General features: G+C 48.2%; 1 protein-coding gene and 1 long non-coding RNA gene across 2 annotated transcripts; both read left to right on the top strand.

The window, feature by feature from the left end:
* The first annotated feature begins 210 nt into the window (after window positions 1-210).
* Window positions 211-97114, top strand: LOC142311261 (uncharacterized). The gene is made up of 9 exons (XM_075349503.1): window positions 211-290; window positions 7432-7519; window positions 16501-16592; window positions 16697-16831; window positions 16923-17001; window positions 17086-17207; window positions 17325-17430; window positions 20328-21069; window positions 94144-97114. Exons 3-9 carry the CDS (start codon window positions 16515-16517, stop codon window positions 94976-94978), a joined length of 2097 nt encoding a protein of 698 aa, XP_075205618.1. The 5' UTR covers window positions 211-290; window positions 7432-7519; window positions 16501-16514; the 3' UTR covers window positions 94979-97114.
* LOC142311262 (uncharacterized) lies at window positions 71991-77935 on the top strand. The gene is made up of 3 exons (XR_012754253.1): window positions 71991-72074; window positions 77564-77727; window positions 77851-77935. It is a non-coding gene; the product is annotated as an uncharacterized LOC142311262 (long non-coding RNA).
* Window positions 97115-121896: the final 24782 nt, after the last annotated feature.

Genomic DNA, 121896 nt, shown 5'->3' with positions numbered 1-121896 from the left:
CCCCCTAATTACATAACCAAAGGTCCTGACCCGCAGTCACCACCACTACTAGGCTCCGCCCCCTAATGACATCACCAGAGGGTCCTGTCCCGCAGTAACCGACACTGCTAGGCTCCTCCCCCTAATGACATCACCAGAGGTCCTGCAGTCACCACCACTGCTAGGCTCCGTCTCGGCCCCGCACTCACTTCCACTGCTAGGCCCCGCCCTGTGACTGATCACATGATGTGACATCACCACAGGTCCTTCAGCTCCTAGGATTGAGCCGCTCCATAGCAGATCCTGGTCGGGTGTGTATTTGCTGACTATTGTACGGACGTTCAGTGTGGCAGAGGTGTGCGGCACCCGCGGTGTGTGTTATGATGTTCTGCAGCAGCTGTAATACAGTACAATGCATAATACATACTGCAGCTGCTGCAAATCACCTCTTAAAGGGACAAGTTCCCATGATGATGATTTGCTGTTTATTTCTCATTGCTTTATTTGTGTGCAAAAACCGCAGCATCTTCTAGTTCCAGCAAAGTGGATGGGATTTATAGAAACCTCATACCTACTGTGCTTTTTTTTTTTAACTCTGTGTAAACCAACCTGCTGTGCAAATTTGAAATGTGCAACATGTCAATTAGACTTGCAGTAACTATGGGCTTCATTTGTAGATTTCCCTTATGAACTTTGCATGAGATGCAAAAAATCTGCAGATCCAAAAAGGCATATAGTGGAAACGCAGTAACGACTTCGAATCTGCACATGACTTTATCGATAAAGATTTACCAATGCTAAGTAGCAGGAAGTATTCGAAGTGAGTGTTACTGAAGACCTACAATAAAAAAAACAGACAAAAAACAGATAACTCCTCCCCCCGATCAAAACATAAAAAAAGCACCCAAAAACACAATGCAAGTGCAAGTATAGTATTTATTTATATAGCGCTATTAATTCCACAGCACTTTACATACATTGGTAACACTGTCCCCATTGGGGCTCACAATCTACATTCCCTATAAGTATGTTTTTGTAGTGTGGGAGGAAACCAGCAAACACATGGAGAACATACAAACTCCTTACAGATGTGGTTCTTGGTGGGACTAGAACCCAGGATCCCAGCACTGCAAGACTAAAGTGCTAACCACTGAGCCACTGTGCCGCCCAAGTAACCTAATTTACCCCGAAAACCTGCAGCATCATAGACGTGCCATAGTGATGATGGGGACGTACTGAGCAGTCAGTGTGTGCTTGATGTAGGAGATTCTGGTTTGTGTGATTGCTTCTGCAGGAGGACATGACAGGGGCCATACACCACTATCTCCTTTTGATCAGAGCTAGTGATGAGTGAGCTCAACCATGCTCAGGTACTTGTAACAAACAGATGGCGCGACACAAGTACCCGAGTATAATGGAGGTCAATGGGGACTCAGGCATTTTTCTGAAAATTTGAAGTAAGGAAATACAGCGCTCCTGGTGTTGGAAGGTGCTCGAATAGGATCCTGCTCTGTGATCAATGTAGAAAAAGAATCCGGCACTCAAATGATAAAGTAAGGCTATGTGCCCACGGGATCTGTACCCACGGATTTTGCCGCGGAAAACCCGTGGCTTTATCTGGATTTTCTAGATAAATCCGCAGGTTCTAGCAAGTACAGACACTCCCCATGTTATCCTATGGGACACGGGGAGTGCTGTGTCCATACTACGATATGTGCGGATGTTTCGCAGCCGCACATAACTGCATGTCAATTATTCCTGCGGAAATAACTGTGGAAATCCCGTCTCTCCACTATGGAGATACAGGTCGGGACTTCCCCAGGTATTTCCGCACTTGTCCCGCAGGTTTATCGCAACAAAAATGCAATGGATAGCTGTGAATTCCGGGGAGCAGCTGCGGGAAACCTGCGGACAAACCTGCGGCAAAATTCCCGGGTACAATATCCCGTGGGCACATAGCCTTTAGGGTGATTTTTTTTAATGGTGGTCCAAAAGAAAAGTGCACAACACATGACGTTTCGGTCTGGGTGATCTTTCTCAAATCTACACTGAAGTGATATCACAGAAAACAATAAGAAAAATTCATAAATTGTGAAAATACATAAAGACAAAAAATAAATTAGGTGAGACATACTGATACAATATATACAACATGGCAGACACCTCAACATCAGATATAAATAGTTTCTGTACATGCGAATACTCAGGAAAGTTATGATCAAATATAATAAATGTGACATAAGGCATCTAGAATCTCATCATGGTGTCTGTGTATTAAGGGAAACCAAAGGGACATAATGTCTCATGTAAGAAAACTGCATTACAGATGTACCCTGACCACCATAATGTAACAGAAGACTGGTATATTTACAAGGAAAATTGTTTACATAGTACTAGTCAGTGAGGTCCCAGTGTTAACATAAGTAAATAATACATGCTGGAGTGAACAGTAAAGCCTGCTTTACACGGTACGACCGATTGTGCGATTTCACAATCGATCGTACCCGCCCCCGTCCTTTTTGCGTCACGGGCAAATCGCTGCCCATGGCGCACAAAGTCGGTAACCCCCGTCACACGCACTTACCTCTCGTGCGACCTCGCTGTGGGCAGCGAACGTCCACTTCCTGGAGTGGGAGGGACGTTGGGCGTCACAGCGACGTCACACGGCCGCCGGCCAATAGAAGCGGAGGGGCGGAGATGAGCGGGACGTAAACATCCCGCCCACCTCCTTCCTTCCACATAGAGCCGGCGGCGGCCGCGGGAGGCAGGTGAGCTGCTCATCGTTCCCCTGGTGTCACACGGAGCGGCGTGTGCTACCACGGAAACGATGGTCAACTAAATTAAACGATATTATGGAACCTAGCGAGCAGTACCCGACTCACGATTTGTGAGCGATACTGCGTCGCTAGGAGGTGTCACACAGGCCGGCATCGCCAGCGATGCCGGATGTGCGTCACAAAAACCGTGACCCCGACGATCTATCGCACGATAGATTGTCTGGTGTAAAGCAGCCTTAAGGCCATGTGCGCACGTTGCGTTCTCTGCAGTGCGGAAAAGAACGCACCCTTTGGCAGACTGGACACTGCGTTTGTTAAAAAAAAAATGCATCCACAGCGCATGCATTTTGGATGCTTTTTCCATGCATTTTGCATGCGTCTTGGATGCATTTTTGACAGTGCGTTCCCCCGGCAATTCAGCTCTGCTACTTGCCGGCTGACAGCAGACACAGACAGAGCCGGGCGATGAGAATGAACTCGGGTTAACTTCACCCAACTTCATTGTCATACCGCGGCTCTGTCTGTGTGTGGCGTCCTGATTAGTGGTCACCGGTGACCGCTAATCCCCTGAGTGACTGAAGTGAGCAGCGCAATTAGCGCTGCCGTCACTCAGGTACCCGCGGCCAAATGGAGTCCTCCACCCGAGACCGCAACTCACCTGTGACTTCATCGCTGATCGCGCGGCTCACTTCAGTTGCTGCGTGGAGCTGACAGAGAGCGGTCTGGTCTGTGATGGCTCTTGTCAGCTTCATGTAGCAGGGCTGAGAGCGTCGCGGGACCTCGTGTGGATTACGTCGGACCTAGGGGGGTATTTGAGGATTTTAATAAAGCGGGTGAAAGAGTGAAAGATTTTTTATAAAGCGGGTGAAAGAGTTCTTTTTCAGGGTGAAAGCGGGTGTTTTTTTTGTCTTTTATTCCAAATACAGTGGAACCTTGCTTAACGAGAACAATCCGTTCTGGGACTGTGCTTGTTAACCAAGTTACTCGTTCAGCAGAGCAAGATTTCCCATAGGAAATCATTGCAATGCTGACAATTCGTTCCACAACTAGTTAAATGTCCCATCCTGGTCCCCTATTCTATCATTCCACACATGCACAAACACACAAGCACGCACGCACGCCAACACACATATTATATGCTCACCTTACCTTCTGTTCCATCGCCGGTCTCCTGGGACTTGCTGTTCTCTGGTGCGGGCCGTGTATCAGGTAACTATAACGACGAGGGAGGCACTTCCTGCCAGAGCGCTGACGTCAAAGGCAGAGCCGCTTGCCTCTGATTGGCCAGCGCGCTGCCTTTGAGTAGCGGTGACAGGAACCAGGAAGTTCCTGCTTCGTCGCTATGGATGCTGATGCCTGGATGCGTGGAGTGGAGTGGAGCGGAGCGGAGCACTACAGGACCCAGGAAACCGGCGATGAAACGGAAGGTACACATATTATGTGTTCACCTTACCTTCCGTTCCACCGCCGGCCTCATGGTACTTGTAGTTCGTCGCGAGCACGTCGCGATGTACCTGGGAACTACAAGATCCATGAGGCCGGCGGTGGAACGGAAGGTAAGGTGAGCATAATACTGTATGTGTGTGCGTGCGTGTGTGTGTGTTTGTGCGTGCATGTGTGTGTTTGTGTGGACTGGAAGTGCGGGTCAGAGCGCGGTGGATGGACGAAAACGGAAGAGTCTGAGGTGAGTATTTTGCTTGTACAGCAAAGCTTTCTCGTAAAGCGGGTTACAAATTTACAGAAAGCTTTGCTTGTTAAGCAAAATTCTCGTTTAGTGGGTTACTCGTTAAGCGAGGTTCCACTGTAAAGGATTTTTTGGATGTGTGTGTTTATTTTCTTTAACTTACAGGTTAATCATGGAAGGTATCTCGGGGAGACGCCTGACATGATTAACCTAGGACTTAGTGGCACCCGTCACACACAGAGATAAATCTTTGGCAGATCTGTGGTTGCAGTGAAATCATGGACATATTGTTCCATTTGTACACAGCCACAAACCTGGCACTGATTGTCCACAATTTCACTGCAACCACAGATCTGCCGCAGATTTATCTCTGTGTGTAAAGTGGCCTTAAGGCCTTGTGCGCACACTGCGTTTTTTGCCGCGGCTCTTGGATGCAGTTTTGGTCCCAAAACTGCATGCATTTCCTTCACCAGCAAAGTCTATGAGATTTCAGTTTTTCTGTCCGCACCGTGCAGCTCTTTTTTGGCTGCGTCTTTGTGGTGACCACTGCAGCAATTTTTTCTGCGTTTTTGCCAGCGGCTTTATGCCCTTTCAGTCAATAGATTTCACTTAAAAAAATGCACTGGGCAAAACTGCAGTAAAACGCGTCAAAAAATGCATGCCGAGGGAGCCTTTTCTTTGGGCCCAAAAACGTGCATCTTTGTGGCCACCACGAAGATACAGTGTGTGCACATAGCTTTAGACTATCTGCCCACGTGGTGGTTTTTGTTTTTGCGTTTTTTCTTGCTTTTAATAAAAGCAAGGAAAAAGCATCCTAGCAAAGTCTATGAGAATCCTGACTTGCTGTGCACACGCTGCTCCTTTTTTCCTTGCATATTTTGTTGCTGAAAAAAGAAGCAGTATGTCAATTGTTTCTGCGTTTCTATAATTCACTGCAATGCTTTATCACTACAGGGGATTATAGCGCAGGACTTTGCCTCACAGACCAGGCATACAGCATGGTGTGTGAGGCTCTTCACAGCTCAGTAACCCGGAGTCGTCATGGTGACGACCCAGGGTTACCATGGAAGGAGAGGTAAGCCTTCTGAATGCTGCGATTGCATTGATCACAGCATTCAGGGGGTTAAATTGCCGGGGGCGGCGTGAGCACCCTTCCAGGCACTGAGAACCGGGTCCCAACTGTAACATCAGCCGGAGGCCCAGCGGCGATCGTGGGGGTACAGAGCAGGAACCCTGACTGTCAACATGACTTTAAAAAGCACAAAAAGAAGCATGGAAAAACGCAATAAAAATTGCGCATTCCTTCTGCTTTTTTCCTGACAAAACATGTTTTATTTGTGCAGAAAAGAAGCACAGAAAAAAAGCAACGTGGGCACATAGCCCAAAACTGAGGGACAAAAGTACCTGTCAGATGTACTGTAAGGGCCGTTTCACACATCCGACATTCGCCGGATTGCCGGATCCGTCACTCTCCAGTACAGTGTTAATACTGAACAATGGCATCACGGCAAGCTCCGGTCACATGACAGCACGTTGTGGAGGTTGCCGCGATGCACTTGTACTGTATTACACTGTACCGGAGTGCGCCGAATCCAACAATCCGGGGACATGTCGGATGTGTGAAACGGCCCTCAGAGACACAGTGCCGGGAGATGATTGCTGTGTTTAACATCACTAAAGGATAGAGTATGACGGAAAGGAAAACGGAAGTGTAAATACCCTGACCGAGTATAATGGTAAAAGGAAAGTAAGGGGTACTTTGCACGCTACGGCATCGCAAGCCGATGCTGCGATGCCGAGCACGATAGTACCCCCCCCCCGTCGCAGCTGCGATATCTTGTGATAGCTGCCGTAGCGAACATTATTGCTACAGCAGCTTCACATGCACTTACCTGCCCTGCGACATCGCTCTGGCCGGCGAACCGCCTCCTTCCTAAGGGGGCGGGTCGTGCGGCGTCACAGCGACGTCACACGGCAGGCGGCCAATAGAAGCAGAGGGGCGGAGATGAGCGGGACATAACATCCCGCCCACCTCCTTCCTTCCTTATTGCAGCCGGAACGCAGGTAGGAGATGTTCCTCACTCCTGCGGCTTCACACACAGCGATGTGTGCTGCCGCAGGAACGAGGAACAACATCATAACATCGGTCCTTCCGAAAGTATGGAAATGACCGACGCTACACCGATCATACGATTTCGACGCTTTTGCGCTTGTTAATCGTAGTAAAAATGATTCACATACTCCGATGTCGACAGCGACGCCGGATGTGCGTCACTTTCGATTTGACCCCACCGACATCGCACCTGCGATGTCGTAGTGTGCAAAGTACCCCTTAGAGACATTAGCTTACCAGATTGGATCAGATGGACCTCTACAGTGTGAAAACTTGAGTGGGCGCCTGAGGAGAGCGACCTGCTTTGCTGTGGGGAGTGGCGCTAACATGTGAGGTTTCTAAATGCAGGGTGCATAGTCACTTGGGCTGCGCGCGAGTCACGGGGTGCCTTGATGTCACTTCCTGTGTTGACGTAGTGAGTCAGGTGGTAAATGTAAAAAATTCCTTCTTTATTGAAAATCCATTAAAATTTAAAAAGATCCAGGGTTACATAACACTTCTGACATGTTTCTGGCCGTGCGCCCTCAGCCATAGAATGGCTTCCAGGATCCAAGCAAGGATAACATAGCAGGAGGACTTTGATGTTTAAAATAGTTTTTATGTGTGATAGCGCCGATATGGGAGGATCAATGCCCAGGATCAGTACACTGTGATCGCTGGGCTGGAGATTTCCCAGCTCTACTTTTGATTGACCGGGATGTTGCGCTGTCCCCATTGCAGCGAGATGCACACTTGACATCCTGCCTAATCATAAGAGCCAGCAATACCGAGAGGTAAGGAGATTTGCAGGCCTCCTGTCCAGTGGTCTAATATCCTGCAAATTAACTGTCTCCCCTCTAGTGATAGAAGAAAATATTTATTGCCTATATTTCTTGCAGGTTCATGATTTCATTCTTCAGTGTTTGTGAGTTTTATTTGCTCAACGCAGCAAAGGACAAGTCTGTTAAGTCAATTGGACAAAAACAGGTAAAGAATTACATTTTTTATAACTGTCTCGGCTATCTATTTTACTATGTCTCTTCAGGAGAACAATGTGCTAAGGCATGGGACTTAGACCAATACCAAACGTATAATAAATGTTCTTTTAATTTGGTGAAAGACTGATGCACTAAACCAGGGGTGGGGAACCTTTCTTCTGCCGGGGCCATTTGGAATTTCCTACTAACCTTCAGGGGCGGCACCAAATGATCAACTTGAAAACTACCCTGCTATATTTGGTCAAACAATTAATTAACTCCCCCCTACTGTGGTGGCCGGAGCTGCTTCTCTTTGGTGCGGTTGAGATGTTCGGTGATATTGATCATATTGTTTCTCACAACTGTTTTTTCAGGTATGTCTTGCTGGGGCATATACAGCACAGGAAACACTGGGGGTACACATCCTAGAAGAGGCTGGGGCACATACATCCTAAAAGAGGCTGGGGCATGTACATCCCAGGAGGGGCTGGAGGCATGTACATCCCAGGAGGGGCTGGGGGGCATGTACATCCCAGGAGGGGCTGGGGGGCATGTACATCCCAGGAGGGGCTAGGGGGCATGTACATCCCAGGAGGGGCTAGGGGGCATGTACATCCCAGGAGGGACTGGGGGGCATGTACATCCCAGGAGGGGCTGGGGGGCATGTACATCCCAGGAGGGGCTGGGGGGCATGTACATCCCAGGAGGGGCTGGGGGGCATGTACATCCCAGGAGGGGCTGGGGGGCATGTACATTCCAGGAGGGGCTGGGGGGCATGTACGTCCCAAGAGGGGTTGGGCAGCATGTACATCACTGGCGGCAGCACAGACAGCACTAGGTGGCTGCACGGAGAGCACTAGGAGGCAGCACAGAGAGCACTAGGTGGCAGCAGGGAGAGCACTACGAATCGGCACGGGTTACACAGCACTGAGTGGGTACACTGCACTTAAAGGTACACACAGTACTAGGGGGTACAACACTGAATGGGAGGATCATCGATGGGTTACGTACGCACAGTCCTGTGGGGGAAGGAGTCACACAGCACAGGATTGGGAGGCATGTACAGCAGCGTGGCTAGTAACTCTGCTGCGCCTCTGCCTCTGTGTCAAGAGCACAGCGCGCTGCTTACCGCGCCCACAAGGTAAGCCCTGAGCACGCTAGCACAGGCCAGAGTTGAGCCTAGAACGTACGGGCTGCAGTCAGGTCACGGAAAGAGCCCGTACATTCTAGCATCTACCCACAGGCCAGAGTGAGTATGCTTCCTCGCATCATGCAGTGAGATTTAAAGGGCCAGCAGCCCCCCTAGAATGTGCCCATGGGCCGCAGAAAAAGTCATCGTGGGCCGCAGTTTCCCCACCCCTGTACTAAATGAAGGTGAATGTTAAAATTGTGTTAGTATTAGGCTATGTGCACACATTGCGTATTTGCATGCAGTTACGCTGCGTATTGCACTGCAGCATAACTGCATGCGTCCTGTGTCCCCAGCACAATCTATGAAGATTGTGCATAATCCATGCTTACGTTGCGTTTTAGAACGCAGCGATTTGCATGCTGTCAAATCGCTGCATTCTAAAAAGCAACATGTCACTTATTCCGTGCTCTTTGGATGCAGCCCCCGCTCTGTCTATGGTGGGGGCTGCATCCAGATCGGCTTTTTCACTGCATTCATTATGCAGTGTTTCTGCAGAGATTTGAAGCACACATGTGCTGTTCAAATCCTGCAGAAATTTCTGCAGGGACAGGACGCAATGTGAGCACATAGCCTTAATGTAACCAGCACTTAAAGAGGTTGTCCACTGGTATACAGTGATTTTGGTGTCAACGATGTCTGAATGTTTTTCTTCATCGTTCCTTATGGGAGACCCAGACCATGGGTGTATAGCTTCTGCCTCCGGAGGACACACAAAGTACTACACTAAAAAGTGTAGCTCTTCCCTCCGAGCATATACACCCCCTGGATAACCAAATCTAGCCAGTTCAATGCTTTGTGTTCAGGAGGCACACATCCACACATGCATTCTCATCTGATTTTTGATTTTAAAGAGTTGGAAGAAAAGCGGGTCCAAGCTGGACCCCCGGCATGTCCCTTCTCACCCCACTGTGTCGGCGGTGTTGTTAAGGTTGATTTCAAGGCTGGAGCCTTACATGCTGCGCTCCTTCACCATCCCTCGGGCTCTGGCTTGAAGTGGGAGCCAGCACGGTTCTCACTGCTTTGCAGGAGACCGGTCTCTATCTGCAGCCCTTTCAGGACCCTGTCGGACGGAGCACTCATCCTTCAGGGACCTGGCCCTGCGTCTCACAAGCTAAGTATTTGAGACGTTATTGCAGGGGGTCCTTTGCATCTTTATTGTTGGGGAGAGTGTGTCAGGTTACTTTGGTGATATTTCCGGCCGGTTCTCTGGTTTTCACCTGAGAACCGCGCCGAGGGTGCCTGCTCGCCGGCCGCATTGTAAAATTTAGGCCCCGGCTTCGGCTGTGGCCTACTTTCGTTTTCACTGCCCCTGCATGTCAGTCATGCAGAGGGACAGTGCGGCGCCGCCCACCGGCCGTTCATCACAGGGGAGGACACTCCTCTCTGAGGAGATGTTTCCCTTCCCTGTATATCTCCTTGGCCCTCCGGTTCCCGCTCTTGGACTAGGCCCCGCCCCCCCTCCTCACTCCGGCGCCATTTTATCAGCGTTCTCACACTGATCGGCGCTGGCTGCTGCATCTCTGCAACCTGTCTGGGGGTCCGAGCTGTGGGATCCGGAGGGCACACAAAACGGTCTGGTAAGCCACAACCTCTGGTTGTGGACTTTCTTATATACTCTCTGGGGGTCATTCTGAAGGAGTGTGTTCTTACTGCAGAGCCTCCACCTCAGCAGCATGTCTCACACTAGGAGCAAGGCTGCAAGGCTGTACTCAATATGCACTGCATGTAAACTCGTACTGCCTGAACCGAGCACATATCCACATTGTGATGCCTGCTCTAACATGGTGGTGCCTCAGCCTGGAGTCTCCCCAGTGGTCCCTCCGGCTGCTCCGGCCCCGGTGGCTGAACCCCCGGCTTGGGTAGAATCGTTTTCTAAGGCTATCTCCCAGTCCTTTGCCGACTCCATGGGACAGCTGTCCCGGACTCTGCTGAGCATGCATCAGCCCCCTTCTCAGGGCGCCTCTGCTGCTTCGGCTCGCTCTGCAGAGCTCACAGAGGATTCTTCATCTGCTCCCAGACCCCGTCCTCCTAAAAGGAGACGCATGGTCCCCTCTCCTTCCTCGTCCCGCGGCTCCGATTCACGAGCCGACTCGCAGGACGAGGAGAATGTCTTTACTGGGGGCTCGGACGCTACCTCCATGTGCCCCATTGATCTGACCGAGGGTGATGCGGATGTTAGTGATTTGATTGCATCCATTAATTCCATACTGGACCTCAATCCGCCAGTATCAGAGGAGCAACCCTCTCTGGCAGAAAAGCACCAGTTTACCTTGCCTAAGAGAACAAGGAGTGTGTTCTTTAACCACTCCAGTTTTCAAGCCACTGTGTCCAAGCCCAGAGCCTGTCCTGACAAACGCTTCCCAAAGCGTGGTTCTGATGACCGTTTTCCTTTTCCACCAGAGGTGGTCAAGGTGTGGGCTCACTCACCAAAGGTAGACCCTCCGGTGTCTAGACTCTCAGCCCGGACAGTTGTATCTGTGGCTGATGGCACCTCACTTAAGGATCCCACTGACCGCCAGGTTGACCTCCTGGCCAAGTCTGTCTATGAGGCGGCAGGGGCCTCGTTCTCCCCATCCTTTGCAGCAGTGTGGGCTCTCAAAGCCATCTCTGCTTCCCTAGAGGAGATGCATTCCCTCACTAGGGACTCTATGCCTGAATTGGTTGCCTTAACTTCCCAGGCTTCAGCCTTTTCAGCCTACGCCATGTCTGCCATGCTGGAGGCTTCTCACCGCACTGCGGTGGCCTCCGCTAATTCCCTCACTATCCGCAGGATCTTGTGGCTTCGACAGTGGAAGGCAGATGCTTCCTCAAAGAAGTACCTTGCTGGGCTCCCATTTGCTGGGTCCAGGCTGTTCGGTGAACAACTGGATGAAATAATTAAGGAGGCTACTGGCGGGAAGAGTACTTCCTTGCCACAGACTAAACCCAGGAAACCTGTCCAGGGCAGGAACCAGTCGAGGTTTCGTTCCTTTTGTTCCTCTAACTGGGCGGCCTCTAAGCCCTCGTCCTCGTCCATTAAATCAGCCAAGGACCAGAAGCCCACCTGGCGCAAGAAGCCGCGTCCACAAAGGTCCGCAGGAGCTGCTGCCACCAAGGCAGCCTCCTCTTGACTATCTGGCCGAGCCAGCAACGTCCTTGGTCGGTGGCAGGCTCTCCCACTTTGGCGACGTGTGGCTTCAACACGTCTCTGATCAGTGGGTGCGGGATATCATCTCCCACGGCTACAGGATAGAGTTCTCTTCCAGCCCGCCAAACAGATTCTTTCTGTCAACTCCCCCCTGCTCCAAGGCCGCCGCCTTCTCTCAGGCCGTGGCATCCTTACAGGCCAACGGAGTAATTGTATCGGTTCCCGCCAGGGAACGGTTCAGAGGTTTTTACTCAAATCTCTTCCTAGTCCCCAAAAAGGACGGTTCCTTCCGGCCCATCCTGGATCTCAAGCTTCTCAACAAGCATGTTCAGGTGCGGCATTTTCGCATGGAGTCTCTGCGATCAGTCATTGCCTCAATGACCCAAGGAGATTTCCTGGCATCCAGCGACATCAGAGATGCCTATCTGCATGTGCCAATTGCCGTTTCACACCAGCGTTGGCTACGTTTTGCAATCGGAGAGGAACATTTCCAATTCGTGGCTCTCCCCTTCGGGTTAGTCACGGCCCCTCGAGTATTTACCAAGGTCATGGCAGCAGTGGTTGCGGTTCTGCACCTCCAGGGGTTGGCAGTGATTCCTTACCTGGACGACCTTCTTGTCAAGGCTTCATCCAGTGCAGACTGTCAGCGGAGTGTCTCGCTCACTCTCGCCACGCTTGTTCAATTCGGGTGGCTTGTCAATCTGCCCAAGTCCACTCTGACCCCGACCCAAAAACGTACGTACCTAGGGATGCAATTCGAGACTCTGCCGGCACTTGTGAAGCTGCCCTTAGTCAAACAGCAGTCCCTCCATCTGGCGGTGCGCTCTCTGTTGAGGCCCCGCCGTCATTCCATCAGGAGGTGCTGGGTCAGATGGTGGCGTCAATGGAAGCGGTTCCCTTTGCCCAGTTCCATCTGCGTCCTCTGCAGCTGGACATTCTCCGCTGTTGGGACAAGCGGACTTCTTCCTTGCACAGGTTGGTGGCTCTGTCGCCACAGACCAGGAGCTCTCTTCAGTGGTGGCTTCGGCCCCTCTCTCTGTCTCAGGGACGCTCCTTCCTGATCCCGTCCTGGGTGATTCTCACCACGGATGCCAGTCTATCCGGCTGGGGAGCAGTATTTCTCCACCACCGAGCACAGGGCACTTGGACTCCATCCGAATCAGCCCTCTCGATCAATGTGCTGGAAATCAGAGCTGTGCTTCTAGCTCTCGTAGCCTTTCACCACCTGTTGGCAGGCAAGCACATTCGAGTCCAGTCAGACAACGCGACAGCAGTTGCCTACATCAATCACCAGGGCGGGACTCGCAGCCGCCTGGCAATGTTGGAGGTTCAACGCATCCTTCAGTGGACGGAGGACTCCAAGTCCACCATATCCGCAGTCCACATCCCAGGCGTGGAAAACTGGGAGGCAGATTATCTCAGCCGTCAAACCGTGGACAGCGGCGAGTGGGCTCTGCATTCGGCAGTGTTCCGGTCGATCTGCCGCAAGTGGGGCACTCCAGAAGTGGATCTAATGGCATCCCGGCACAACAACAAGGTCCCGGTTTACGTGGCTCGCTCCCACGATCCTCAGGCCTTTGCAGCGGACGCGCTGGTTCAGGATTGGTCCCAGTTTCGTCTGTCTTACGTGTTTCCCCCTCTAGCTCTCTTGCCCAGAGTCCTGCGCAAGATCAGAATGGAGGGCCGTCGGGTCATACTCATTGCTCCAGACTGGCCCAGGCGAGCTTGGTACCCGGACCTGCTCCGTCTGTCCGTAGAGGTGCCGTGGCATATCCCGGACCGCCCAGACCTTCTCTCACAAGGTCCGTTTTTCCGCCAGAATTCTGCAGCTCTCAGATTGACGGCGTGGCTTTTGAGTCCTGGATCCTGACGGCTTCCGGCATTCCTCCCGAAGTCATCTCCACTATGACTCAGGCTCGGAAGTCTTCCTCGGCCAAAATTTACCACAGGACTTGGAGAATTTTCCTGTCCTGGTGTCGTTCTTCCGGCCATGCCCCTTGGCCTTTTTCCCTGCCGACCCTTCTGTCCTTCCTGCAGTCTGGTCTGCAACTAGGACTATCCCTCAATTCCCTCAAGGGACAGGTCTCGGCTCTGTCAGTGTTGTTCCAGCGGCGTATCGCCCGGCTGGCTCAGGTGCGCACCTTCATGCAGGGCGCATCTCACATCATTCCGCCTTACCGGCGGCCTCTGGATCCCTGGGACCTTAATCTGGTCCTCACGGCCTTGCAGAAACCCCCTTTTGAGCCTCTTAGGGAGGTTTCTTTGTTTCGACTTTCACAGAAAGTCGTCTTTCTGGTGGCCATAACTTCTCTCAGGAGAGTCTCTGATTTGGCTGCGCTCTCTTCGGAGTCACCTTTTTTGGTTTTTCACCAAGACAAGGTGGTTCTCCGTCCGACTCCGGACTTTCTCCCTAAGGTGGTGTCTCCTTTCCACCTTAACCAGGACATTTCATTGCCTTCCTTTTGTCCGGCTCCTGTGCATCGCTTTGAGAAAGCGTTGCATACTTTAGATCTGGTGCGGGCGCTCCGGATCTATGTGTCACGCACCGCTGTTCTTAGGCGGTGCACCTCTCTTTTTGTGCTGACCACAGGTCAGCGCAAGGGTCTCTCGTCTTCTAAACCGACCCTAGCTCGTTGGATTAGGTCGGCCATATCCGATGCCTACCAGTGTACTCAGGTGCCTCCCCCGCCGGGGATCAAGGCGCACTCGACCAGAGCTGTCGGTGCCTCTTGGGCTTTCAGGCACCAGGCTACGGCTCAGCAGGTCTGTCAGGCTGCCACTTGGTCTAGTCTGCACACCTTTTCGAAGCACTACCAAGTGCATGCTCATGCTTCGGCAGATGCGAGCTTGGGCAGACGCATCCTTCAGGCGGCTGTCGCCCATTTGTGAAGTTAGGTTTTGCCTACTTCTCAGTTTTCTGTTTATTTCCCACCCATGGACTGCTTTGAGACGTCCCATGGTCTGGGTCTCCCATAAGGAACGATGAAGAAAAAGAGAATTTTGTTTACTTACCGTAAATTCTTTTTCTTATAGTTCCGACATGGGAGACCCAGCACCCTCCCTGTTGCCTGTTGGCAGTTTTCTTGTTCCGTGTGTTTTCACCGGCTGTTGTTGTAGACAGAGGTTCCGGTTGTTCCGGGTTTTGCTCTATCTCTACTTGTGGGTGGATGTCCTCCTTCAGCTTTTGCACTAAACTGGCTAGATTTGGTTATCCAGGGGGTGTATATGCTCGGAGGCAGGAGCTACACTTTTTAGTGTAGTACTTTGTGTGTCCTCCGGAGGCAGAAGCTATACACCCATGGTCTGGGTCTCCCATGTCGGAACTATAAGAAAAAGAATTTACGGTAAGTAAACAAAATTCTCTTTTTTTTATTAAGTTTATGGTGCTGATTAAGAATAAAGGCCCCGTCACACACAGAGATAAATCTGTAGCAGATCTGTGGTTGCAGTGAAATCATGGACATATTGTTCCATTTGTACACAGCCACAAACCTGGCATTGATTGTCCACAATTTCACTGCAACCACAGATCTGCCGCAGATTTATCTCTGTGTGTGACAGGGCCTTAAGACTTCGGCTTTACCAGTTGGCTCTAGTTTCTGAGATGCTTAATAGTTAATCAATTAACAAAGCACAATTGAAAATCATTCAGAATTACAAGAATATTAATATTTTTGTTACAACTAGTAAGTAAACAGTCTAAAATCATAGAAAAAAAAATATCTAACGGTGACAGTGCTTCAAAAAACAATGTTGATACGATATCCATTTGTGTGTCATCAGGACAATCATGTTGGAGACTCCAACAGTAGCCTGCCGTCACGTGTGCATCCCGTCTGCCGTCACGGGGTTGCCATGGCAGTACAGGGTCAGCAATTAATCCCTGTCGCTGTCATGACTCACTTCCTGTGAAAATGCCGGCAGAGCTGAAGCATCGCTCTGATCAGGAGAAACGATCAGACAGTGTAGTCCTAAAGTCACTTAAGGGACTAGTAAAATCAATAAAATATGTAAAAAAAGGAAAAAGTTGAAAAACATTTTTTTAAAAAAACTAAAAGATCAAATCAGGTCCCTTTTTCGCCATTGAGAATACAATAAAAACAATATAAAAAACATGCATATTTGGTATCACTGCATTCAGAAATGTCCAATTTATCAAAATATAACATTAATTAATCTGATCGGTAAAAGGCGTAGTGAGTTAAAAAATTCAAAATGCCAAAATTACTTTTTTTTGGTCACCCTAACATGGCATTAAAATGCAATAACAGGTGATCAAAACATCGCATCTACACAAAAATGGTATGATTAAAAACATCAGGTCAAGATGCAAAAAATAAGCAGTCACTGAGTCCCAGATCCCAAAAAATGAGAACTCTAAAGGTCACTTTACACGCTGCGATATCGGTACCGATATAGTTAGCGTGGTTACCCGCCACCATCGGTTGTGCGACATGGGCAAATCGCTGCCCGTGGCGCACAACATCGCCCGGACCCGTCACACTACTTACTTGCCCTGCGACGTCGCTGTGACTGGCGAACCAGATCGGTTTTACCTTTATAATGAACATGGTGAATAATAAAACAGTTGTGCAATTGTACTTTTGTTTGCAGTTTCACTTCACGTGGAATTTTTTTCACATTCCTGCATAACGATATCTTCCTTGCTTAGGTCTTCCACTGAGGATGGACAAGGACGTGAATGAGAAGACCAAGAGGATATTATACATCACCCTGGAGATCATAAATCTGCTGACTGGAGAGGTGAGCAATTCCAGGAATTGGAGTAGGAGGTTATGTCACACAACATTGTGTTATGGCCGGATTGGCGACGAAGTGTGGTTGTGATTGTATTTGGTGATACACAGGATTACACAGTCACGAAGAAGACATCTGATGAATGTCCCATTCCTGAGCCTCTGCCTGACTTGTTACATGAAAGGAATAATGATGAGAAGATCCTGGACCTCACCAATAAGATCCTTGAGTTGCTGAGTGGAGAGGTGAGCGCTGCTGGAATCAGACTGAGTCAGTGTGTCGAGGTTACTACAAGATTTCTCTCAGGTTATAAGGTGTCACTACTTTTCTATGCAGAAAAAAGTGTGTTCAGACATACACATGAATGTTCACAAGAACGTCATGAGGAAGACTCACCTGCCCCCCAGTTCATCAGGTAAGAGACTGTCATAAGTGGGAAAGTAAAGACACCTCAATACAAGCACCAGTCTTTAATTCTGAGTATGTTTGCCTCTTGCAGATGGATCATCTAGAAGTTCTACACCAGAGAGCTGCTCCAGCCCTTTTTACATTGAAGATTGTGAAAAAACAAGTAACAATAGCTCCCAGAGCGGTGACGTTCAAGTCTCTCGAAAACACAAAGTAGATCTTCACTCTTTTTATTTTTTTTTTGTTAGCACATGACCTAAATGGATCCTGTTTTCTCTAATTGTTGTTTACTAGACCATTATTCAGTTGTATTTTTGTGTTCTTTCTTAGGAAAATGAACTCTTTGTTATTAAAGTTGAAGCTGTAGAGGAAGATGAGATGTACTTGAATGGCGGACAGTTTTGCAAGGAGGAGAGAATGAATACAGATGGCCTAGGTAATAAAAGTGTCTGAACCCCTGCTCTGTGTACACTCAGGCACCTCTTGGCTGGGCTGCGCACCTCTCGAGGATGGAGAAGGGGAGATCGAGCAATAGGTGCGGGTTTATGGACCCGAACCACCAGTCGTGCTTACAAAAATGTTAGCTAGTATATTATCATTTTTATTTCTCCCTGCTCCAGATAACCTATGTTCTTCTAGCGATGAGGCATCCAGTGGCTCAGTGGTTAGCACTGCAGTCTGGCAGCACTGGTTTCCGGGGTTCAAATCCCTCCAAGGACACCATCTGCAAGGAGTTTGTATGTTGGATAACAGGTCTGCTGTCTTAGGCTACTTTCACACATCAGTTTTCTGCATTCAGGCACAATCCTTTTTTTTTTTTCCTGATCCAACGGAGCCGGCAAAAAATGTAAAAACCGTATCCACCGGATCCGTTTTTTAACGGATCCGTTATGCCGGATGCGTAAAAAAACGGATCCGTTGGATACGTTTTGCATCCATTTTTGCATCTGTTTTGTCCGTTTTTTTGCTGGATCCGTTTTTTCAAAACATTGGAGCTTGCTCAGTTTACAAAAACAGATCCGGCAGCCGCATCCGTTTTTTGCCGCATTACGCCGGATCCGGCATACATAGGCTTCCAGTGTAAAACACTCCGTACAAAAAAACGTTACAAGATACGTTGCCTCCGGCCGCCGCTTTAGGCAATTATGACGGATCCGGCAAAAGCCGGATACAACGCAAGGCCATCAGGCACAATCCGGCGCTAATACAAATTAATGGGGATAAAACGGATCCGGCGCCGGATCCGTTTTACCCGTTTTTTTCCGGATTGTGCCTGATGGAAAAAAACTGATGTGTGAAAGTAGCCTTAGTCATGACTCTTGTAAAACTGGAAATATTTCTGCTGTAGTTAAGAGCCTAAAACTTTGTTCACGTCTTGCAGTATCAATGGAATCCCTTTGAGTTGTCTATGGTTTTGTACCACTTTTTTCGTAGATCAAATGTGACTAACTCTGCAGGGCCTCCAACGCATAGTTTCATCAGAACCAAAGTACTCATTTAAATATGTGATTTTTTTATGCATGCAAAAAATGCTCCAATATGGTCCGGTACGTCATTCATGGAATCCGAATGAGGTCTGAGACAGCAAGTGAAGAGTTCTTGAGGTTTTACATGTTTAGAAAAAGGGAAAAATGGGCAAGTCTAAGGAACTGAGCAAATCTGAGGGTCAGTTGGACACCTGGGAGTGCAACTGACCCTACCTTGGACACTCAGTTGGACAAAAGTTGTAGGGTCACCTGGGTGTCCAACTGACCTTACGTAGGTGGTCTTGTGAGGTGTTCCGCCCCACTAAAAATGGTCAACAGAAGGATAAGCTGTGAATGGACCTCTTTTCCTTATTGTTGAACATGGGCAGTTTAGAGTATCTTGTTTGGTCAATTTTGGAGAAGAGCTATTGAGGCACAAATTGCCTAAAAGATTTTGCTGAATGTTATGGAAAGGTGTTAAAAGCAGCTTTCTACATTTGGGACTGTGTAGCCTCAGAATGGTCATATTGCCCATTCAGACCACTGTCCATTGTGGAATGCAACTGCAAAAAGGCACATAAAAAAATCAGAAACTCTGCCATAAAGCAATGGAGAAAACCATACCCTGATCTGATACATTTTTCATTTTTTACGCCATGTGGTTGGTCGAGTGTGTCTACATCCATCATTTGCAAAGAGATGGCATCAGAATGCGATATAAAAATAGTGCAAGCTGGCTGTGACAGTATAATCCTCTGCCCAATGTTTCCCTAGGAAATTTTGTCCTGGGTTCATGTGATAGGTGGGACATGTCAAAGCAACAATCTAAACATTTTTGCAGCCAAACTACACCCTTTCATGGCAATGGTATTTTTTAATATCATTTGCCTTTCTGGCAGGATAATGTACCCTTCCCCACTGAAGAAATGATTCAGGAGTGGTTTTAGGGACATTACAAGGTGAGGACTTGACCTTCAAAATTCCAAGATCTCAACCCAATCAAGCAAATGTGCAATGTGTTGTAAAAAATAATCTCATCTATTGAGGCCCCAAATCACAACTTATAGGGCCTAAAAGATCTCCTTAAAGGAGTTTTCCCACAAAGTTAATTTTAAACTTCATTTTAATCAATAGATCTTGGAATAATAATAATTTCCACAACTGGATGTGTTAAAAAAATGTTCCTGTGCTGAGATATTATATGTGTCCCTACTATGTACTGTGTTATGGCCGTGTCTGACTGTACAGAGATATGGTCTGACCATACCATATCACCTGGGCAGGGGAGGAAGTAGAAAAGAGTGTACAGATAGCACAGCTGGGATCATAGATGATTCTTTTTGTGAGGTAAAACATTTTTCTGCCTGTTTTTTAAAAAATGTTTTACCTCAAGAAATTATTTGTGATCCCGCGCTGTAATGTTTGTATTCTTTTTTGCTTTCTCCCCTGCCCAAGAAATGGGATATGATCAGGCCATGTCCCTGTACAGTCAGACACAGCCATTACACAGTATATAACAGGACACATTATCATGACACAAACATTTTTTTTTTTTTAAACACATCCAATTGTGAAACTTATTATTATTCCAAGATCTATTGATTAAAATGAACTATGTTTCCAGGAAAATCACTTTAAAGGAATATCTTGGTGTCAAATATCAAGACACATTAAGGGTCTTGTGTAGTCCATGCCTTGTTGGGGCAAAGCTGTTTTAGAGGCAATATTAAGGCAAGGGATTTAATATTATCAATAATTTGTGAATCTGTGGAATCATGTAAAGAAATTAGTGTTACGTACAAATAGATCTAATGAAAATCTTATAAAGTAATATCTATAAACTAAAAATAATCCCTTTTATTTTCAGAAGAAAGAATCCAGGAAAGCTCTGGCAGAAAAATTGTAACTCCAGATTCGGAAGCTGAAGATGCTTATATGATACAAGATTTTGCAGAAAAAAAAGTCTTTAACCCCAACTTACTTCCAGGACTTCCCAGTCGAAATCTGTCTTCCAATCCCTCTAATTATGAGGAACCTCCTGATAAACATATCAGAAAGAGTAAAAGTCATAAGGTGGTTGAAATTCTTCCATGTTGCCAATGTGGATGGTTCTCTTCATTTTCTTGTTCCAGTTGTCGTACACAGGGGACAACTATTATGCATGAGGAAATTAAAAAGAAAAAGCGCAAATTTTCATGTAACGAATGCAGTAAAACCTATACTCATAAATCGCATCTTGTACAACATCAGAGAGTTCACACTGGTGAAAAGCCATATCCTTGTGTTGATTGTGATAAATGTTTTTCAAGGAAATCACATCTCGTTGAACATCAGAGAACTCACACAGGGAAGAAGCCGTTTTCATGTTTAGAATGTGGGAAATGTTTTAGCAAGAAATCTAATTTAATTCAACACAAGAGAAGTCACACAGGGGAGAAGCCATTTTCATGTTCAGATTGTGGAAGATGTTTCACAGTTAAAGGAAACCTTGAAAGACATCAAAGAACTCACAGAGATGAGAGATTATTTTCATGCATGGAGTGTGGAAAGTTCTTTTCCCAAAAATCTCATCTTATTGAACATCAGAGAATTCACACAGGGGAGAGGCCGTTTCCATGTCAGGATTGTGGAAAATGTTTTATCGACAAATCAGATCTTGTTAAACATCAGAGAATTCACACTGAAGAGCAGGTTTTTCAGCTTCCCACTGATGGGTTCTTCTCCCATCTTTTGCAATAAGTATATGGTCCACACAAGAACTGTTAATAAGGAGGTAGGAAGAAACCCAAAAGTTTAATGTGATGTTTCTCATTAAACAAAAAGCTATGCTATTATTTGAAATATGCAATTGCCCTCACCTCTTTGTTTCTGATGGCACTACATATAAAATTGTATTGTCTATTCCATTCAATCTCTTCCCATGCAAGATGTTTAGCATAGTGCATTAAAAATGATTGTTAAATAGTGTTTCTACATCATGTCTTGTATGTATGTTTGCACACTGCCTTGCAAAAGTATTCACCCCATTTGCATATTTTGTGTTTTACTACCTCAGAACCTGGAATTTCACTTTTTTTTTTTAATTTGCATCAGTTCATATAAAGCACATACCAACAACTGTGAACAGTTGGTATTCAGTTTATCATGAAACAAACAAGGAATAGGACAAACTAACTAAAAATTTCAGGGTGCATATTAAGTCATGCCCCTAAGTTCAATACTTTATAAAGCCTTCTTTCTTTGTCGCTCCATTGGGAGACCCAGACAATTGGGTGTATAGCTTCTGCCTCCGGAGGCCACACAAAGTATTACACTTTAAAAAGTGTAACCCCTCCCCTCTGCCTATACACCCTCCCGTGCATCACGGGCCCATCAGTTTTATGCTTTGTGTTGAAGGAGGCACACATTCACGCAAGCTCCACATTTTAGTCAGCAGCAGCTGCTGATTGTATCGGATGGAAGAAAAGAGGGCCCCCACGGGGCCCCCGGCATGCTCCCTTCTCACCCCACTAAGTCGGCGGTGCTGTCAAGGTTGAGGTACCCATTGCAGGTACAAAGGCTGGAGCCACATGCCGTTTTCCTTCCCCATCCCTTAGAGGCTCTGGGAGAAGTGGGATCCTAACCGGTCACCTTTCACTAGGACCGGGCTCCCTCCGCAGCCCCTGGGGGAATCTGACGGACAGGAGACTGGGTATCATCAGGGACAGGCCCTGCATCTAAAAGGTACTCTGTGTCCCCTTGGGGACGGCGCAGGAGCGCCTGTGTTACAGACGCTGCAGCAGCTGCTGTTTTTCTGTGACGACCGGGACTACCGCGCAGACCGCGCCTGTTCGTCGGCCGCGTTATTAAATTTAGTCCCCGGCTTCTGCGGCCTAGTACCATAACTCCCGCCCCCGGGCCTGCCAGTCAGGGGTAAGGGCGGGACGGTCGACTGGACGTCGGCAGTGAGGGCTGGAGCATACTTAGGTGTTCTCCTCCCCCCTCACTGAGCACTGTAGGGCACCAGATTCCCGCACTTTATTAGTCACCGCCCACGGCTCCCTCCTCCCCTGAGAACTCTGGCAGCCATTGTTACACTCACTTCTGCAGGTGGAGGATTTCAGAACGAGCTCCACCAGGCTACGGTTCAGCAGGTGTGTCAGGCGGCTACCTGGTCGAGTCTGCACACTTTCACGAAACACTACCAGGTGCATGCTTATGCTTCGGCAGATGCCAGCCTAGGTAGGCGAGTCCTTCAGGCGGCGGTTGCCCACCTGTAAGAGGGGGCCGTTTTTCGGCTCTTTTTATCGAGGTATTCTTTTACCCACCCAGGGACTGCTTTTGGACGTCCCAATTGTCTGGGTCTCCCAATGGAGCGACAAAGAAGAAGGGAATTTTGTTTACTTACCGTAAATTCCTTTTCTTCTAGCTCCTATTGGGAGACCCAGCACCCGCCCCTGTTCCCTTCGGGCTGTTGTTCTTTTGTGTACACATGTTGTTCATGTTGAATTGTTCTTTTGGTTCATGGTTTCAGTTCTCCGAACATCCTTCGGATTGAATTTACCTTAGACCAATTTATAAGTTTCCTCCTTCCTGCTTTGGCACCAAAACTGATGGGCCCGTGATGCACGGGAGGGTGTATAGGCAGAGGGGAGGGGTTACACTTTTTAAAGTGTAATACTTTGTGTGGCCTCCGGAGGCAGAAGCTATACACCCAATTGTCTGGGTCTCCCAATAGGAGCTAGAAGAAAAGGAATTTACGGTAAGTAAACAAAATTCCCTTCTTTGCTGCAGTTACAGCTGCAAGTCGCTTTGGATAAGTCTCTATGCGCTTTCCATATCTTGCCATCCGATTTGTACTCATTCCTTAACGCAAAACTGCACTAGCTCCTTTAGGTTAGATGGTTTTCTTTGGTGAGCAGCAATCTTCAAGTCTGACCACAGATTCTCAATTGTATTAAGATCTGGGCTTTGACTATGCCACTCTAATACATTTACACAGTTCCCCTTAAACCACTCGAGTGTTGTTTTAGCAGTATGCTTTGGGTTATTGTCTTGTTGGAAGGTGAACCTTCATCACGGTCTCAAATCACTGAGCGAAACAGATTTTGTTAAGAATATCCATGTATTTCAAACCATCTATCTTCCCTTTTCCTGCTGCCAAAAAAACATTTCTTTTTCGCTCCTAATTGGGAGACCCAGACAGTGGGTGTATAGCTACTGCCTCTGGAGGCCGCACAAAGAACTACACTTAAAAGTGTAAGGCCCCTCCCCTTCTGGCTATACACCCTCCCGTAGGAGTACGGATTCCTCAGTTTTAGCTTTGTGCGCAGGAGGTCAGACACGCACGCATAGCTCCATTGTTTTTAGTCAGCAGCAGCTGCTGACTATGTCGGATGGAAGAAAAGAGGGCCCATACAGGGCTCCCAGCATGCTCCCTTCTCACCCCACTGTATGTCGGAGGTGTTTGTAAGGTTGAGGTACCCATTGCGGGTACGGCGGCAGGAGCCCACATGCTGATTCCTTCCCCATCCCTTTTTATAGGGCTCTGGGTGAAGTGGGATTTACTGGTCTCCAGGCACTGAGACCGTGCTCCATCTACAGCCCCTGGAGAAGATGCTGGATGGAGCGGAGTACATCAGGGACATGGCCCTGCTTCCTCAAGGTACTCTGTGTCCCCGTGCATTTGGCGCTCACACCGCAGCATGCTGGGTGTTGTAGTGCGCCGGGGGACATCAGCGCTACGGCGCTTGTGCCATGGCCTCATTCAGCTTCGCTGAAGCAGGCACACTTCTGGGAATCGGTCGCGCCGGCCGCTGGGACTGCGGCGCGGCTGGCACTTGTGGTGCGCCGGGGACTTCAGCGCGGCCCGCGCTTTTACGGCGGCCGCGCTGATAACTCGAGTCCCCGGCTTTTGCGGCCTGCTTCCGTTCGTTCCCGCCCCCAGACCTGCCAGTCAGGAGAGGGGCGGGACGCTGGCCACTTCTGGAAATCGGTCACGCCGGCCGCTGGGACTGCGGCGCGGCTGGCACTTGTGGTGCGCCGGGGACTTCAGCGCGGCCCGCGCTTTTACGGCGGCCGCGCTGATAACTCGAGTCCCCGGCTTTTGCGGCCTGCTTCCGTTCGTTCCCGCCCCCAGACCTGCCAGTCAGGAGAGGGGCGGGACGCTGGCCAGTGCATCAGCGCCGAGGGCTGGAGTCGTTTTTACATACTCCAGCCCTCACAATCGGCACAGAGGGGACACTGTTTCCCGCACTTTTGTTTGGGAACTCCCACGGACCACCCCTCTCCACAGACGCCGGCAGCCATTCCTGCTGACACGCTGAGCTGCAGAGGGGAGCCGGGGAGACCCAGACAAGGAATTCTGCGCCTCTTACCCGCTATTCAGCGGGCGGTAAGCAGCCCTCAGGGCTCACCCCCTCTTGTGCCAGTAGTATTCTTAGTATTTTGTTTCTACAAATACTTGGTATTACATAGCGCTGGTCGCCCTTTGGCTATAGACTCTCTCACATTGCAGAGAGCCAGCAGCATGTCGTCCGTAAAACGCAAGGGTGCCAAGGCACAGACATTATATGCTTCCTGCACCGCATGTGGGACTTTTCTACCAGCAGGCTCCACGGACCCCCATTGTGTGCAGTGCTCGGCCCCTGCGGCGCTTGCACAGTCGGGACCTCTGCTGGACGTGACCCAGGGTGTACCACCTGTGAATGCTGTCCAGGTGACAGGAACTGAGTTTGCAGCTTTTGCTGACAGAATGTCTCTCACTATGTCACAAATTCTTGACACATTGCGAGCTAGGCCTGTACTTCAGGCCACGGACACTGTGCAATCATTGCCCCCTGGTCCCCCTCAGCTCCAAGCTCCGGGACGGGCATATACACCTCAGGGTGAAGACTCTGACTCGGACGATGGCCCCGGGCAGCCTAAGCGGGCTCGCTATGACGGGCCTTCACATTCATCTCAATGGTCAGGATCCCAGCGAGATGAATCTATGGGTCATGAGGCGGACGTAACTGATCAGGATTCTGATCCTGGGACCGCTCTCAATCTAGATACACCAGATGGTGACGCCATAGTTAATGATCTTATATTTAACATCAATAAGATGTTAAATATTTCCCCACCAGCTCCTCTTGTAGAGGAGTCAGCTTCGCAGCACGAGAGAATCCATTTCAGATACCCTAAGCGTACATTAAGCACTTTTCTGGACCACGCTGACTTTAGAGACGCAATCCAGAAACCCCACACTTATCCTGAAAGGCGTTTTCCTAAACGGCTTAAAGATACACGCTACCCTTTTCCCCCTGAGGTGGTCAAGGGTTGGACCCAGTGTCCAAAAGTGGATCCTCCAATTTCCAGGCTTGCAGCTAGATCCTTGGTTGCAGTTGAAGATGGAGCGGCACTTAAAGATGCCACTGACAGGCAGATGGAGCTCTGGCTGAAATCCATCTATGAAGCGATTGGAGCGTCATTAGCGCCTTCTTTTGCGGCCGTATGGGCACTCCAAGCTATCTCAGCCAGGCTTGCGCGAGTTGACTCAGTCACACGTGCATTTGCCCCGCAGGTAGCACCATTGACCTCGCAAATGGCGGCATTCGCGTCGTACGCGATTAATGCTGTTCTTGACGCTACAAGCCGCACGGCAGTGGCGTCAGCCAATTCCGTTGTTTTGCGTAGGGCCCTGTGGTTGAGACATTGGAAAGCAGATTCTCATTCCAAGAAGTGCTTAACCAATTTGCCTTTTTCTCGTGACCGATTGTTTGGAGAGCGTTTGGATGAAATCATCAAACACTCCAAGGGTAAGGACTCATCCTTACCGCAACACAGACAAAACAAACCCCAACAGAGGAAGGGTCAGTCTGGTTATCGGTCCTTTCGAGGACCGGGCAGGTCCCAATTCGCCTCGTCAAAAAAGACTCAAAAAGACCAGAGACGCTCAGATTCTTGGAGGTCTCAGTCACGCCCAAAAAGGACAGCCGGAGGAACCGTTGCCAAGACGGCGTCCTCCTGACTTGCGGTCTCCGATTCCCACACCCGCGGTCGGTGGGAGGCTTTCCCACTTTGGCGACATTTGGCTGTCACGCGTCAAAGACCGTTGGGTGAGGGATATTCTGTCTCACGGGTACAGGATAGAGTTCAGTTCTCGTCCGCCAACTCGTTTCTTCAGAACTTCTCCACCACCAGACCGAGCCGATGCTCTGTTGCAGGCGGTGGCCGCTCTAAAGGCGGAAGGAGTGGTGACCTCCGTTCCTCTTCAGGAACAAGGTCACGGTTTTTACTCCAATCTGTTTGTGGTCCCAAAAAAAGGACGGATCGTATCGACCCGTCCTGGATCTAAAGTTGCTCAACAGACACGTAAAAGTCAGGAGGTTCCGGATGGAATCCCTACGCTCCGTCATAGCCTCAATGTCTCAAGGAGATTTTCTAGCATCAATAGATATCAAAGATGCGTATCTCCACGTGCCGATTGCACCAGAGCATCAGCGTTTCCTACGCTTCGTCATACACGACGAACACCTACAGTTCGTAGCGTTACCTTTCGGTCTGGCAACAGCCCCCCGGGTCTTCACCAAAGTCATGGCAGCAGTAGTAGCTGTTCTGCACTCGCAGGGTCACTCGGTCATCCCGTATCTAGACGACCTGCTTATAAAGGCACCCTCTCAAGAGGCATGCCAACACAGTCTGAAGGTGGCACTAGACACTCTCCAGAGTTTCGGGTGGATTATCAACTTTCCAAAGTCTCATCTAACCCCGACCCAATCTCTGACTTATCTTGGCATGGAGTTTCATACTCTCTCAGCGATAGTGAGGCTTCCACTGGACAAGCAGTGCTCGCTACGGACTGGAGTGCAATCTCTCCTTCAGAGCCAGTCGCACTCACTGAGGCGCCTCATGCATTTCCTAGGAAAGATGGTAGCGGCAATGGAGGCAGTCCCGTTCGCGCAGTTTCATCTGCGCCCTCTACAATGGGACATTCTACGCCAATGGGATGGGAAATCGACGTCCCTCGACAGGACTGTCTCCCTCTCTCAAACTGCCAAGGACTCTCTGCGTTGGTGGCTTCTCCCCACCTCATTGTCACAGGGAAAGTCGTTCCTTCCCCCGTCCTGGGCAGTGGTCACGACGGATGCGAGCCTATCAGGGTGGGGAGCGGTGTTTCTCCACCACAGGGCTCAGGGGACGTGGACTCAGGAAGAGTCCACCCTGCAGATCAATGTTCTGGAAATCAGAGCAATCTATCTTGCCCTGCGAGCCTTCCAACAATGGCTGGAAGGCAAGCAGATTCGGATTCAGTCGGACAATTCCACGGCGGTGGCGTACATCAACCACCAAGGGGGAACACGCAGTCGCCAAGCTTTTCAAGAAGTCCAGCGGATTTTGACGTGGGTGGAAAGCAGAGCGTCCACCATATCCGCAGTTCACATCCCAGGCGTGGAAAACTGGGAAGCAGACTTTCTCAGTCGCCAGGGCATGGACGCAGGAGAATGGTCCCTTCACCCGGACGTGTTTCAACAGATCTGTTGCCGCTGGGGGACGCCGGACGTCGATCTGATGGCGTCACGGCACAACAACAAGGTCCCAGTTTTCATGGCACGGTCTCACGATCACCGAGCGCTGGCGGCAGACGCCTTGGTTCAGGATTGGTCGCAATTCCGACTCCCCTATGTGTTCCCACCTCTAGCATTGTTACCCAGAGTTCTCCGGAAAATCAAGTCCGACTGCCATCGAGCCATACTCGTCGCTCCAGATTGGCCAAGAAGGTCGTGGTACCCGGATCTGTGGCATCTCACGGTAGGCCAACCGTGGACACTACCAAACCGTCCAGATTTGCTGTCTCAAGGGCCGTTTTTCCATCTGAATTCTGCGGCCCTGAACCTGACTGTGTGGCCATTGAGTCCTGGATCCTAGCGGCCTCAGGTTTATCTCATGAAGTTGTTGCCACAATGAGACAGGCTAGAAAACCATCCTCAGCTAAGATCTATCACAGGACGTGGAAGATATTCTTAGCGTGGTGCTTGGCTCAAGGGTTTTCTCCCTGGCCATTTGCATTGCCAATTTTTCTTTCCTTCCTGCAGTCTGGGTTGGAAAAAGGTTTGTCGCTTAGCTCGCTTAAGGGTCAAGTCTCCGCGCTATCCGTATTCTTTCAGAAGCGCTTGGCACGGCTTTCTAAAGTACGCACGTTTCTCCAAGGAGTTTGTCATATCGTTCCTCCTTACAGACGGCCATTGGAACCCTGGGATCTGAACAAGGTTCTCATTGCTCTCCAGAAGCCGCCTTTCGAGCCTTTGAAAGAGGTTCCCCTTTCTCGGCTTTCGCAAAAGGTAGTTTTTCTTGTGGCGGTCACGTCTCTTCGAAGAGTGTCCGAGCTAGCGGCGTTATCTTGCAAATCTCCCTTCCTGGTGTTTCACCAAGACAAGGTAGTACTGCGTCCAATTCCAGAGTTTTCTCCCAAGGTGGTTTCTTCCTTTCATCTCAATCAGGATATCACTTTGCCATCTTTGTGTCCGCATCCAGTTCACCAATTTGAAAAGGGTTTACATCTGTTGGACCTGGTGAGAGCACTCAGGATTTACATTTCTCGCACGGCGTCTCTACGCCGTTCTGATGCGCTCTTTGTCCTAGTCGCTGGTCAGCATAAGGGATCGCAAGCTTCCAAATCCACCCTGGCGCGGTGGATCAAGGAACCAATTCTTCACACATACCGTTCTGCTGGGCTTCCGATTCCATCTGGACTGAAGGCCCATTCTACCAGAGCCGTGGGTGCGTCCTGGGCATTGCGGCATCAGGCTACGGCTCAGCAAGTGTGCCAGGCGGCTACCTGGTCGAGTCTGCACACGTTTACCAAACACTATCAAGTGCATACCTACGCTTCGGCAGATGCCAGCCTAGGTAGACAGGTCCTTCAGGCGGCGGTGGCTCACCTGTAGGAAGAGGCTGTCTGACAGCCCGTTCATGTGGTATCTTTTTACCCACCCAGGGACTGCTTTTGGACGTCCCACTGTCTGGGTCTCCCAATTAGGAGCGAAAAAGAAGAAGGGAATTTTGTTTACTTACCGTAAATTCCTTTTCTTCTAGCTCCAATTGGGAGACCCAGCACCCGCCCTATTTGTTCTTAGGGTTTCGTTTTTCGGGTGCACATGTTGTTCATGTTGTTTCTTAAGTTCTCCGATCTTGTTATCGGATTGAATTTGTTTTTGAAACTGTTATTGGCTTTCCTCCTTCTTGCTTTGGTACTAAAACTGAGGAATCCGTACTCCTACGGGAGGGTGTATAGCCAGAAGGGGAGGGGCCTTACACTTTTAAGTGTAGTTCTTTGTGCGGCCTCCAGAGGCAGTAGCTATACACCCACTGTCTGGGTCTCCCAATTGGAGCTAGAAGAAAAGGAATTTACGGTAAGTAAACAAAATTCCCTTCTTTCACAGCATGATGCTGCTGCCACCATGTTTCACTGTAAGGATGGTGTTCTTGGGGTGATAAGCTGTGTTGGTTTGGTGCTAGACGTAGCATTTTACCTTGGTGGCCAAAAAGTTAAATTTTGGTCTCATGTGACCACAGCACCTTCCTCCATACATTTAGGGATTTAGGGAGTCTCTCACTTGTCTTTTGGCAAAATAAAAAATAAATAAAATCAGCCTTCTAATTTTTTGCTGGAAGTAAAGGCTTTTTTCTGGGCACTCTTCCATAAATGCCAGCTGTATGGCGTGTACGGCTTATTGTGGTTATATGGACAAATGTTCTAGTCTTCTTGGGAACTCTGCAGCTCCTTCAGGGTTACCTCTGGTTTCTGCTGCCTCTCTGATTAAGTCCCTTCTTGCCCGGGCTGAGAGTTTTGGTGGGCGGACCTCTCTTGGCAGGTTTGTTGTGGTACTATGTCCTTTCCATTTGATGATAATGGATTTGATGATACTCTGTGGGGTCATCAGAGATTGGGATATTTTTTTAGAGCCCAACCCTGACTTGTACTTCACAACAACTTTGTCTCTGACTTGTTGGAGATCTCCTTGGTCTTCATGGTGCTGTTTCGTAAGTGGTGCCTCTTGCTTAATGTGTTGCAGCCTCTGTGGCCTTTCAGAAAAGGTTTGTATATACTGACAGACCAAGGACACTTAGCCCACAAGTGGACTACCTTTCATAAGTGGTGCCTCTTGCTTAATGTGTTGCAGCCTCTGTGGCCTTTCAGAAAAGGTTTGTATATACTGACAGACCAAGGACACTTAGCCCACAGGTGGACTACCTTTCACTAAGTACGTGACTTACTAAGGTAATTAATTGCACTAGAAATTTATAGGGGCTTCAGAGCAAAAGGGTGAATACATGGGCACATGGCAATTTTTATTTATTTTATCCCATAAATTTAAATTTTTGCCTATATTTTTTATTTTTCTCAATTCACTTCCCCAACTTAGACTATTTAGTGTGATGCTTCACACACAAATTAGGTTACAAAATAGGTAAAAAGCCAATGGAGGTGAATACATTTGTAAGGCACTGTATATGTGTGTAGATAGATGTATATTGTGTGTATACATACATTATGTATGTGTGTGTATATATATATATTATGTGTAAAATCCTGCACACACATATATATAGATTATGATGTATGTTTTTTGTTTTTTACCGAGCAGATTTGCTTAGTCTTAGTAATTTTAAGATTTAATTCTCGAAACTCTTCTCCCAATTAGCTTTTGTTAAAATATATTGTACTTCATGTGCATATTGCACAGCACCCATTTAAATTACTGATTGCTGGAAATCCAACCGCTGTAAAGGCCCCAACCGGCGATCCCTAGATTGGGGCCTTTACAAGCCAAGGAATCAGGTTCTGAAGCCTTGTCCTGAATGGAGCAAATGTGCACATGCGCGGCCTCAGTGCGGCCCAGAGCTAGTGCCACAGTGGTCAGACTTCCAGCGATCAGTAAAATAATACTGTATTTTGTAGACTGGTGATAACTTGCTTTTTTGGAATAACGCTTTGCCACTCGTAATGCATGTATGAAATTAGTCTCTTATGGTAAGCAAGCTATTGATTGTAAAAATTCCTTTGACAATACATCTTTGCCTGTGATCTAGTAATATGAAATCAGATTATTAGCAATTCAGAAATGTTAATTTATTTTTGCCCATACTAGCTATTAGAAAAAAATAGTATGAAATTATGGTTGGTTGCTAAAAACCCAGTTTACTCCTATAATTTATTAGTCTGTCTAAATACAGCAAAAGGGAATGTTGTCACAGGCAAAGGAATTGTTCATGTAGTCAACAAAAGTATTAAACGTATGACGTTTTTAAAGCCAATAGAGAAAATGATCTTTTGGTAGCTCTCCTTTAGTATTTAGACTTCTCATTGGTTACCACTTTGACTAAAAGAAGAAGTTTTCCAGTAAGGCCGCTTTCACACTGCGTTCCTTTCCCCATTCAGTGGTCCAGTTGGGGCTTCCATCCGAACCCCCACAAAAGGGGATCTGGACTCATGCGCTGACAGGGCCATTGATTATAATGATGCAGACAGAGTCACCGTGTGCTCTGTTGTGCACCATTTTCGTGGGTATACACCTATTCTAGTAGACTGCGTCTGGCTATTCGCCTCCAGTAAACGTATACCCCCGAAAATTTGTGTACATCAAAGTACACGGTAACTCCGTCTGCACAATTATAGTCAGTGGCCCTGTCGGCGCATATGCCTGAATTCCATTTTGCGCAAGGGTTTCAAATGGAAGCCCAGACGAGACCACTGAACAGGGAGAGGAACGCAGTGTGAAAGCTCCTTAAGGATTCGTGCCCACGATCAGTGTTTGCTGCGTTGTCGACACAGTATTCTTCAGCTGCGTCCAAAACACAGCGTTGTACACTACAAGCACAGTAGATGGGATTTCTAGAAATCCCGTGCCCATTGTGCTTGTTTTTTCCGCAGCAAACACTGACCTGTGGTGCGTCTTTCCAGGCCGCAGCATGTCAATTGTTTGCTGTGGATTCGCATGCGTCCTCTGTAGGGAGAACACAAGCGAGAGACCGCAGCGCACTGAACCCTGATCGTGGTCTCTTGCGGAGGAAACGCACGGCCCTGCAGGTCAGGACCCGCTGCGTCCGGAACGCAGTGAGTCCTGATCGTGGGCACATACCCTTAGGCTAGGTTCACAATAATATAGTCCTCTCAGCTAAGCACAACATTAGGGTTTCTCTCAAAATCCCTGAAAAACTGAATACCAATGGGAAACTTGACAGAGCCAAAAATGCACGTACATGAATAGAAATGGCACTCACTATCCTTAAAAATCTATGTTTATTGAAAAGTATTAAAAACGATTCACCGGAGAAGCAGGGAAAGCATGGATGACGGCAGTTTCATTTTCAAATCACACTCCAACAGGTCCCACCTCTCCAAAATGTGATGTGAACATGAAACGACTATCATCCATGCTTTTCCTGCTGCTCCCATTAATTGTTTTATTACTTTTCAATAAACATTGATTATTAAGGATGATGTGTGCCACTTCTATTCATTTACTTGCATTTTTGTAAGCACGACGTATATCCTACCGTGCCAATGTGCGCTCTGTGTATGACACAGGTGCATATAAGTAGTGCCAAAGCTTTTTCTCCACATTGTTCTATGTTTTTACAAATTTGATGGAGCCATATACTTGAATGAGAGCCTGGCAAACCACATTTTTGGTACGTCTCTCCTGACAGCACACCAGGAAATTGTCCTTCTCATCCCTCAGGGACAATAGCACATGAGAGGTTAACTTGATCCTCCGATCTCCACTTTCCAGTACTTTTCTGATCCATGCTGAGGACTGTCACATGAAATGTGCTCTTACTTTACCTTTTCCTGGTGTACTTAGGGGAATCAGATTTTTTTTCCTCTTTCTTCATCCTGAAAATAATCTGAAGCCGTCACTTAGAAGTCGAGGTCCCTTATCCACAAAACCAATAGAGGTCGGAATCCATTTTTCCTCCTAAGGTAGCTGTTTCTGTCTAAGAGAGGCTCTTGATCCTTACTCCCTTGTTTTGCGCTAGACTGCCTTGCCTGTGGAAATGTGCTGGGTTGGTCGTCAGCATTAAGTTCCAGTATGGAGCACATATACACTTTCCTTTCTGTGGATGGGGATCCTCTTTTGCCGAGTATGGAACACGTATTGTTCTTCCAGTAAGGCAATATGCTGGCTGTATGTGAACCTTAGTAGGACTCCCAAATGTGGGTGTATGGATCACACAGGCAGCAAATGCGGTGGGGAGTTGTTGGTATTAACAAATGGACAGAGTTTAAGTTAGGCATACCTATTTATTTCAATTTCCCATCCGCTGTTCACTTATTTAAAGCGCACCAATCACCAGGATTTTCCTATATAACTTAAAGCCAGTGCTATACTGGTGCTATCAGACTGATTCTATTCATACCTGTAGTTGTCAGCTCAGATGTGTAGGTTTTGAAACATAAGCAAGTAAAGTTTGTAAAATGAGCAGATTCTTGAATGAGAGCAGCTGGCGACCAGCTGATAGCTGGGGTGGGTATTCATACAGTACCTTGCAAAAGTATTCGGCCCCTTTGAATTTTTCAACCTTTTGAAGTTTTCAGCTCTTTCCACAGATTCTCGATTGGATTCAGGTCTGGACTGTGACTTGGCCATTCTAACACCTGAATACGTTTATTTGTGAACCATTCCATTGTAGATTTTGCTTTATGTTTGGGATCATTGTCTTGTTGGAAGACAAATCTCCGTCCCAGTCTCAGGTCTTTTGCAGACTCCAACAGGTTTTCTTCAAGAATGGTCCTGTATTTGGCTCCATCCATCTTCCCATCAATTTTAACCATCTTCCTTGTCCCTGCTGAAGAAAAGCAGGCCCAAACCATGATGCTGCCACCACCATGTTTGATAGGGGGATGGTGTATTCAGGGTGATGGGCTGTGTTGTTTTTACACCAAACATTGTGCCCAAAAAGTTTGATTTTGGTTTCATCTGACTGGAACACCTTCTTCCACATGTTTGGTGTGTTTCCCAGGTGGGTTGTGGCAAACTTTAAACAGCACTTTTTATTGATATCTTTGAGAAATGTCTTTCTTCTTGCCACTCTTTCATAAAGGCCAGATTTGTGGAGTGTGCGACTGATTGTTGTCCTATGGACAGACTCTCCCACCTCAGCTGTAGATCTCTGCAGTTCATCCAGAGTGATCATGGGCCTCTTGGTTGCATCTTTGATCAGTCTTCTCCTTGTTTGAGATGACATTTTTGGATGGACGGCCGGGTCTTGGTAGATTTGCAGTGGTATGATACGCCTTCCATTTCAATATGATTGCTTGCACAGTGCTTCTTGGGATGTTTAAAGTTGTGGAAATCTTTTTGTAGCCAAATCCAGCTTTAAACCTCTCCACAACAGTATCACAGACCTGCCTGTTGTGTTCCTTGGTCTTCATGATGATCTCTATGCTTTAAACAGAACACTGAGACTATCACAGAGCAGGTACATTTATACGGAGACTTAATTACACACAGGTGGCTTATATTTATCATCATCACTTATTTAGGACAACATTGGATCATTCAGAGATCCTCAATGAACTTCTGGAGTGAGTTTGCTGCACTGAAAGTAAAGGGGTCGAATAATATTGCACGCCCCAATTTACAGTTTATTGTGTTTTATAAAAGTTTAAAATAAGTAATAAATTTCATTCAACTTCACAATTGTGTCCCACTTGTTGATTCTTCACCATAACATTAAAATTTTAATCTTTATGTTTGAAGCCTGAAATGTGGGAAAAGGTTGAAAAATTCAAGGGGGCCGAATACTTTCGCAAGGCACTGTAGTTATCCCCTTCCCCTTTTATTTATGCTAATTCTATTGTAGAATCGTTTTACTTTGTGACTAGAAGGACCTGTGCTGATGTCATACAAATGTGACCAGAAGGGGCGGGGCTTCAGCCAACAGAAAAATATTGCTTCCTGGTATCAGCTATGTTGGCTGAGGGCCCGCCTCTTCTGGTCACATGGGTATGACATCAGCACTGGTCCTCCTATTCACAAAGTAAAAAGCTTCTATAATAGAATTAGCATAAATAACAGGGAGAGGAGGACAGGCAGGGGGCGGGAATTACTATAAATACCCACCCCAGCTATCAGCTGATCGGCAGCTGCTGTCATTCAAGAAGTTGCTCATTTTACAAACTTTACTTGCTTGCGTTCAAAACCTATAGATCCTAGCAGACAACTAAAGGTATATATAGAATCAGCATGATAGTGTGAGTATAGCACTGGCTTTAGGTTATAAAGGAAAATCCTGGTGATTGATGTGCTTTAACTACTGTGGGGAGACATTGTGAATGGACAGAATCCAAGCTGTTCAGAGCTTCCCTTGAAGATTATCTCAGGTCAAGTGAGTGTTGTACAATGGCAGGGATTATTGTTTAACCTGTTCAGTTGCTTGTTGTCTCTATCTTTCTTTTAGGGGAATAAAGATTCTTCCCATGTGATTACTTCCAAAATTAAAAAGAAAGTTAAGAATTGTGCTCTGATTCTTCCAGGAAGCAGCTATGTCCTGACTGCACTACTAAGCTAATTAAAGATGAACAGTCTTCCTTTATGGCTAAAATTAAGGCTTTGATTAGAGGAATTACAAAAATTGTTCATATTTTGTTACGTCTCAGATTTCACCTTCTGGTCCCATCACAAAAGACCTAGAGAGTTAAGGGGGCATTACATGCAACGACATCGCTAACAAGATGTTGCTGGGGTCACGGAAATCGTGACTCATATCCCGCCTCGTTAGTGACGTCGTTGCGTGTGAAACGTAGGAATGACCGCTAACGATCAAAATTACTCACCTAATCGTGGATTGTTGACACGTCGTTCTAATCCCAAATATTGTTGCTGTTGCAGGAAGCAGGTTGTTCGTCGTTCCTGAGGCAGCACACATCCCTACGTGTGACACTCCAGGAACAAGGAACAACACCTTACCTGCGTCTTCTGGCAACGAGGTGGGCGTCACTTTCTTTCAGCTGCTCTCCACCCCTCCGCTTCTATTGGACGGTTGCCGTGTGACGTCGCTGTGACGCCGCACGAACCGCCCCCTTAGAAAGGAGGCTGTTCGCCGGCCACAGCGACGTCGCTAGGCAGGTAAGTATGTGTGACGGGTCCTAGCGATGTTGTGCGCCACGGGCAGCGATTTGCCTGTGACGCACAACCGACGGGGGCGGGTGCTTTCACCAGCGACATCGCTAGCGATGTCGCTGCGTGTAAAGCAGCCTTTAGATTCAAAGGACAAAAGAAATAGAAGTTGCAGAAGAAAAGTATTATTTTTTTTCCGGAAAATATAGACAAGATTTTACAGGCTGTAAGAATTACCATGAATATTAAAGAACATCGCTCAGTGCAGAATGTTTGCTGGTCTCAGAACTAAAAGAAATAGTCTTTCTAATAAAAAGGATATTAAAAAAATGCTCCTGGAGGCGATGTAAGATTCAAAGAAGAGATTAATAGTTGCAAGAGGTTTTAAGAATTGCCTGCCATTTTGACCTGGAGAAAGTCAAGATTTAGGAAGAAGTCTCCAAGATGGATGGCCCAGTCGCTACAATTGCCAAAAAGACTTACATTCCCTTCTAGGATTCTTCAAATATGTCTTGAACAGTAAAGCACATGGATTACTTACAAAAAAACTTGGGAATCATCCACAGCTATTATAAAGAAAAATATAGTGGCCATCTCAGTGGCAAGGTCTATGCATCACTGGATCTATCAATTAAAAAGATTTCTAAAAATGAAGACACCTAGTGAAAAAATATATTGGAATATCTGCCTTTCTTAAAATTGGCTACTGACTTCATAGTGGATGTCTCGATTCCGTTTGTTTTGCAGGTAGTCTGAGGCCCACTTTGAAGAATTCAATTCGTCCTTGGGAAATTTAACCCGATCCTTAATAGTCTATGCAAGATCCCATTCTAAACATTGGATTTTACAATCCTAAAATTTCTATATTTCAAAACAGCCTGTCTAGTGACTATAACGACAGCAAACAGAATTGGAAAATGTCATACTCTCTCCATTGGAGACCTATACCTTAGAATTCTAGAAGGTACAAAGTTGTTCTGAACTTAGATCCTTCTTGACAAAGGTGGTAACAAAATGTCATGGAACTTGACCCTAAAACCCATCAAGAAGCCCATTTTCTTTCTCTGGATATAAGAAGAACAGTTCTTCAGTACTTGGAGACTACAAAATCCTGGTGTCTGGATTTCAGCCATTTCATGGGAAAAAAAAAAAAACAGGAAAAGGCCTTCAAATTTTCTTCAGTAAGCTGAATAAAATCTACAATTCGTATATCTTACACCTGGAGGGGAAGGATCCATCTTTAAACATCTAGGCACATTCAACTATTAGTGGTCTCCATATCCTGGGCAAACAGCTGGAGCAGACCAGATCTGTAAACCTGAACAAGCTTAAATACGGTACCTTTTGTAAACATTACAAACTGGGCATCCTATCTGATTAGCAGTCATTATTTGAGCGTAAAGTCCCCAAAGCAGTGGTTTCCCCCCTAAACGTTTCTCATTTGGTATTGCTCCTGATCTACTATCAGGAGAGAGTTGTCCTGGAAAGGACCTGCTGGGAATTGTCTTTCCAGGAGTCCATTCTGACTATACCCTTACATTTCGTCCCATGTGTTTTTTTTCTGTTGTGTGAATCCAACACATGAATCCAACACTGGAGGGTAAAGAGGCAATTTAACCTCTTGTGTGTTTCTGTTCCTAGTAATTATGAGAAAGACAACTTCCTTGTGTGTCATGATGGACTCATGGAAATACAATTACTAGTAGGACTAATTCCCACTTTTTCAGCATATCTAAAAAAAAACCCCAAAAAAACAACTAATACTGCCTGGACAGATACCTGATAGTGCAGAGTGTCTCCATGTGCTTCATTCAAGCAAATGGCACCATTGCGACTCTGTCGGTCAGTTGGAATACAGATTTTTTTAGGAATTCCATCGGAGACCCCAATGTAGTGTTCAATGGAGAGCACTGTATTACTGCAAACCTCACCTAATGCAAATGCTTTGTGGGTTATTCAGATTTTACACTGTTAACTAGAGATGAGCGAAGCCATGAAAGTTCGATATAGCCTGTCTTCAGATAAAGTCCGGCTTGGGACCCAGACTTGAAATGAACGCCAATGGCAGTCAATGATTGGGCAGTTCGGGTCTTTGCCCACATGCAGCCCGCCATAAACAGATCAAACACTGCAAGCTGCTTGCACTGGGCAATGCTCGCATAAGAGGTTTGCATACGAAAAACACCCAAACCCCGAACAATAGTTGTTGTTTTTTTGTAAAGTCTGTGTTTGGTACGAACACCAAACCTCGGATTCACTCATCTCTACTTTTGACTTCAATGCTGCAACCTGATGTTTGTAGTTAATTAATTGACTCCAGACGACAAGTAGTTATATTTATTACTATTGTGTGCCACTAGGTTCATGTATCCTTAAATGAACACTAACAGATAAATAAGTTTTTTTTAACACATTGTATAAGATGCTAAACTGTATTTTTTATGTTTAAGGGTAAGAAAAACTTGCTAGAAAACTGAATGTTTATTCTTTTACCCCCTCCACCCCCTCATATTCTCAGTAAATTAGGACAGGGTTATATGAAAGTACTAGGGGTACAAGGAGCAAATGGCTTCTTGGTGATCCTGGACTTGTACAAGTCTCAGGGTCACCAGAAAGCAAGCCTGTTGCTCGCACCTAACATTTTGGATTATACTGATGTGTATAAAAGTGCTTTAATACAGATGATAAGAAAAGTCAAATCTGCTTTTGGGGTGGTCCAACAGACTCCTAATTCTCTATTAATTTGTCAATCGTACATTAGTGAACTTAAAAAGCAACCATTAGCCTGTTAAATTGAAAGTGTAAACCCGGCCTTAAATATAATGTATCATTTAATTTTTAAAATGATTGTTTACAGTTCAATATATTTTTGTAATAAACCTGTTGTTTTCTTTTGTATTGTATGTTTCTTAAAAACAAATAATAATAATTCTTACTAATTGTAGACCAATACCAAAGTAAATCGCAAGAAATAACCATGCATAACACCAAGATAAAAAAATAAAGGTATATATAGCAAGTGCATATAGTAAAAGTGTATGGGCTGTAAGGATGTAATGGACCTGCGGAAATTACAATAGAGACACAGAAATGTAGAAAAAATTCTATGGAGAACCGATGAGGTAAAAAAAGGATATTTATTGGTTAAAAATAATGACCGCCACAACTGGCAGTTTAGACAAGAAAAAGAAAGGAGGGCATCAAATGCGATATAAGGGGCATAATAGCAATACACAGGTGCTCAGCAGTATATAAAGAAGTCAGTCCAGGGAAGGTATGTAATGACAAAGACATGAAAAATAATAAATAATAATTAGTAACCAGAAGAAAATGCAAATCGGGAAAAACATGATACACATGACCAGATGAATTGGACTAATAGGCCACCCAGCTCCAAACTGTGAGGTGTAAGAATACATACAGTATGTAGCACTATAACGAAAATCAATGGACTGGGGTAACCAGATAAGATAGTATTAGTATGCTAGTCCACCAGGTATCAGAGAAATGCTGTCAGAGCAGTAGAGAGAGCACAACATGGAGCATGCACCGAACAATGGTATGCCAAAGAAATCAAGCACTTGTGGCTTTAGCATATCATGGTATGCAATGCACCAAGTGACAGAATGTAGTGAAATGAAAGATACATAGCCAGATCATAAGAAGGAAAGATAAATACCTGGACAGAGAGGACAGGCGGGCACATGTGACACCAAACCCCGACGCGCACGTTTCGGCGTCACCTTCGTCACGGATACTGGAAGCCTTCTGCGGTGTTGCTATCAGTGTGTCAAGAGTGGGAGAAGAGAGGTTGCCTTGACAATCCAACACAATGGACAGCACTTTGAACACATTTTATAAGTGGTCATAAAATTGTAAATAGCTAATGAATGAAAAAAGTTATGCCAAAACCAAGCACATCATTGTTTTTCTTGTGCAATTCTCAATAAGTTTGATGTGTTACATGACCCTCTTCTCATTGGAAAAAAATAAAGTTGTATCCATAATGGCCGATTTCAAAATGGTCACCACCCATCTTGAAAAGTTTCCCCCTTCCCATATACTAATGAGCCACAAACAGGAAGTTGATATCCCCAACCATTCCTATTTTATTTAGGTGTATCCATTTAAATGGGCCACCCAGTATATGACTTTTTGATTGCATTTTATTCCACTTTCTTGTCAGCTGTGTGATGAAAAGACATTTTTCTTTTACCGTGTTCACAGAAGGGGTTAACTAGTGTGACAGTTTTATAGATTGGGTTTTTACGGAAACGACAAGACAAAATATGTGTACTTTTGTTTTTTGTTGTTTTTTTTACACAAATATAAGCTTTTATTAAAATTTTATTTTATTTTTTTTACTCTTTATTTTCCGTTTTTTGTTTTTTTTTTATATTTTTACATTTATTTTTTTAGTCCCTAAATAGGACATTACGTTTCACAGCTCTGATCGCAGCTGCAATGTACTGCATTGATTATTGCAGTACTGTGTAGCTGTCAGAGCTGCACTCAGAAACTTCAGTGATCATAACCTGATGCCTGCCGTAGACAGGTGACACGGTGGTTGTTATGACAACCTCGAGACACCATGGCGACGATCGGGTCCTCGCAATTATATCATGGGTGTCCTGATCGGAGGGGAGAGTGAGCGCATACCGTCCTTGGCCGTGAAGGCTGGTGCTCAGCTGTTGGGAAAGCTGAGTCCCCGGCGGCAATGTCTGCGCGATTCCAGGATATACATATACGTTGTAGGTCAGGAACAACTGACTTTCTAGGATATATATGTATGGCCATAGTCATGAAGGGGTTAATATATAGATATTAAAATTACTGATTTTAGCCCTAGTCATCCAGCCTGCCTTTAAAAACATTTCTGATAGTCTTTCTAAAGAGCTCAATGAATTGGAGCATAGTACTGCAGTAGAAAGATGAAAACCGACTGGAAAAATGTTGATGGTAATCAAGATTTCTACGACTGAAAATTAATTTCATTCATCTTAATAGAGACCTGAAACCGCAGCCCCTGTCTCTGCCTCTACTTTAACCGGCGCCGACGCCCAGTGCTGCAGCGCCAACAGGGACTACCCCCGTCCTCCGCCATCCTTCACATAGGTAATCCCGCTCCGCCTGTGGGGAGCAACACCATCCCGGCTCCACTTAATATCTGCCCCGGTGAGAGACCCTGCAGCGGCGGCCCCCAACCCTGGCTGCGTACCACAGGTGGCGTCCCGATCACCTTAAAAGACTTTCCTAACCTCCAACTACTACTCCCATCCTCCCTACCACCCTCCAATCCTCCTATCTGTACGCCTCGGAGCAACGGAACCGGACTAAGCCACCCGGTAACGAAGCAGAGGATCTGCACTCCCGGCCCGGCAACGAGTAGGTTAAAACACCTGCCCCGTGGGGCGCTACTCATCCAACTTTGGGTTAGGGGTAAAATGTACACTCCGGGTGGAAATTATTGCATTATGCCTAGTGTAGCCTGAGTGGGCAGAGTCAGTGTGTCACAGAATTCAAAGACCACAATAGAGATAATCCCTGTGCAGTGTCGGCCTTAGCCTGAAGGGTGCCCTGTGCAAAACTGCCCTTTGGTGCCTCCACCCTACTGATTTTTTTACCCAGTTTCTCCAGAAACAAACGAGGACAGGAGTCCATTTTTTATTCTATCCTAAGAAAATTGATGTCTTCAAATGTATTGTATAAATTAACTCCTCCAGATTTCTGCTGGAAAATCTGCACCTCAACACTACATTAATTCCATGTCTGAGATCATCCTTATAGGGGGGTCTTCTGATCTCTTCCATTTATGCTGTATCCACGGATACTACGTTATGGATGGTACATGCAGATCTCACCAATGGGACTCACATGTTTCTGGAGAATGAGGCACTGCTGCTCTTCATGGAGATGGTATAAATTCCTGTACTCTTGGATGGGACTTCTGTCGTCTCTTGGCTGAGAGCGGAGCATGTCGTGGCCGCATTGGTAGGATCAGAATCTACTATACAAATCCTGTGGATATGATATAAATGTGCAGGATGAGAATACAAAATATTGCATAATGGAGCCAGTGGCCTGTAGTGCTTGTACTCAGGACAAAGAAGGCCTAAATACAGATGTTAAAGGTGATTGTACAATAGAGGTGGAGCCAGTCCAGTCCACTAGTTGACCAGGGGGGAGGGGCAGACTGTTGACAGTCTGTCTGAGTAGAGAGAGGAGAGGAGTGAAGTTGGACGTGAGGAGACGCACTGATAAGGAGTTCACAGTAACCTGGAGAGTAGTTGCAGGTGGAGTATGGTGGAGTACTCCTGGAACTACGCACCAATGGGGACCCTAGGTCAGGCATAAAGCTCCAGGCAGGTCTGATAACACCTGCACAGGGAGGGGACCATCAAGGACCTCGCTGACCCTAAAAATCCGAGACTCAGTAGCAAAGAGAGAGCCGGGGACAGGACCAGAGACTCCAACTCCACAGGGTTCACGCTGCCGTCATACGGACAGAAGTGGAAAGAAATATCACCAGACGGGGACCCACAGTTGCTCTACGCCACGGGGACCCACCAACCAGAGACAAGTGCAGGGGAAGAAGGTACCAGATTACTACACTGGCAGTGAAACAAAGGGGACCTGAAGGTGAAACCAGCCGGCCTTGGGTGACCAGTTACCACCAGAAAGTGAGTAAAGAACCAGTTGCACTGAGCCCCTTGTGTGGACTACCTTTTTCCGACACACGTCATTACACCTACCCTCTGGGGCCCGGCCCTGCTTGCGGAGGGTCTAACATCCAGGCTGCCATTAACACCAACCCCAGTAGTGGACATTGTGCAGCGGTGGCTCCATCCACAGTGTTCAGTAGGATACAAAACCCCAGAGTAAGAAAATTAAAAAAATTCATGTAAGGTTAAAGAAATAGGTGCTGGGATGGAAAACAAACCAACTCGCTACTGGACACTCAAGCTGTGTTTTCTAAAAGGTAAGCTGAAGGGCTGGAACTTCTTGAAGTAAGTCTGTGCCGCCCCTGCAGCGCTTGAACCCCTCGGATCCGGGGGTGGTGATTACTCGTGGCTCGAGGGTCTCCGGACCCGGGGGCTAGGGGCCACACTCAAATGGAAGAGGGGGGTATTTACAGGGGATAAGTATCTAGTTCGTGACGCCACCCGTGGTGTGCGGTAATTGGGAGTACCGCTACTGCCATTGGGAGTACCCAGGGTGTTGGAGTGGGGCAGCAAGATGACGTTACTCTCCACGGGTAGGGGAAGGCCCTGGGACTCTGGATGGTGCTATGGGATGCAGGGGGAGCGCAGGCTCGCTGGTTGCAGGGGTCAGTCGGGTAGTCCCTCAGCAATAAAGCAGACGCTGACAACAGGGTAAACCAAGTCTCTGACTGCCGCTGCCTCTTGAGGGGAGCTCGTCCGGGTTCTGTCCCTTGCAGCACTGCCTGGTGGTCCATGACCTGCCTCCTGGCACAATTTTAGAGTGTCTTTTGTGGCCCATCAGCTTGGAGCTTTCCAGGCCCTGCTCCCCGTTATGGTTAAGTGAAGGAGCCTGCTCTCAGGAGCTCACACTTGGGATTTCAGTGGGCTGCTTGTTTGGAAAGCCCTATCCCCCTCGTTGCGCTAGTGCCCCCGATCTCTGAGCTTCGTGGGAATAGTCCATAAAGGCCCTGTCCTCCGTAGGTTAATTGCCGGGTTGCCTGAAGCTTCTTCCCGATCTAGGGTCCGTGTACCCCACCGTGCCTTTGATCCCGGACCGGTGATCAGGCCCAGGCTGCTGACTGTCCTCCAAGACAGGTCCCAGGCACCTAGCCTCAATTCCCTGTGACCGGGGGTCCGACTCCTCTAGGTCCAGACCACCGTCTGCGACCTAGTCTGCTTCTCCCCTGGGAGCTACAACTCCCAGCTTCCTCAGAGCTCCTCACAGCTCGAGGGCTACCACTCAACTGACTTGACACCTCCAACCTCCCTGCCTGATCCCTAGGTGGGCGGCCCTATTCCTGCTTAAGCAGCCCACTGGTGTGCCAGACAGGGTGTGGTGCAAGGTGTATCTAGGATTTGTGAATGCTGGTGGAGGCAGTACTGCAGGATAGAGACCCAGAACCATTGGAAGTTGAATCCTCCACTGAAGAGAAAGAGCGTGCAATACCCTGTGACGACCTGAATAGTCTAGGGGCGTCACAAGTCCACCTAGAGATATAGCCAACAAGGAAATAGACTTCACGATGAATATACATAACCAAACTCAGGATGTGATAGGGCAAACCATAACTAGGAACTTAGAAACTCCTAAGAGGAGCAAACCAAGAAGGCAGAAGAAACACAATAAGTACAATCAGCATTTGGACAGAGAAGAAAAAAGAAATAGCCCAGCAGACAGTGGAACCAACCATGTAACAACAGGTCACCAGATCAAATCCCCAAACTGAGTCATGACAGTGCCCCCCCCCCTTTCTACAAGGGGCCACAGGACCCTCAGAAACTGCTACTGTCTAAGATACAGTGGGTATGGAAAACATTCAGATCCCGTTAAATTTCCACTCTTTGTTTCATTGTAGCCATTTGGTAAATTAAAAAAAAATATTTTTTTCTCATTAATGTACACTCTGCACCCCATCCATCTTGTCAGAAAAAAAAAACAGAAATGTAGACATTTTTGAAAATGTATTAAACAAGAAAAACTGAAATATCACATGGTCATAAGTATTCAGACCCTTTGTTCAGACACTCATATTTAAGTCAGATGCTGTCCATTTCCTTGTGATCCTCCTTGAGATGGTTCTACTCCTTCATTGGAGTCCAGTTGTGTTTAATTTAACTGATAGGACTTGATTTGGAAAGGCGCACACCTGTCTATATAAGACCTCACAGCTCACAGTGCATGTTAGACCAAATGAGAATCATAAGGTCAAAGGAACTGCCCAAGGATCTCAGCGACCAAATTGTGGCAAGGCACAGATCTGGCCAAGGTTACAAAAGAATTTCTGCAGTACTCAAGGTTCCTAAAAGCACAGTGGCCTCCATAATCTTTAAATGGAAGTAGTTTGGGGGCCACTAGAACTCTTCCTAGATCTGGTTGTCCAGCCAAACTGAGCAATCATGGAAGAGAGGTAAAGAAGAACCCCAAGATCACTGTGGCTGAGTTCCAGAGATGCTAAAGGGAAATGGGAGAAAGTTGCACAAAGTCAACTATCACTTCAGCCCTCCACCAGTTGGGCCTTTATGGCAGAGTGGCCCGACAGAAGCTTTTCCTCAGTGCGAGACATATGAAAGCCAGCATAGACTTTGCAAAAAAACACATGAAGGACCCCCAGACTATGAGAAATAAGATTTTCTGGTCTGATGAGACAAAGATATAACTTTTTGGTGATAATTCTAAGCGGTAGGTATGGAGAAAACCAGGCACTACTCATCACCTTCCCCAATACAATCCCAACAGTGAAACATGGTGGTGGCAGCATCATGCTATGGGGGTGTTTTTCAGCTGCAGGGACAGGGCGACTGGTTGCAATTGAAAGAAAGATGAATGCGGCCAAGTATAGACATATCCTGGAAGAAAACCTCTTCCAGAGTACGCTTGACCTCAGACTTGGCCAAAGGTTCACCTTCCAACAAGACAATGACCCTAAGCACACAGCTAAAATAACAAAGGAGTGGCTTCAGAACAACTCTGTGACCATTCTTGACTGGCCCAGCCAGAGCCCTGACCTAAACCCAATTGAGCATCACTGGAGAGACCTGAAAATGGCTGTCCACCAACGTTCACCATCCAACCTGACGGAACTGGAGAGGATCTGCAAGGAAGAATGGCAGATGATCCCCAAATCCAGGTGTGAAAAACTTGTATCATTCCCAAGAAGACTCATGGCTGTACTAGCTCAAAAGGATGCTTCTACTCAATACTGAGCAACGGGTCTGAATACTTACGAGTGTAGACCTCAAAGAAAATACCCTGTTAATAATTAACTTTTAATGAATAAGTTAAAAAGCCCAATACAGGACACACAAAAATTAGATTAAAATTTGAAGCACGGTACCATAAGTCACTTAAAGGGGTTGTCCGACATTAGCTTAACAAAAATGTTTGAGTTTATCTGTGCTGTATTGTCATATAAATCACACCTACATTGTTATTTTTTGTTTTCTAACTTTTGTTCCTCTTGAATTATACCTTTATTCTCTGCAGCTTCTTGTTTACATTCAGCTCTAGCAAAGTGACCACTTCCTGTGCAAAACCTCCCAGTCACAGCTGTCACCGCCGAGCCTCAGTGTCCAGCCCCACCCCAGTGTCCAGCCGCACCCTCTGCCCGCCCCCTGCACACATTCCCTGTCAGTATATTCTTCCACAGCACCTGACCTGGTATCACTACAGCATTGCAAATAACAGCCCCACATCGGACTCTGCACCGTACACACATGGCTCTGCACCGTACACGCACACACATGGCTCTGCACCGTAAACGCACACACATGGCTCTGCACCGTACACGCACACACATGGCTCTGCACACGCACACACATGGCTCTGCACCGTACACGCACACACATGGCTCTGCACACGCACACATATGGCTCTGTACCGCACACGCACACATATGGCTCTGCACCGTAAACGCACACACATGGCTCTGCACCGTACACGCACACACATGGCTCTGCACCGCACACACATGGCTCTGCACCGTACACACATGGCTCTGCACCGTACACGCACACACATGGCTCTGCACCGTACACGCACACACATGGCTCTGCACACGCACACACATGGCTCTGCACTGTAAACGCACACACATGGCTCTGCACACGCACACATATGGCTCTGTACCGCACACGCGCACACATGGCTCTGCACCGTACACGCACACACATGGCTCTGCACCGTACACGCACACACATGGCTCTGCACACGCACACATATGGCTCTGTACCTCACACGCACACATATGGCTCTGCACCGTAAACGCACACACATGGCTCTGCACCGTACACGCACACACATGGCTCTGCACCGCACACACATGGCTCTGCACCGTACACACATGGCTCTGTACCGCACACGCACACACATGGCTCTGCACCGTACACGCACACACATGGCTCTGCACCGTACACGCACACACATGGCTCTGCACCGTAAACGCACACACATGGCTCTGCACCGTACACGCACACACATGGCTCTGCACCGTAAACGCACACACATGGCTCTGCACCGTACACGCACACACATGGCTCTGCACCGTAAACGCACACACATGGCTCTGCACCGTACACGCACACACATGGCTCTGCACCGTACACGCACACACATGGCTCTGCACCGTAAACGCACACACATGGCTCTGCACACGCACACATATGGCTCTGCACCGTACACATATGGCTCTGCCAGCCCCCCCATCCCCATCCCCATAGGGAACACATGTGGAGTACATACTCACCTGTCCTCGGTCCCCGCCGCTCCTGCACGTTCGTGCGCTGTCTGTGCTCTGTTCAGCACAGTAGTGACGTCACCGCTGTGCTGCAGATTGCACAGACAGCCGGAGGGACAGTGATGAGAAGCAGCGCTGCGCTGCTTCTCATCAGCACTTTCAAATGTACCGGCATCGGTGATCTGTGATGCCGGTACATTTGAATGTGCGATCCTGGGCAGGGGGCCCGGTGCTGGAGCTGACACCACGGCAGCTGCCGCCAGGCCCCGCCCCCAGGTCACGGACCCCCACAGCAGTGCAGGGGGAGGTTACTGGAGGTGCTGGGGAATGTGTGGGAGGGTGCAGGGAAGGGGGCGGTGACTCCTCGCACTGTAGACACCCAGCAGGGAGGTGACATGCTGCTCCACATTTGCATGTCAACATGGCCCTGCCCATGTAGACGTGCAAAGACCGGAAGCAGCAAAATCGCGGCAGGAGCGGTCACATGACCGCTCTGAGCCGGGGGAGAGGGGCTGACAGCAGGGCAGGTAAGTGGTCTCTATCTACTTACCTGCCCCAATGTAGCCCAATAGGGAAATAAAAAAAAAAAGTAAAAGAAGCCGGATAACCCCTTTAATAGAGATATTTTTAGTAATAAATCACATATATAATCACAAGCTGCAGCTTTGCTGTCTGAATACTTATGACCATGTGATATTTCAGTTTTTCTTTTTTTAATAATTTGAAAACATTTCTACATTTTTTTTTCTGTCAAGATGGGGTGCAGAAATTAATTAATTAATGAGAAAAAAATGTTTGTTTTTTTAATTTACCAAATGGCTGCAATGAAACACAGAATGAAAAATTTAAAGGGGTCTGAATACTTCCTGTACCCACTGTAGCTAACGGAAGTCCATGAAGAGGTGATCCGCAGGAGGATCCTCAGAATCAACCAAGCAGTTATCTTTAGGATCATAACATTTCCATTTCACAAAATACTATAGACAGTACCTAACCCACCTGGAACCAACAACTTGCTCTACCTCATACTACTGATCCCCTTCAAAATCCACCTTAATTATGTCTTGAGGATCAGTTCTCCTCTTAATTTTTTATAAAAGGGAACAATGGAAAGACTTATTGATTTTCCAAACAATGGGAAGTTGCAATTTGACACTCACAGGAGTTAGAATTTTAATATTTTTTAGGTGCAAACATCCTAGACATGTCACTTGTCAGATATCAGTTGTCAGTTGTCACTGGTCAGATGTCAATTGTTACTTGTCAGATGTCAGTTATCACTTGTCAGTTGTCACTGGTCAGATGTCAATAGTCACTTGTCAGATATCAGTTGTCACTTATCTATTGTCAAATGTCAGAGTCAGTTATCAGATGTCGGTTCTCAGGAGTAAAGGCCCCGTCACACACAGAGATAAATCTTTTGAAACAGCAGAAAAAAAGTCTTTAAATTTGCCTTATATTACATCATATCCCATGGGCCAAGAACCACCAACACCGAAGTAAGTTGCACATAGAAAAACTTTAATTGGTTGTGTAGTGGGTGGGCCTACCCCCTACTAGTTTAACATAGTTACCCGGCATTGTGATTATTAAAAGTGGTGAATTTTATGTTTTTATGTGATGTGTTAGGGCACCCCCTAGTGGCCGGGTGGGACGGCTGTTGCCACCGGGGAGGAGGAGTCGGCCGGATATCTAGGCTAGGTCTGAATGTGTGTGGGGAGAGAGATCCGGGTCAGCGGAGTGCGAGCATCTGCAGCGGCAAGTGCGATAGTGTGAGCGGAACATCAAGGGACACCAGAGAGGAGGAGGTGGACGTAACCTCAGAGCCTATTCTGCCGGTGTGGGTCCGGTGTATGCTTGGCTGAATAGTGGGTGCCCGAAGGAAGTAGAGTACGGAGGGCATATCCCCACCCGAGGTGACGTTTGGTCAGAGTGTCCCCAGCTCCACTAATATTGCCGTGATCCGCTGACCGGAGTGGTTTTTACCGGAGTGTCTGTCGAGCTGAGAGATCCGGGACAGCAGTGTGTGCACTTGGGCAGAGTGTGAGCGAAACAGCACGGGACACCGGAGATAAGGAGGTGGACGCAACCTCAGAGCCTATTCTGCCGGTGTGGGTCCGGTGTATGCTTGGCTGAATAGTGGGCGCCCGAAGGAAGTAGAGTACGGAGGGCATATCCCCACCCGAGGTGGCGTTTGGTCAGGGTGTCCCCAGCTCCACTGAAAGTCTACAACTGCCTGTTTCTTTGCTGTCTGCTGTTCGGATTATTGGACTGTGCTAAATAAATGTTCTCTTTTATTGCATTCAACTCCTGCCTGAAGTCTTTTTGTGTAATGGAGAACGAAGACACTGACACACATTGTTTTAACTCTAAAGAAGTGATGAAGCCAGGGATGTGCCTGCACCATAGTGCTGCCACGACTACACAGCCAGGGGCCTCCCTGTCTGGTCACTTCATGTGGCGTAGTCGGCAGGATCCGAGTCCCTTGCCGGAGAACCAGGAGTCTGAAGACCAAGTAGTGCCTGAAGCACGGAATTCGGATTATGAAAGAAGATTCCCAGTCCCATGGTGGGAGGAAGAAGTGCCCAAGGCGTTGGACCGGGCACAAGATGGCGGCAAGATGGCCGTCGTCTGTGAAGAAACAGAAAGCGCGCGGAAAATTGGCGCCAAAAGAAGAGCCTGGGGCTGGCCGGCGCCGAAGAAAAAGGACAGAGTACTCCGCCCAAAGAGGGGAGGCGCCAGCTCCAGGGCATTGAAGACTAAGAAAAGGAAAAAGAAGTACCTCGGCGGAGGAGTCGAGATGATGCGTGAGGCTGGGGGTGGAGTCTGTTCAAGAGCGGGAAACGAAGACCCGCCTCCACTTCCTCCAGTCTCAGCGTCGACACCACCGCCATTACCAGTGATTCCGTTGAGAACCGAGATGGAGAACTTTGGGCAACCTGCGGAGTTGGCGACGACTATGGCCCTCATCAGCCTTGGCCGAGGCCGACCCCGGTTCGCCCCTGCTAACGAGGCCGCGATAGCGGATCTCCCCATTGGGCCGGGAGGCTCTACAAGACCGGACAAGGTCTCTTGGAAGACCTCATGGGACGCTCAAACCGGGAGCACCATTACGGAAGTGAAGGCGACCTATGCTACCCCGCCCATGCCAAGCCGTCCGGGGGTTGCTGTTTTCCCTTGGGACACCCCGCAGCTTAACGCCGCCGCCACACCGTTTGTCCCGGTGCCGGAGTCGGCCGAGGAGTTAGCCGGGCGTCTAGAGGAGGACCACCTGGGCTTCTTCTGGGACCCAGTCATCGCCCCGCCGGAGAGGGCGCGTCCCAGTGTTCCGCCCCCGAAGCCTGATCCCGTCCGGGAACGGCTCCTGGCTGAGACCATAGTCCGGGAAATGCTGTCCGGTCCCGGTGGAGAGGATCTGGCCCAGCAGTTCGTGACCGGGGTGGTTGTTAAATTCAACCAGCAGGAGGGGTATGGATTCATCCGTGAAGTAGAGACCGGGGATGACTACTTCTACAACCGAGTTCACCTGGATGTAGAAGGACTCCCCAAGCGACTCCATACCCTGTGGCCGGGCGAGAAAGTCAGCTTCTTGCCGGACAAAGGTAGCCGCGGTCTGTTTGCGGTGTGTGTTTCCCGCATGCCCACCACCCGGGAAGCGGAGCAGTGGCAGGAGGAGATTGCGTGGGAGGAGCAGCAAGAGCGACGACAGAGCCGTACCAGACCGGCCGCGCCTCCTCAACCCCGGCGCGTACCGACGGCTGCCCCGGAAGCAGAGGCAGAGCCAGCCCTCGATCCGGAGAGGCTTCCAACTGTGGTGGCGGTGACGCAAAATGTCAACAACAGGCCAGTTTTCATGCTGGACGCGTCGCCCGCCGCACCACCACCGTCTCGGGCAGAGACGCCATCACCACCAAGAGGTGCTGCAGCAGCTGTGCCGGAGGAGCCGTGCTACGCTCCGGTGTCTTTCAGGCGGATCCGCCGCCAGCCAGGACAATCTCTGGGGGCCTATATCCAGGCTCAAGCGGAAGAATGGAAGAGAGCCTGGCCCCCAGAGTAAGCTGTTCGCTCCAGCACCTGTGAAGACCGGAATTGTTGTAAACCGGCAGAAAGTTGCTTTTGTTGAAAAGTTTTACGGGCCTGTTGCCCTTCAGCAAAGACCGGGAGCGCTATTGAAGCCTCCGGGCGCACATCTAAGACCGGGAGCGCTATTGAAGCCTCCGGGCACCTTCAGCAAAGACCGGGAGCGCTATTGAAGCCTCCGGGCGCACATCTAAGACCGGGAGCGCTGTTGAGCCTCCGGGCGCTATCCAGAGACCGGGAGCGCTGTTGCGCCATAAAGCGTCCCTAAAGACCGGGAGCGCCGCTGAACTGGTGCCGCTGTTGAGGACTGACCCAGAAGGTTTTTATGTGTTAATATGTTTAAAGTTTAGAGCCTTGCCGGGAGGCTCGGATTTTAAGAGGGGAGGCATGTAGTGGGTGGGCCTACCCCCTACTAGTTTAACATAGTTACCCGGCATTGTGATTATTAAAAGTGGTGAATTTTATGTTTTTATGTGATGTGTTAGGGCACCCCCTAGTGGCCGGGTGGGACGGCTGTTGCCACCGGGGAGGAGGAGTCGGCCGGATATCTAGGCTAGGTCTGAATGTGTGTGGGGAGAGAGATCCGGGTCAGCGGAGTGCGAGCATCTGCAGCGGCAAGTGCGATAGTGTGAGCGGAACATCAAGGGACACCAGAGAGGAGGAGGTGGACGTAACCTCAGAGCCTATTCTGCCGGTGTGGGTCCGGTGTATGCTTGGCTGAATAGTGGGTGCCCGAAGGAAGTAGAGTACGGAGGGCATATCCCCACCCGAGGTGACGTTTGGTCAGAGTGTCCCCAGCTCCACTAATATTGCCGTGATCCGCTGACCGGAGTGGTTTTTACCGGAGTGTCTGTCGAGCTGAGAGATCCGGGACAGCAGTGTGTGCACTTGGGCAGAGTGTGAGCGAAACAGCACGGGACACCGGAGATAAGGAGGTGGACGCAACCTCAGAGCCTATTCTGCCGGTGTGGGTCCGGTGTATGCTTGGCTGAATAGTGGGCGCCCGAAGGAAGTAGAGTACGGAGGGCATATCCCCACCCGAGGTGGCGTTTGGTCAGGGTGTCCCCAGCTCCACTGAAAGTCTACAACTGCCTGTTTCTTTGCTGTCTGCTGTTCGGATTATTGGACTGTGCTAAATAAATGTTCTCTTTTATTGCATTCAACTCCTGCCTGAAGTCTTTTTGTGTAATGGAGAACGAAGACACTGACACACATTGTTTTAACTCTAAAGAAGTGATGAAGCCAGGGATGTGCCTGCACCATAGTGCTGCCACGACTACACAGCCAGGGGCCTCCCTGTCTGGTCACTTCAGTTGGGTCAAGCATATATATATTACATAGGATATAAAAAATTGTGACAAGTAGAAAGGTTAAATGACACATAAGAGCGAATAAAGAACCCCATGTGGGGCTGCATGGATCAACTTAGGTGCACACAAAAGGGTGTACTCCCAGCAGGGCCAGTGTAAGTGCCTTTTACACAAAAAAAAAAAAAAAAAAGGTTCCCCTAATCAAGAACTCTAAGCACATTCCAGATAAATGCACAGGAATATATTCCCAGCAGAGCCAGTGTAAGTGCCTATACAAAAGATAAATTCACAGTAAGTGACAGAATAACACTTAAGTAGATGACAATAGACACGTTACCCACACACATCGTCCGGTGAACAGGGGTATGTTCCCAGCAAGGCCAGTGTAAATGCCATTGCAATAAACAAGTTCACAGTAAGTGACAGTGTAACACTTTAGTACATGAGCATAGGCACACTGCCCAGGCATCTAGTCCGATGGACAGGGGTATATTCCCAGCAGGGCCAGTGTAAGTGCCTATACCATAAAAAGGTTCACAGCAAATGACAGGGTAACACTTTAGTAAATAACAATAGGCACATACCACAAACACATAGTCCAAAGGACAGGGAAATATTCCCAGCAAGATCAATATAAGTGCCTTTCCAGGTTCACAGTAATGACAGGATAACACTTAGTAAATGATCATAGGCACATTACCCAAGCACATAGCCCGGTGGATATTCCACCAATTATAGCACTCACATGCAGTCACACAAGGGGAAAAAAAGTCCCACTACGTATTTCGTGGTGACTTCCTCAGGGGACCCCTGAGGAATCCTGTCATCCTGTTATCCTGTCATTACTGTGAACCTGGTAAGGCACTTATATTGATCTTGCTGGGAATATTTCCCTGTCCTTTGGACTATGTGTTTGTGGTATGTGCTTATTGTTATTTACTAAAGTGTTACCCTGTCATTTGCTGTGAACCTTTTTATGGTATAGGCACTTACACTGGCCCTGCTGGGAATATACCCCTGTCCATCGGACTAGATGTCTGGGCAGTGTGCCTATGCTCATGTACTAAAGTGTTACACTGTCACTTACTGTGAACTTGTTTATTGCAATGGCATTTACACTGGCCTTGCTGGGAACATATCCCTGTTCACCGGACGATGTGTGTGGGTAACGTGTCTATTGTCATCTACTTAAGTGTTATTCTGTCACTTACTGTGAATTTATCTTTTGTATAGGCACTTACACTGGCTCTGCTGGGAATATATTCCTGTGCATTTATCTGGAATGTGCTTAGAGTTCTTGATTAGGTGAACCTTTTTTTTTTTTTTTTTTTTGTGTAAAAGGCACTTACACTGGCCCTGCTGGGAGTACACCCTTTTGTGTGCACCTAAGTTGATCCATGCAGCCCCACATGGGGTTCTTTATTCGCTCTTATGTGTCATTTAACCTTTCTACTTGTCACAATTTTTTATATCCTATGTAATATTTATATGCTTGACCCAACCAATTAAAGTTTTTCTATGTGCAACTTACTTCGGTGTTGGTGGTTCTTGGGCCATGGGATATGATGTAATATAAGGCAAATTTAAAGACTTTTTTTCTGCTGTTTCAATATGTTCCTGAAGTTGTTGCCTTTTACCTTATATAAGTCTGTTTTAACTGTCCTGGTTGTTGCTAGAGATAAATCTTTGGCAGATCTGTGGTTGCAGTGAAATCATGGACATATTGTTCCATTTGTACACAGCCACAAACCTGGCACTGATTGTCCACAATTTCACTGCAACCACAGATCTGCCGCAGATTTATCTCTGTGTGTGACAGGGCCTTAAGGGGTACTTTGCACACTACAACATCGCAAGCCGATGGTAGCGATGCCAGTTGCGATAGTACCCGCCCCCGTCGCAGCTGCGATATCTTGTGATAGCTGCCGTAGCGAACATTATCGCTACGGCAGCTTCACATGCACTTACCTGCCCTGCGACGTCGCTCTGGCCGGAGAACCGACTCCTTCCTAAGGGGGCGGGTCGTGCGGCGTCACAGCGACGTCACACGGCAGGCGGCCAATAGAAGTGGAGGGGCGGAGATGAGCAGGACGTAAACATCCCACCCACCTCCTTCCTTCCTCATTGCCGTCGGGGCGCAGGTAAAGAGATGTTCCTCGCTCCTGCGGCTTCACACACAGCAATGTGTGCTGCCGCAGGAACGAGGAACAACATCGTAATGTCGCTGGCGGGGAGGGGACGCTGCGCTCACCACGCTCGGGTCCGGCGCTGCTGCTACTGCTGCTCGGTGGCTCGAGCGGTGGGCCGGATCCGGGGACTCGAGCGGCGCTCCTCGCCCGTGAGTGAAAGGGGAAAAGTTCTTGGGGTTTGGGAAGTCGGTCTGTGACGCCACCCACGGTTTGTGGTGAGGTTGGGGACACCACCACTGCTCTGGACGGGGATCCCGGGAGCGATGACAGGGAGCAGCCGAGATGTTCCTCTCCCCTCCGTGGGTAGGGGTTTTGGTGGTCCCGGGGCCCGGTGATGGTGACTGAAAGGTAGATGGCGGGGTTTGGTGAGGTGCAGGGTCGCGGGGGCAGCGCGGTGCCAGACGGCACGGTGGTACTCACTCAACCAATAACGTAGACGGAGTCTCTGGTAAAACAAACGGCTAGATGGACGGGTCCCGCAGCCGGCTGCGGTGGTCACTCCCGGTAGGTTGGCGGTGACTGTCTCTCCCTGCACCTGTGATGTGTTTTCGGCTCCGATGGCTTCGCACCGGTAACCCGCTCCCCAGCGGTGTATTTGCCAGAGGAGCCCCTTTTTTGCCCGCAGGCTCTGGCCCTGGGAACTCTAGCTGTGGCGGTAGCTGTATTTCCCTTCACGGTTGAGTGGTTGCCTTCAGTCGGGTCTTTGCTGCTGGGAAACCCCGGAGGTTCCCGTCGCTGACGGATTTGACCGGTTTAACGGCGACTCCAAGCCTGGTCGGGGTCCGTAGGCCCTGCCGAATGGTGCTGGCTTCTCTTCGCTCCCCGGTTCGGTACCAGTGGGCCACCGCCCATCCCTGGTCCTTACGGTTGTGCGTCAATCGGCCTCTCCTGCAGACGGTCACCACCGTCTGCCAACCTTGCTCTTGGGTGCCCGGGCCACGTACCCGGACACGGTCAGTCTGCTCTTGCTCCTCAACTACCACTTCACTCAACTCTCTCCACTCCACTCCAAAACTCAACTCCTTTCTCTGACCTCCAGGACTGTGAACTCCTCAGTGGGTGGGGCCAACCGCCTGGCTCCCCCCCCCCTGGTGTGGACATCAGCCCCTGGAGGGAGGCAACAAGGATTTGCGTGTGTGACTGATGTGCCTAACCGGGGTGTGGGGTGTGTTGTTGCAGTACCTGTGACGTCCTGGCTTGTCCAGGGCGCCACAGTAACATCGGTCCTTCCGAAATTATGGAAATGACCGACGCTACACCGATCATACGATTTCGACGCTTTTGCGCTCGTTAATCGTATGCAAAACGATTTACACACTACAATGTCGACAGCGATGCCGGATGTGCGTTACTTTCGATTTGACCCCACCGACATCGCAGCTGCGATGTCGTAGTGTGCAAAGTGCCCCTAAGAGTCAGTGATTAGTTGTCAGATAGGGTATTTCTGATGTTTGACAATGATATATGATCATGTCCGAAAATGTACACTGTACTGGTATCAGTAATGCAATGTCAAGATGCGACCTGCGTTCACTCCCGCTGGACAGACCTCATGTCACTGCTCACTGCTGGTTACTGCTTGAGCGGTCACAGTAAATATAACTCAATGCATAGGGCAGATCTACAATAAAATGGTGCTTGGCATCCCAGTTCACAGTATAGCAGACGGGGTCGGACAATGACCGGCCTCCTCTGGCCTGCAGCTGACAATTTTATTCATTTGCATTCCAACAATAAGCTTTTGGTGAGTTTTTGACTTTGCATCGAAAATGCAGCATCTTACAGTTCCAGCAAAGTGGATGGGATTTATGGAAATCTTCTGTCCGCTGGGCTTCTTTTTTTTTTTGCTGCGTATACTCACCAGGATTGCATTTTCTCCTGCAGGTACGCTCAGTTTTGTGTGCAGATTTTCCCCATAGACTTGCATTAGATGCGGAAAACCCGCACATGTGCTTTTAGCAGCGGAAACACATAAAAAAATGCATGTAATCTGCACCTAAGGCCTCTTTCACACATGCATGCAAAACACACGTTTTGCAAGGTCCGTGGTGTAGGTGTGTATGTGTGTGCTGTCAGTTTGCTATCCGTGTGACATCCGCATAGCACACGGACAGCATGAATTTCTGTACTTACCTGTCCCAGGTGCTGCTGCTGCTTCCGGCCCGAGGGGCAGTAAATCTGCAATAAGCATAATAAGTGGGGGTCGGAAGAACGTGACAGCAGCGCCGAAGACATCAGCGCTGTGTCAGTCTTTGCTGATGACACCAAACTATGTAGGATATTAAAAAGTGACCTTGATAGTACAATATTACATAAAGATCAGGATAAGATGTCAGAATGGGCAGATACTTGGCAAATGAGATTTAATGTTGATGCACCATGGACGGAGTAATCCTATAGCTACGTATACATTAAATGGAAGTAAACTCGGGACTGAAGAACAGGAGAAGGACTTGGGTATTCTCATTACAAATAAGCTGAGCAGCAGCACTCAATGTCAAGCAGCAGCTGCTAAAGCAAACAAGATTTTAGGGTGTATAAAAAGAGAGATTAGATCCTGTGATCCTAACGTATTGTTACCCCTCTATAAATCACTTGTAAGGCCGCATCTGGAATATGGGATCCAGTTTTGGGCTCCGAATTTTAAGAAGGACATTCAGAAGTTAGGCGGGCTTTGCACGTTGTGACATCGCAAGCCGATGCTGCGATGTCGCACGCGATAGTCCCCGCCCCCATCGCAGGTATGATATCTTGTGATAGCTGGCGTAGCGAAATTATCGTTACGCCAGCTTCACATGCACTCACCTGCCCTGCGACTGTCGCTCTGGCCGGCGACCCGCCTCCTTCCTAAGTGGGCGGGTCGTGTGGCGTCATAGCGACACCATATGACACATGACACATGACAGCCTGTGTCGCGGGCGGAGGAGTGGACGCTGCGCTCTCCCACTGCTTGGGTCCGGCCGCTGCTGTCGCTGCTGCTGCTCGGTGGTGGCTCGAGCGGTGGGCCGGATCCCGGGGACTCGAGCGGCGTTCCTCGCCCGTGAGTGAAAAGGGGATGGTTTGGTTTTAGGGGTATTGTCCGTGACGCCACCCACGGTTGTGGTGAAGTTATGACACCACCGCTGCTCTGGACGGGGATCCCGGGAGCGGTGACAGGGAGCAGCTTTGATGTTAGTTCTCCCCTCCGTGGGTAGGGGGTTGGTTGTCCTGGGGCCCGGTGATGGGGTAGGGATGGATGGCAGGCGGGTTACGGGGCCTGGTGAGGTGCAGGGTTGCGGGGGCTGCGCTGTGCCGCACGGCACGGTGGTACTCAGCCAATGATGAGAACACAGATCTCGGTAAAACACACGGCTGGATGGACGGGTCCCACAGACGGCTGCGGTGTTGTTTCTCCCGGCAGGTTGATGGTGACTGCCTTTCCCTGCACCTGTGTACTGTAAACGGTTCCAATGGGTTCCCACCGGTAACCCGCTCCCTAGCTTGGATGGTTGCCGAAGGAGCCCCTTTTGCCCGCAGGCTCTGGCCCTGGGAACTTTAGCCTTGGCGGTGACTGTGTTTCCCTCTCTCGGTTGGACTGTTGCCTTCTGACGGGACTTGGCTGCTGGGAAACCCAGGAGGTTCCCTTCGCTAACGGATTTGGCAAATTCACGGCGACTCCTAGCCTTGCCGGGGTCCGTAAGCCCCTGCCGGATGGTGCTGGCTTCTCTTTGCGTACCGGTCCGGTACCGCCGGGCCACCGCCCGTCCACGGTCCTTACGGTTAGCTCCAATAGGCCACTCCTGCAGACGGTCACCACCGTCTGCCAACCTTGCTGATCCATCCAGGCCACACACCCGGACCAACTTCAGTCTGCTCTACTACCACTTTCCTTCCTTCCACTTTCACTTCCAAACTAAACTGCACTTTTTCCCGCCTCCAGGACTGTGAACTCCTCGGTGGGCGGGGCCAACCGCCTGGCCCACCCCCTGGTGTGGACATCAGCCCCTGGAGGAAGGCAACAAGGGTTTGTGTCTGACTTTGGTGTGCCTGACCGGGAGTGTGGGGTGTGTAGGTGTTGTTCTCTGTGGCCCCTGGCTTGTCCAGGGCGCCACATTCCCCCTTAGTAAAATGCAGACCATCCGCGGGCTGCCCGTCCATCACCGGTTTTATTTTCCCAAACTGAAAAGATAAATGGTAAAACAGGTTACATTTATAATAACATCTTCCCACATCGGGAGGTACTCTTACTTTAACGTTGCAAGCGGTAACGGCTTCCGCTCTCTCCCACCCAAGCAACCTGGCCCTGATGCTGCCCCTAAGCAAACAGGCAGCACCCCTTGACCCCAGTCCAGCACAAGTCACCCGAGCGGGTTCTGTCCTTTTCAGGGGACCCACGTCCACGGGGAACCCTCTGAAACCCCCAGAGGATCGCCACCGGTTCCGGTGGTGGCTGGGCCCCAGCCTGCTCCACTGCGGGCCCTTCCTCCAATCTGCCTCTCCGGAGGCGGCAACGGTGAAAGCCATAACACAACATTTTTATTTACAAGCCACAAGTTCGTGGTTGCCTTGCTAGGATTTGGGGATAATGAAAAAACCACGGTGTTGGCTGCGCTGCTATTAAAGTTCATAAAGATGATGGTATTGTTCCAAAAAAAACTTTTTTTATTGCAAGATTATAAGCCACAACGCGTTTCGGGGTTAAATGTTCCCCCTTCCTCAGGTAGCAACAATCATATGAAGTGGTATGCCTTATATATACATGAATATGTAGGTCCCCACACCCCTTGATTAATTCAACATATGGATCATAATGATCAATCAGCAGGGTTTTCAGGGACCTCGCCTCACAAAAATCAATTGTACATATTCACATTTGACAGCGATATTCAAGAAACCACAAATATATTTTGTCTCAAGTATATTGTGATACCCTCATCATTAAAAAAATCTTTTGAAATATATTTAGAAATTAATAAACATGAATAAAAAACTCATCAAGGAAATTACTTTAAAAACAAGAAAATATGAAATTTAGATTTTGAGATTTAAAATTTAAAAATAGAGGGTGAAATTGCATTAAATTAAATATAAATAAAAGAAAAAAATTAAAAAAAAAAAAAAAAAAAACTTTTTCCAAAAATTTTTTTTTTTTAAAAAAAAACAAACAAAAATATATGTAACTATACGGTTCCAATACAGGGCTAAAATATTCATTGTTAAAAGTGAGAGTGATAGCTCTACAAATACATGAATGGATCGCTAACTAAAACAGATCATAATCCATAATTTATAGTGTTTGACATATGAAAAATACATTTGCTGAAAAATAACTGCCTATATAGTAATTAAACCATATTTTAACCTCAATTTTATTTTATTTATGGTGCTAATAAAAATTATGCTCTATTTGATCTGCTCAGTCATTATATTGAGGCCTTCTGGATTCAAAGTGGCTAATTTAAATATCCAGAAGGATTCGCGTTCCACCAACCTCCAATACCTAGCTGTAACATCAGCCATAACCTGCTCAATAATCACCATTTTGACATTGTCTCTGTCTTTATCATGTTCCAATAAAAAATGCCTGGAGAGACTGTGGGTTACTATACCATGGCGAATATTGTATCTATGACCGTTTAGTCTATTGTGTACCATTTGCGTTGTGCGGCCTACATATTGTAGGCCGCACGGACATTCTAATAGATAAATGACATAGGAGCTGGTGCAACAGAGATGTTGCTTTATTAAGAATTCCTCTCCTGTTATATTTGATTTGAAGGATTGTACGCCATGTTTTAATGTTCTGCAGCATAAACATCGGATTTGTCCACAATGGAAATTCCCGACTGGTTTATTAATATCTAATCCATTTTGAGGCAACTGAGTTTTTTTTAAAATTGTTGTTTTGCTAGGTGCGATTAAATTTTTGAGGTTTTTACTTCTCCTAAAAATAACCTGAGGTTTATCGGGTAAACAACCCGAAAGGATCCTGTCCCCTTTTAAAATATGCCAGTGTCTCCCTACAAGCTCCTTTACTTTACCATACGAATCACTAAAGGTAGTCACTAAACAGCTTTCGAAGGTGGTTTCATTTCCCTGTACTCCTATATTTGTCTTTTTCCCTTCAATAATATCCAAACATTTATCTTGATCCAATAGGAGGCTTCTTTTGTAAGCATCAGTCAATATCTTTTTCGGATAGCCTTTACTACTGAAGCGACTTTGCAATATTCTAGCTTCAGCTTTGAAAGAAGCAATATTGGTACAGTTCTTCCTGATGCGCCAATATTGCCCATACGGTATATTTTTTATCCATGTAGGGAGATGGCTGCTTGAAAATTCAAGATAACTATTGACATCCACCCTTTTAAAAAAGGTGGATGTTTCAATAGTGTCCTCCTCATTGAATTTGATATTAAGATCCAGGAACTGGATAGATTTCCGGGACATTGTGGCCGTAAATCTTAGCCCCCATTCATTCAGATTGAGTGACTTTACGAAATTTTGAGCACTTTCCTCAGAACCTGACCAGACAAAGAACAGGTCATCTATGAATCTACGATAAAATACCATGTTCTCCAGCGCTAGGGGGGACTGTGCAATATAAAGGGACTCGAAGCACCCCATATACAGATTTGCAAAACTGGGGGCAAATCTCGTCCCCATTGCACAGCCCTTCAATTGTCGGTAGGTCCTTTCCTCAAAAGTAAAGACATTGTGATGTAAAATAAACTCAATGGATTGCAAGATAAATTCCCTCTGGGAGGTTGGAAGTGAGTCATCCATTGTCAGATAGGATTCCACACTTTTCAACCCCAACTGATGATCAATGTTTGAATATAACGCAGCTACATCCAATGTAATAAAAAGACCATTCGGAATGGCAGGTAGTTTTCTCAGTAGCCTAATAAGGTGTGAGGAGTCTCTTAAATGTGAATCTAGTTCGCCGACATATTTTTGCAAAAAAAGGTCAACATAATGTGACAAATTAGCCGTAATAGAATTAATTCCAGAAATGATTGGTCTTCCCGGCGGGTTGGTAAGGCTTTTGTGGATTTTCGGGAGAAAATAATAAAAAGGTACTGAATAATGCTTAATGTCCAGATACTGTCTCTCCCTTTTATTCAGTATCATGTCCTCACCCGCCTTTTTAATCATAGTTTTATACACAATGAAGTACTCAGGGGATGGGTCTTCTATTAGGGTCTCATAATATTCCAGATCTCCTAGTTGTTTCAAACCCTCCTCCACATACCATTCCCTATTCATCAAAACCACCCCTCCCCCTTTATCCGCACTTCTTATTATCAAACCATGATTATTTTTGAGAGAATATATTGCACGCCTCTCTTCCCTTGTTAGATTATCATTTTTAAAATTACACCGGAATTCTCTGATATCCTTAAGCAGAAGTTGGTGAAAAGTTTCAATATTATTTCCCCTGTGGTGGTGGGGATAAAAATTCTTGTTGCCTTTCACTTGTACATGTACGAAACCATCAGGGGCTTCCCCATCAGTATCAACCCTTTTCCCACTTGCCTGTTTTGATAATATTAGAAAATGTCTTCTTAGCGTGATTTTGCGCACAAAATCATTGATGTCTAAGAAGAGACGGAAGGTATCAACATTACTAGAGGGGCAAAAGGAAAGACCCCTCTTGAGCAATCGAATTTCACCTCGTTCTAACTGGTGACTAGAAAGATTGAAAATTCCAATGTCCTTGTACTCTATGTTCTCTAAACCGCTGTCCTTTTTAGTGGAGTTGGGTTTATCCCTGTTCTTGTTTCCTCCTCCCCCTCTACATCCTCTTCTCTTATTTTTCTTTTTATTCGAGCTTTTGAGGGTAACAGGTGAAAAAACTCAGTAATTTTTTTCTCCATAGCTCCCCGAGGAGGTATGGGTGAGGTTGAAACCTGTTCAGTTGCTCCTACACCCATACTATTGCGACAGGGTTCGTCAAGTTTAGAATTTATATTATCCTGTACAGTCCGCAGACCCCCCAAGTCTGAGGAGGGGGGTTCACTAGCAATAATTTCTGAAACCTCTGGATTTTTTAGAAATTCTTGAATTTTTTGATTTTTTTTGATTTTTTGCATTTTTTGGGGCTCATATATCACTGACTCCTGAGTTTCATGTAGAGTAATAATGGAGGAGTTTAATATATCCATGATTTCAGGGTCAGTTACAGCCTCATCTCTTACTGGTATTGCTAAAGGCACTTTTCCTATTTTATTCTGAATGGGTACATCAGATATCCTGGAGTTTGGATTTTTATATTTTTTAGAATTTAAAAATACCCTAGTTGTTACTGGTGTAACATATCCGCCCCCATTTTTTGGTCTGGCTGTTGTACTTGGCCCATGGACCCTAGGAGTAAAGTTATCCTGCGTAGTATTTGGGGTACGGGGTTTGGTGGATGCTAAATGATTTCCCCAGTCATTAGTTTTATATGAATTAAATCCTCGGCGAGAATCATTATACGTAGGATAATTTATACTGGTCCTGTTAATATTATTGTTACTATTGCTAATTCCCCTTTCAATCCCATCCCTACGTCCCTGGGGTTGTTTATTTTGGGGCAGAGTATTAGCACCTGGATCCACTCTGGGGTTTGCTTTAGTATATTTTCTACTATGATTCCATGAGGGAGCTTGTGGGGAGTTGTAGTCCTGTCTATCACGGCTGAGTTTTTTTGCCTTCTTTGATATCAGGTCCCCTTCAAATTTTGTGAGCCTCTCAGTTAATGCCATGTTCATTCCTTTGTATTCTAATGCCTCAGAATAGTCAAATAATTCCTCTTTAATTTTTAAAATATTTACCATTGCCGTCTCAGCCAATTTATCCCTTTTTGCAATAAGAAGTTTGATCATACCACTCGAGCAATCTAACATATAACTGTCCCATTCCTTGGTGAAATAATCGTCCTGAGGAAATGTGGATGTAAATGGCATTCTAAGCCCTCTTGGTATAATTTTTTCTTTCAAATATTGCCTCAGAAATAAAGTGTCAATTTTCTGGATTATTTCCTTTTTAGATTGATCCTCAAATTTGAGAAAAAGATCAGTCATGGTGTTTAAGGACATTTTAGAAAGTCCAGATTCAGCAATTGTCAATTCATCCTGTGATTCAAGATCACAGGATCCAATAATTTTAGATATGAGAATATGGCGAATAGTGTCTCTGTTGTTAGAGAATTCCATTATAAAAAAAAAAAAAAAAAAAAAAAAAATTCCTCACAATTCAATTGTCCTTAATAAAGTCGATATTCTTTAAAAATTACTTCAATTCACAATCTTGAATACTTTACACAGTTTGCTGCACTTAAAAAATGGATTTTATCGATCCTCAGGCAAAGCCCGCACTGTAAAATAAAAGAAAAAGAGGGTGCTCCTGTGTAAAATCTAATGATAACTTATTACGTGTGCAGTGTGATGGTCACACTCACCTGATCCTGTTGTACGTCAGGTACAACACTGGGGAGACAGCCGAAGGGAGGTCCACGGTGTACCGCTATGGCATCAGCGGGGATCTCGTCCTTTCCAGCCCGCAGTATTTCCAGCTCAGGCTGCCGCTCACACGATCGATATCCCACATGGAGAGCACAGCCGTCAGACCAGCACTGAGCTGCAGCTCCTCCTCTGTGGTGGACGGACCCGTAGAAAAGATGCCGGTGACTCACCGGCCCTTCAGAGGCTTGATGTGATTCAGGCAGAGTCTTGGAATAGCTGCAGCAGCCCCGTGCACTCCAAGAAGGAGAAGGAGAATGGATTTGGGGATAATGAAAAAACCACGGTGTTGGCTGCGCTGCTATTAAAGTTCATAAAGATGATGGTATTGTTCCAAAAAAACCTTTTTTTATTGCAAGATTATAAGCCACAACGCGTTTCGGGGTTAAATGTTCCCCCTTCCTCAGGTAGCAACAATCATATGAAGTGGTATGCCTTATATATACATGAATATGTAGGTCCCCACACCCCTTGATTAATTCAACATATGGATCATAATGATCAATCAGCAGGGTTTTCAGGGACCTCGCCTCACAAAAATCAATTGTACATATTCACATTTGACAGCGATATTCAAGAAACCACAAAAATATTTTGTCTCAAGTATATTGTGATACCCTCATCATTAAAAAAATCTTTTGAAATATATTTAGAAATTAATAAACATGAATAAAAAACTCATCAAGGAAATTACTTTAAAAACAAGAAAATATGAAATTTAGATTTTGAGATTTAAAATTTAAAAATAGAGGGTGAAATTGCATTAAATTAAATATAAATAAAATAAAAAAATAAAAAAAAAAAAAAAAAACTTTTTCCAAATTTTTTTTTTTTTTTAAAAAAACAAACAAACAAAAATATATGTAACTATACGGTTCCAATACAGGGCTAAAATATTCATTGTTAAAAGTGAGAGTGATAGCTCTAAAAATACATGAATGGATCGCTAACTAAAACAGATCATAATCCATAATTTATAGTGTTTGACATATGAAAAATACATTTGCTGAAAAATAACTGCCTATATAGTAATTAAACCATATTTTAACCTCAATTTTATTTTATTTATGGTGCTAATAAAAATTATGCTCTATTTGATCTGCTCAGTCATTATATTGAGGCCTTCTGGATTCAAAGTGGCTAATTTAAATATCCAGAAGGATTCGCGTTCCACCAACCTCCAATACCTAGCTGTAACATCAGCCATAACCTGCTCAATAATCACCATTTTGACATTGTCTCTGTCTTTATCATGTTCCAATAAAAAATGCCTGGGTGTGTAGGTGTTGTTCTCTGTGGCCCCTGGCTTGTCCAGGGCGCCACATTCCCCCTTAGTAAAATGCAGACCATCCGCGGGCTGCCCGTCCATCACCGGTTTTATTTTCCCAAACTGAAAAGATAAATGGTAAAACAGGTTACATTTATAATAACATCTTCCCACATCGGGAGGTACTCTTACTTTAACGTTGCAAGCGGTAACGGCTTCCGCTCTCTCCCACCCAAGCAACCTGGCCCTGATGCTGCCCCTAAGCAAACAGGCAGCACCCCTTGACCCCAGTCCAGCACAAGTCACCCGAGCGGGTTCTGTCCTTTTCAGGGGACCCACGTCCACGGGGAACCCTCTGAAACCCCCAGAGGATCGCCACCGGTTCCGGTGGTGGCTGGGCCCCAGCCTGCTCCACTGCGGGCCCTTCCTCCAATCTGCCTCTCCGGAGGCGGCAACGGTGAAAGCCATAACACAACATTTTTATTTACAAGCCACAAGTTCGTGGTTGCCTTGCTAGTTCTCAGGCTTGTCCATAAGGAGTCCCTTATGCAACACTTGTAGACAGTCCCCACGGGGACAACGGTGCCGGCAACGACAGGTCTCAATCACTGTTGGTCAATCAGGTGAACTTCACGGTAATCATTCTTTTTCATTCACAACTTTTAAACGGTACTTTCAACACTGGTGGTCCCAACGGGGACAACTTTTAGGCGGAGGCCCGCCGACCTCACTGCTCGCTTTCATCATCCTCAGCCGGCCCCGGGTGGAGGAACACGGGGATCAGCCCCTCCAGCGCATAGCAGGTGCGACGGGGAAGGGCCGCACGGTACCCATTATTTCCGCTCCGGGGGATGTAAGTGGCCTCCATATCACACAGGGCAACGACCCCTTCGTCTTCCTCGGAAACAGGCTCTGTGTCCGGTCCTGAGTCGCTATCATCCGTTCCTGCGCCAGGCGGGTCGCCGCCAGCTGCCGCAGCCTCTGGGCTCGCCACTCTCTCAGCCACTGCCACGAGGGGGTGTACGCCAGACGGACCAGGTGCAGCACAGTGCACGGGCAAGAAAGACGGAGGCGGCATGGGGGCCAGGGGTAGACCGGGTCCCTCAGCCGCAATGGCCGGTCCCTCGGGGACACAGGGGCGTGGGTCACTCACCAGCTCCTCCATCATTGCTTCCATTCCATACACCCGGGCGACTGCGGCTACCTCCTCCACCTCCGCGGTCCACTGCTCCATCAGCCTACATATCTGCCTGGGGTAGTGTCGGCAGATCCCTGCCGTTCGGGCCCTCAGCCATGCCGCTGTTCCGGGCACCGGCTCGGTAGCCTCCGCATAGCTGGGTGGAGCAGACATCCTTTGCAGGGCTCGACAGATCGCAGGATCCCGGCGTCCTTGCTTGTATAGCCGCGAGCTACATGCGGCCAGACGCCATCAGTCCCCCTTAGTCTCTTTCCGGCTCCTCCTCTACAGGGGCGGGGTTTTGGCCTTCACGCCTCCACTACTCGAGGAGACGCTCGAGCGGGAATTCTTCGCGCCCAAGATGGCGGCTTCTCCAAATTTTCGGCCGGACACCTCCAGCGGTTACACAAGGCACACTTCCACCAGTTGGTAGAACGGTAGGATCCTGTTCGTGACGCCAAGTTGTCGCGGGCGAAGGAGGGGACGCTGCGCTCTCCCACTGCTCGGGTCCGGCCGCTGCTGCTGCTGCTGCTCGGTGGTGGCTCGAGTGGTGGGCCGGATCCCGGGGACTCGAGCGGCGTTCCTCGCCCGTGAGTGAAAAGGGGATGGTTTGGTTTTAGGGGTTGTGAGGTAAATCCTGGGATATGAAGAGGAATTATGACTAGAAGTCATAATTGCTCTCATCACTCCCTGGCAGTGCCCCCCCTCCATTCTTGTTCTCAAATGTCCAGCATCTGTGAAGGTGTCACATCCCACTTACACCTCCAACAGCCATCTCCTCTGATATGGAGATGAGATGATGTGAGGACAATGGACCCAGGATGACTCCCTGCCGTCACCCTGTAACAAGAGTTGTATCTCATTAGCAAGGCTTGGAAGTAGCCAGACAGAACGACTCCAGTAAAAAATGGTTCATATCTCGCAAGCCATATCTCCGATAAATATGGCAACCATAAAAATGGTGTTTGCGCAGGCGGACGATGCTGGCACACCTTTTTTATGGAAGGGGGAGCTTGGGAAATACCCCAGGCGTGATATCAGCCATATGGGAACTCGTAGACAGGTCATGAGTCCCCTCGTTCTGTAGCTAAATTCATAACTGTCACAATGAGAGCATTGGCGTCCGCCTACGACGCTCCCAGGCAAAGTTATGGCCAATATCCCCTTTGCTGGATAATTCTGATCCATGCAGGGGGAGTGGCAGTGCTTCCCTGTGAGGTCACTAAGGTAGGAGGGGACCTGGATCTGCCCAGGTTGATAACCCTACTTCGGCCATTTTCCAGTGTTCTTCTGCTCGGGGGCCTGGTTGGGAAAGACCTGTGAGGAAGAATCCTGGAAACCTGGTCTACAGCGCCCCCCTGTGGCCAGACACACAAGGTAACTGATGTAATTGTATACCTGTTTGTAACCCATGCTTTATCTGTAACTGTACTCTGACATAACTGTATATTCTGTAGATTCCCTATTGTATATATTGTAGTTTCTAGTGTGCTTTAGGCGATTAAATTATATAATTAATCTTGGGCTGTTCTGTTATCTCGATCTTGAATCCCACGTCTGTGTGTTCGGCTAATAGTTACCGTGAAGCGGTTGGTGGCAGCGAGTTGTGCCAAGGATTATTGTGGGGAGGCCGGTGAGATTCGGGAAGATATTATATATTCCGCCCGCGGAGGTCGGGGGAATATATACCTTACTCTCACCGGGGACCCTTCAATAATCGGCATAAGTAGTATAGCGGCCTCCTTGCTTATTGTCGGGCAATTCCATAATTGGCCTGACTATAAGAGGGGCGCTAGAGAGCGCGTCACGTGCTCTGTCTGTCGGTCGGGAGGTATAAAGTAGGGGTGACCCCCACTTGTTACCCCCCGATTGTGACGTACTGGTAGCCAGCGCGGGGGATTTCTGAGTGACCCCCCCGGTGGTTTGTGACAGGGGTATTGTCCGTGACGCCACCCACGGTTGTGGTGAAGTTGGTGACACCACCGCTGCTCTGGACGGGGATCCCGGGAGCGGTGACAGGGAGCAGTTTTGATGTTAGTTCTCCCCTCCGTGGGTAGGGGGTTGGTTGTCCCGGGGCCCGGTGATGGGGTAGGGATGGATGGCAGGCGGGTTACGGGGCCTGGTGAGGTGCAGGGTTGCGGGGGCAGCGCTGTGCTGCACGGCACGGTGATACTCACTCAGCCAATGATGAGGACACAGTTCTCGGTAAAACACACGGCTGGATGGACGGGTCCCACAGACGGCTGCGGTGTTGTTTCTCCCGGCAGGTTGATGGTGACTGCCTTTCCCTGCACCTGTGTACTGTAAACGGTTCCAATGGGTTCCCACCGGTGACCCGCTCCCCAGCTTGGATGGTTGCCGAAGGAGCCCCTTTTGCCCGCAGGCTCTGGCCCTGGGAACTTTAGCCTTGGCGGTGACTGTGTTTCCCTCTCTCGGTTGGACTGTTGCCTTCTGACGGGACTTGGCTGCTGGGAAACCCAGGAGGTTCCCTTCGCTAACGGATTTGGCAAATTCACGGCGACTCCTAGCCTTGCCGGGGTCCGTAAGCCCCTGCCGGATGGTGCTGGCTTCTCTTTGCGTACCGGTCCAGTACCGCCGGGCCACCGCCCGTCCACAGTCCTTACGGTTAGCTCCAATAGGCCACTCCTGCAGACGGTCACCACCGTCTGCCAACCTTGCTGATCCGTCCAGGCCACACATCCGGACCAACTTCAGTCTGCTCCACTACCACTTTCCTTCCTTCCACTTTCACTTCCAAACTAAACTGCACTTTTTCCTGCCTCCAGGACTGTGAACTCCTTGGTGGGCGGGGCCAACCGCCTGGCCCACCCCCTGGTGTGGACATCAGCCCCTGGAGGAAGGCAACAAGGGTTTGTGTCTGACTTCGGTGTGCCTGACCGGGAGTGTGGGGTGTGTAGGTGTTGTTCTCTGTGGCCCCTGGCTTGTCCAGGGCGCCACACCTGCACCGATGATACGATAACGACGCTTTTGCGCTCGTTAATCGTATCATCTAGGATTTACACACAACGATGTCGAAAGTGACGCCGGATGTGCGTCACTTTCGATTTGACCCCACCGACATCGCACGTGCAATGCTGCAACGTGCAAAGCTGCCCTTAGAGTCAGTTCAAAGGCAGCTAACTAGACTACTACAAGGAATGGAAGGCCTCCCATATGTTAAGAGGTTGAAAAAGTTAGATATGTTTAGCTTAGAAAAAAGACGTCTCAGAGGAGATCTCATTTATATGTATAAATACATGTGTGGTCAAGATAAAGGACTGGCACATGACTTATTTCTTCCAAAGACAGTACTAAGGACCAGGGGGCACTCACTGCGAGTGGAAGAAAAGCGATTCCGACACCTAAATAGGAAAGGGTTCTTTACAGTTAGAGCAGTCAGACTGTGGAATACCCTACCACAAGAGGTAGTAATGGCAGATACTATAACAGCTTTTAAAAAAGGGCTGGATGATTTCCTCAGTACACACAACATTGTTGGTTATAAATGACTTAGTGACAAAATGTAGAACTGGTGGAGGAAGGTTGAACTAGATGGACCTAGGTCTTTTTTCAACCTATGTAGCTATATAACTATGTAGCGCTGGAGAAGGTGAGTGTAGAAAAGCATTTTATTTCACAGACATGAGTTTTTCATGTCACACTGATGACACACGGAGCACATCAGTGTGCGGTCCATGTGACATCCGTGCTGCCAGAGAAAAACAGGACATGTCTATGTGTAGAGCACACGGACACACGTATGCTCCACATGGACACACGGTCCATGTGAAAACACGCACGTGCACAGACCTATTAATTTTAATGGGTCTATGTGTGCCCATGTGTCTGGTATGTGTGAAATCGGACGTCACACATACCGGAGACATGGATGTGTGAAGGTGGCCTAAGAATGTCAGTGACTTTTGTCATTCTAGGCATCAGGCAGCTGTCTGGAGTGGAAATATGACATTACTAAAATGCCCAGGAGCTGTGTAGGGCGCCAGGGAAATTTGCCCTTTTTGCAGTGTCTCATGGATAATTTTTGGACAAATGGCAAATATACTTATATCTGTAGGAGCCATGCCCCAATGATGGGGTCGAGAGACTTCCAAAATGGCGTGTACAGTCTCTTTCATACACAAGTACCCTAAAGTAACACCTTGTACTGTTTTGTCTGACCTTTTTGTGGAGAACACAAAATGAATAGCGCCTTTAGAATAGAGTGCACACCCTGCTCAGTAACTAATGACAACAAAATAAGCATAATGTTTAGAATTGGAATAACGGACAAGAAAATTCTGAGAAGAAATGACCTAAACAAAATGGATTATAGCGCTAACAGAAATGGGCGCTGGGTCTTATTTGTTGTGTATATTACACGTGAGTCGTGACGTACGGCGGCCATATTGGATCCTGGCACTGCCCGCACTCCTTGTAAGGCGCAGTACTGAGGTAACCAATTAGTAGCAGCTGCTAAGTCATGTGACACGTCTGAAGCGGAAGAGCCGGAAGTGAATGCAGTGAGAGCTCGGATTGTTTCCAGGACACAGGACGGTCGGTGGTTAGTGAGGAGAGGGCTCTGTCTGGTCTGTATATTGTCATCCTGTCACAGTATATCGTGTGTGGCTCCGGGGCAGAGGCTTATGTGTTACATATGGGGGCGGTGACTTCCAGGCCTCAATACTGGGGTCTCCGGGGGGTGGGGCTTCTTTGCATGGTTCTGGCCCCGAGGTTATAAGCACATTTATAGCTGTGGCTTCTCATACCTTTAAAATGGCATTATTTTAATTACCTTCTTCCAGGGGATGAACCCCATGTGTAATGAATATGGGCAGGCAACCCTTCTAGAACTGGCCTATTTCCACTAAAGGGGTTGTCCACTATGGGAGAGCCACAGCTTACTGGAGTTGTATGATAAGTCTTAGTCACCCTGTGTGACTGCAGCCGCCTGAATCCTGACAGTGGGCAGTGTGCACGCTTACCAGTACGGGCACTGAGAACAGGCAGTCACCTGACCTCAAGTACGCTATTTGTATACCTCTGGCCACATTTGCACGAGCTTGCTGGATACAAGTGATTTAGGAAGTCTGGCAAGTTTCGGAACCTTATGTACACAAATTGCTTGCTAGTGGTCAGATGATCACTGGAAATAGTGGGGAATCCTGACAGTGTGCTCACCTCAAGCTGTCAGAAGTCTGCACTCAGAGTGACAGCTATCGTTTATCAGACAACCCTTTACAGAGACTCTTGCCAGCACAGAATGACAGATCAAACCAAGTCCAGGAGCTTGTGCATTATGGCGGGGCCAAATTTTCCCGCTACCTCCACCCTCCCCTCTTCTTTTATAGAGGTGGGAAGATGCACTTACATGATTGGCCCTGTCATAATGCAGGAGTAAGAAGAAAAAACTTTGCAGCTCACCCGTATATGTGCTTCCCAGATTCCAGCTGGATTCTCGCAGTCCACCAGACAGGCAGGTCCGTAGTACAGGATCAAGTGGAAGGAGAGGGGGGTTGGGACTCCGCACTATTTTTTTGGAATTGAAATCAGAAACTTTATTTGGTCATTTTTAAAAATTCATATTACAAAAGGTTCTATGAAAAACGTCACAGGGCTTGACGCGTTTCGGATAAACTGATAAAAACCAGTCCTTAATCATAAGCCAATTATGATTAAGGACTTTTTTTTTATCTGTTTTCGTCTGAAATGCGTCAAGCACTATGATGTTTTTCATGGAACCTTTTGTAATATTAATTTTTAAAAATGACCAAATAAAGTTTCTGATTTTATTTTTTGGAATTGGTGCTGAGTCCCAACCCCCCTCTCTTTTCCATTTGATAATGCAGGAGCGCCTGTACTTGGTTTGAACAGACATTCTGTACTGACAGTTCCTTTAACCAGTTCAGGACTGGACTGTTTTACCTGTTACTAATTGACAGTTTTCTTCAGATATATTCAAATAACTTTTGCCTTGTGATTATTTTTTTTCTCTTTAGATTTACAGCTCTGGCAAAAATTAAGAGACCACTTGTCTGGCAGCCATTCCATTCCAATGACAGTTGAATTACAACCAGAGTACACCTCATTCTACTTAATGTGCTTCTGATTACGTGATCAGCTGAACCAAATCTTATTTATTGAGGGAAAGTATAAAAAACACTGCTGTGGTCTTCACAATCCTCTTGCAGTCAGACAAGCTGGATGGCAAAACAAGTGCTAGTGATATCCCAAAAGTAATAGGATTGAAAAAATAACTTTTAACCATGCCAAAGGAGTTGAAAAGAAAAGACTTGAGTGAGAAAAAGAAGGGCTCAATTTTAGCTTTACTAGCAGAGGGATACAGTGAGCGTCATGTTGCCTCCATCCTTAAAATTTCTAAAACGGCAGTCCATTACAACAAGATCAAGCAGCAGACATTGGGGACAACAAAGCCACAGATCGGCAGAGGGCGAAAGCGACTCTCCACTGACCTGGATGACCGTCATCTTATTCGAATGTCACTCAGCAACTGCAGGATGACATCAAGTGACCTACAAAAGGAATGGCAAATTGCAGCTGGGGTGAAGTGTGCGGCAAGAACAGTTCGTAACAGGCTCCTAGAGGCAGGGCTCAAGTCATGTAAAGCTAGAAAAAAGCCTTTCCTCAATGAGAAGCAAAGGAGAGCCAGGCTGAAGTTTGCCAAAGACCATAAAGATTGGACCATTGAGGACTGGAGTAAGGTAATTCTGATGAGTCTAATTTTCAGCTTTGCCCAACACCTGGGCATCTAATGGTTAGACGGAGATCTGAAGAGGTGTACAAGACAGTGTTTTGCACCCACTGTGAAATTTGGTGGAGGATTGGTGATGATCTGGGGTACTTCAGCAAGGCTGGAATTGGACAGATTAAACTTTGCGAAGCACATATGAATCAAGCCGCATATAAGGTTATCCTGGAAAAACAGTTGCTTCCTTCTGCTCAGGCAATGCTCCCCAACTCTGAGGACTGGCTTTTCCAGGTGGACAATGCGCCATGCCACACAGCTAGGTCAATCAATGTGTGGATGAAGGACCACCACATCAAAACCCTGTCATGGCTAGCTCAATCTCCAGATCTGAACCCCATTGAAAACCTCTGGAATGTAATCAAGAGGAAGATGGATAGTCACATGCCATCAAACAAAGAAGAACTGCTTAAATGTGCACCAGGAATGGCATAAGGTCACGCAAAAGCAGTGTGAAAGACTGGTGAAAGCATGCCAAGACGCATGAAAACTGTGATTAACAATCATGGTTATTCCACAAAATACAGTATTGATTTCTGAACTCTTCCTGAGTTAAAACATTAGGATTGTTGTTTCTAAATGATTATGAACTTGTTTTCTTTGCATTATTTGAGGTCTGAAAGCAATGCATTTTTTTTTATTTTGACCATTTCTTGTTTTCAGAAAATACTAAATTTATTGCTTGGAAATTCGGAGATGTTGTCAGTAGATTATAGAATAAAAATACAACTTACACTTCACTCAAAAATATACCTATAAACAGAAAAATCAGAAAAACTGAAAATGTTGCAGTGGTCTCTTAAATTTTGCCAGAGCTTTATGTATATATATATATATATATATATATATATATATATATATATATATATATATATATATATATATATATATATATATATATATATAATAATTTTTTTTTTTTTTTCTTCTGATATTGGGGGGAAAAAATGTAAATAAAAATTGGAAATGTTGCAATGCATTACACCTGTCAGTGTGACACTGACAGAGTACCTGTTAAATCATGGTACACCGTACAACAGGCCACCATACCCATGTAACTTGGAGGTTGTCATTTGGCCTCGGGTTGCTATGGCAACAATGGGAACCCCTTGATCATGCTGCAGGAGAGAAAGCATGCTCGCGGCCTCCTTAATGCTGCAATCAGTATTGATCCCAGTATCTATAGGGTTAAACAGCCAGCTTAAGTTGAGCTCCTGGCAGTGATGGCGTGTACACAGCTCTTGTGCTGCACGATCGCCAGGATGTACCAGCATGTCCATTCATGGAAGTGCAAAATAGAACGTACCAATACGTCCAATGTTAGGAAGGGATTAAATAAAGCACTGACCAAAAATAGGTTTTCCATGTGTCCTACTACAGAATTCCACGTGTTAAATTTCTTTTAAGGCCAGTGTCCCACTTGCGATTGCCTTGCGTGACTTTCGCGGTGCATCACCCATCATGGACTCACACTCTCACAGGAGCGGGTCGGCTGCATAGAGATGCATGCAATTGACCTGCTCCTGTGAGGAGAGTGTGAGTCTGTGACGGGTGATGCACTGCGAAACTCACGCGAGTTACACGCAAGGCAATCGCAAGTTGGAGACTGGCCTAAAACTGAGGCTATTGCGTAGCAGCAGTCTGAATTGGGCCACACTTTAGTCTAGAAGAAACTTGCAGAGTTCCCAGCAAACTGAAATTTGCTCAGATTGCACACACAAATTCTAGATGTGCCATCCTGATACTCCTACCAAAGGCCATGGTCAGACGAGCGTATGGCGTCCGATGCTAATGATCACTTCTGTAAAGCGCTGTTTAGTTAATAGCACAATATAAGTGAGTAAATATAATGACACTTGGCTCAGGCTCTGCTGCGAGCATTATCCTAGTGTCCTACTGTGCTCACATGTGAGAGTCCGATCACAGGTGCTGTCTGTGTATATCAGGCTGCACTCGGATGTCATCAGTGCAGTCCGATGTTTCACACGCACCCATAGACGTGTATGGGTATGCATGATCCAATACACACTGCCAATCACCACATGCTGAGATTCTCTCCTGTCTATACCACATTGGAAAAAACTCGCACAAATGCTCTGCCTCACTGACTATCATTGGTCCCTGTGCAAGGTAAGATTTTTCTCACGTTGCAGTTGTCTGATTCATACACTCGTGTGACCACCGGCCAAAGAATAAATTCTGTCAGAAAGCCAAAGGGTGTTTCAACCACGTATTAATTTACCGGTCTGCATATTTATGCAAGCTCATTAGTTTTAGGGGTTTTTTTTCCACTCCAAAAAATTGTCTTTTTTTCAATTGAATTGTGAATATTAAGGGTAGCTTTAAAAATGGCAAACGTAATGAAATGATTCTTCTTGGAGTGCTAATTCTTTTTTTTTTTTTTTTGTAAATCTGGCAAAATCCTGACATTTTAATAACAGTATGTAAACTATTTATACCAACAGTGTATATAAAAACTTGAGACACTCTGGTGCCATACATCAAGCAAAACCTCATTGATGAAAGGATTTTATAACTGATGTATAGGGTGAATCGTGGCGACCGTGCTTACCAAGTCTTGTTCTCACAATCCCTTTGCTTCCGCCAATGCTGAATCTACAAAGTCGATTTATCAGCATCGGGAGTGTTCATATCCCTTCCCCCAGCAATCCAGAAGTGCAACTTACAAACACCCCTTTCAAGAGCTAAATCAAGATTTCTTGTGCCAAGTGAAATCTTGATGAGTTGTGGATTAATAATGAATTGAAAGGATTCTTTCAGTAGGCATTTGCTGTTTAGTATGAGAGCACCATGATGTTGGGGCAGAGAGCCTGATTCTAGGAATGTCACATGCTCAGCAGCTTACTGTAGTTTCAATGCAATCATTGTTTTATCATCAGGAGACTATCACTAGAAGTCTAGGTGTTGCATGCAGGTATAATCCTTCCCCATAACTGATTGGCAGCTTGCTGACCATGAACAGTATACACAGTAAGCTGACAATCAGGGGTGTCAGTGGGGTTATGCACGATCAGCATTCTGAACACTGCAAAATCTACAGCAGAGAAAAAGGGGATTCTATCAAAACTGTACTAAGAAATGCAATAACTGATGCATTGCTGGAATCAGGCTCTCTGCCCCTATATCATGCTACTCTCATATAGCAAAAATTCTGACAGGTTCCCTTTTAATAAATTTTCCTTTTTTATAAAGAATTCTATTACTTGTTACTATTTCTTTTTAAGCTTTTCTCCATGATAAAAAAAGAAAAACTACGACTTATCAGATGGCCTCCCTTTCCTTTCTGTTCAGGTGTTTCCAATACTGCATCCTCCCAGTCACCTCAATTTTAGCAAGATAATGGTGCTTTCCCCAACTGACTCGCCAAGAATGGATAAGGACAAAAACGGCAAGATATTGAACCTCACCCTGGAGATAATCTACCTGCTGACCGGAGAGGTGAGGGATTCTGAGATGTAAGTCGCGTGACGTACCTTTACATGACTGTAGAAGTAAGAGACTATATTGTCACACCTTCACAAAGCGAATGATTTGGGGAAAATATAGTAAGAACCTTTAATGTTACTCTTCCAACATAGGATTACACAGTAGTAAAAAAGCCATCTGGTGAAAGTGAAGCTCCCATTATCCACGCCATCAAGTCAGAAGAATACAGCAGGGTTCAGATTCCCATACAGGTGTCATTGCCTCACTCAATAGTTTGTGGAAAAGACTATGAGCAAAAGATCCTGGAACTCACCAACAAGATCATTGAGCTGCTGACTGCGCAGGTGAGTAGATACAGGGAAATAAGTAACAGAGGAGGATGACTGGCCCATTAGGTATGTCGGGTCCCCTATAGGGGAGCACTGTCTTTAAAGATCTGTACTTAAAGAACCTTTCACCAGATTTTTCATGAAGTGGACATGGAACGTAATGTGTTTTTGTTTCACTTTTCTGTTGGTGAGATATTAGCAATCAAAGTATTTGACACCTAATGAGTTAGCACCTGCCTTATATATATATATATATGTATATATATATATATATATATATATATATATATATATATATATATATATATATATATATATATACACATATACACACACAGCCACACACAGCCACAGCTCTGGCAAAAATTAAGAGACCACTTCCAAATTTTCAGTTTTTCTGATTTTTCTCTTTATAGGTATATTTTTGAGTAAAGTGTAAATTCTTCTTTTATTCTATAAACTACTGACATGTCCAAGCAATAAATTTTGTATTTATTTTCTGAAAATGAGAAATGCTCAAAATAACCAATGCATTGCTTTCAGACCTCAAATAATGCAAAGAAAACAAGTTCATAATCATTTAGAAACAACAATAATAATAATGTTTTACCTTAGGAAGATTCAGAAATCAATATTTTGTGGAATAACCATGATTTTTAATCACAGCTTTCATGCGTCTTGGCATGCTTTCCACCAGTCTTTCACACTGCTTGTGGGTGACCTTATGCCACTCCTGGCGCAAAAATGTAAACCTTTCTTCTTTGTTTGATGTCTTGTGACAATACATCTTCCTCTTGATTACATTCCAGAGGTTTTCAATGGGGTTTAGGTCTGGAGATTGGGTTGGCCATGACAGGGTTTTGATGTGGTGGTAAGGCTGGAATTGGGCAGATTAAACTTTGTGAAGGACATATAAATCAAACCGCATACAAGGTTTTCCTGGAAAAACAGTTGCTTCCTTCTGCTCGGGCAATGTTCCCCAACTCTGACGACTGGTTTTTCCAGCAGGACAAAAACTCCTGTGTGAGCTCTCTAGCCTGATCTGCTCTCACTGCAGAGTGAGTAAGCAAATAAGAAAGCCGCGGAGACACCATCACGTGTTTCTCAACGCTGCCAGGAAACTAGCCAGGTCTTTCACCGGGAAGGAACAACCACGGGAAGGGCAGTCTCCAGTCAAGGAGACCACCTATACCCCGAAACGGCTGTCTGTGGATGGATACCATGTTTGGTATAGGTGGTCTCCTTGACTGGAGACTGCCCTTCCCGTGGTTGTTCCTTCCCGGTGAAAGACCTGGCTAGTTTCCTGGCAGCGTTGAGAAACACGTGATGGTGTCTCCGCGGCTTTCTTATTTGCATACTTCCCAGGGGGCGTTGCTCTAGAATCACTGCGTTGAGAAACACGTGATGGTGTCTCCGCAGTGGATATGTTGATCTCCCTAAGGTCAACAATGCTTGCTTATGCAGAGTGAGTAAGGCTGTGTGCGCACGCTGATTATTATTATTATTTTTTTTTTTTTTGGTGCAGTTTGTTGCCCAAATCTGCATGTTTATCTTTATGCCGGCAATGTCGGTGAGACTTCTGAAGTGTTGTGCTCACGATGTTTGTTTTTGTTTTTTGTTTTTTTTAATTTTTTTTTTCCCTCCTCTTGCAGTTTTGGGTGCAGAAAAAGTAGCATGTCAATTGCTAGTGTGGGTTTTTTTTCCCTGCGTTGTTCAGTCCATGATTCCACACAAAAAAAAACAAAAACCGCATGGCACAAACGCATGCATTTTTTGGGGGGGGCAGAAAATGACTGCACCTAATCTGTAGCATGCACACCTACCCTAAAGATTGCTGCGGATGGGCATTGTGGGGTTGGGGCAGTACAGCAGAGCTGACGTTGCTATGTGAGGAGTAAGGGTGCGCTCACATGAACATATGATTCGCTTGATTATCGGATCACATCACCCGTTGCGGCTGGCTTCTCTCCTGACAGGAGTGGGTCGGCTGCATGTATTTCTATGCAGCTGAAACGCTCCTGTCCAGAGAGTATGCAGCCATAACGGGTGATGCCAATGCGAGATTTGCCGAGTCACGCGCAAGTGTGACTCCGGCCTAAAGCCGATTAAAGGGTCTGTAATTTGGCGCTGCTAAACTCTGCTGCACTTTTTCATGCAGGTGGTTAAACCAGGAGTTCAGAGCTGTGTTATTACATCTTACACTGGGAAACCTGTTGTTTCTCTCGCGTTTGCTCTAGAATTTTGCTGCCTGCTTATAATTGGGCAACTCATACAGGGATCAGTACATGCCCCCTGGGATAACTTTTTTGTAGGCCAAGTGGGTGTTAACTCATTAGGTGTCAAATACTTTGCTAATATTTCTGCAATGGAAATGCAAACTAAAAAAAACATGTTTTTCACTCTGTACCGACTATTATATAGTGTCCTGTCCGACCTGAAACCTTTGGTCAAAGGTCCTCTTTAAAAGGGATTTGTCAACAGATTTCAGAAAACAGATTGCATACAATAATATATAGACCTGATGAGGCTGATGTACTTCCTTTTAAAAATGTATTTCTTTGTCGCTCCATTGGGAGACCCAGACAATTGGGTGTATAGCTTCTGCCTCTGGAGGCCACACAAAGTATTACACTTTAAAAAGTGTAACCCCTCCCCTCTGCCTATACACCCTCCCGTGGACCACGGGCTCCTCAGACTTTTTATGTCGGTTGGAAGAAAAGAGGACCCCCACGGGGTCCCCGGCATGTTCCCTTCTCACCCCACTATGTCGGCGGTGTTGTTAAGGTTGAAGTACCCATTGCGGGTACAGAGGCTGGAGCCACATGCCGTCTCCTTCACCATCCCTTAGCGGCTCTGGGAGAAGTGGGATCCTGAGCGGTCTTCCATTTACTGGGACCGTGCTCCATCCGCAGCCCCTGAGGGAACCTGCCGGGCCGGAGCCTCTTCAACCCCAGGGACCGGGCCCTGCAACTTAAAGGTACTCTGTATCCCTGTCGGGGATCGTACAGAGAGCGCACCTTCTTCCCGGGAGCCGCGGTACTTTTAGAACTGAGAAGGCCGGTGGACTTCCGCGCCGACCGTGCCTGCTTGTCGGCCGCGGCCTCAAATTTAGTCCCCGGCTTCACCGGGGCCTAGTCACAAAAATCCCGCCCCCGGGCCTGCCTGTCAGGGGTAAGGGCGGGTTCTCCGGCATGACGTCGGAGGTGAGGGCTGGAGCATCCTGCATGTCTTCCTCCCCCCTCACTGACCACTGTGGGGACCCCAGATTCCCGCTCTTGGCTGGCGTCGCCCTCTGTTCCCTTCCCCCCCTGAGAGCTCCGGCGGCCATTTTCTGGCATTCTGCCGGTGGATGCTTCTCAGTGAACAGCTCAGCAGCTCCGGGGGATCCAAGGCAGGGAATCTGGAGGACACACTCCGCTCGTTAGCGGTCGGTAAGCCACACCGGTCACCCGGTGCTGGCCCCCCTGGGGTGCCGGTATAGATATATATATATCTATTGAATAAACATATATATGTATCTGTTCGGTCAGTCCGTATACCTTGGTCCCTATATACCCTCAGTTGGTCACTCTCCTAGGAGACAACAGCATGTCGTCCACAAGGAGCAAAGCTACTAAGGCACAGGTTTTTTTCGCAGCCTGTACCTCTTGTGGGGCTATGTTGCCTGCGGGATCCACGTACCCTCACTGTGAGCAGTGTTCAACTCCTGCCACGCTTGCTCAGCTGGAGCCTCGGGCACTGGGGGATGCTGTCTAGAAGCCCAGGGCGGTCCCGGACAAGCGCTTTGCTAAAAGGCATACTGACACACGTTACCCCTTTCCATCTGAAGTCGTTAAGGGCTGGTCTCACTCTCCCAAGGTGGATCCTCCAGTCTCCAGATTGGCTGCTAGGTCCGTTGTGTCTGTTGCAGATGGCTCATCCCTGAAGGATGCCACTGACAGACAGAGAGAGCTCTTGGTGAAGTCCATCTATGAGGCCACGGGCGCGTCTTTCGCCCCGGCCTTTGCCGCTGTGTGGGCTCTCCAAGCGACCTCGGCTTGTCTGGCTGAGGTTAATGCTGTCACACGGAATTCTGCTCCGCATGTTTCGTCTTTGACTTCCCAGGCGTCTGCCTTTTCGTCCTACGCCATGAACGCCGTCCTGGACTCCGCTAGCCGAACCGCTGTAGCATCCGCTAACTCCGTGGCAGTCCGCAGGGCCATGTGGCTGCGCGAATGGAAAGCAGACTCGGCTTCCAGAAGGTTCTTAACTGGTCTGCCTTTTTCTGGCGACCGTTTATTTGGCGAACGATTGGATGAGATTATTAAGGAATCCAAGGGAAAGGAATCCTCCTTACCCCAGTCCAGTCCTAAGAAGCCTCCGCAACGAAAAATACAATCAAGGTTTTGGTCCTTTCGTCCCTCCGCCAAGCCACAATCCTCCTCGTCCAACAGGCCGGAGAAAGGCCAGAGGAACTCCTATGCGTAGCGGTCCAAGTCACGCCCCCAAAAGGCCGCAGGAGGCACTGCCTCCAAGACGGCCTCCTCATGACTCTCAGCCTCCCCTAGCCGCATCCTCGGTCGGTGGCAGGCTCTCCCGCTTTGGAGACGCCTGGTGGCCACATGTTCAAGACCGATGGGTGAGAGACATTCTATCTCAGGGTTACAGGATAGAGTTCAGCTCACGTCCTGCGGCTCGTTTCTTCAGAACCTCCCCACCCCCCGCTCAGGCCGATGCACTTTTTCAGGCAGTGGACGCTCTGAAGTCAGAAGGTGTTGTGATCCCCGTTCCCCCTCAGGAACGTGGTCGCGGTTTTTACTCCAACTTGTTCGTGGTGCCCAAAAAGGACGGGTCATTCCGCCCCACGGGTTTTCACCAAAGTCATGGCATCCGTCGTGGCGGTCCTACACTCTCAGGGCCACTCGGTGATCCCCTACTTGGACGATCTCCTAGTCAGGGCCCCTTCTCGGGTGGCGTGTCAACAAAGCCTTACCGTCGCTCTGGCGACTCTCCAGCAGTTCGGGTGGATCATCAACTTCCCGAAATCCAAGTTGACACCAACCCAATCACTGACTTACCTTGGGATGGAGTTTCACACACAGCCAGCGTTAGTCAAGCTACCGCGGGACAAACAGCTTTCTCTGCAGGCAGGGGTGCAATCACTTCTTCGGAGTCAATCATACCCCTTAAGGCGCCTCATGCACTTCCTGGGGAAGATGGTGGCAGCTATAGAGGCAGTGCCGTTTGCACAATTTCATCTACGGCCACTCCAATGGGATATTCTCCGCAAATGGGACAAGAGTGCGGCTTCCCTCGACAAGAATGTCTCTCTTTCCCTCGCGACCAAAACATCACTTCAGTGGTGGCTCCTACCCACATCTCTGTCGGGAGGAAGATCATTCCTACCCCCAACCTGGGCTGTGGTCACCACGGACGCGAGCCTGTCAGGTTGGGGAGCGGTTTTTCTCCACCACAGGGCTCAAGGAACCTGGACTCCGATAGAATCGTCCCTTCAGATCAATATTCTGGAGATAAGGGCAGTATATCTAGCCCTATTGGCTTTCCATCGGTGGCTGGAGGGCAGGCAGATCCGAATCCAGTCGGACAACGCCACTGCCGTCGCCTACATCAATCACCAAGGCGGCACTCGCAGTCGTCTGGCCTTCCAGGAAGTCCGGCGGATTCTGCAGTGGGTGGAAGACACAGGCTCCACCATCTCCGCAGTTCACATCCCGGGCGTAGAAAACTGGGAAGCAGATTTTCTCAGTCGTCAGGGCATGGACGCGGGGGAATGGTCTCTTCACCCAGACGTGTTTCGGGAGATCTGTCGCCGCTGGGGAACGCCGGACGTCGATCTCATGGCGTCACGGCACAACAACAAGGTCCCGGCCTTCATGGCACGGTCCCAGGATCACAGAGCTCTGGCGGCGGACGCGTTAGTGCAGGATTGGTCGCAGTTCCGACTGCCGTATGTGTTTTCCCCTCTGGCAGTGCTGCCCAGAGTACTACGCAAGATCAGGTCCGACTGCCGTCGCGCCATTCTCGTCGCTCCAGACTGGCCGAGGCGGTCGTGGTATCCGGATCTGTGGCATCTCACGGTGGGTCAACCGTGGGCACTTCCAGACCGCCCAGACTTGCTGTCACAAGGTCCGTTTTTCCATCTGAATTCTGTGGCCCTCAACCTGACTGTGTGGCCATTGAGTCCTGGCTCCTAGCGTCTTCAGGGTTATCTCAGGATGTCATTGCCACCATGAGACAGGCCAGGAAGCCAACGTCCGCCAAGATCTATTATAGGGCTTGGCAAATCTTCCTGTCCTGGTGCACTGCTAACGGTTTTTCTCCATGGCCGTTTGCCTTACCCACTGCTGCTGACACTGTTATGGGGGTAATGTCCCCAAATTCTCTACTAAGGTACCCCATCCTGGTAATGATCCTCCTGCCTTGTATATGATCCTGCTATAAACCCCCATCCTGCTTATATTCCCCCATCCTGTTCATATTCCCCCATCCTGTTCATATACCCCCATCCTGTTCATATACCCCCATCCTGTTCATATAGCCCCCATCCTGTTCATATAGCCCCCATCCTGTTCATATACCCCCATCCTGTTCATATACCCCCCATCCGGTTCATATACCCCCCCATCCGTCCTGCTCATATACTCCCATCCTGTTCATATACCCCCATCCTGTTCATATACCATCCATCCATCCATCCGGCTCATATACTCCCATCCTGTTCATATACCCCCCCATCCATCCTGTTCATATACCCCCATCCAGTTCATATACTTCCATCCTGTTCATATACCCCCCATCCCTCCTGCTCATATACTCCCATCCTGCTATATGCCCCCATCGTGCTCATATACCATCCTGGTATATGGCCTGTATCCTATAGCACAGAGAAAAAAAAACAAACGTTTATACTCACCTTTTCCTCACTCCCTCCAGCACCGATCATCTTCCTCTCTGCGCCGCTGACCTGCGTGTGTGGAGCCGTTCCCCTGCAGCACGCGATGTCTTCCTGTCTGTGCCGATCAGCTGATCAGCACAGAATAGCTGACCGGCACAGACAGGAAGACATCGCGTGCTGCGGGGGAACGGCTCCATACACTGGGACGGGTGAGTGTACTGATTCACTGCACCCCGCGCTGATAATGATGTGCGGGGGTGCAGTGAATACAGCCGCACATGATCACTCCAGGCTGTAATTGCCAGGGGTGATCATGTGGACCGGCTCTTTACTATGCGCGCGTCCCCGCTCGTCCTCCCGCCCACCTGTCAGCGCCGGCTTCTGCGCTGAGAAATGGACGGGAGGATGGGCGTGCATATGTAATGAGCGGGCACACGTGGTCACGGCAGGCTGCTATAGTAGCCTGCTCGTGCCCCCGATGACCCACTCCACCGCAGCACCCTCATTCCCCGCAGCCACAGTCAGACCATAAGACGCACCCCCAACTTTCCCCCAACATTTGGGGGAAAAAAGTGCGTCTTATGGTCCGAAAAATACGGTAACTAATAGTGATGAGTGAGCGCGACCATGGTCTGGGCTCGTAACGAGCAATTGGATGGTCAGACGGGCCTGACTCGTGTACAGAGTATGATGGAAATCAATGGAGAACTTGAGCATTTTTCCAAAAGATCTCGGGGTGGGGGGGGGAACATGCTCGCATTTCCCATTGACTTCGATTATACTGTACACAAGTTGAGCCCGATTGCTCGCTTTGAGTACCGAGCATGGTAGTGCTCGCTCCTCACCAGAAACTAAGATAAGCGGCCATTTTAATTACATGGCATAAGCCATTTCTTTATCGTTCCTTTGGGAGACCCAGACCATGGGTGTTAAGCTTCTGCCTCCGGAGGACACACAAAGTACTACACTTAAAAGTGTAGCTCCTCCCTCTGAGCTTATACACCCCCTGGTAGCCAGTCCTAGCCAGTTAATTGCTTTGTGTCAGGAGGCATACATCCACACATGCATTCTCATCTGATTTGTTTGACTTTTGGAAAGAGTTTGAAGAAAAGTGGGTCCATGTCTAGACTCCCGGCATGTCCCTTCTCACCCCACTGTGTCGGCGGTGTTGTTAAGGTTGATTTACAAGGCTGCAGCCTTACATGCTGTGCTCCTTCACCATCCCTTCTGGGCTCTGGCTTGAAGTGGGAGCCAGCACGGTCTCCATGCCTGGCAGGAGTCCGGTCTCCATCCACAGTCCCTTGAGGATTCTGTTGGACCGGAGCACTCATCCCCAGGGACATGGCCCTGCGTCTCAGCAGCTAAGTACCTGAGACGTTTATGTTGGGGGGTCCCGGTTCTTTATTGTAAGGGGAGAGTATGCTGTATGTGATTGTTTTAACTTTTCCGGCGGGTTCTCTAGCTTTTGCCTGAGAACCGCGCCAATGGTGCCTGCTTGTCGGCCTCGCCGCTTAAATTTAGGCCCCGGCTTCGCCGGAGGCCTAGTTTCATTTTCCTGCCCTCGCATGTCACTCATGCAGAGGGACAGGTTCGGCTCCTCCCGGCGGCCGTTCTACACAGGGGAGGGACACTCCCCACTGCTGGGGCGTCCCTCCTTCCCTGCAGGTCTCTATAGCCCTCCAGTTCCCGCTCTTTTATAGGAACGCCCTCTTCTCAGGCAGAGTTCACTCTGCTCTGGGACATTCTGCATCTCTGCTGAGGTGCTGCGACTGGGGGACCGGGCTTCGGGATCTGGAGGGCACACAACACCGCGCTCAGTGGTCTGGTAAGCCACAGCCGGTCTCCGGTTGTGGACTTCTGTATATTCTCCCTGGGGTTCATTTTCTGCATGTAAGCTCCTGCTGCCTGAGCCAAGCACCTATCCACATTGTGATGTCTGCTCTAACTTGGCGGTGCCACAGCCTGGAGTCTCACCCCCAGTGGTCTCTCAGGCTGCTGCTGCACCTGTGATTGAACCCCCGGCATGGGTAGAGTCCTTTTCTAGGTCCATATCCCAGTCATTTGCTGAGTCCATGGGGCTTTTGTCCAGGACTTTGATGAATATGCATCAGCCCCCCTCACAGGGTGCCTCTAATACTCTTGATAGAGGACTCCTATCCTCTGACCTCCGTCCATCGGAGCTCACGGAGGATTCATCATCTGATCCCAGACCCCGTCCTTCTAAGAGAAGGCGCAGGGTTTTCTCCCCCTCCCCATCCCACGGCTCTGTCTCAAGAGCTGACTCTCAAGATGAGGAGGATGCCCTCACTGGGGGCTCGGAGGCTATGTATCCCATCGATTTCTTCTGAGGGTGACTCAGATCTTAGTGATTTGATTGCTTCTATTAATTCTGTGCTGGATCTCAATCCGCCAGTGTCAGAGGAGCAACTCTCTTTGGCAGAAAAACATCAGTTTACCTCGCCTAAGAGAGTGAAGAGTGTGTTCTTTAACCACTCCAGTTTTCAGACCGCTGTGACCAAACCCAGGGCCTGCCCTGACAAACGCTTTCCAAAGCGTGGTTCTGATGACCGGTTTCCATTTCCACCTGAGGTGGTCAAGGAGTGGTCTCACTCCCCAAAGGTAGACCCTCCGGTGTCTAGGCTCAGCCCGGACCGTTGTGTCGGTGGCTGACGGCACCTCACTTAAGGATTCCACTGACCGTCAGATTGACCTTCTGGCCAAATCTGTGTATGAAGCTGCGGGGGCCGTGTTTTCCCCGACTTTTGCAGCAGTGTGGGCTCTCAAAGCCATCTCTGCTTCTCTAGAGGAGATGCATTCCCTCACCAAGGAATCTATGCCTGAGATGGTTACCTTAACTGCTTAGGCTTCAGCTTTTTCATCCTATGCCATGTCTGCCATGCTAGAGGCTGCTCACCGCACTGCGGTGGCTTCAGCTAATTCTATTGTTATCAACAGGATTTTGTGGCTTCGAGAGTGGAAGGCAGATGTTTCTTCCAAGAAGTTTCTTGCTGGGCTTCCTTTTGCTGGTTCACGGCTGTTTGGTGAACAGCTGGATGAAATCATTAAAGAAGCTACTGGCGGGAAGAGTACTTCCATGCCACAAACCAAGACCAGGAAACCCGCCCAGGGTAGGAATCAATCGAGGTTTCGTTCCTTTCGTTCCTCCAACTGGTCATCCTCTAAGCCTTCCGCCTCGTCCACTAACTCAGCCAAGGATCAGAAACCCAACTGGCGCCCAAAAGCGCGTCCGCAGAAGACCGCAGGAGGTTCTGCCACTAACGCAGCTTCCTCATGACTCTCGGCCCGCTCCAGCCACGTCCTTAGTCGGTGGCAGGCTCTCCCACTTTGGCGACGCTTGGTTAAAGCAAGTCTCCGATCAGTGGGTGAGAGACATCATATCTCACGGCTACAGGATAGAATTCTCTTCCAGCCCTCCAAACAGATTTTTTTCTCTCAACTCCCCCCTGCTCCAAGGCCGCTGCTTTCTCGCAGGCCGTGGCGTCCTTGCAGGCAAGCGGAGTGATTGTCCCAGTTCCCGCTCAGGAACGGTTCAGAGGTTTTTACTCAAATCTCTTCCTAGTTCCAAAAAAGGACGTACCTTCCGGCCCATCCTGGATCTCAAGCTTCTCAACAAGCATGTCCGGGTGCGGCATTTTCGCATGGAGTCTCTGCGATCAGTCATTGCCTCTATGACCCAAGGGGAGTTCCTGGCGTCCATCGACATCAGAGATGCCTATCTACATGAGCCAATCGCAGTGTCACATCAGCATTGGTTACGTTTTGCGATAGGAGAGGATCATTTCCAATTCGTGGCTCTCCCCTTCGGGTTAGCCACGGCCCCTCGGGTATTCACCAAGGTCATGGCGGCAGTGATTGCGGTCCTGCACCTCCAGGGGTTAGCAGTGCTTCCTTATCTGGACAACCTTCTGGTCAAGGGTACATCCAGCGCAGACTGTCAGCGGAGTGTTTCGCTCACTCTCGCCACCCTAGCCCAATTCGGGTGGATTGTCAATCTTCCCAAATGCACTCTGACTCCGACCCAGAGTCTTACGTACCTAGGGATGCAGTTCGAGACTTTGCCGGCACTTGTGAAGTTGCCCTTAATCAAACAGCAGTCTCTCCGGCTAGCGGTGCGCTCTCTCCTGAGGCCCCGCCGTTATACCCTCAGGCGTCTGATGCAGGTGCTGGGTCAAATGGTGGCCTCCATGGAGGCGGTTCCCTTTGCCCAGTTCCATCTGCGTCCTCTGCAACATTCTCCGCTGTTGGGACAAGCGGCCTTCCTCCTTACAGAGGTTAGTGGCTCTGTCGCCACGGACCAGGAGCTCTCTTCAGTGGTGGCTTCGACCCCTCTACCTGTCCCAAGGGCGCTCCTTCCTGACGCCGTCCTGGGTGATTCTCACCACGGATGCCAGCCTATCCGGCTGGGGAGCGGTACATCTCAACCACAGAGCACAGGTCACTTGGACTCCGTCCGAGTCAGCCTTTTCAATCAATGTGCTGGAAACCGGAGCTGTGCTTCTAGCTCTCCTAGCCTTTCACCACCTGTTGGCGGGCAGGCACATTCGAGTCCAGTCAGACAACGCGACAGCGGTTGCCTACATCAATCACAAAGGCGGGACACGCAGCCGCCTGGCAATGTTGGAGGTCCAACGCATTCTTCAATGGGCGGAGGACTCCAAGTCCACCATATCCGCAGTCCACATCCCTGGCGTAGAAAACTGGGAGGCAGATTATCTCAGCCGTCAATCCGTGGACGGTGGCGAGTGGTCCCTGCACCCGGCAGTGTTTCAGTCAATCTGCCGCAAGTGGGGCACTCCGGACGTGGACCTAATGGCATCCCGTCACAACAACAAGGTTCCGGTTTACGTGGCTCGCTCCCACGATCCTCAGGCCTTCGCCGCGAACGCTCTGGTTCAAGACTGGTCCCAGTTTCGTCTGTCCTACGTGTTTCCCCCTCTAGCTCTCTTGCCCAGAGTCCTGCGCAAGATCAGAATGGAGGGCCGTCGAGTCATCCTCATTGCACCGGACTGGCCCAGGCGAGCTTGGTATCCGGACCTGTCCGTGGAGATGCCGTGGCATCTTCCGGACCGTCCAGACCTGCTCTCGCAAGGTCCGTTTTTCCGCCCGAATTCTGCGGCACTCAAATTGACGGCGTGGCTCTTGAGTCCTGGATTTTGACGGCTTCTGGTATTCCTCCTGAAGTCATCTCCACTATGACTCGGGCCCGTAAGTCTTCCTCCGTCAAGATCTGTCACAGGACTTGGAAATTTTTCCTGTCCTGGTGTCGCTCTTCCGGCCATTATCCTTGGCCATTCTCGTTGCTGACCCTTCTGTCTTTTTTTACAGTCCGGTCTGCAGCTAGGACTGTCCCTTAACTCTCTCAAGGGACAAGTCTCAGCTCTATCAGTGCTGTTCCAGCGGCATCTCGCCCGGCTGGCTCAGGTCCGCACCTTCATGCAAGGTGCGTCTCACATCATTCCGCCTTATCGGCGGCCCTTGGTCCTCACGGTATTGCAGAAACCCCCTTTCGAGCCCCTTAGGGAGGTTTCTTTGTATCGTCTTTCTCAAAAGGTGGCCTTTCTAGTTGCCATAACTTCTCTCAGGAGAGTCTCTGATTTGGCTGCGCTCTCCTCGGAGTCACCTTTTTTGGTTTTTCACCAAGACAAGGTAGTTCTCCGTCCAACCCCGGACTTTCTTCCTAAGGTGGTCTCTCCCTTCCACCTTAACCAGGATATTTCCTTGCCTTCCTTCTGTCCGGCCCCTTTTCATCGCTTTGAGAAAGAGCTGCATACTCTAGATCTGGTGCGTGCTCTCCGGATCTATGTGTCTCGAACCGCTGCGCTTAGGCGGTGCACCTCTCTTTTTGTGCTAACCACAGGGCGGCGCAAGGGTCTCTGCTTCTAAGCCGACCTTGGCCCGTTGGATTAGATCGACCATTTCGGATGCCTACCAGAGTACTCAGGTGCCTCCTCCGCCAGGGATCAAAGCACACTCGACCAGAGCTGTCGGTGCCTCTTGGGCTTTTAGGCACCAGGCTACGGCTCAACAAGTCTGTCAGGCTGCCACTTGGACTAGCCTGCATACCTTTTCGAAGCACTACCAAGTGCATGCTCATGCTTCGGCAGATGCGAGCTTGGGCAGACGCATCCTTCAGGCGGCTGTCGCCCACTTGTGAAGTTAGGCTCCGCCTACTTCTTAGTTTTTTCTGTTTATTCCCACCCAGGGACAGCTTTGGAACGTCCCATGGTCTGGGTCTCCCAAAGGAACGATAAAGAAAAAGAGAATTTTGTTACTTACCGTAAATTCTTTTTCTTATAGTTCCGTATTGGGAGACCCAGCTCCCTCCCTGTTGCCTGTTGGCAGTTTCTTGTTCCGCGTGTTATCACCGGCTGTTGTCGTGGACAGAGTCACCGGTTGTTCCGGTTCTTACTCGGTTCTACTTGTGGGTGGCTATTCTCCTTCAGCTTTTGCACTAAACTGGCTAGGACTGGCTACCAGGGGGTGTATAAGCTCAGAGGGAGGAGCTACACTTTTAAGTGTAGTACTTTGTGTGTCCTCCGGAGGCAGAAGCTAAACACCCATGGTCTGGGTCTCCCAATACGGAACTATAAGAAAAAGAATTTACGGTAAGTAACAAAATTCTCTTTTTTTTTTTGCTTTTTTTTTTTCTTTAATAAAATATTTTACAGTTTATGAAATCTGGTGACAGATTAACTTTTAAATGATTTATGCAGGAAGAAGATAATCTCAAAGGACATAAGGACATCAAAATGGAGGTGAAGGATGAGCCCAACACATCGCCAGGTACAAGGAGTTTTTCATGCACTGTAGGAAAACAATTTTGCAAGTCACCTAGGTCTTAACATTACATATACTGTCATCACTCACTGTGCATTTCTTGCAGAGGAATCCAGTAATGATTGTATACCGGAGAGATGTCCCAGTCCTCCTTCCCAAGATTGTCCAGTAAAAACTGAACCTGACGATAACCATAAAGATGAAGCTGAGGTCTTCTCAAATAACACTAATGTACTATATATATTCTTTACATAATCTGTGTAGAGCTTAGAACCATATTTACAAATTGCAAGAAAAGCATACATTTTATTTTTTTGCTTTCAGGGTGGGGACATCTTTATTATTAACGTTAATGAAGTGGAAGATGAGGAAATGTATGTGGTAAATGATTATCCGGAGCAGACTGACATGAAGACTCCCTTGTCTGGCACAGCAGGTAAGATGTTGATGGATTGGAAAGAGCTTCTTGGTACGAACAGCAAATGCTACTATGAAAGGACGATGCATAAGTTTATGCATATTATATGAATAGCACGGTCTATTCCAGACATCTGTATGTTGTGCTCACTTTTGTAGTGTGCATGTTCATGTACCATGTTTTTCGGACTAGAAGACGCACTTTTTTCACCCCAAATGTTGGGCAAAGTGTGGGGTGCGTCTTATAGTCTGAATGTAGCTGCGGGAATTAGGGTGCTGCCGTGGAGCGGGTCATCAGGGGCATGAGCAGGCTGTAGCAGTCTGCTGTGACCACGTGGGCCCACTCATTTCATATGCATGCCCATCCTCCCGCCCATCATCTCTCAGCGCTGAAGCCAGAGCTGACAGGTGGGCGGGCTGATGGGCGAGGGATGCACGCATAATTAACAGCCGGCCCGCATGATCACCCCTGGCAACTGCAGCCTGGAGTGATCATGTGCGGCTATATTCACTGCCCCCCGCGCATCATAATCAGCGCGGGGGGCAGTGAGTTAGTATACTCACCCATCACCGTTGTCTGCAGCTTCCTGATCTCCTCCTGTCTGCCGGCAAGCTGATCTGTGTAGCTGATCTGTGTATCTGATCTGAGCGATGAGCACAGCGATGATGTCATCGCTGTGCGCAGAGCTAGTCTCCACTCAGGTGAGCTGACAGGCAGATAGGAGGACGAGCAATGCTGCAGACAACGGTGACTGCTCCACAATCCAGCGGCGCTGCTGCCGGCACTGACAGGAGGAGAAGCGACGCTGCGTGGAGCGAGGAAAGATGAGTATAAACGTTTATTTTTTTCGTGTGCCACAGGATAAAGGCCATATAGCAGGTAGAGGGTGTACAGCAGGATGGATGGGGGTATACAGTATATCAGGATGGGGGTATATAGCAGGATGGATGGGGGTATATAGCTAGATAAGGGCGTTCACCAGGATGGATGGGGGTATATAGCAGGATGAGAATATATACCAGGATGGGGAACATATATACAAGGATGGGGATCATATACAAGGCAGGAGGATCATTACCAGGATGGGGTACCTTAATAGAGAATTTGGGGACATTACCCCCATAAAAGTGTCAGCAGCAGATCCTCGCCCCATAACAGTGTGTCATGACCAGATTTTTTGCTTAAAATTTTATTTTTCTGTTTTCCTCCTCTAAAACCAGGGTGCGTCTTATGGTCTTATAGTCCGAAAAATATGGTAATAAATGTCATTAATCACAAGGTTAATGATAAAGGGCGTAAATCAAAAAATTTACTCCTTAAATTTAGAATTTATTAAATTAAATATTTAAAAATGAGAAATAGTCCCATCCCATAACAAACAACACTCACTAGAGAAAACACAATGTGGTAATATAAGTATGAGGGCAAGGGAGGCTGACCCTAGTAGGCTCTACTCTTGGCGCTGCCTTGCCGTGGAGGTTGGCACTCTAGTCCTGCGCAAATGGCGCCATCACTCACCGACAGCCCTATATAAATTCGATAAGGAACATTAATACAATCACCAGATATATAGTGGGCCTAAGATCCTAATTTCAGGAATGTGTCACTTACTGGTCTGCTTTATGTCATTTTGAAAAAAAATCATAGTTTTCTCTGCTGCAGATCTAGCAGGTTTCTGAATGTTGAGCTCTGTATAACCCCACCCCTGATTGGCAGCTTTCTGTGATCACTGCATAGGCAGAAAGCTGCTAATCAATGGTGGGATTAGACTATTAGTCCCTCTAGTGGGACTCTCCTGCTAAATGATTTTATATTATAACTACAGCAAGCAGCTCAGTAAGTGACATATCACTGGTATCTCAGTCTCAAAATCATGCTGCTCTCAGATTCAGTGGCACAAACTTGGTGATAGTTATAAAGGAATCTAGTTGCAGTATGTTTCAGTGTTTTCTACACTTTCTCTAAAATTTTTCTTTATTTTGTCTACCTTGGGACCAGAGAGAAGATATGCATGTGAGCTTTGTAGCAAATCTTTTACTCGGAAGTCACACCTTGTTGAACATCACAAAACTCACACCGGGGAAAAGCCGTTTATATGTTCTGAATGTGGGGACTGCTTTACACTGAAAGGAAATCTTGAGAGACATAAGAGGATTCACAGAGATGAAAGGCCGTTTCAGTGTCAAGATTGTGGGAAATCCTTTTTTCAGAAATCGGATCTTGTTGAACATCAGAGAATTCACACGGGAGAGAAACCTTATACATGTATCGAATGTGGGAAATGTTTTATCAAAAAATCAGCTCTCGTGAAACATCAAAAAACTCACTCTGGCGAGAAGCCCTTTTCATGTTCTGAATGTGGGAAACGCTTTAGCCAAAATACAGGTCTTTCTGAACATCAAAAAATTCATAGAAATGAGAGACCGTTTGTATGTTCTTACTGTGGAAAATGTTTTACCCAGAAAGGAGGCCTCGCTGAACATCAGAGGATTCACACAGGCGAGAAGCTTTTTACATGCTCAGAATGTGGGAAATCGTTCACGAAAAACTCAGCGCTAATTATTCATCAGAGATTTCATACGGGAGAGAAGCCGTTTATCTGTTCTGTTTGTGAGAAAGGTTTTACCCAGAAATCAGATCTTGTCAAACACCTTCGAATCCACTCGGGAGAGAAACCGTATTCCTGTACAGTGTGTGGGAAGAGTTTTACCCAGAAACCAGATCTCATTGAACATGTGAGAATTCATACTGGAGAGAAACCATTCTCCTGTTTGGAATGTGGACGAAGTTTCACTCACAGATCAAACTTTGTAAAACATCAGGTTATTCACACACATTGAAGGGTTTCTCAAAGGCCCAAACTTGGGTAGAAAACCCTTGATTTCTCATCCTCACACGTTGATTCAACGACAGAAAATGTCTGAAATGAAGCTTGTGAACCTAGAGAGTTCAGTTGTCTTGTATACTTTTTCTTTGGTATTACATCGGGACCTGAGGATTGTATCAAAGTCTCTGTGTATGAACTCTGCAGAGCTTTGGACATCTTAACCAACGTGAGGAGCTAAAATTAGAGAGAGCACTCCTTTTTATTTTATCACTGCTTTTAGACAAATGGCATGTATGAATACTTTTAAAGGGTTCTCTTGTTTTATGTAGGCAAAGATCATTTCTACTTTTAATCATTGGAAACCTTTTTTCCATTGCATCTTGATGCTAAAAACCTGTCCTGATCCAGTCCAAAGAACAAAGGCTCTTACGAATTTTAGGGCCGGCTTTAAATGATGTCAGTAGCATTATATGGGGCCATAAGTAGGTCAGGAGACCCGCAGCTAGGCCAGAAATTGCAGTACGTATACAGATCTTATACGTGTGGGTAAGGTTACTTAGGGTGGGGCAGATCTCCCTCTTAAGAAAACCTGCATCTCAATCCGTTTAGCGTGATTTGAGTTTTCACACTGAATTAAGCTATAATCTTTCCATTTACAGACTACTTCTCCTTACAAAAACACAATCTCAATACCTGTTTTGGCAGCTATGTATTAAATGTAGTACATAGATATAGCTAGTTGTTCTTCCCCCTAAAATCTTTTCTGTAAATACCTTTTTTTTTTTTTTTTTTTCTTTTCTCTAAGTGGAAGTCACTTAAGGAAACACTTTGGGCGTACATATATTATATATTTTTAATGTCTTCATGAAACATCTTTTTTTCTTTTTAGGTATTTTTATAGACCATTTTCTCACTTTTTGTTTTTAGTGGTAGGACGAGCAGTACAGTGCTCGAAATGATGAGTGAACCCTACGATGCTTGAGCGCTCTTTACACGAGTCCAGCTGATCAGACGCTCGACTCGAGTAAGGATAGGTTCATATTTCCGTTGTTTTGCATCAGTCACAATCCGCCGCTCTGATAACGCAATCCGTTTGGCGGATTCCGTTGTTTCCCATAGACTTATATAAGCGGCAGATTGTGACTGATGCCTTGCGTTGCATCCTCCGCCCGACTGATCAGTCGTGGAACGACTGACCGTCAGGAACGCAGAGTGTAAAGTTTTTTGAGCAGCAGACTCCTTAGGATTTCGCTGCGCATGCTCTCTCTCGGCGGCCGAACGATCAGCTGATCACCCGGCAGCCGCCTTCTGTGAGCGATCGGCTGATCTCCCAGTCGGCGGCTTTTCAGAGTGATCAGCTGATTGCTCTCATTAGCCGGCTGCCGGGAGATCAGCTGATCGCTTTCAAAAGCCGGCGGCCGGCTATTGTGAACGGTCAGCTGATCGTTCTCTTGCTCTCGTTTTACAACGGAATCCGCTTTCTAATTCCAATTATTGTCATCCGTTGTATAACGCAACAGTCACAAGCGTCAAGCAATGCATGTAACTGATGCAAAACAACGGAAATGTGAACCTAGCCTAACAAGTATAATGGAAGTCAGTGACTGGGCAGCTTAGCTTTCCGCCCACATACAGCCAGTCATAAGCAGAGCATTCCCTCGGGTAGGCGAGTGTTTGGGGGGAACACACGTAGCATCATAACACATTTTTTACCCTCAGTGAGGGCCATCTAGAGACTGCAGGTGGCTCTCCCTGGGGGGGTGCCTGCTCACATCATCAGTGAAGCGAGCCTGTGCTTTTGTGTTTTGATTTTTCATGATTGACACATCCGAGCAGCACTTTACTGAGTGCCTGAATAGAAATGAGCATGCTCGGCCATCGTTATTTTTAATCCATTAAGCAATGAATAAAATGTTTTATAGCCTTCCAATTCCTTAGCAGAAATCCAAAGCTGCTGTGGATTGTTTAGTGGATCTGCACACTGATTAGAACCATCGTAATTTACTGGAACTAGTCCAGGGATTTTAAAGGGAATCTGTCTATAGGATCAATCCTCCGATGCTGTTTATATGGGCATGAAGGTCATGGGAAGCTGAAAAAAAATGATACCTTGATATCTGCGATCCAATGTCTTAATCCAGAGATATCCATGTTTCTTTGTCGCTCCTAATTGGGAGACCCAGACAATTGGGTGTATAGCTACTGCCTCCGGAGGCCACACAAAGCACTACACTCAAAAGTGTAAGGCCCCTCCCCTTCTGCCTATACACCCCCCGTGGGATCACGGGCTCCTCAGTTTTCATGCTTTGTGCGAAGGAGGTCAGACATCCACGCATAGCTCCACTATTTAGTCAGCAGCAGCTGCTGACTATGTCGGATGGAAGAAAAGAGGGCCCATACTAGGGCCCCCAGCATGCTCCCTTCTCACCCCACTTTTGTCGGCGGTGTTTGTTAAGGTTGAGGTACCCATTGCGGGTACGGAGGCTGGAGCCCACATGCTGCATCCTTCTCCATCCCCCTTAGGGCTCTGGGTGAAGTGGGATTTTACCGGTCTCCAGGCACTGAGACCGTGCTCCATCCACAGCCCCTGGAGAATCTGCTGGATATGGAGCTGAGTATCGTCAGGGACAGGACCCTGCTACATCAAGGTACTCTGTGTCCCCATACAGACGCAGACACACTGCAGCATTGCTGAGTGTGTTAGTGCGCCGGGGACAACAGCGCCGCGCGCTTGTGCCACTACTCACTACAGCTCTGCTGAGTGAGTCTATGTATTGCGAACTGCCGCGCCGGCCGCTGCTGTCAGTTTGCTGCGGCGCGGCTGGGATTTGTGGTGCGCCGGGGACTTCCGCGCTGGCCGTGCATGTATGACGGCCGCGCTTATTAATAGAGTCCCCGGCTTTTGCGGCCTAGTTTCGTTTCGTTCCCGCCCCCAGGCCTGCCAGTCAGGGGAAGGGCGGGACGCTGTACAGAATGTCAGCGCAGAGGGCTGGAGTCTACTTTACATACTCCAGCCCTCACACTGGGCACAGTGGGACGCCAGTTTCCCGCACTTTGTCTGAGGCACGCCCACGGTCCGCCCCTCTTCACAGAACGCCGGCAGCCATTCCTGTATGCAGTCTGAGCTGGAGAGGGGAGACAAGTTCTGGGAGACCCAGACACGGGATTCTGGGGACCACACACCCGCGTTTGAGCGGGCGGTAAGCGGCACCTCTGGTGCTGACCCCACTAGTGCCGAAGTGTACATTTGTATTTTTATGCTTGCATGCTATACATTGCACTGTACGGTCGCTGGTGATTCTTGGCTATATACCCTCCTAGATTGCTCAGAGGAGACAACAGCATGTCATCCGCAAAAAGCAAGGGTGCCAAGGCACAGGCTTTCTATGCTGCTTGCACCGCATGTGAGGCTACTCTACCGGCAGGTTCCACTGACCCCCACTGTGTGCAGTGCTCGGCCCCTGTGGCAACTGCTCGGCCGGGGCCTCTGCTAGAGGTGACCCAGGGAGAACCACCTGTGAATACTGTCCAGGTGACGGGGACAGACTTTGCAGTTTTTGCTGATAGATTGTCTGTGACTATGACTAAAATTCTAGAAACTTTGCAGTCTAGACCAGTAACTCAGACCAGGGGCACTGTTGACTCATTGCTCCCTGGTCCCCCTCAGTTGGAACAGCTCCGAGCTCTGGGGGTGTCCCATGCATCCCAGGGTGATGGCTCGGACACGGACGACAGTCCCAGACAGCCTAAGCGGGCTCGCTATGAGCGGCCCTCGACTTCATCACACTGGTCAGGGTCCCAGCAGGAGGACTCTCTGTGTGATGAGGCGGAGGTAGCTGATCAGGATTCTGATCCTGAGACCGCTCTCAATTTGGATACACCTGATGGTGACGCCATAGTGAATGATCTTATAGCGTCCATCAATAGAATGTTGGATATTTCTCCCCCAGCTCCTCCGGTGGAGGAGTCAGCTTCACAGCAGGAGAAATTCCATTTCAGGTATCCCAAGCGTAAATTAAGTACTTTTCTGGACCACTCTGACTTTAGAGAGTCAGTCCAGAAACACCACGCTTATCCAGATAAGCGTTTCTCCAAACGGCTTAAGGATACACGTTATCCCTTTCCCCCTGACGTGGTCAAAGGCTGGACCCAGTGTCCCAAGGTGGATCCCCCTATCTCCAGGCTTGCGGCTAGATCCATAGTTGCAGTGGAGGATGGGGCTGCACTTAAAGATGCCACTGACAGACAGATGGAGCTCTGGTTGAAATCCATCTATGAAGCTATCGGCGCGTCGTTTGCTCCAGCATTCGCAGCCGTATGGGCACTCCAGGCTATTTCAGCTGGTCTTACACAGATTGACACGGTCACACGGACATCTGTTCCGCAGGTGGCATCCTTAATCTCTCAAATGTCTGCATTTGCGTCTTACGCGATTAATGCTGTTCTGGACTCTACGAGCCGTACGGCAGTGGCGTCCGCCAACTCCGTGGTTCTACGCAGAGCCTTATGGTTAAGGGAATGGAAGGCAGATTCTGCGTCCAAAAAGTGCTTAACCAGTCTACCATTTTCTGGTGATCGACTGTTTGGTGAGCGTTTGGATGAAATCATTAAGCAGTCCAAGGGTAAGGATTCATCCTTACCTCAGCCCAGACAAACCAAACCCCAACAGAGGAGGGGACAGTCGGGGTTTCGGTCCTTTCGAGGCTCGGGCAGGTCCCAATTCTCCTCGTCCAAAAGGACTCAAAAGGATCAGAGGAACTCAGATTCTTGGCGGGCTCAGTCACGCCCAAAAAAGACAGCCGGAAGACCCGCTACCAAGGCGGCTTCCTCATGACTTTCGGCCTCCTCTCTCCGCATCCTCGGTCGGTGGCAGGCTCTCCCGCTTTGGCGACGTTTGGCTGCCACAGGTCCAAGACCGTTGGGTGAGAGACATTCTGTCCCACGGGTACAGGATAGAGTTCAGTTCTCGTCCTCCAACTCGATTCTTCAGAACGTCTCCGCCTCCCGACCGAGCCGATGCTCTTCTGCAAGCGGTGTGCACTCTAAAGGCAGAAGGAGTGGTGATCCCGGTTCCTCTTCAGGAGCAAGGTCACGGTTTTTACTCCAATTTGTTTGTGGTACCAAAAAAGGACGGATCTTTCCGTCCCGTTCTGGACCTAAAACTTCTCAACAAGTACGTGAAAACCAGACGGTTCCGGATGGAATCCCTCCGCTCCGTCATCGCCGCAATGTCTCAAGGAGATTTCCTAGCATCAATAGACATCAAGGATGCTTATCTCCACGTGCCGATTGCTCCAGAGCATCAGCGTTTTCTACGCTTCGTGATAGGAGACGAGCACCTTCAGTTCGTAGCTCTGCCTTTCGGTCTGGCGACAGCCCCACGGGCCTTCACCAAGGTCATGGCAGCAGTAGTAGCAGTCCTGCACTCTCAGGGACACTCTGTGATCCCTTACTTAGACGATCTGCTTGTCAAGGCTCCCTCTCAAGAGGCATGCCAACACAGCCTGAACGTTGCGCTGGAGACTCTCCAGAGTTTCGGGTGGATCATCAACTTTTCCAAGTCAAATCTGACCCCGACCCAATCGCTAACATATCTTGGCATGGAGTTTCATACTCTCTCAGCGATAGTGAAGCTTCCGCTGGACAAACAGCGTTCACTACAGACAGGGGTGCGATCTCTCCTTCAAGACCAGTCACACCCCTTGAGACGCCTCATGCACTTCCTAGGGAAGATGGTAGCAGCAATGGAGGCAGTCCCTTTCGCGCAGTTTCATCTGCGTCCACTACAATGGGACATTCTTTTTCGCTCCTAATTGGGAGACCCAGACAGTGGGTGTATAGCTACTGCCCTCTGGAGGCCGCACAAAGAACTACACTTAAAAGTGTAAGGCCCCTCCCCTTCTGGCTATACACCCTCCCGTAGGAGTACAGATTCCTCAGTTTTAGCTTTGTGCGCAAGGAGGTCAGACACGCACGCATAGCTCCATTGTTTTTAGTCAGCAGCAGCTGCTGACTATGTCGGATGGAAGAAAAGAGGGCCCATACAGGGCTCCCAGCATGCTCCCTTCTCACCCCACTGTATGTCGGAGGTGTTTGTAAGGTTGAGGTACCCATTGCGGGTACGGCGGCAGGAGCCCACATGCTGATTCCTTCCCCATCCCTTTTTACAGGGCTCTGGGTGAAGTGGGATTTACTGGTCTCCAGGCACTGAGACCGTGCTCCATCTACAGCCCCTGGAGAAGATGCTGGATGGAGCGGAGTACATCAGGGACATGGCCCTGCTTCCTCAAGGTACTCTGTGTCCCCGTGCAGGCGCTCACACCGCAGCATGCTGGGTGTTGTAGTGCGCCGGGGGACAGCAGCGCTACGGCGCTTGTGCCATGGCCTCATTCAGCTTCGCTGAAGCAGGCACACTTATAGGAATCGGTCGCGCCGGCCGCTGGGACTGCGGCGCGGCTGGCACTTGTGGTGCGCCGGGGACTTCAGCGCGGCCCGCGCTTTTACGGCGGCCGCGCTGATAACTCGAGTCCCCGGCTTTTGCGGCCTGCTTCCGTTCGTTCCCGCCCCCGGACCTGCCAGTCAGGAGAGGGGCGGGACGCTGGCCACGTCTAGGAATCGGTCACGCCGGCCGCTGGGACTGCGGCGCGGCTGGCACTGGTGGTGCGCCGGGGACTTCAGCGCGGCCCGCGCTTTTACGGCGGCCGCGCTGATAACTCGAGTCCCCGGCTTTTGCGGCCTGCTTCCGTTCGTTCCCGCCCCCAGACCTGCCAGTCAGGAGAGGGGCGGGACGCTGGCCAGTGCATCAGCGCCGAGGGCTGGAGTCGTTTTTACATACTCCAGCCCTCACAATCGGCACAGAGGGGACACTGTTTCCCGCACTTTTGTTTGGGAACTCCCACGGACCGCCCCTCTCCACAGACGCCGGCAGCCATTCCTGCTGACACGCTGCGCTGCAGAGGGGAGCCGGGGAGACCCAGACAAGGAATTCTGCAGCCTCTTACCCGCTATTCAGCGGGCGGTAAGCAGCCCTCAGGGCTCACCCCCTCTTGTGCCAGTAGTATTCTTAGTATTTTGTTTCTACAAATACTTTGTATTGCATAGCGCTGGTCGCCCTTTGGCTATAGACTCTCTCACATTGCAGAGAGCCAGCAGCATGTCGCCCGTAAAACGCAAGGGTGCCAAGGCGCAGACATTATATGCTTCCTGCACCGCATGTGGGACTTTTCTACCGGCAGGCTCCACGGACCCCCATTGTGTGCAGTGCTCGGCCCCTGCGGCGCTTGCACAGTCGGGACCTCTGCTGGACGTGACCCAGGGTGTACCACCTGTGAATGCTGTCCAGGTGACAGGAACTGAGTTTGCAGCTTTTGCTGACAGAATGTCTCTCACTATGTCACAAATTCTTGACACATTGCGAGCTAGGCCTGTACTTCAGGCCACGGACACTGTGCAATCATTGCCCCCTGGTCCCCCTCAGCTCCAAGCTCCGGGACGGGCATATACACCTCAGGGTGAAGACTCTGACTCGGACGATGGCCCCGGGCAGCCTAAGCGGGCTCGCTATGACGGGCCTTCACATTCATCTCAATGGTCAGGATCCCAGCGAGATGAATCTATGGGTGATGAGGCGGACGTAACTGATCAGGATTCTGATCCTGGGACCGCTCTCAATCTAGATACACCAGATGGTGACGCCATAGTTAATGATCTTATATTTAACATCAATAAGATGTTAAATATTTCCCCACCAGCTCCTCTTGTGGAGGAGTCAGCTTCGCAGCACGAGAGAATCCATTTCAGATACCCTAAGCATACTTTAAGCACTTTTCTGGACCACGCTGACTTTAGAGACGCAATCCAGAAACCCCACGCTTATCCTGAAAGGCGTTTTCCTAAACGGCTTAAAGATACACGCTATCCTTTTCCCCCTGAGGTGGTCAAGGGTTGGACCCAGTGTCCAAAAGTGGATCCTCCAATTTCCAGGCTTGCAGCTAGATCCTTGGTTGCAGTTGAAGATGGAGCGGCACTTAAAGATGCCACTGACAGGCAGATGGAGCTCTGGCTGAAATCCATCTATGAAGCGATTGGAGCGTCATTAGCGCCTTCTTTTGCAGCCGTATGGGCACTCCAAGCTATCTCAGCCGGGCTTGCGCGAGTTGACTCCGTCACACGTGCATTTGCCCCGCAGGTAGCACCATTGACCTCGCAAATGGCGGCATTCGCGTCGTACGCGATTAATGCTGTTCTTGACGCTACAAGCCGCACGGCAGTGGCGTCAGCCAACTCCGTTGTTTTGCGTAGGGCCCTGTGGTTGAGACATTGGAAAGCAGATTCTCATTCCAAGAAGTGCTTAACCAATTTGCCTTTTTCTCGTGACCGATTGTTTGGAGAGCGTTTGGATGAAATCATCAAACACTCCAAGGGTAAGGACTCATCCTTACCGCAACACAGACAAAACAGACCCCAACAGAGGAAGGGTCAGTCTGGTTATCGGTCCTTTCGAGGACCGGGCAGGTCCCAATTCGCCTCGTCAAAAAAGACTCAAAAAGACCAGAGACGCTCAGATTCTTGGAGGTCTCAGTCACGCCCAAAAAGGACAGCCGGAGGAACCGTTGCCAAGACGGCGTCCTCCTGACTTGCGGTCTCCGATTCCCACACCCGCGGTCGGTGGGAGGCTTTCCCACTTTGGCGACATCTGGCTGTCACACGTCAAAGACCGTTGGGTGAGGGATATTCTGTCTCACGGGTACAGGATAGAGTTCAGTTCTCGTCCGCCAACTCGTTTCTTCAGAACTTCTCCACCACCAGACCGAGCCGATGCTCTGTTCCAGGCGGTGGCCGCTCTAAAGGCGGAAGGAGTGGTGACCTCCGTCCCTCTTCAGGAACAAGGTCACGGTTTTTACTCCAATCTGTTTGTGGTCCCAAAAAAGGACGGATCGTATCGGCCCGTCCTGGATCTAAAGTTGCTCAACAGACACGTAAAAGTCAGGAGGTTCCGGATGGAATCCCTACGCTCCGTCATAGCCTCAATGTCTCAAGGAGATTTTCTAGCATCAATAGATATCAAAGATGCGTATCTCCACGTGCCGATCGCACCAGAGCATCAGCGTTTCCTACGCTTCGTCATACACGACGAACACCTGCAGTTCGTAGCGTTACCTTTCGGTCTGGCAACAGCCCCCCGGGTCTGCACCAAAGTCATGGCAGCAGTAGTAGCTGTTCTGCACTCGCAGGGTCACTCGGTCATCCCGTATCTAGACGACCTGCTTATAAAGGCACCCTCTCAAGAGGCATGCCAACACAGTCTGAAGGTGGCACTAGACACTCTCCAGAGTTTCGGGTGGATTATCAACTTTCCAAAGTCTCATCTAACCCCGACCCAATCTCTGACTTATCTTGGCATGGAGTTTCATACTCTCTCAGCGATAGTGAAGCTTCCACTGGACAAGCAGTGCTCGCTACGGACTGGAGTGCAATCTCTCCTTCAGAGCCAGTCGCACTCACTGAGGCGCCTCATGCATTTCCTAGGAAAGATGGTAGCAGCAATGGAGGCAGTCCCGTTCGCGCAGTTTCATCTGCGCCCTCTACAATGGGACATTCTACGCCAATGGGACGGGAAATCGACGTCCCTCGACAGGACTGTCTCCCTCTCTCAGACTGCCAAGGACTCTCTGCGTTGGTGGCTTCTCCCCACCTCATTATCACAGGGAAAGTCGTTCCTTCCCCCGTCCTGGGCAGTGGTCACGACGGATGCGAGCCTATCAGGGTGGGGAGCGAGAGCGTCCACCATATCCGCAGTTCACATCCCAGGCGTGGAAAACTGGGAAGCAGACTTTCTCAGTCGCCAGGGCATGGACGCAGGAGAATGGTCCCTTCACCCGGACGTGTTTCAGCAGATCTGTTGCCGCTGGGGGACGCCGGACGTCGATCTGATGGCGTCACGGCACAACAACAAGGTCCCAGTTTTCATGGCACGGTCTCACGATCACCGAGCACTGGCGGCAGACGCCTTGGTTCAGGATTGGTCGCAATTCCGACTCCCCTATGTGTTCCCACCTCTAGCATTGTTACCCAGAGTTCTCCGGAAAATCAGGTCCGACTGCCATCGAGCCATACTCGTCGCTCCAGATTGGCCAAGAAGGTCGTGGTACCCGGATCTGTGGCATCTCACGGTAGGCCAACCGTGGACACTACCAGACCGTCCAGATTTGCTGTCTCCAGGGCCGTTTTTCCATCTGAATTCTGCGGCCCTGAACCTGACTGTGTGGCCATTGAGTCCTGGATCCTAGCGGCCTCAGGTTTATCTCATGAGGTTGTTGCCACAATGAGACAGGCTAGAAAACCATCCTCAGCTAAGATCTATCACAGAACGTGGAAGATATTCTTAGCGTGGTGCTTGGCTCAAGGGTTTTCTCCCTGGCCATTTGCATTGCCAATTTTTCTTTCCTTCCTGCAGTCTGGGTTGGAAAAAGGTTTGTCGCTTAGCTCTCTTAAGGGTCAAGTCTCCGCGCTATCCGTATTCTTTCAGAAGCGCTTGGCACGGCTTTCTAAAGTACGCGTTCCTCCTTACAGACGGCCATTGGAACCCTGGGATCTGAACAAGGTTCTCATTGCTCTCCAGAAGCCGCCTTTCGAGCCTTTGAAAGAGGTTCCCCTTTCTCGGCTTTCACAAAAGGTAGTTTTTCTTGTGGCGGTCACTTCTCTTCGAAGAGTGTCCGAGCTAGCGGCGTTATCTTGCAAATCTCCCTTCCTGGTGTTTCACCAAGACAAGGTAGTACTGCGTCCAATTCCAGAGTTTTCTCCCAAGGTGGTTTCTTCCTTTCATCTCAATCAGGATATCACTTTGCCATCTTTGTGTCCGCATCCAGTTCACCAATTTGAAAAGGGTTTACATCTGTTGGACCTGGTGAGAGCACTCAGGATTTACATTTCTCGCACGGCGGCTCTACGCCGTTCTGATGCGCTCTTTGTCCTAGTCGCTGGTCAGCATAAGGGATCGCAAGCTTCCAAATCCACCCTGGCGCGGTGGATCAAGGAACCAATTCTTCACACATACCGTTCTGCTGGGCTTCCGATTCCATCTGGACTGAAGGCCCATTCTACCAGAGCCGTGGGTGCGTCCTGGGCATTGCGGCATCAGGCTACGGCTCAGCAAGTGTGCCAAGCGGCTACCTGGTCGAGTCTGCACACGTTTACCAAACACTATCAAGTGCATACCTACGCTTCGGCAGATGCCAGCCTAGGTAGACAGGTCCTTCAGGCGGCGGTGGCCCACCTGTAGGAAGAGGCTGTCTGACAGCCCGTTCATGTGGTATCTTTTTACCCACCCAGGGACTGCTTTTGGACGTCCCACTGTCTGGGTCTCCCAATTAGGAGCGAAAAAGAAGAAGGGAATTTTGTTTACTTACCGTAAATTCCTTTTCTTCTAGCTCCAATTGGGAGACCCAGCACCCGCCCTATTTGTTCTTAGGGTTTCGTTTTTTCGGGTGCACATGTTGTTCATGTTGTTTCTTAAGTTCTCCGATCGTGTTATCGGATTGAATTTGTTTTTGAAACTGTTATTGGCTTTCCTCCTTCTTGCTTTGGTACTAAAACTGAGGAATCTGTACTCCTACGGGAGGGTGTATAGCCAGAAGGGGAGGGGCCTTACACTTTTAAGTGTAGTTCTTTGTGCGGCCTCCAGAGGGCAGTAGCTATACACCCACTGTCTGGGTCTCCCAATTGGAGCTAGAAGAAAAGGAATTTACGGTAAGTAAACAAAATTCCCTTCTTCTCCGCCAATGGGACGGGAAGTCGACGTCCCTCGACAGGAACGTCTCCCTTTCTCAGGCGGCCAAGGAATCTCTTCAGTGGTGGCTTCTTCCCACCTCATTGTCAAAGGGAAAGTCCTTCCTACCCCCATCCTGGGCGGTGGTCACGACGGACGCGAGTCTGTCAGGGTGGGGAGCGGTTTTTCTCCACCACAGGGCTCAGGGTACGTGGACTCAGCAAGAGTCCACCCTTCAGATCAATGTTCTGGAAATCAGAGCAGTGTATCTTGCCCTACAAGCCTTCCAGCAGTGGCTGGAAGGCAAGCAGATCCGAATTCAGTCGGACAACTCCACAGCGGTGGCATACATCAACCACCAAGGAGGAACACGCAGTCGGCAAGCCTTCCAGGAAGTCCGGCGGATTCTGGCGTGGGTGGAAGACACGGCATCCACCATATCCGCAGTTCACATCCCAGGCGTGGACAACTGGGAAGCAGATTTTCTCAGTCGCCAGGGTATGGACGCAGGGGAATGGTCTCTTCACCCGGACGTGTTTCAGGAGATCTGTCGCCGCTGGGGGATGCCGGACGTCGACCTAATGGGGTCCCGGCACAACAACAAGGTCCCAGCTTTCATGGCGTGGTCTCACGATCACCGAGCTCTGGCGGCGGACGCCTTAGTTCAGGATTGGTCGCAGTTCCGGCTACCTTATGTGTTCCCACCTCTGGCACTGTTGCCCAGAGTGCTGCGCAAGATCAGGTCCGACTGCCGCCGCGCCATCCTCGTCGCTCCAGACTGGCCGAGGAGGTCGTGGTACCCGGATCTGTGGCACCTCACGGTAGGCCAACCGTGGGCGCTACCAGACCGACCAGACTTGCTGTCTCAAGGGCCGTTTTTCCATCGGAATTCTGCGGCCCTGAACCTGACTGTGTGGCCATTGAGTCCTGGATCCTAGCGTATTCAGGGTTATCTCAAGAGGTCATTGCCACCATGAGACAGGCTAGAAAACCAACCTCCGCCAAGATCTACCACAGGACGTGGAAGATATTCTTATCTTGGTGTTCTGCTCAGGGATTGTCTCCCTGGCCATTTGCATTGCCTACTTTTCTTTCCTTCCTACAATCTGGTTTGGAAAAAGGTTTGTCGCTAGGTTCCCTTAAAGGACAAGTCTCAGCGCTATCTGTATTTTTTCAGAAGCGCCTAGCACGACTTCCTCAGGTACGCACGTTCCTGCAAGGGGTTTGTTATATCGTCCCTCCTTACAAGCGGCCGTTAGAGCCCTGGGATCTGAACAGGGTTCTAATTGCTCTCCAGAAGCCGCCTTTCGAGCCTATGAGGGATGTTTCCCTTTCTCGCCTTTCACAGAAAGTGACTTTTCTTGTAGCGGTCACCTCTCTTCGGAGAGTGTCCGAGCTAGCAGCGCTGTCATGCAAATCTCCCTTCCTGGTGATTCACCAGGACAAGGTGGTTCTGCGCCAGATTCCGGAGTTTCTCCCTAAGGTGGTATCCCCCTTTCATCTCAATCAGGATATCTCCTTACCTTCTTTGTGTCCTCATCCAGTTCATCAATGTGAAAAGGATTTGCATTTGTTGGATCTAGTGAGAGCACTCAGAATCTACATTTCCCGCACGGCGCCCCTGCGCCGATCGGATGCACTCTTTGTCCTTGTCGCTGGTCAGCGTAAAGGGTCGCAAGCTTCCAAATCCACCTTGGCTCGGTGGATCAAGGAACCAATTCTTGAAGCCTACCGTTCTGCTGGGCTTCCGGTTCCCTCAGGGCTGAAGGCCCATTCTACCAGAGCCGTGGGTGCGTCCTGGGCATTACGGCACCAGGCTACGGCTCAGCAGGTGTGCCAGGCGGCTACCTGGTCGAGTCTGCACACTTTTACCAAGCATTATCAGGTGCATACCTACGCTTCGGCGGACGCCAGCCTAGGTAGACAAGTCCTTCAGGCGGCGGTTGCCCACCTGTAGGAAAGGGCTGTTTTACGGTCCTGTCACGAGGGTTATTTTACCCACCCAGGGACTGCTTTTGGACGTCCCAATTGTCTGGGTCTCCCAATTAGGAGCGACAAAGAAGAAAGGAATTTTGTTTACTTACCGTAAATTCCTTTTCTTCTAGCTCCAATTGGGAGACCCAGCGCCCGCCCTGTTTTCTTAGGGATTTTTGTTTTTTCGGGTACACATGTTGTTCATGTTGAATGGTTTCAGTTCTCCGATGTTTCTTCGGATTGAATTTGTTTTTAATCCAGTTATTGGCTTTCCTCCTTCTTGCTTTTGCACTAAAACTGAGGAGCCAGTGATCCCACGGGGGGTGTATAGGCAGAAGGGGAGGGGCCTTACACTTTTGAGTGTAGTGCTTTGTGTGGCCTCCGGAGGCAGTAGCTATACACCCAATTGTCTGGGTCTCCCAATTGGAGCTAGAAGAAAAGGAATTTACGGTAAGTAAACAAAATTCCCTTCTTTTCTTATATGTAAATGAGCTGTTCCAGGCTATGGGCCGTACACTGAACTGAATGACAATACACATTCAAAGCTTTTTTTTTTTTTTTCCAATCCGTGTTATCGGAGTAAAACACGGAACATTAGAACCTTTTGTCTTCTTGCAAACACGTAGCTGCAACGCTCACAGCTCTGCTGTATTACAAGAATATTGCCACACTGTCTGCCTATGAAATGGAAGTTGGAGCCTTGAGAGGACTCCTGCAGATGTCCGTTATAATCTGCAAGGAGGTTGTATGTTCTACCCTGTTTGATACGTTTCCTTCCACACTGCAGAGATGTACAAATAGGGAATTTGAATTGTGAGCCCCCATGGAGACTGCGATGATCACGTGTGTAAATAGCTGTGGAATTAATCTAATATATAAAGCTGTGTGTGTGTCCGCTAAGGGAATTCGCAGCGTCGCATTTACAATCACAAAATTTTGCACAGACTCCCCATGTGACTCAGTGAAAGTCGTAGACTGTTTTGACAGGAAAATTTAACCCCGCTCTTTACAGTTACTCTCCAAAACACCTGTCTCCATTAAAGTCAAGCTACAAATTATTAATAGCAGCTGTGAATGGTTGCTATAGGAACAAAATAAATAAATTGTTAGTATAAGAAGCTAATGTGTGAGGTAATATGATGTCGGTGGGGAGACTGATAGAGACAGACAGACATAAGCACTGACAGACAGGGAAAGAGACAGAGAGACAGTCAAAGAGACAGAGGCAGGCAGATGGGGAAAAGAGACGGGGGTGGAAAAGAGACTGATACAGAGACAGACAGAGATAGACACAGACAGGGAAAGCGACAGAGACAGACAGACTGGGAGAGAGACAGAGACAGTTACTATCCCGGACAATGCCTGGGTACTACAGCTAGTAGTGATATATAAGTGAGTAAAATAAACACAGCTCTGCAATGAGAGCAAAGAGCGGCCATTATACATCATAAAAGTAACTCCTCAGTCTATTTATTCTCTGCAGGAGGAATCTCGTACAGATCAGTATCCCATGTCCTGGAATGGATTACATATAAGAATAACGTTGACTACTTTGGAATCAGACATTAGATTGCAGATACCTTGGTATTTTTTCATTCAGCTTCCTATGATGTGTGTGCCCATATAAATGGCTTAGGAAGGCTGATCCTACTGACTAGACTCCCTGTTAAATTTGTACAGCATTAATAAGTTTGCCCTAATTATACGATGATATAATATGTCCCATTCGTTTACATTGGGGTGTAAAATGTCAATGGATTCTTGCCTCAATTCATTAAGGCTAGTGTTTTGCACAACCGTCTAAAACGGGCTTTACACGCTGCGGTATCGTTAATGAATTATCGTCGGGGTCACATTGTTTGTGACGCACATCCGGCTTCATTAACGATATCGCAATTTGTGACACTTATGTGCGACCTTAAACGATATCAAAAGCGTCCAAAATCGTTTGACGCGGAGAGGTCGTCCTGAAACATAAAATCGTTTTCTTGCTATTAACGATGTTGTTCCTCGTTCCTGCGGCACCACACATCGCTGTGTGTGACACCGCAGGAGCGACGAACCTCTCCTTACCTGCCTCCACCGGCAATGCGGAAGGAAGGAGGTGGGCTGAATGTTACGTCCCGCTCATCTCCGCCCCTCCGCTTCTATTGGACGCCTGCCGTGTGACGCCGCACGAACCGCCCCCTTAGAAAGGAGGCGGTTCGCCGGCCAGAGCGACGTCGCTAGGCAGGTAAGTCCGTGTGACGCTGCCGTAGCAATAATGTTCGCTACGGCAGCGATCACAACATATCGCACATACGACGGGGGCGGGTGCTATTGCGCTCGACATCACCAGCAAATGCTAGCAATGTTGCAGCGTATAAAGCCCGCTTAAAGGAGAGTCCTGCAGAAATAAAATACCCCAAACACACTGAGGAGCACCCAAGTGAAAATGCACCAAATTACTGGTGGCATACACATCTAAGTCAAAGGTTTATTAAGTCTACAGACATACATTTTACAAATTCAAAAACACACCAAATTATTGACAAAAATGTGATCCCTATAGTTAAAACTCCTATTCTTTCCCTATTTTTTCTTTATTCCCGCCTATCTTGTGGGGGTCGGCACCCTATAGGATCGCTGATGATTGGTGCCCCCACTCCGCGGCAACTATCCCTGCCTATTGCTTCCCACCTATCTTCCACCAATAATGTGGGGATAGATTATAGGCACCTGTGCAGATAGGTTGAAAATTGATGATTAGGAGATATAGAATAGTTATATGCTTATTACAAGTTATAAGGAAAGATATAGGATTTCATTAGAAGTGTTGACCCACTTAATGGACTACCCCAAATAGACTAACCCGATGCGTTTTTCCCCACACGTTTGGGGTTAATCAGGGGTCTTTTAAAAACTTAGACAACCCTATATATAATATATATCCTAATGGGAGACAGTGCTCGTTTTATAGAATAGTTTTTGTACAATGTATGTTCATAGACTTTATAAACCTTTTGACTTCGATACCTCTGTGAGCTACTAAAATTAAGGATCTATGAGAAAATAGAAACTGTGAACTGGCGTACACATCTCTAGAAATGTTATTCCAGTCAGAGACTAGAGTAACCTTTCTGGCTTAAGAAACACCACTACTTTCAATTAATTTGATGTGTGGGTGTAGCCATGCCCTGGGTCTGCACATTTTGGAGGAGCTGCACGAAACTTCTGAAAGATGTGTTGTTTTTTTTTTCCTTGCGCTGCACATGGGGTACGATTTACCACCACCCCTTCCTGCAGGTTCAATTTTCATAAAGAGACTAACATATGCAATTGAAAAAAGTTGCTTCCCCCCCCCCCCCGCCAGCCATTAAAAGTGAAAAAACTAAAAAAACGCACATTTGGTACATTCATATAGGTTTGATCCATAAATGGTGTATCGTGAAAAAACTGAAACCGGTGGAATTGCAGTTTTTCTATCACTGCAAAAAAAGGCAATCAAAACATTGTATTTTCCCCAAAATAGTATCAACTTAAAATGTAAACGTTACAACTTTCGAAAAATGGTGACACAAGTTTTTTTTTTTCTTTTTAACAATAAATTTCTGAATGTTTTTAAGTGGTAGGGAAGAAAAAAAAAATATTATAGCTGTAATCATGCTGACCTGGAGAATCATAATTTCAGATCCCTTTTACTGTAAAGCGAACTCTGTAGGGGGAAAAAAAACAAACCAAAAAAAAACCCTGCAGGATTGTTTTGTGTTTTTTTTGCTATACTTAAGGTTTTTTTTCTTCCCCTGCTTTCTGGTGCATTAAATGATAAATTGGATAGTATCGTTCAAAAGTACAACTTTTCCCGCAAAAACAAACCCAAACACTATGACAACCCAAGAAATATAAAGTTATGGCACTTGGAAGATCAGAGAAGGAAAAAAAACAACTGAAATTTGCCTTGGCGGGGAGTAGTTAAAAAAAATAAATAAAAAAATAAAATAAAATCTGAAAATATTAACTTTGTAATAAGAGGTAGTCAGAACTATCTCTTGATATTTTTGTTCGTCTTGAACATATCATTGAACATTTTTGATCCCCCTTTTTTTTTTCTCCTCAAAGTTCTACATAGTTTTATACAGTGTGTCCACCCATATCCTGTCCACCGCCATTAACTTGAGAACGGCAGCAGCTATAGGCATAGAAGTGGTGTCTAGGTATAGTAAAGTAGCGATGCGCTATGCAGTGAAATCACCTATAGCGCCACCTGGTGGAAAACAGTTAGCATTTTTATCTCAAAAACAGAACGAGATACAGAAAAAAAGTGAATTACAAAGTTGTAGTGCATCATCAATTCAATACGAAATCGACACCTTGCATACAGAAATTCTATGATTAGAACGTGTAAAACTCACAAGGCTGCAGACGTGAAGCGATACCTCATTGTGGAGGGGTCACATACACCTGCTGTTTGATGTGACCTCACAGAAAGAAGTCCAATGGGGTCAGGTCAGGTGAGTGTGGAGGCCACTCCACGCAGCCACCATACCCAATGACTTGTAGGAAGGTCTCAATGAGGTATTGCTTCAACCTGTAGTGTAGCGCCCATTAAAATGTATGGTTCAAAACCTCCTGTTTGTAGTTGACCCTTCGAACAGGGCATATTGAGCAGAAAACATACCAATATTGGATCTGGCCACGTAACGTTTTTACCTTTTTGTTTTTTGTTTTTTTTTTTTGTTTTTTTTTTTAATTTTTGGATAATCTATTGAAGCCATCCTTTCCACATATTCCATGGGTAAACAAGTAGTCTACTGACATGACATTCTTTAGAATGTACAAAAAATCGATGTATGCTGTCTCATTTAATTGTTTATATATTCTGTGCTCCTGTATTCCAAATATTAATAAAAAATGTGAATGGTTTCATAAAATCTTAATGATATTGTACAGTAATTGGAAAGATTAAAAGCTTTTTAAAGGGAATCTGTCAGGTTTTTGCTATGTAATCTGAGGACAGCATGCTGTAGGGCAGAGGTCTCAAACACGCGGCTCTTCAGGCTGCTTCTTGCAGTCCGCAGGCCTGTGTACCTGGTAAAGATGGCGGCCGGTGCAGGGGCCGCAGCAGGCAGCTATTTATTTCAGCTGGCCGTTTTGCCGGTGCTGCGCACAGTCAAGTTCTCGCTGCAGAACGCAATAACAGCCGTCTGCCAATCAGAGGCAAGCACCTGCTGCGTATGACCTCAGCTGGTTGCCTGTGATTGACCAGTGGCTGTTGTGCAGCGAGAACGGCTCTGTGCACCGGCAGAACCTTCAGCGGTGACAGCGGCTGCGATCATTACCGGGTCTGCGTGCTGCCACTGACGGAACAAAGGACAGGTGAGAAGAATGTTTTGGGGTGTGTGTTTCTGTTGCTAGCTGAGGCTGCACAGTGTGTGTGTGTGTTGCTAGCTGAGGCTGCACAGTGTGTGTGTGTGTTGCTAGCTGAGGCTGCACAGTGTGTGTGTGTTGCTAGCTGAGGCTGCACAGTGTGTGTGTGTTGCTAGCTGAGGCTGCACAGTGTGTGTGTGTTGCTAGCTGAGGCTGCACAGTGTGTGTGTGTTGCTAGCTGAGGCTGCACAGTGTGTGTGTGTTGCTAGCTGAGGCTGCACAGTGTGTGTGTGTTGCTAGCTGAGGCTGCACAGTGTGTGTGTGTTGCTAGCTGAGGCTGCACAGTGTGTGTGTGTGTTGCTAGCTGAGGCTGCACAGTGTGTGTGTGTGTTGCTAGCTGAGGCTGCACAGTGTGTGTGTGTGTTGCTAGCTGAGGCTGCACAGTGTGTGTGTGTTGCTAGCTGAGGCTGCACAGTGTGTGTGTGTGTGTGTGTGTGTTGCTAGCTGAGGCTGCACAGTGTGTGTGTGTGTGTGTGTGTGTTGCTAGCTGAGGCTGCACAGTGTGTGTGTGTGTGTGTGTGTGTTGCTAGCTGAGGCTGCACAGTGTGTGTGTGTGTGTGTGTGTTGCTAGCTGAGGCTGCACAGTGTGTGTGTGTGTGTGTGTTGCTAGCTGAGGCTGCACAGTGTGTGTGTGTGTGTGTGTTGCTAGCTGAGGCTGCACAGTGTGTGTGTGTGTGTGTGTGTGTGTGTGTTGCTAGCTGAGGCTGCGCACAGTGTGTGTGTTTGTGTGTGTGTCTGTCAGGATAGGACATTACTACAAGAAGGGGTCCTGCATACGGGGCACATTACTACAAGATGTTGGCCAAAATTACTATGTGGTGCTAAATGTAAAACTGTATTACTTACAAAAAGGGGATAAAATGTAAAAAAAAAAAAGTGTGTGTCTATATAACAAAAAAGTACACATTTGTTATAAATAGGGATGAGTGAATGTATTCGTCACTATTCGGTATCCGACGGCTAATATGGTATTCGCTTCAGTACTTTCATTTTCGTTTCTGGACTTCCTGGCGCCATTTTCCAGCCAATGAACACATCGGACGTTGCTTGCCCTCACAGTAACGCCACAGCCATCTTTGTTGTGGTGTTACTGTGATTGGTTTCGCCACACAGCGTCATAGGCAGCCGCCATTTTGTGCACGCATTCATTACTGAGCTACCGGTGTAGTGATACTGTACTGTGTGCAGTACAGCGTTTTTCCAGCCAACTAATACTAGTCCTTCTAAGGGCTGAAGCTATTTAGCATTTCCTGTAAGCGACTGTGTAAATCATAGAAACAGGTATAGGAGCAGTGCAGTTCGTTCTATCAGATAGTGTTCCTGCTACAGAATCCAAAATAGTCCTTTTAAGGGCTGAAGACAGTGTCCACTGTGCTAGCAGCTGTGTAAATCCATAGAACTGCTGCAAAAAAAAATAAATCCTCTTCTTAGTGCTGCATACGGTCTGTTTCTGCAGTGTGTGATATAGGGACAGCTTACTCACAGGCAGGGAGAGATTTAAAGCTGTCCTGACATCTGCTACTAATAATCAACAATCTCAGCACTGCTACATCCCTTGTGTCTGTTATACTAGCAATAGGTATTACAACTTGCAAAAAAAAGTCCCAAAATTGTAAAAACAAGGGGTTCAGGTGTAGTGTAGTGTCAGCCACCATCAATTCACAGTCTGAGTGTTAGCCATATTTTATTAATACTTGCTGTCAGGGTCAATAATTGTGCCTCAAGGCCAGTACCTTCCTAGCAACAACCTTGTAAAGTTTTGGGGGCTTCATATCTTACAGCACCTACAGTACAGACCAAAAGTTTTGACACACCTTCTGATTCAAAGAGTTTTCTTTATTTTCATGACTAAAAATTGTAGACTCACATTGAAGGCATCAAAACTATGAATTAACACATGTGGAATGAAATACTTAAAAAAGTGTGAAACAACTGAAAATATGTCTTATATTCTAGGTTCTTCAAAGTAGCCACCTTTTGCTTTCATTACTGCTTTGCACACTATTGGCATTCTCTTGATGAGCTTCAAGAAGTAGTCACTGGAAATGGTCTTCCAACAGTCTGGAAGGAGTTCCCATAGATGCTTAGCACTTGTTCGCCCTTTTGGCTTCACTCTGTGGTCCAGCTCATCCCACGCCATCTCGATTAGGTTCAGGTCTGGTGACTGTGGAGGCCAGGTCAGCTGGCGTAGCACCCCATCACTCTCCTTCTTAGTCAAATAGCCCTTACACAGCCTGGAGGTGTGTTTGGGGTCATTGTCCTGTTGAAAAATAAATGATGGTCCAACTAAACGCAAACCGGATGGAATAGCATGCTGCTGCAAGATTCTGTGGTAACCATGCTGGTTCAGTATGCCTTCAATTTTGAATAAATCCCCAACCGTGTCACCAGCAAAGCACCCCCACACCATCACACCGCCTCCTCCATGCTTCACGGTGGGAACCAGGCATGTAGAGTCCATCCGTTCACCTTTTCTACAAAGACACGGTGGTTGGATCCAAAGATCTCAAATTTGGACTCATCAGACCAAAGCACAGATTTCCACTGGTCTAATGTCCATTCCTTGTGTTCTTTAGCCCAAACAAGTCTCTTCTGCTTGTTGCCTGTCCTTAGCAGTGGTTTCCTAGCAGCTATTTTACCATGAAGGCCTGCTGCACAAAGTCTCCCCTTAATAGTTATTCTAGAGATGAGAAGGTGTGTCCAAACTTTTGGTCTGTACTGTACATAGTGCCTTTCTGCAACTAACACATAGTCTCAGTGTTAGCCAATTTTTATTAATACTTGTTGTCAGGGTCAGTAATTGTGCCTTAAGGCCAGTACCTTCCTGGCAACAACCTTGTATAGTTTTGGGGGGCTTCATATCTTACAGCAGCTACATAGTGGCTTTCTGCAACTAACACACAGTCTCAGTGTTAGCCAATTTTTATTAATACTTGCTGTCAAGGTCAGTAATTGTGCCTTAAGGCCAGTACCTTCCTACAAGCCACCTAGCATACTTTTGGGGCTTCATATCTTACAGCACCTACATAGTGCCTGTGTTGTAAATTTAGTAGTTCAGCAGTTTCTGAAGAAATATCCTGGGATACCAGACCTACTTACCAAGGTACGATGTATTAGTGAACATTTCCGCAAGTTATCTCCCTCTTTTTCTGGCCTGGCAGTGCTGCAGTAGCGCTTACACTTGCCTCGTCACAGACTAATATGTGACCTCCCTACGAGATGGAATTCAACCTATCATATGTTGGCCAGGATCCATGAGCAGCAGAGGGCAGTACCTCAATTCCAGCTGGAACATGCCCGTCACACAACTGCCAGACATAAGTACTGCCGAGAGGGTGTGGATTGCAGACATTTGTCAGGTCTTGGAGAATTTTGATTACTGTATCAACATTGTGAGCAGTGAGGATGCTGTCATTAGCATAAAGCGGGCTTTACACGCTACGAGATGTCGGCGGGGTCACGTCGTAAGTGACGCACATCCGGCATCGTTAGTGATATTGTAGCATGTGACAGCTATGAACGAACAGAAATACCTTCTCGTTCATCGTTGACACGTCACTCATTTTCAAAAAATCGAACGTCCTGTTGTTCATTGTTCCCGAGGCAGCACACATCGCTCCGTGTGACACCCCGGGAACGATGAACTGCAGCTTACCTGCGCCCGTCGGCAATGCTGAAGGAAGGAGATGGGCGGGACGTTTACGTCCCGCTCATCTCCGCCCCTCCGCTTCTATTGGCCGGCCGCTGTGTGACGTCGATGTGAAGCCGAACGTCTCTCCCCCTTCAGGAAGTGGATGTTCGCCTCCCACAGCGAGGTCGTTTGGAAGGTAAGTACGTGTGATGGGGGGTTACAACATTGTGCGACACGGGCAAGAAATTGTCTGTGCCGCACAAACGATGGGCGCGGGTGCGATCACAAATGCGATCGCACGAGAAATCGACACATGTCAAGTAGCCTTTACCATTCCACTGATTTGTTTATTTAAACGCTCTCTGGATGGTCTGACTGAGCAAAGTGTTCATGCACCTGAGTTGTCTGTGGAAAATGGTTGCTAGTAATCCACCCAACCTCAGCCAACAAGCTCAGGCCACCTTTTCTCAGCATCATGAGGATGAGGAGGATGATGAAGAACAGGAATGCTTTGAAGTTGGTAACCAAGGGATTGACAACCCAAGCTTCAGGGCTGTCCAGCATGGATGGCCTGAGGAGGAGCAGGAGGAGAGAGAGACTGAGGAGGAGAGGAGGTTTAGGGAGACAGAATGTATTCTTAGCAGTGACACACAAATGTTTCCAGTTCGGAGTCTGGGACACATGGCACAGTTCATGTCACACTGCCTTTCTCATGACTGTCGGCTAGTCCACAGTTTGGCAGACAACAAATACTGGTTATGTACCTTCCTTGACCCACGCTACAAAGACAAATTTGCTTCACTACTTGTGGAGGCAAAGAAGGATTGTACTACGGAAATATTCAAGAGAGCTGCTAGCTTGCCCTGCTGCGAGTGTGTTGCCTGAGCGTGTTTTCAGCTCAGCGGGGTCAATAATAACAGTTGCACACGACTATCCACGGAAAGTGCAGATAGTATGACCATGATCAAAATGAACCATAGATGGATTGCCCCAGAGTATCTCAGGCCGCCTGTTAATAAGACCCAATAATAAGTGTAGCCCCAAAATTTGGATTTCTTTCAAATAAGTTCCATTGTTTCTCATTCAAGACTATTTTGTCTTCTATCATTAATGACACCGCATGACTAATGTAACGTTTTTTGCTGCTGCCATGTAATTGTTTGGCCCAATCACCCAAAGCAATATTTCTTTGTCGCTCCTTATTGGGAGACCCAGACAATTGGGTGTATAGCTATGCCTCCGGAGGCCACACAAAGTATTACACTAAAAGTGTAAAGCCCCTCCCCTTCAGCCTATACACCCCCCGTGCTGCTACGGGCTCATCAGTTTTTATGCTTTGTGCGAAGGAGGTCAGACATGCACGCATAGCTCCACAGCTTAGTCAGCAGCAGCTGCTGACTATGTCGGATGGAAGAAAAGAGGGCCCATAACAGGGCCCCCAGCATGCTCCCTTCTCACCCCACTCTTGTCGGCGGTGTTGTTAAGGTTGAGGTACCCATTGCGGGTACGGAGGCTGGAGCCCACATGCTGCTTTCCTTCCCCATCCCTCAATTAGGGCTCTGGGTGAAGTGGGATCCTTTCGGTCTCCAGGCACAGGAGACCGTGCTCCATCCACAGCTCCTGAGGACCCTGCTGGATAGGAGCCGAGTATCGTTCAGGGACATGGCCCTGCTACTTTGAGGTACTCTGTGTCCCCGTGGGGACCGCGCACAGCAACACTCCAGCATTGCTGGGTGTGCTAGTGCACCGGGCACAGCAGCGCTGACTGCATTTGTGCCATTACACACTTCAGCATCGCTTAGTGTGTTCGTGTAGGGGGACTGCCGCGCTGACCGCCGCTGCCATGGTTATCACTGCGGCGCGGCTGGGACTGTTAGTGCGCCGGGGACTTCCGCGCCGACCGCGCTTATACGGCGGCCGCGCTTATAACTCGAGTCCCCGGCTTTTGCGGCCTAGTCTCGTTTTCTTCCCGCCCCCAGCCCTGCCAGTCAGGGGAAGGGCGGGACGCTGTACAGGACGGCAGCACTGAGGGCTGGAGCATGCTTTGCATACTCCACCCCCCTCACTCTGCACAGTGGGGCACCAGTTCCCGCACTTTTCTGGGTCACGCCCACGGCTCCCTCCTCTCCTCAGGACACCGGCAGCCATTCCTCTCAGCTCTGCTAACGCTGGTGAGGAGAGACAAGCTCAGGGAGACCCAGGCAGGATTTCTGGTGCCCACACAACCGCTTTGCGCAGGCGGTAAGCAGCACCTGTGGTGCTGGCCCCACTAGTGCAGAAGTGTACTTATAGATTTTATGATTATAGACTATACTTTACACTGTATGGTGCACTGTTGATTTTTGTCTATATACCCTCCTGTATTGCTCAGAGGAGACAACAGCATGTCGTCCACAAATAGCAAGGGTGCCAAAGCACAGACTTACTATGCTGCCTGTGCAGCATGTACGGCTATACTGCCGGCAGGTTCCACTGACCCTCATTGTGTGCAATGCTCGGCCCCTGTGGCACTTTCTCAGCCGGAGCCTCTGCTAAGGGTGGCCCAGGGAGAACCACCTGTTAACACTGTCCAGGTGACAGGGACGGAGCTTGCAGTTTTTACTGAAAGACTTTCTGAGACTATGGCTAAGATATTAGAAGCCTTGCAGTCCAGGCCGGCATCTCAAGCCATGGGCACTGTGGAATCATTGCCCCCTGGTCCCCCTCAGTTGGAACAGCAATGTCCTCCCGGGGTGTCTCATGGATCCCAGGGTGAGGTCTCTGACACGGACCGCAGCCCCGGACCGATTAAGCGAGCTCGCTATGAAATCCCCTCGACATCATCACAATGTTCAGGGTCTCAGCGAGAGGACTCTCTGTATGATGAAGCGGAGGTAGCTGATCAGGATTCTGATCCCGAAGCCGCTCTCAACCTTGATACGCCTGATGGGGACGCCATAGTGAATGATCTTATTGCGTCCATCAATGAAATGTTGGATATTTCTCCCTCAGCTCCTCCAGTGGAGGAGTCAGCTTCTCAGCAGGAGAAATTCCGTTTCAGGTTTCCCAAGCGTACAAAGAGTATGTTTCTGGACCACTCTGACTTCAGAGAGGCAGTCCAGAAACACCGAGCTTGTCCAGATAAGCGTTTTTCCAAGCGCCTTAAGGATACACGTTACCCTTTCCCCCCTGACGTGGTCAAGGGCTGGACTCAGTGTCCCAAGGTGGATCCTCCAATCTCCAGACTGGCGGCTAGATCCATAGTTGCAGTGGAAGATGGAGCTTCACTCAAGGATGCCACTGACAGACAGATGGAGCTCTGGTTGAAATCCATCTATGAAGCTATCGGCGCGTCTTTTGCTCCAGCATTCGCAGCCGTATGGGCACTCCAAGCTATCTCAGCTGGTCAGGCGCAAATTGACGCACTCACACGTACGTCTGCGCCGCAGGTGGCGTCCATAACCTCTCAAACGTCGGCATTTGCGTCCTACGCTATTAATGCTGTCCTGGACTCTGCGAGCCGTACGGCGGTTGCAGCCGCCAATTCGGTGGCAATACGCAGGGCCTTGTGGCTGCAGGAATGGAAGGCAGATTCGGCTTCCAAAAAGTGCTTAACTGGATTGCCATTTTCTGGCGACCGTTTGTTTGGTGAGAGATTTGATGAAATCATCAAACAATCCAAGGGAAAGGAAACATCCTTACCCCAGGCCAAACCAAAAACACCCCAACAGAGGAGGGGACAGTCGAGGTTTCGGTCCTTTCGGGGTGCGGGCAGGTCCCAATTCTCCTCGTCCAAAAGGCCTCAAAAGGATCAGAGGAACTCCGACGCATGGCGGTCTAAATCACGCCCTAAAAAGACCGCCGGAGGTGCCGCTACCAAGGCGGCTTCCTCATGACTTACGGCCTCCTCACACCGCATCCTCGGTCGGTGGCAGGCTCTCCCGGCGACACCTGGCTGCCACAAGTAAAAGACCGTTGGGTGAGAGACATTTTGTCTCACGGTTACAGGATAGAGTTCAGCTCTCGTCCTCCGACTCGATTCTTCAGAACATCTCCGCCTCCCGAGCGAGCCGAGGCTCTTCTGCAGGCGGTGGGCATTCTGAAGGCAGAAGGAGTGGTGGTCCCGGTTCCTCTTCAGCAACAGGGTCACGGTTTCTACTCCAACCTGTTTGTG

Source organism: Anomaloglossus baeobatrachus, chromosome 5, assembly GCF_048569485.1.
Source record: "Anomaloglossus baeobatrachus isolate aAnoBae1 chromosome 5, aAnoBae1.hap1, whole genome shotgun sequence".
NCBI lineage: Eukaryota > Metazoa > Chordata > Amphibia > Anura > Aromobatidae > Anomaloglossus > Anomaloglossus baeobatrachus.
Note: the sequence above shows the minus strand (reverse complement) of the source record. Positions and strands in the feature narration are given on the sequence as shown.

Coding starts and splice junctions, on each gene's coding strand:
- LOC142311261 (XM_075349503.1), top strand. CDS start 16,515: ATGGACAAGGACGTGAATGAGAAGACCAAGAGGATATTATACATCACC. Junction 17,002..17,085: donor CCTGCCCCCCAGTTCATCAG/GTAAGAGACTGT, acceptor TGCCTCTTGCAG/ATGGATCATCTAGAAGTTCT. Junction 21,070..94,143: donor ATTCACACAGGGGAGAGGCC/GTTTCCATGTCA, acceptor ACCAGAGAGAAG/ATATGCATGTGAGCTTTGTA.